This window comes from Notechis scutatus, chromosome Z, assembly GCF_049901735.1.
Source record: "Notechis scutatus isolate UNSWTSFEM ecotype Mainland chromosome Z, rNotScu1.2, whole genome shotgun sequence".
NCBI lineage: Eukaryota > Metazoa > Chordata > Lepidosauria > Squamata > Elapidae > Notechis > Notechis scutatus.
The window spans coordinates 33,206,245-33,350,423 of NC_142025.1; the positions used below are offsets into that span (position 1 = coordinate 33,206,245).

At 38.1% G+C, this 144,179-nt stretch overlaps 1 long non-coding RNA gene across 1 annotated transcript; it reads left to right on the top strand.

Annotated features, from left to right (window-relative positions):
- The first annotated feature begins 58,085 nt into the window (after positions 1 to 58,085).
- LOC148128813 (uncharacterized) lies at positions 58,086 to 117,192 on the top strand. The gene is made up of 3 exons (XR_015745902.1): positions 58,086 to 58,267; positions 116,098 to 116,204; positions 117,103 to 117,192. It is a non-coding gene; the product is annotated as an uncharacterized LOC148128813 (long non-coding RNA).
- The last annotated feature ends 26,987 nt before the right edge of the window (positions 117,193 to 144,179 follow it).

Genomic DNA, 144,179 nt, shown 5'->3' on the forward strand with positions numbered 1-144,179 from the left:
ATTTAGCTTCAATTGACCAAAGCTTTGAGAAAAGATAGGCCTCATGCCTACTTGGAAATCAAGCCATTCCATTTGGGATCTCTTTTAAATCAATTTATTGATATGTTGTGGATCATGCTCTGTGTGTGTGTGAGAGAGAGGGGGGAGATAATGGGGAGAACGGAAATAAAGTACGTTTGAATGTTGTAACACAACATTATGTAACAAAAAGACCAACATAATAGGATTTGAAGTCCGCATAGCTTAAAACTGCAGATGTTGAAAAACGCAGAAATAGACTTTTTTCAAGAGGCTCATGAGCTGAAGAAGAAGAAGCTTCTTGGATGAGAAGTGAAATGTTTTTAAAAAAGAAAGAAAGTCCAGTTGCCTCTTGAAAAAAGCACCTTTGGGGCAACCATGGCCTGGATGACTGAGAATCTCCATAGACACTGAAATAGTCTCTAAATGTAGGACTGGGTCACCATGTTTAAACGAAAGCCAAACTACTCCAGCTACTGTCCTTTATTGTGGAACTTGTCTGATTGTGTGGGAAATCATTGTCTTGTTCAGACTTCAGAACATGGAGAACACACTATACTTTCCACATTTCAGAGTGAAAGCTGACACTTACAAGGAAGGCTCATATTTTAAGCTTCTTATTGATTCTTATCAGCCACCTTGCAGGAAATCTATCTTTTTGATCTGTTCATTTTGCTTTCTGTGACAAAATGTACTTTTTTTGTCTGACAGTTTTTTCTCCAGGACTGCAATCTTCCTTCCCCAGTCATGAATAATTTATTTACAATGGTTGATAAGACTAACTATAATACAGTCTTTCCCTGTAAATATAGTTACCATTTCAGCTGCCCAGTGATTCCTACCCTTACCAACACAAATCCTCTAATTACAAGGATGTTGTTGTGGGCAAATTTTATAATAATGATTCCCATTCCACCACTCCTGCCTAGGTCCCCATCTCGCAGCCCAATGTATCTACTTTGGCCACGAGGAGGCAATATAAATCTAAACAGAGATATAAAGAAGTGGGGGAGATGGTATAGCTTTGTAATGATATTGGTGACAAAGACAGCTGCTAAACTTTTCCTATAACGTCTATTCATGTTTTCATGTTGTGTGACAGGTAAAAGGACAAAGGCTGTCTTCTTAAAAGAGACTCAGTTGATTATTGGGTCATACATAAAACTATTTGATTGGGTGAGTTGTTTAAGGAATGAAGACAAGGTTTGTGAAGAAAATTAAACATGCTCTTTTGCAAGTTTTGCATCTTGTATTCAATTTGTCTTTTAGGATCGATCCACAACTATATCTTTACTAATTGGTAGACATTATCCTTTATAAAAATGACTGTAGGTCAAAACTATAGTTTGGAAGCCTAGTCAAATCGTAACTGTGAACAATCTAAAAAAGGACCCAGCTACATTTCCTCCATGGTTGTTCTTTGTGATAATGAGCTTATTCTATTTTAAATAATCATTTCAGCCGTTCGAACGCAATATGACAAAAGTCTTAACTCAACTGAATACTCAGCCATCTTGTAACATTTGAGCAAACTATGGGAGGGATAAGGAAGAAAACCATGTGCTGTTATGACCACTATGGCTGAGATATTTGGAGTTATCTTTGACTGACACATTTCATTAGCTCCAAAAATGAGCTGCCCATAATCTCAGTATTTTCCACTTGATAGGTCAAAGAGACTCTTCCTAAGGAAGTTCCATTTCATTTAGCATCAGTATTTCAACAGCATTCAGAATGGAGTCAAATGTCCAAAAGAGATTCAGCATTCTTTGTTGGTTTGACTGTGGAGTCAGAAATCAAGGCCTCTCAAGTATCATTCAGAAAGCTCACAAACTTTCTCACATTAGATTTTGTCAGGATTCATTTATACATTTTTAGAAGCCTCAAAAGATTTTCTCCAATGTGAGTCATATATATGCACCAATTTTCATTGTTTAAGGGAATATTAGCAGATAGCTTTTGGACTGCCCTAGAATTAAGATGGAGGGGGGGGGGGGAAGGATGTTTATCTACCTCAGTCTTTATGGAGTATAACTTTCATTCTCTTTGACTACTGAGCCAGAAATGATGCAGAGATTCCCTATCGTTGCTGCAGAAACAGTCTTTGAAGGCCAAATATGAAAATATTGTGAACATCTTCAACTTTCAAAAGAAAGAAAAATGTGACATTGTTTCTGTTGGGACTCTACCATTTAAGAATGCAATCTTTTTTTTTAAAAAAATACCATCCTCTTCTGATGTAAAAAGAAAATGTTGTATATGATCCATTATAGAAAATGGATCATTGTACAGCATAAAAATGACATTTTTCAAGCCATGTATTATTTATTCTGCAAGGAAAAGCCTGCCTGAACAGAAAAATCTTCTTAGCTGAGTGAAAAGAGCAAGAATGTGTAGCTGAATATACAGGTGGATAATAGGGTGAAAAATGTTAGGTAGATAATAGGGTGAAAAATGTTATGCAGTCCAGTCTCTTACAGTGTCAAGCTGCCAACAATGAGATATAGAAAGACATTTTTGGTACTGTATTTTTCTGGGTTAGAAAATGAAAGCTAAGGAGAACAATCCCTAGTCTTGCTTTTGCAGCAACCATTAAGAACATCTAAATAAGATTCCATATCCAGAGACTAAGGATTCTTTCTCCTTCAACATTTATTCTTCAACGTGTGGGAGGACAAATTCTGCTGAACATGTACTGATTCTTTTCCTTTGACGAATTTGTAGACTTCAAGCTGTCATTGAAGTCAGTTTCCAGTGATCCCCAACCCAGACACCCATGACTGTATTTATTTTAACAATGCCACTTTTTGCTAATTTTGGAGAAGTTTCCGCATAGCTACTTAATAATAAACCCTTTTAAATTTAATGGGATTTATTCCAGGCAAGTTTTATCAAGTAGGAATGCAGACTCAAAAGGGAATTTTATAACTGTTTACTCTAAGTTGGTCAACATTTTGGAAGAACAGGAACTGAAAAAAATAACAAGAATTAATGTTTTCTATGGGTAGGACTGCAGAAAGTGGGACAGTGACCTAACAAAAGAACAGGAGTGAGTAAGCTTGTGATATTCCCGATTTTCTTTGATGTACTGGGAATTTTATTTATTTTATTTTATTTGATTTGATTTGCCAATTGTTTACAAGATAATAAGTATAAGTGTATACATAGTTGTGAATACATGAAATGGGTACATATAAGAAAAATAAAAGAATAAGAGAAACAATAGGACAGGGACGGTAGGCACGATGGTGCGCTTATGCACGCCCCCTACAGACCTCTTAGGAAAGGGGTGAGGTCAATAGTAGACAGTCTAAGGTTAAAGTTTTTGGGGTTTGGGGAAGAGACTATAGAGTCGGGTAGAGTATTCCAGACATTGACCACTCTATTGCTGAAGTCGTATTTCCTGCAATCAAGTTTGGTGCGGTTTACTTTGAGTTTGTATCTATTGTGTGCTCTTGTGTTGTTATGGTTGAAGTGGAATTGGAAGTTTTTCCATTTCTTACTATGCAAAGTTTTATGCACCAGGTTTTCTTTTCTTTATGTCCCATTATTGTGAGAATTTACATTACTGTTGAGAGGTTTTCACAGAAATATGATAGGAAATTATACTATGCTTGGCAAAATTCATCAGGAGATATTGAATTCTTTCTGCTTTACCTGCATGTAATAATTGAAATCAAGGAGACCTATTTCTCAGAGAAATAAGAATTAAATAGTGTTGATTGTTTATGTTTGTAAAAAATTCTGAGAGATTATATATATTTTTAAAAAGATATAATATTGTTATTTTTTCAACATGGAGGAACTAAGGCTACTTATTGTAATAGTTGCAGAAATATTCTGAACTTAATCACCTTTGTTTGCCTGAATGGAATTTTTAAACAATGCAGGGAAATTGATTTGGAGCAATCTCAGTTATAGCATGCCAGAGAGATTACGAACTCCTGGGAAAATATTTGGCAATCTGCTATTAATTCACAGAGAAATGATTAGTTGTTGTGCGCAGCCCAATCCTCTGCTTGTGGGCCTAAAAAATAGTTTCAATAATGTCCACGAGATTTATGCTATAAGAGTAAGAAACAAGTTTGATTGACTTAAGAAGATGTATTTCTGAGTAGACATGCGTAAAATTGTAGTACTCATAGATTTATTCCCAATAAAGCATGCATAAATTTAGATTTCCTATTCAAAATAATTTTGGTGGAAATAAAAAATAGCTATGAAGTTTATGATGTATATATAGGTGCCTTTTCTTTTCGTAATATGATTCTCAATAATATGTGCAATCAACTGAGGTTATTTCTAAGCAACTGCATAGATGGACCTTCTCAGTTTAATTCATAAAATATTTGCTAAAGTTGAAACATTGCAAATTTAAATTTGCAGATGTTATTGCTGTTGTTCCTTCCAAATCTTCTTCACATTAAACTCCAACAGTTTACCAATATAAAACAGATAAAAGCAACTGCACTGCATTTAGGTAATTTTAATTCACACATAATTTTTTTACTTCCAGTATGCAGAAAACATTATCTTTTAGGTTCATGAAAATGAAAATGTTGATCCACAAAGTCTGGGTAAATGACTAGAATGTTTCTTTCAGTGAGACATAAAAGCATGTCACTTTTGCTCCAAAGACTTCCAAACTAAAGTAGGCATCTGTTATAGCATACTTAGTCTGTAACTAAGAGCACCAAGGCCTTTGAAACCAAGATGCTTTCAATCGCTAGCAAAGACACATAGAAAGAGGATAAAAGGCCACTGAAAATGCTGAGATTTGAATAGAGACTTGTCATTTGATTTGAAGGCAGTTACCATTCTCATTTGAGATGGCTGCTGTCTTAAAAACACACATAAACACACACGCACACACGCACAGAGAAAACAAAGAAATGGCAAATGTAAAGCCAACTGAGACAGATGCTACTGCCTTTACTAGGCCCATAGAACTTCAACTAAGCACCTTTTGGGAGCAACTTGCCTGCTGTATCATCCTCAAGTTTTGGAGCAGATCTGTTGGGAAATGTTTTTAGTTGCTGCAAATGATGAGTTAATCACACTGCTTTACGGTGAGAATAAGCGGCCTGAAAAGTGGGGTCAATTTGAAAAAAAAAGGAAGTTTAAATAATGTTGTGTATGCTAAACACATTTACTTACTTACTTACTTACTTACCTACTTACTTACTTACTTACCTACTTACTTATTTTTGCTTTACATCTGCCTATTTTCCCTGTGCTTTAAAAGCAAAAATCTTCCTAGACATAATCACTACTTGCCCTGTCATTTTATCTCTGTCTGTCTGTCTGTCCATCCATCCGTCCATCCATCCATCCATCCATCCATCCATCCATCATCTATACCAGGGGTGTCAAACTCAATTATATTGAGGGCTGCATCAGGGTTGTGTTTGACTTCGGAGGATCGGGGGTGTGGCATGGCCAAGGGTGTGTGTGGCATTAGTGGATGCGGCCAACTCGACATCACTCATGTTGGGGACACCTGTCATGCTAAGGCAGGACTTCCTTCAGACTTTTCATCACTCTCATTATAATCTTCCTTCCTTCCTTCCGTCTGTCCATCCCACCTTCCTTTTCTTCTTTTTCCTTCTCTCTTCCTTCTCCTTTCTTCTTCCTTACCCTCTTTCCTTATTTTTCCTTCCTTGCTTTCTTCCCACCTTCCCTTCTTTTTTGAATTTCCTCTTTCCCTTTTTCCTTTCCTGTCCCTTCTTGCATGCTCAAATGCAAAAGGGGAAATATTTCTCATTTTATTTTGTTTTTAGTTTGTTTTGCTAGCCAGCACAAATGGACTATGGGGGTGGGGTCTGCGCATGGCCCACCATGCCCTGTTTTTGGCTGCAATGGCCTCCTGCAGTCCTCTGCCAGCGAAAACGGAGCTTGCCCCCCCTCCATTTTCACTTGGAAAGGGACCATGGGCCAGATCTTTGTTTCCAGGCTGTTTCCACGGGCCAGATCCAAGCACCTTGAGGGCTGGATCCGGCCTGTGGCCCCTGGTCTAAACTATCAATCATCTATTTATATCTAATTCTAGCCCTGGTTTCAAGAAATTGTTTTCAGGGACTCTAGTTTAAGAATATTGACTGAATTCAGTATACAGTATAACTGTAGCAAAAATACAACCCCTAGAAATATATGGGTATATGATCCATATACGCATATGTATACATATACATATATTGCATAGTTTCCAAATGGATAGCTGGATTAAATTATAGTAAAAGCAATAAAATCTTATGGCTCCTTACACATATGCCCTCATTTACCATATTACAAACTTTTATGCTTTTCATAAAATAAACTATTAACCCATGAAGTATATGTATAATAAATCATAAATTTGTTAGCCTCTAGATTCCACAAAATTCTTTGTTGTTCTTTGATACTCATATTAATACAGTGACCTGACTCAACAACCATAAATAGCATTTATAAGGTATTTACAGGAAAAACATTTATAATATTTATATATATAGGAAAAATAGCGAACTGAAGATGGCTCTGCAAAAAGCAGAGCTGATGATCATGTCAGAATAAAGACTGGGGATTGATAGGCTCTTCATAATTCCTCTCTGGACAAAGAGAGGACTGGAGGTTACCTACAAGTTCTCCAGACAACTGTTATCTTGCAAGGAGTCTGCAAGATAGCAATATTGCATCTGGTGGATTTAAAACTCTGGGTGACAAGGGATTAACCCATTTTTCTCAGTTTGTGATTGTTGCCTTTGAAAGGATATCACGTTCACATATTTCCTTTCAAATTACTTTTTGAAATTGTTTGTTAAATGTTTCTCAGCTATTAAGAATCTTTGCGTGGAAAGGTTTTACAGCACCAGGCAGGTTTCCTTCAATTGTTCGTGAAAGAAAATTTTAACTCTAAGTTTATGAACTTTCCCCACCTTTGGAATAAACCACAAAAGGTTGATTTTAAAAAGTCATGAATAGACTAAAGATCCAGATAAATTTGAAATAGGATTTTAAATTAATTATAAAAAATCCTTCTGATGGCAAAATGCTTTTGTTTTGTTTTAAAATAACAAGATGTTTTTAAAATTGGACACTAGAAGAAATTAAAGATAAAATTAAAGTTTAAGAACACATAAACTTGACTTACAGTTACAGAATGAAGCAAAACATTGCATATATTGAAGGATAACTTCAATAGAGTTATCTAACAGAGACATCTGCACTAATGGAAAGGCAGTTTCTAAATATGTTGTGAAAGAGTAATATGTTTTACCTGGTAAGTTCAAGATGGAATTGAAAGTAGATTTTAAAATGACAGGCTACAAGAATAACATAGAAAAAGTTAAGCTGGACATACAAAAGAAACTGGCTCATGTTTTAATAAACAAATGAATATATAAACATTAAACTAAAGCCATGAACTGGATAATTTTCTATAAGGAAATTACAAAGGAGGCTTTTAAAATCTGAAGAATTTTGTGAGATGCAGCAAAGAAGAAAATGAAAAGAAGTCAAGCTCTACTAAAGATTAAGATTGTTAAAAGCAAAAGGAAGGAATATAAAGTTAGTTTATTTGATAAGGATTAAAATAGGTATGTTTTTATTTCTGGTAACCCTTAATGGAATATTGCTAATATCAGGACTTAAATGTGAGATTTTATGGATTTATTTATAGATAAGAAATGGAATATGGGGGGAGATAATATTCCTTGTATTTCAAGAGAAGGGATAAGTTACTATAATGGTTTATATGTGTGACAAAGAAGGGAATTTCTTCTTTATATATATATTCTTTTCCTCTTTTCTTTTATTATTACTTTTCTTTCTTTTTGCTTTCTATTTTTCCTTTTTCTTTGTTTTCTGCACCTTCTACTCTTTATTTTTATTTTTCTATATTTTTTAGTTCATATTAGTTTTTACTCTCAGTTATAATTTTTAATAAAATTGCTATTAAAAAAGTATATTTGATCTCAGTACTTTTAGAAGATATTTTTTATGAGATCTATGTCAGCTCTTCTTTTAAAAGGCACAGAATCATCCTAATAAAATTTCAACTCTGGCAACTTTAAGATAGGTGGACCTCAACTCCCAGAATTCCCCAGCTAGCATGGGAGTTGAAGTTGACACATCTTAAAGATGCTAAGATTGTGAGACATTGCCTAAAGATATTGAAAGCTCATTAATGTCTCAGGTCTACTACAAATTTGAGTAGACTCCTGGTCATCCCGTGAGTTCCTTCTGATGGTAGTCTTTTGTTACATATTTGGAGTAATTCATGGGTTTATAGGCAGGTAAAGGTAAATTTATAGCAAGAGTTACTTTTCATCCCAGTTAGCTATTTTAATGCAGCATCATTTTAAGGCATTGTGGGAGATTTTAAGTGAAAAATAGCTATGGAGAATGGAATTAGGAAAAGAGATGAGTTGATCTACTACCAGATTGGATATCAGGGTTAGGGTTAGAGTTATGTTTGCGCTAGTTTTTTTACATGCTGAAACACAGCCCATTTTAATTTTTCTCTCGTATTCCCATATAATATGGAATATTGCCTAGGCCTACTGATTTTAAGGAATTGAGTCTTGCCAGCAAGGAAATAGAAACAAAAGTACTGAGCAGAAGTAACAGAATAATGGATGGAAACCGAATAAAGAGAGGTTCAACCTGGAAATAAGGAGAAGCTTTCTGATATTGAGAACAATCAACCAATGGAACAGCTTGTCCTCAGAAGTTGTGGTAGCGCCATCAGTTGAGACCTTCAAGAAAAGATTGGACTGCCATTTGTCAGAAATGGTGTAGGGTCTCCCGCTTGGGCGCGGGGTTGGACTAGATGACCTATAAGGTCCCTTCCAACTCTGATTATCTGTTATATCTGAATATGCATAGCAAGGACATAAAAAAGAACAGAAGCTATAGAAAAACAAATATGATTTTTTAAAATAAAATGTCAGCCTTGAAGTTTTTATGTTTTTGGGGAGATATTTCCTAATTATGAATGAAACTGAACAATGATGGGTAGATGCAAAAGTAAAATCATGTTTAATGATTCTGCCTGAAGTGGTTTGTTTTTTCCTCTTTGTCAAATGAAATATTTTTAGGATTTCAACATGGATATCCATATGACCAGGGCTTACATGTGTTATTGCTTATAGAAATATGTTAATTACTCCTAGGAGTTCCCCATCATGCTTACATCTTATGCAAAAGCAGGTGTTTTTTTCAACGGAGATCCTTTGAAGTAGATTTATTGAAAGGGAGGCTCTTTGATGTAGTCCTTTGATGTGAGCACAACCAAAAGGAAGAACTCTTTAGGACCAAAAGTTCTAATGACATATCTCTCCTGATCAAAGTTGTTTATGCACCAGTCATTCATTTTTTGTCCAAATGTATAGTATTGTATCTAAAGTCTGCTCCCTAAAATGCAGGGATGCATTATCAAAGAATAACTTTTACTAGTCCTACAATTTGGTTTTTTTAAGGTAGTACTTTTATCTGTTACAGGGTATCAGTGCAGGATTATCTTCTTTCCTGTTGACATTCTCTTTCCTGCCTGACAGGATTCTTACTGGAAAAGGGATTTTAATTATTTAAAAATTAATGTAATTTCAAAAATATCAAGAGAGATATTTTTCCTTATCACGAGAGCATACAGTAGAGTTTCATGAGCTTAGTGCCACTTCTTTTCATATCCAATATAAGGAGTATATACATACATATATCGGTAGACACAGAAAAGCTTCATGCAGGAAGAAAATCAACTATTTATTCTTTTATTTTCTCATTGAAACTGTGAAAGATTTGCAGTTTGGGTACCTCCCTTACATATTAAACAGAGGAGATGGAAAAAAGGTTGTTCGACTCCAACTTGACTTTCCTTCTTTGTGATTCTTGGCGTAGTGTCAACAGCTCAACCATTTCACTTATGCCCTCTGGTCTCAATCCAGCCCCATGGTCTTGCATTCTCCAAGGTGCTGACAGAAACTTTTTTGGCCGTACCAAAGATTTTATGTCAGATGTCAAGATACACAGCTTGATAAACATGTCTGCCTCTGGCGATTGGCAGCATTCTTCTGGAAAGGAAAACAAAAAATGTTCTGGGTAAATAAGAAAAGTGGTATGAATAGCATAAAATAACATGGCTTTGAGGTGTGCTTGGATTGCTGGGTTTTTAGTTTTGTTTAAAGGTTGCAGAGGTTGCTTACTTAAAAAATAAAAAACAACTATGTACCCTCTCACCAGAGTCTTTTTCACCAGAGTCACATTTTCTTGCCTTTCTTTCTTGCCTTCTTTGGGGAACTTCATGGAACCAGGATGATAGCATAGTCAGTAATTTTAGAGGTAACAAATGATTGCTTTTCAAAAAAGCACACATGTAAATTTCTTCAATAGCTGAAGTTAAACAGATTTTAATTTCAATTTGAAATTAAGAGTGGAACATCTATTCTAAGATAAGATCATTAGATAGATATGATCCATCTTCCTATGTGTCCAGATATTACATGGGAGGATTCGCACATGTTTCAAAGAAGGCATCTTGCCCCTTTTCCTTTCCTCGGGTTCACTCAGCTATGCAGTGTGGTCTGCCAGCTGCAATACTTGGAAAGGAAGAAGAGTTAAGGTGCTAAAGAGAAGTTCCCTGAAGTTGGGCTCCAGCATGAATCCGAAAGCTTGGAAGGTAAAACCTCTGGTCCTAGTGACCGACCCAGATGGGATCCTGCAGGAAGAAGAGTCTTTGTCCAACAGAGAGCATCCTCTATTTGCAGTGCTGTTTGGCTCAAGTCTATTTTAAAGTTTAAGTATCACAAGAAGGAGGGATCTTGAAAGAGATTGCCAGTAATTGTTTGTATCCGGGTAGGAAATTTTGCAAGGGTTTTCTACCTAGAAACTTTGCAGGGGAAATGTACTTAAATAAATGGTAATGGATCCTCATACTTTTTCATAACTCCACTGTGTGATTTTGCTTAAAGGTGTTTGAGTATTTCTGTTGGAGGCACATCTAAGAAATAAATACTGCATGTTCTTCCCTTAGCACCATGAGCCTGTTTATTTTTTGCTTGAAGCAGAGAGCCAAAGACATGCTGTCAAGAGCAAATGCTGGACTGGTTATAACCCATAATTCTTCTTCCATTTATGGGAGGAAACATAGTAGGTTTGTTTTTATTTGCTGAGCAAAATTTACAAGTTAATAATATGCAGTCCAGCCTTGGTAGGAAGGTTGGGTTCCAGTAGGAAAGGGTTTTGTTTTGTTGAATCTCAGTTGCCTTTGTTCTACTGATGCCAACCTAAATGTTGTAAGAACTCTTAAGATTATTCTGTAATATATTTAATTTACAGGCTTGAATGGAAACTATAAATCCCTATGACCATCTAATATTAAAAAAGGGTCCAATTTACTTTTGGAATTTCACATAATTTGTTCAGGGAAGAAAAAATTGTCCAACTGTTTCCCAAGATGAGATTATCCTTAGTAATGATAATATCTTTACTGTAAATAAAATATCCCTCCCTCCCTCCCCCCAAAAAACAACTAACCAAACAGTGAGAACAAATCTCCCATGATATCTTTCTTTGGGATTTAATTGAAGCATGGGAAATCAGGGACAAATGATTGGTTGATGAGATCGTTCTGAGATTTAATTGAAACACGAGAAGCATGAAGAAAATGATGATTCAGTGAAGAAAAAGATATTTATCCTTGGCCATATCATAGGAACTAAATAAGAACAAGAACAAGAATCCACTTTGCCTATGCCCACAAATCCACTTTCCCTTTGAAAGAATTTATGATGCCAATTCAATTGTCTCAAATGGAATGGAAACTGATAGAAGCAAATACAAGACACCCCTTTCATCCAGCACCATTCTCAATACTGCACTATCCTTTGAATGGAGGCCCCTTCATGTGTGGGGCCTGCAGCAATTGAGCTATTGCTTCCTTTCTGAAAAGGTCTTTCACCTTTGATCAGGCCCAGTAGGCTTTTCATACATTTTTATGTCTCTTTATGTTTGTATGTCTGCCTATAAATGTAATCCATCATTTCCAGATGCTAAGGAATAAGGAAAATATTCACTCTACTGCCATTTCTGTCAGTTCCTTATTGTACACGATTTTTTAAAATTTGATCATTGGAGACCTGAGAGCAAGAACAGGTCTTTGGTCAAAATGGTGAAGAAGGAGGGTATGGGAATCTTTACTTGCAGGTAGGCAGTGTAGTGTGAAGAATGTTATTGTGGTATGAAGAATGTTCCTTCCTGTCTATTTCTGTAAAAGGAGCTGGGTCACTGTGTCATAGAAGTGTTCCTTTCCAAGTTGAAACACAGGGCAGACTGCAGAAGACAAGTTCCATTTCTAAGTGCTGACGGGAGTCGTCCCTTAGGTGCCATCACCTATGTCTAAAAAAAACCCAGCGTTTAACCAAACAGTGTGGTTCTCTTGGCAAATGGTGGGAAGGATGCCTTTCCTGGCTCTCTAAATGGACCCTCTATGCAGCCTTGCTGCTTCCTTTTCCTCACAGCTGATTTCAGATCACAACAACTATTGCCATTTGGACAGGAATAATGAATGGGCTAAGTGTAGGTTGTTGGCTTTTGAGCTGCCAAGGGCAGGAAGGCCTGTCTGTTTCACTTTCTGCCTAACCCACTGAGGCATTTCACTTCCCGAGTCAATAGTGATCCTGTAATGCTAACAAAAGGCTCCTATTGATCACTGCCCTTTGGTAATTACAGCCAGTGTGAGGTTGTCCCTCACAGCCAGTTGAGATCTTCTGACAATTTAAATGTGGGCATTTAAAAAAATGCAAACTCTCAAAGAAACAGACAGACAGAACTCTTAGTAATAAAAATGTCTTGTGAATGTCAAGACAAATCCAATCTTTTTAGTGAGGTACCTAAGGACTTCCAAATCATAATCTATTTTAAAACCATAAAGTTTGAGTCCTGATCAACTCTAAAGCTATTTCCCCAGAGGCTGAAACCAGTTCCCAAAAGCCACTGTCTGTGTCCCTCAAATCTTCAACAGCAATTTGGCAGCAACAAGCAAATGTCTTTCCTCCTGTCCTCTTTTATTTCAATAGACTGGTGGTGGTACGGCATGAAAAATGCCATGTTCCCATCCTCATTCTGCCCTTCCCACATTTGCTTTTCTCAAGAAAAAGGAAATGGTAGAAAAGAAAAGGAAAATATAACTATCATCATGCAGAAGAGAGTCAAAGCCTCCATTCAGAACAACTAGGGCAGAGATAACTCTTGCAGTTCCTAAATCCCAAGAGTCGGGAGATGGGATGGAGTGTGAATTCTTGTTGAAGAGAATAAATTTATCCACTAATTATTTTTGCAAGGTTTGAACAGGAACCAAACTATAATTAATCAGCTCACTCTCCTAAGGCCCACACTGACTGTGGACTGACTGTGGACAACCTGACTGGAGACAACAGGAGTAGGTGAGTGGGCAGTGGTTAGTGGTTTAGAAAAGAACCCTGAGTTTAATCTTGATTGCTTGCAAAAATAAATTAGCCTAAAATGAGAGATGGGGTTGGGAGAGAAGAAAACACAAAAACTCATGTTCATGTTCCTGTGTTTAAAGAAATGTATTTGTTTTGGATAGCTGTCCTGAAACCAGCAATCTTTCATCATTCACACGATCCAAATCAAGCAACTTGCAGTCACCTCAAGCTCAGCTTTAGAAACTTCAGACTCAATAACAGATCCAAAACCAGCTTCCAATGCTTCAGGTAAGTGTTGGGGCCACGATAGGCAACAGAATTCAGTATTGTTGACACCGGGGCCATCCATCACTTCTGCATAGTTCTACTTATCAGCCAGCAGTGGGAGCTGCCATTTAAAATCTCCCATTTTCAGTGTTTTTGGCATTTGGGAAAATTTGGGGATGGGTAAAAACAGCAGTTCCTTTAAATCCCTGCATGTATTATGCAGTCCATTGTGCTTTTCTTTGGGGGGCTGTGTAAAGGAGAAAGAAAATAATTGTGATACTGAATTTCAGTAGTATGATTCAAGAGCTTTTAAATAGGTTCAGAGGCTGGATGTAACAGCAGGTCATTTCTGGCTTATGTCACCTACATATAGGAACCCTGAGAACAATAATATTTGGACTAATATTAGATGGCTTGCTTTGCCATTGAAATGTACCATATGGTTCTAACTTTGAATGGCAGCTTGCTACCACAATGGTTGGCAATGCTTGTAATTCTTCTCCTTTTTTATGAGGAACAGAGCATATTGTATATTTGTAACGTCCTTTCGGGCTCTTAAGCCCCGGCAGTTTCTTGTATGTTGTAGAGAGCCAGTATTTCCCTATATCAGCAACTTTAAAATGTGTGGGTTTTCGAGTCCCAAAATTCCCCAACCAGCACTGGCTGGGGAATTCTGGGATCTGAAAGTCCATACATCTTAAAGTTGCTGACATTGAGAAATAATGATATAGACACTATGATTTAAAATATTGCTTCATATCCTTTATGAATTGCTCAGAACTGTTACTGAGGTAGCTGTTATTGTATACAGTATTTTAGTCTATATTAATAGTTTGCCAAATATGCCTTTCAATTTCCCTGTTTCCTCTCTCTGTCAAGGGGACTTGTTTTGTTTTTTAATTATCCATGCTTTAGAATTTTTTGTGGCAACAATTTCAGCTTGTTTTATTGTTGCAAGGTAGATGAGAATGATTCCCCCCCCTTTTGATTTATTATTCAATGGTATTGCTGGCTGTTTACAAGTATTAATTTGCAAGTGAGTAGTTTTGAACAAAGAAAACTAAGATATTTTTGCTCAATTGTAGACTAGTGTTTTCGAAAATTTCCAGATGTGAGGACATCAATTCCCAGAATTCCCCAATTAGTATGTCATTGCTGAGAATTCCAGGAAGTGAAGCTCACAGACATGGGAGGTAGCCAAAATTGTGAATCACTGTTGTAGCTTATTAGGTAATGATTATGATTATTCAATAAAATATAGGATATCGAAGTATATTCCACATCTGTCAAAAGTGCTACATCTTTGGATTCTATCAATGATAAACACTTCAAAGTAAAATAAAAGATACAACACAATTTCTTTTCCATTTTGGTACAGTATTTGTGGTTACTTTATTGGCAAAGGTATGGCAATATTCTTTACATGCCAGAGATTTCAATATGCTTTAACCTAGTATTTTTTCAATCTTGGCAACTTTAAGATGTGTGGACTTCAATTCCCAGAATTCTAGATTCAGCCATAGGGTCCAGTCAATATCCATGCTAGTGCTGTTCCACATATGTGTTCATATGTGGTATGGTTTCTATTTCATTAATTGTCAGTTTTCAAATAAAATAAAAGACAAGTTGAAGCTTCTTTGCAAATGCATTGTGGTCAAGTCTTTTGGTAATAAATTTGATTACAGCTTTTGGCAACAGGCCTTTGAAATGCTGAATGTCAAATGAACCCACATCTGGTCTACAGAACATTTCTCTGGAATTATCTTTCTTTTCAACCTACAGCTTCAACTTTTCAAACATACTGATTTATTTACTACTTAAAAGTAATACTCTTTGATATGTGTACTCTCTCCCTTCCTCACCCCCTCTCTTTCTCTCCCTCTCTCCCTCAGTATGTGTGTGTGTGTGTGTGTGTGTGACAAGTGAACCAAACTAGCTTTAGAATACTAGCTTTAAATGGTAGATTATTTTCAGCGATGATCATAAGAATTAAAAGCATGGATGGGTCTATTTTTCTCCCTGGGATGTTGTGTAAATAAAACATTAAGATGCATCCTGTCTGACAATAGAAAGCTTTTCTTTGTGAAATGTATTCCTTCAATAGTTCCAAAAGACTCATTAATGTTGCAATCCTATATATTTAATTTGGAAGAAATCCCAATAATTTCATTTGATTATGAGTTAACAAATACACACAGGATTGTAGTGCTGCTATGATTTTGGTAATACACATTTTATGTGGTTGCTTCTTTTAAAGTTTTTTTTAATCCTACCTTTATTATTTTTGCAAATAACTCAAGATAACAAACTCACAATGCTTCCTTCCCCTATTTTCTTCACAACAACAACAAAGTGAGTTGGGCTGTGGGAGAATGATTGGCCTGAAGTCACTCAGCTGGCTTTCACGCCTAAGACAGAACTAGATCTCACAGTCTTCTGGTTTCTAGCCTGGATCTTTAACCACTAGACTAACATGATTCTCTAACTAGCTGCTTTGCTAATCATACCATTAAACTTGTGGCTTTCTGTTAGAGCCAAGGAATCTGAACATTCAGTATTATAAATAACTTTAAAATGAAATGACATTTTAGCAGTAGCAATAGCACTTAGACTTACATACCACTTCACAGTGCTTTACAGCCCTATCTAAGTGGTTTACAGAGTCAGCCTATGGCCCCCAACAATCTGAATTCTCATTTTACTGATCTCGGAAGGATGGAAGGCTGAGTCAACCTTGAGCTGGGCAGGATTAAACCCTTGGCAGGCAGCAGAATTAGCCTGCAATACTGCATTCTAACCACTGTGCCACAACAGCTTTAGAAATATAATATTAACTATTCTGATCCAGTATTGAACATATAACTTTAAATTCTGTTCATCACATTCATCCTGTACCTTTGTATTCTTTATTTATTAGTCTGCCTGAAGAAAGTTCTGCATGGTAATTAATATTTGGCAAAATCTTCACTAGAATTGATGCTTACTTTATTTTACTTTATATTTTCATTTCATTTCATTTTGATCTGATTTTCGGTTTTTAAAATACCCAGGATGGCTTGCAGATTAAAAGAAAAGAAAGTCAAAAGAGAGATTCAACTGTTAAATATCAAAGACAGGCTAAAATTGAATGTAAACTCTAGTAAATAGAAACAATTTTTTTTTGCAACAATTTTTAAAAGGCAAAACCATTTTTCTTTACACAGATTCAGTCAATTTGAAACAAGACAGATGGCCCTAGAGAGAAAATTCTGTAACGGTACAATCATCACAGAACCCCTCACTATCACCAATTCACCATCTGTCTAATCTCAAGAAAATACTGACTACAATAGATAACACACACACACACACACACACACACACACACACACACACACACACACACACAGAGAGAGAGAGAGAGAGAGAGAGAGGGAGGGAGGGAGGGAGGGAGATACACCCTGAGGTTGTAAAAATACGTTTAAAAGTGTTTGAATAGTATTTTGTGTGTATAATGCAGATGTTGCTTTGTGTCAATAGTATAAGGCGAAAGTGTTTCCCCTCATTTACTGGGAAGATTGAGAGCACAAAGGTATTTATTGTCTCTGACTGTAGAGGAGAGAGATATCTTTGACACTGGCAGCAGGTGGTTTATATCATGATGAGACACATTTTTGGTGCAATGCTGGCTGAAGATTATATATAAACATTTTATACCATTGCTGAATTGCTACTTTAAAAACCTGCATATTAATGTCTGTTGGTGGAATATCTTGTCAAGGCACTTGTGGGAACAAGGAGTCAGGCAAGCAGTGCGAAGAAAAGTTAAGCACGGTCCTTGATCACAGATGATTGCTTTCTAGTTCATATTTCAAAATTATGGTACAGATGTTAGACTAGAAATTTAGGTTTCAAATCTCCATCTGGCCCTTTGATCAGTTTCTCTTTTCTCTCTTAGTCTTCTTTACAGAATTCCTAAGGGTAAAAAGGGCCCAAGACACAAGCAGGACATGAAGAGAAATCTAGCCTCCATTCAATTGGTTTTTTTGCTATCCCAAAACAGTAGCTTAGAGGCCAGATTTAATTAGTTTGAAACATAGGACATTATCTCGGCACACAGATATTTCAGAGCAATCTTGTACACCTCTACTCAGAGACAAAAATGTATGACGGAGAGATAAAAGAAATCCAGATAGTGCCTGAAGTTGGGAAATTGCAGTAGCCATCTTGCCTTTGATACCCTTCTCTTCTGCAGACACTTGCTCAGAAACGTATTTGAGAACTGAACCAGGAGAGACTTCCGGTTTGCAAGGCTTCGGCAGCGGCAGGGATTCGCGATACTGCGCAATCCCTGCTGCGTTCGCTGCCAAGGTTCCCCCGATCCGCTCGGATTTGGGGGATATAGCTGCCCCGTAGAGGCAACTGAAGACAGGGGGGATCCGGACAAGGCTTGGGGGTGTCGCAGACCCCCTTCCCAGCCGGCAAAACCCCCTTTTCCCAAGGCGGAGGAGCGGCGGTCAGTAATGGCCGCCACGAAGAAGCCTGCAGCCGGACAAGATTGTGCAGGAGGAAGAAAGTCGGAAGAGCTTGAAAGTTGTTTCTGACCGGGATAAAGTAAAAGAAAGTAAGAGAAAGTATCCTGGAATTTGAAAGCTGCTAAAGATAAATTGTTTCCAGAGAAAGTTACAAGCGGCGAATGGAACTTTAAAAGGGAAAGTTTTTTTTCTTCACTCTCCTTCCTAACGTGACAGCGGATGGAATTATAAGAGAAATCGGAAAACTTGCATTGGAGGTAATTAAATGCTGAAGGTATAAGGATTTCTGAACATTTAAAAAAAAATCTTTTTGGCTGTGAGTGGGAAGGGAGAGGAAAAAAAATTGGAATAGAATTTGAAAATAAGGACAAGACTGCCTAGATTTCTAAAGAGTTATTAAACATTAATAAGACTTCTAAAAGATATATTTTAAATGGAACTTGGTGACTAAACTTTAACCCCAGAAAGAGAAAGTGAAGAAGGAGAAAGTATTTAAAAGAAACAGCTTGTTTGGATTGTTTGGTGATTTTGGAACTTCTGAGAATTATCTCTGATTAAAAGCACTTGGGTGGTTGTTTGGAAAAACTTTTTCTCTCTACAATGGCATCACTTGTGGATGGATTGAAACTTGTATACCAAAAATATGAAAAAGAAAAGCAAGAAGGGAAGGATTTTCTTGGCACTCTCTTTCAATTTTTAGCAATGGCGGTTTGTACTTATGTAAAGCTGAATGCGCAACAGGATGATTGGGACAAAGAAGAAGCCATTTTTGATGAACAAGTGACTTTGGTTGGGGAAGGAAAGGAGGAAGAGAAAAAGGAAAAGAAGACTTTAAGACCTGGGAAAACAACCCAAAAAGAGAAGAATAAGGTGAAAAGGAGATACTATGCTAGAAAACAACAGAAAGGAGGAAAGCAGAATAAAAGGGAGGTGGAGAGACAAGGAGTTAAAGAGGACAAGGAGAAGAGGACAAGGAGAAGGAAGGGACGAGAAGCCTCAATGGTGGGGAGCAAGATGCAAAGAAACAAAAGTCTTTTAGAGATAATGGGTAAACTTTATTGAAAAAGGGATTCTGGAAAGGTACACAAGATTGTATTTTTACATTTGTACTTAGAAATAATCTTAGAAAATTGGAAACAATATGTAATTTAAAATGTGATAAAATATTTAGTATAATTTAGTGAAATTTTTGTCAAGAAAAGGGGAATACTTTAATGAAACAATGATTTAAGATATGTGATGTGGGGGGGGGGATAATTATGGAAAGCAAAAGTGTTCTCATAAAGGCACGATATTTAACTGAAATGGGTAAAAGGTTTAAGAAATAAATGATTGTTAATATTAATGACTAGACTATGTGATCCTAGTGAAATTTTTTGTGAAATGAGAGATTTGGAGTAGGAGAAGGGGGAACATTCTAATGAAATGATTTTAAAATATGTGATGTGGGGGGGGGGGGATAACTATGGAAAGTAGGTGCTCCCATAAAAGTATGTGATTTAACTGAAAAGTAATGTGCTAATATTAATATTAATGAATAGATTTGTATTGGTATTGATAATATTGTATAATTTTAGAATGTACCAAACAGAATCCCAATGTAAGCTATGTATTTTATATTAAGTATTATAAATGTAGGGGAAAGAGATAAAGGCGTCATACTCCAATTAGTGTACAGAAGTTTTCTTCAAAGAAGAAAGATAAATGGATAGCGAGAAATAGAACAGACAAAGAATAATAATTATTATGATTCGAATTGAGATGAGATAAATAAAATAACATTAAGAAAATTTAAAAGAGAGGAGAAGCTATATAAAAAATTGAAAATGCTAATAAGATATGGAATGGTATATAAAATGAACATGAATTTGAATTTGTGTCTGTACGAAGAGTTTTAACCCGGGACTAAGCAACTCAGAAAAGAGGTTTTTTTTTTATGTTTCTATGTTTTGTTTTGTTTCTGTGTGTTTATGTTTGATTGAGCTAATAAAACCTTGGAGGAATGTTAGAAAAGGACAATGGAGAATAAAAGATAGAAGAGAATAAAGCAAGCTAGAAAGGGAAAATAAGTATAGTGAATAAAATCATATAAAACAGATAAATATAGAAAAGAAATATAATTGAATAAAAATATAGGGAGAAATAATGAGAAATTTGAAAGGATACCTATGTGTTTAAAAGGAGATGTGTTAATGATGTATAAAATGCTTTATTTGTTTAAAATTTACAAACAACTTTCAGAAAAGAGGTTTTATGTTCTTATGTTTTATGTTTTGTATGTCTTTAAAATTAATAAAATTTGTTCAAAAAAAAAAAAAAAGAACTGAACCAGCAGGTTTTTTAGAAGAGGATAATGTCATCAGCATCCCTTTTTGAATTGGGAAGGACATTCCACAGTATCAGAAATCATACATGGGCTTTGATCTCCCTCACCCCCGGTTCTGGGGCCATCTCTGATGCGCTATAGAGTTTTAAGATTCTGTTTTTGAGAAAAGTCTAAAATATATTTAATAGAATTTTAAAAGCAGAAAAAACATAATATATTTGTAGAAATCATACTTATGACCACTTGGTCCATGCAGCCCAGATTATATTTTACCGTTATCAAATGACCTAAGTGCCAGAGCTCACTGTAACATCATTGCCAAAAAGGCATTAAGAGTTGTAAATCTAATCTTAAAAGGCTTCTCCTCTGGCAATACTGAATTGCTAATTAGGGCATACAAAACCTTTGATAGACCAATACTCGAATACAGTTCATCTGTCTGGAATCCGCACTGTATATCGGACATTAATACAATTGAGCGAGACCAGAGGTATTTCACAAGAAGAATACTACACTCCTCTGCTCGCAACAAAATACCCTACACCACCAGGTTTGAAATTTTGGGCTTGGACCACCTAGAACTACACTGCCTACGGTTGGACCTAACCGTAGTATACAAAATTATTTTGCTACAATGTCCTACTAGTCAATGACTACTTCAGCTTCAACCGCAACAATACAAGAGCACACAACAGATACAAACTCAATGTAAACTGCTCCAAACTTGATTGCAGAAAGTACGACTTCAGCAATAGTGTGGTCAATGCCTGGAATGCACTACCTGACTCTGCTGTTACATCCTCTAACTCCCACTCCTTTAACCTTAAACTTTCTACTATTGACCTCATCCCATTCCTAAGAAGTCTGTAAGGTGCATAAGTGCGCAATCGTGCCTACTGTCCCTGTCCTATTGTCCTCATTTATACATATCTATTTCCTGTATTCATACTCATGTTTATTCTTATACCTATTATCTTGTAAGCGATTGACAAATCAAATAAATAAATAGTGGCTCATTTCCTACCCACTGGCCTCCCCATTGCCCTATAGATAATGGTGGGCTTGCTGTTCCATCTTATATGTCAATCAAAATGTTTGTAAGAAGACAGAGCTAGGGTTTTTTTTTTTTTTTTTGTTAAATACTTGCTATCAGGGTTGATACAGTGATGTTAAATAATGCTATTTGAATTAATAGAGCTTAAGATTGTTCCAGAGCCGAAATCTGAGTTCTTGAACAGCTTTACTTGTGATTAAAATGAAACACTAAGCACTGCCTCAAACTGAGTTCTGCTCCTCATGAGTACATGGGCGTGTCTGTGTAGTTTTCTGGAACAATACAGATATTGTTACTATCTTGTAGGATTTATTTTTTAATGTTTTAGTCTAGTCTGTTTCTCGGTGGTCCTCTATGCGAGTATTTTCTATGTGACCCACTTAGCTTTTTTCATCCAAGTTCAGCTGTTATACATCCGCTTCTTTGAGGACTAAAGCATTTTTTTAAGAATATTTTTTTAATATATTGAATATATTACAATTCAATACACTGTATTCAATATAATATATTGAATACAGTGTAATTGGCCAAGGCCATAAAACAGAAGTAGAAACAAATTTTTGTACAAAATTTTTGTAACCATTATATAATATATCAACTCCTCTATCATTCTAATACTTACATTCGTCTATCAATAATACAAATAGTGTCTCTTTCCAAGTCCCCCTCACCTGATTCTTTCACCTTCCAACTTCTACCTTGTATTTCTAACCATTGATAAAACTTATTCCATGTTGAATAGTATTCTGTATCTCCTTTACCTTTTTTTTTTAAAACAAATTTTATTAATTTTAAAGACAAACAAAGCATCATTAGACATTAAAGACATTAAACCTCTTTCCATGATAAATTTTTACAAGGCCGATAAAACATTATTTTATACAATATAATTCTAATATATCCCATTTCCACTTAAATATTTTTTAGCAAATTTCTCATTATTACTCTTTGCTCTTATTCAATTACATTTCTTCTATATTTATCCATTTTATACTCATCATATTCATATTTCCCTCTGCCTTGTTTACAAATATTCTTCTCGCTTTCTCCCAAGGTTTTATTAAATCTCAATCAAACATACACACACAAAACACAAAAACATAAAACTTCTTTTTAAAAAGTAGCTTGGCCCCAGATTACCTCTCTTTGTATGGACTTCAATTAAATTCATGTTCAACTTATATGCCATTACCTATCTTATTACCCTTCTATATCTTCATTATAACTTCTCCCCGCTTTCCACTCTTCTTAATTCTATTTTATTTATTTCATCTTAATTTAAATCATTATATTTGTATCTTTTGTCCATTCTTTTCCAATTATCCATTTATCTCATTCATATTAGAAAAAAAAATTATCCTGAAATCACTAATCGAACTATGATGCCTTTCCATCGCTCCCCTAAATTAACATTTAAGGTAACACCTAGTTCCCTATCTAATTCTGCTTAGTACATTCTACTTACTAAAATAGTAAATCCATAAAATAATTAAATATATAATTAAACATTAAATCTCATAGCATTCCAATTATCTATCTCAAAAACAAATACCATAATAATAAGTTCATACACACATCCACACAATAGTAAACTCTATACTTAAACTAAGTATTTTAAACATTCCTTTTAATATTTTATTAAATCTTAAAATCTATCATTATTAAACCTTTAATGTTTTAATCTTTACTTAAATCTTATAAAATTCTAATTTTCTATTTCTAATACAAATACTACAATACTATCATGTACCTTGCAGAAACATTTTGGAACAAAATTATGCATTACCCATTATCCCTAAAAAAAGATTTCTTTTCCACATCTTGTTTCATACCTTTGTGGCTTTTTCCCCCTTCTTCCTTCCTATCTTATCCCATCTGGTCTTTTTACCCCCCTTAGCTTCCCCTCTCTGTTGTATTTCTCTTTTCTTCTGCTTTCTAACATTGTATTGATTTTGCATCTTATTTTTCTCTTTCTTGGATATTTTTTTAAATCTTTTGTCCTTTTTAATCAACTTTGTAAACTTGTTAAAGATGGCTTCTTCTTCTTCTTCTTCTTCTTCTTCTTCTTCTTCTTCTTCTTCTTCTTCTTCTTCTTCTTCTTCTTCTTCTTCCTCCTCCTCCTCCTCCTCCTCCTCCTCCTCCTCCTCCTCCTCCTCCTCCTCCTCCTCCTCCTCCTCTTCTTCTTCTCCTTCTGCTTCCTCCATTAATTGCTGTGTTTGTTGATAGGTGGCAAGCGCCATTTCTAAAAAGCGAAAAATTTCTCTCACACCGTCTTTACCTTCTTTTTTTATTTTACCATATTCCTCTCTCAGTTCATCAACAGATAAAGCCATTATAAACCTTTTCTTCTTCTTTTTCTTTTTCTTCTACTTCTTAAAATAACCAAGATAATTCAAAGCTTGAAACAATTCCCCAAAATCCCAAAGTCATCAAACAATCCAAACAGAGCACAAAGTTCTTCACACTTTTTCTTCCTGGGGTAATATCAATTGGCAAGGGAAAAAAAAAACCAATCTGTATTTTAAAGTCTTATTGCAATTAACTTCCAATCTCAAAATCTTCCAGGCATCTCCTCCAACAAAATCTTAATAAAAATTTTCCTTTTGTCCTCTCCCTTCCCACTTATAACAGAAAGCTTTAAATTTTTACCTTCTGTAAAATAGCAGGATTTTCAATATCCATTTGTTAAATCCATGTGGAAGGAGAGTAAACTTTCTCTTTAAGCACTTTCACTCGCCGCTTGTAAATCTCTTCTGGAAACAAAGTATCTTTCAAAAAATCAGGATTTTCAGGATAATACTTGTATCTTATAGTCCCAGTTCAGCCAAAAAACTTTCGCTTCAAAACTTTCTCCTTCTTCCTCCAGCACAATCTTGTCCAGCTGTCAGCTTCTTTGTGACGGCCATTGCTGACCGCCGCTCCACCGCCTTGAGAAAAGAGGGTTAAGCTGGGTGGGGAAGGGGTCAGCGAAAACCCCAACCCCCTATCCGGATCCCTCCTATCTTCGGCTGCCTCTACGGGGCAACCTTAGCCTCCAAACCCGTCCGGATCGGAGGCACCAAGACGGCTAGCGCAACAGGGATCGCGCAGGATCGCAAATCCCTGCCGCTGCCGAAGCCGACAAACCGGAAGTCCTTTACCTTTTATTTTAGTATTAGTCTGTCCATTTCCACAGAGTTTAGTATCTTTCTTATCGTCTCATACTCTAACGAGATATTTTTTTATCTTTCACTGCTGCATGTATACAAGATAAGCAAATTAAAGGACTGGGAATTAAAAGAGAAAAATATACACTTTTGCAGCATTTGCAGATGATCTAGGTTTCATTTTAGAGGAGCCATTAGAATCAGGCCCAAGACTCATAGAGAAATTAGAGGAGTATGGAGATGTTGTGGGATTAAAAATAAATTAGGAAAAAACCAAAATGATAGTTAAAAACTTCAGAAAAAAAGAGGTAGATGAATTAATAATGGGTATCCAGATAGTGAAAAAAGTGAAATACTTATGAATCTACCTATCAGCAATATGTACAACAATCAAAACTATACAAAATTAATGCATCAAATTAAGTTGGATTTGGAGAGATGGAAAAACCTGCAACTTTCTATGATGGGTAGAATAGCCACAATAAAGATGAACATATCATTAAAGGTGCTTTTCTTATTCCAAATAATACCAATAAAATTAGAGAAAAAAATATTTTGATGAATTTGTTATCAGTGTGGGATAAAATTAAGCAACAAAACTACATGAAAATACCAGTCTGGCTCTGTACTCTAGAAGCACTGATACATCCAAATGCTATAAATATGGAAAAAAAATTGTTTCTTATAAAGATATATTAAATGAGAATGGTGAACTGAAAACTAGATTAGAATTAGAAAACCAAGGGGTGGAATTAGAGTGGTGGTCATATCTGCAGATACAATCGTGTTATGTGAAAGATGTGAAAACATGGGGTTATTATATAAAACCAATAACATTGGATAAGATATTAGTGGGGACAAATGACAAATTGATAAAGAGGTTATACAATTACTTATTAAATTATAAAATGGAAGAAGAATGAGGCAAAGAGACAATGATAGTACAGGCCAAAATTTTTGGACGTAGTATAGATTTGGATAAATAGCAAAAGCTCTGGGAGAGAAATCAGAAACTGACAAGGGCCACATCCTATAAGGAAAATCTTTATAAAATGTTCTTTAGGTGGCATCTGCCCCTGGCTAAAATGTATAAAAATATATCCCCAACCTATTGGAAATGTAAACAATTACCACAGTTGGTGGACCTGTATAAAGGCAGGGAAATTTTGGACTCAAACAGATACCTAAATAGAAAAAAAAGACCAAACAGCATACAGATTTCAAATCAGAACTGTTTTTACTAGATATCACATGAAAAGTTATGACCAAGGGACAATAAATTTAATATTACATGTTTTGACCACAGGAGTAAAGCATTTATTTCCACTTTCCATTGGCTGCTCTGATTAGATGGCACAGCCCAAGCTTTTTAGGATTATAGTAAATATATCAGTACGATGGCTATTATTTCAAGATTCTGAGTGCTCTCCATATTTCTCTCTTGCTCCTGTAACTTGATGGCAGGAGCAGACCCCCTAGAGGGACATATATCCAAGCAAGAATAGGGTCTCCACTTCACCAATCCAGACTCAGAGGTGCCAGTCCAATTCTATGACAGTGGAAAACTGATACAGTTTCTGATTTATGTCTTTGGTATTTCTTAAAACTTGATTTATTTTATCTCGGTTTCATTTCCTGCATTAATGAGTGTGGAAAGCTTTAATTTTTAAACCAACAGAGTTTCCATGCTGATTTGCTCTGTGCTTTTGCAGCTTTTCATTGATTGCTACACTATAAATCTTTGAATTAACTAGAGAGTTTATTGTTATGGTTATTATTGCTTGAGTGCGTAACATTTGAAATAGCTGTACACTGATTTGGCCATGATGGTGTAGGCAAATTAGATTGGGGATGCACCATGCTTTCTAGCACTTCTTGTTGACTGTGCAATAGGAAAAAATGAAAGACTGCTGTAAGTGATAAAAGAATAAACTATCATAGTGTGAAGAGCAAGATTTTAATATCATTTCATGGTGCAAATATATCTTTCAAGCACATAAGAGCAGGTGGCAAGAGATCTTGAAGACGTAAGAACAAGTGGCAGCCATGGCTGGATGGGCCTTCACAGAACTCCATATTTTATGCCAATTACACTGTTTGTGGTCATTTGTACATTTGTGTCAAACCTTTGAAGTAAACCAGGACAGAAAATACAGTGCATATCACAAGAATATTAGAATTTTATTGATATAAACTATAATAATGGAACCTTGAAAATCTGACAGCATTTCTCTTTCCCTTCCTCTTATAGAAAAGAGACTCAAGGGAGGACTGCCAAGTTTCTTCCCCCTTTCTGGGCTAAAATATCTTTCTAGAGGCTGCTATGTATTTTATTCAAGGCTATCTCTACATTCCTCCTTGCTTAGTCATTTCTTGTTTGGATCATTGCAATGCATTCTATTTGATTCCATTGAAGACCACAAAGAAACTAGAATTGGTCCACAACATAAACGTTGTGAGTTAATGTAAGCATACCATGGTATGCTTAATGGTATGATATGCTTAATGAAATATCACTATTACATGAGTTGCACTGGTTTTCTATAAGCCTCTGAGTATGACTTAGATTGATAGTTCCACCTATAAATGATTTATGTCACAGGATTGAAGTATTTGCAGGATTGCTTCTCTCCAAACTATTTCTTCCTGTCCTGCAGAACCTGGCATGTTTGGGACCATCTAGAGCAGGGGTGTCAAATACAAGGTCCGTGGGCCAGATCCGGCCCATGATATGTGTTAAGTCCTGAGCATGGGCGCAAGGAACGGAGGCGAGGCATTGAACTGTGACTTCAACTCTTTATTAGTGACTTCAGAACAGAGCAAATAAATGGGCAGCAGCAGCTCTTTTTATAGAGCTGGCTGCAGCCACAACAACCAATGATTTAAGTTACCCGCGCTAAAAGCATCCAATCAGGGGTGACCCGCTGTCAGCCAATCAGATCAGCCAGAGATGGCCAATCACAGCTCGCTATTCGCGGGCCAATCAGAAGTGCAGGTTTACAAGCCTGCTGTAGGATAAAACTATTAGGGTTTTTAAGCTAACGTGTTTGCTTTAGTTCATAACACCCCTCCCCCCTAGGTTCTGTCTGAGGGGTGGGGTGATGTAATCTCATAAATAGGCAGGTCGTTTTACCTGTCTATTTGATTTGCATTGCTCTACTGGTTCCTGCCCCGACCCTGGTTCCGGTGGGCTGTTTGCCGCCCTCAGCGGCGAAGACGGTCCCACCGCTTCGCTTTGTGACTCGGGGTTGTCATCTCTGCCCTCGCCAATGCTGTCATCTGGGTTCCCTGGTTCCGTTTCTGACGCAGGGCTGCTCCGTGGCGAGGCAATCCCCTGGCTCGGTTCTTCCTCGGACGGTGAGTATCCCCTGGCTGGTTGTGCTGCTTGCTGGTTTTCAAACGTGGGGTCATACTCTATCTCTTTTCCGGCCCCCTCGGTTTCCCTCCCCGGTGTGAAATTCAGGGGTAGGTGCCAGTCTGGAACGAAGTTGGTCAATGTGGCGTTTCCACATTTTTCCATCAGCAGTTTGTAGATGGTAGGATCGGGGCCCCGTAAGTTGCGTTATGGTAGCGGGGACCTACAATGGGTCACCCGAGAAGTTTTTTGCAAAAACGGAGTCGCCTACCTGGAATGTACGACACTTGCTGCTGGACCCCAGGGGTTGTTCTGGTGTGTAGGCAGGGTGAAGGCGATCAAAATGTGAGCAAAGTTTTCAGCCCATCAGAAGTTTGGCCGGGGTTCTGTTTGTGGTGCTGCTTGGAGTGATATGTTGGAGGAGAAGCATCCTGGTTATCTTGTCGTCAATGTCTCCATGTTCCATCTTGTGTAAAGTTTTCTTTACAAATTGGACCATTCGCTCAGCCCTGCTGTTGGCCACAGGGTGAGCTGGCGATGATAAGGCATGGCAGATGCCCCGGTCTGCTAGGTACTGTTCGAATGCCAGGGCAGTGAATTGGGGGCCATTATCAGAGACCAGGACATCCGGCAATCCGTGGGTAGCGAATAGCTTATTCAGTTTTTTAATGACCGCGTCCATGGTGGTGCTTTTCATTTTGTGGACCTCGAGCCAGTTGGAATAGGCATCCACTGTTAGAAGGAAAGTGTGTCGTCTTGTGGGTCCCGCAAAATCGATGTGGATACGGGACCAGGGACCACGAGGTGTTTCCCACTGAGTTGGGGGTGTTTTGGGAGGAGCGGCGTGAGTCTCCTGGCACTTGCTGCACGTGGCCACCCAGGCTTCTATCTGCTTATCTATTCCTGGCCACCACGCGTAACTCCTTGCCAATGCCTTCATCCGCATGATGCCTGGGTGTCCATCATGCAACATTTTTAAAACTTTATGTTGTAGTCTCTCTGGGATTATGACTCTGTCTCCCCACAAGATGCAGCCCTTTTGAGAGAACAGTTCTGTCTGTCGGTTTCTGAACGGCTTGAAGGTGTCGTTGGGTTTGTTGTCAGGCCAACCTCGTTCCACCCAGCTGAGGACTCGTGCCAAAGAAGGATCCTTCTTTCCAAGGCGATGTCTCGTGCGGTCAGCGGTGGTGACTGAAGAGTCTCGATTTGCAATACGGCTAGAGTTGGAGCTGGGTCATCTATGACTTCTGGTAGCTGAGAACGGCTCAAGGCGTCAGCGTGGGGGATGGCTTTTCCCGGACGGTGTTGCAGTTGGTAGTCGTATGTGGCTAAAAACTCTGACCAACATGTCATTCTTGGTGATAAGATGTGGGGAGTTGGTTTGTCTCCCACTAAAATGCCAAGTAACGGCTTGTGGTCTGTAATTATGGCAAAGGGTCTTCCATAAACATACTCATGGAAACGTTTGATTACAGACACAATGGCGAGAGCCTCTTTATCAAGTTGGATATCAGTCTTAGATAAAGTTCTCGAAAAGAACACAATAGGTGCCTCAGTACCATTTGGCAGGACGTGGCTTAATATGGCTCCTACTCCCAATGGTGAGGCGTCACAGGTAACCGTTAAGGGTAGAGTCTCGTTGTATTATATTAATACAGCATCGGAAGTTAAGAGGTCTTTTACTTGTTGAAATGCTCGTTCTTCACGCTGTCCCCAGACCCAGGAAGCCTTTTTGTCGAGAAGTCTATGTAGGGGCTACAGTTGCCTTCTGGGGCGAGAAGATGTTATAAAAGTTAATGAGTCCCAGGAAGGCTTGGAGGTCTGTCTTATTTCTAGGTCTTGGGGCGTTTTTGATTGCAGTTAGTTTTTTTTTCGGTAGGGTGGATTCCCTGTCTGTCAAGAAGGTATCCAAGGAACTCAACCCTCTCCGTACAAAGTTGACACTTGTCTTTTTTTACCTTCAGGCCAGCGTCTTTAAATTTTGGAGAACCATTCTGAGTCGTTTTTCTAATAATTCTCTAGTAGGGGCAGCTATTAAGACGTCATCAAAATAAGGCACGACCCCTTTTATGCCTTGTAATAGTCTCTCCATCAGACTTTGGAAAATGCCCGGTAACACGCTTACTCCGAATTGGAGTCTATTGCATAAAGGCACCTCTGTGTGTGACTATAGTCTGGGCTTCTGCAGTCTTCGCATCTACGGGTAGCTGTTGGTACGCCTGAGCTAAGTCCAATTTCGCAAATATTTTTCCGCCACCCAGGGAGTGAAGAAGGTGTTGAACCACAGGTACCGGGTAAGCGCTCTGCTGAAACGCGTGATTTAGGATGGCCTGGTAATCCCCACAAATTCTTAATGATCCATCTGGCTTTATGGGTGTTACTATTGGGGTCTCCCATCGGGCGTGGTCAATCGGTTCCAACACACCCTGGGCTATTAATTTGTCCAGTTGCTCGTCAATCTTTGGTTTGAGTGCAAAAGGCACCCGACAAGGCTTAAGGCGAATGGGAGCTACATCGGGGCTGAGATTAAGCGATATAGGGGTTCCCTTGTACTTGCCTAGCTTCTCTGTGAAAACGTCCTGGAATTCCTGGATGAGGGCCTCTTCCCAGTCATCGCTTCCGGTTTGGTGGATGCCAGCTAGTTCAATTCCGAGTGGGGCGAACCACTGTAAACCTAACAAACTGGGTCGGTCACGATCGGCGACGGTCAAAGGAAGCGTTGCGGTGCGGTCTTTGAAGGATACTTGGACGTGGAACCGACAACCGAATTCTGTTTCCTTGGTAGTCTTTTAATATGATTTTTGAGTGCTGAGACCCTGGCGACGGATGGCAGGGATCAGCTGTTTGAGGAGTTTTCCAGGAGACCATCGATAGGGGCGACCCGAGTCGACTTCCATCACGCAAGGTCGATTCTCAATAGCGACCTTTACTCGGATCTTCCTTGCATCCAGGGACGAAGCGTGGCGATAGTGATGGTTTGGTGTGCCTCTTCTCGTCTAGTTGAAGTGGCAGGTGCTCGATTTCTGTAGTAGTGGTTGTTCCATTGGTGGTTCAGGCGGTCCCGATTTACAGGTGGGTTGCCTGTAGCCTGGCGGAGATTATTCTCCCTCCGGATTGGACTGGACCCTCGCTTGCTTCTGCAGACCTTTGCGATGTGGCCTCTCTTTTCACAGGAGCGGCAGAGTGCGTCGAGGAATTTGCAGTCTGACCGTGGGTGGTTTGCCCACGCAACCAGCGCATTGGCGCAGGAGTCTCTGGTTCTGTTGGTCTCGTTGGTCGCGTTCTGACCGGAGCCGGTTGACCTCCTCTTCCTCGCTGTCTGATGAGGATTCGAGGTCTTCATGATGGGCGGTAGTAGTGTGCCTCTCAGAGGAAGGCGTACTGTCACTAGCGAGTTGGCGGTGCGGTGCGTTCGCTCGGCGCATTCGAGCGGCTGGCTTCCTGGTTGCTTCTGCTGCAGTAGCGTCGGCGATGACATCTGCGAGGCTGATGTCTCCCTTCACCATAATCTTGCTCTGTGTCGTGTGGTCATCTAATCCCAGAACTATTCGATCTCTCATGGCTTCCTCGAGGTTTGCGAAACCAGAGTCCACCCAGGTTCCAGAGGTCAGCGACGAAGTCTCCAACACTCTCGTTTTTCCGTTGGTCCCTCTGGTAAAACTCGTGTCTTCGGATGAGTGTTGGCACCGCGGGTGCATAATGGGCCCGGAGGATCGGCGTGAGGTTATCCCAATCCATTGTCTTCACCTCCGCCGGTTTTGCAAGCCCCTTTGCCATTTTAAAAACGGCGGGCCCGCAATGGGTCAGGAATACTGCTCGTTTCTTGCCAGGCGTAGCATCTTTCAGATTGTTGGTCTCCAGGAACATCTGGAACCGGTCCATATACGAGTCCCAGTCTTCGTTTGCCGGGTCAAATGGAGCGGGTGGTATGGCGCCGCTGGTCATCCTGCCGTTTGTTGCTTGCACTCTCAGCCACGTGCTCTGTAATGCTCGATGAGTGCTCAGTCAGCTCTATCGTCTCCGCATCCCATCCTCGTCGCCAGTGTTAAGTCCTGAGCATGGGCGCAAGGAACGGAGACGAGGCATTGAACTGTGACTTCAACTCTTTATTAGTGACTTCAGAACAGAGCAAATAAATGGGCAGCAGCAGCTCTTTTTATAGAGCTGGCTGCAGCCACAACAACCAATGATTTAAGTTACCCGCGCTAAAAGCGTCCAATCAGGGGTGACCCGCTGTCAGCCAATCAGATCAGCCAGAGATGGCCAATCACAGCTCGCTATTCGCGGGCCAATCAGAAGTGCAGGTTTACAAGCCTGCTGTAGGATAAAACTATTAGGGTTTTTAAGCTAACGTGTTTGCTTTAGTTCATAACACCCCTCCCCCCTAGGTTCTGTCTGAGGGGTGGGGTGACGTAATCTCATAAATAGGCAGGTCGTTTTACCTGTCTATTTGATTTGCATTGCTCTACTGGTTCCTGCCCCGACCCTGGTTCTGGTGGGCTGTTTGCCGCCCTCAGCGGCGAAGACGGTCCCACCGCTTCGCTGTGACTCGGGGTTATCATCTCTGCCCTCGCCAATGCTGTCATCTGGGTTCCCTGGTTCCGTTTCTGACGCAGGGCTGCTCCGTGGTGAGGCAATCCCCTGGCTCGGTTCTTCCTCGGACGGTGAGTATCCCCTGGCTGGTTGTGCTGCTTGCTGGTTTTCAAACGTGGGGTCATACTCTATCTCTTTTCCGGCCCCCTCGGTTTCCCTTCCCCCCCCCGGTGTGAAATTCAGGGGTAGGTGCCAGTCTGGAGCGAAGTTGGTCAATGTGGCGTTTCCACATTTTTCCATCAGCAGTTTGTAGATGGTAGGATCGGGGCCCCGTAAGTTGCGTTATGGTAGCGGGGACCTACAATGGGTCACCCGAGAAGTTTTTTGCAAAAACGGAGTCGCCTACCTGGAATGTACGACACTTGCTGCTGGACCCCAGGGGTTGTTCTGGTGTGTAGGCAGGGTGAAGGCGATCAAAATGTGAGCAAAGTTTTCAGCCCATCAGAAGTTTGGCCAGGGTTCTGTTTGTGGTGCTGCTTGGAGTGATATGTTGGAGGAGAAGCATCCTGGTTATCTTGTCGTCAATGTCTCCATGTTCCATCTTGTGTAAAGTTTTCTTTACAAATTGGACCATTCGCTCAGCCCTGCCGTTGGCCACAGGGTGAGCTGGCGATGATAAGGCATGGCAGATGCCCCGGTCTGCTAGGTACTGTTCGAATGCCAGGGCAGTGAATTGGGGGCCATTATCAGAGACCAGGACATCCGGCAATCCGTGGGTAGCGAATAGCTTATTCAGTTTTTTAATGACCGCGTCCATGGTGGTGCTTTTCATTTTGTGGACCTCGAGCCAGTTGGAATAGGCATCCACTGTTAGAAGGAAAGTGTGTCGTCTTGTGGGTCCCGCAAAATCGATGTGGATACGGGACCAGGGACCACGAGGTGTTTCCCACTGAGTTGGGGGTGTTTTGGGAGGAGCGGCGCGAGTCTCCTGGCACTTGCTGCACGTGGCCACCCAGGCTTCTATCTGCTTATCTATTCCTGGCCACCACGCGTAACTCCTTGCCAATGCCTTCATCCGCATGATGCCTGGGTGTCCATCATGCAACATTTTTAAAACTTTATGTTGTAGTCTCTCTGGGATTATGACTCTGTCTCCCCACAAGATGCAGCCCTTTTGAGAGAACAGTTCTGTCTGTCGGTTTCTGAACGGCTTGAAGGTGTCGTTGGGTTTGTTGTCAGGCCAACCTCGTTCCACCCAGCTGAGGACTCGTGCCAAAGAAGGATCCTTCTTTCCAAGGCGATGTCTCGTGCGGTCAGCGGTGGTGACTGAAGAGTCTCGATTTGCAATACGGCTAGAGTTGGAGCTGGGTCATCTATGACTTCTGGTAGCGGAGAAACGGCTCAAGGCGTCAGCGTGGGGGATGGCTTTTCCCGGACGGTGTTGCAGTTGGTAGTCGTATGTGGCTAAAAACTCTGACCAACATGTCATTCTTGGTGATAAGATGTGGGGAGTTGGTTTGTCTCCCACTAAAATGCCAAGTAACGGCTTGTGGTCTGTAATTATGGCAAAGGGTCTTCCATAAACATACTCATGGAAACGTTTGATTACAGACACAATGGCGAGAGCCTCTTTATCAAGTTGGATATCAGTCTTAGATAAAGTTCTCGAAAAGAACACAATAGGTGCCTCAGTACCATTTGGCAGGACGTGGCTTAATATGGCTCCTACTCCCAATGGTGAGGCGTCACAGGTAACCGTTAAGGGTAGAGTCTCGTTGTATTATATTAATACAGCATCGGAAGTTAAGAGGTCTTTTACTTGTTGAAATGCTCGTTCTTCACGCTGTCCCCAGACCCAGGAAGCCTTTTTGTCGAGAAGTCTATGTAGGGGCTACAGTTGCCTTCTGGGGCGAGAAGATGTTATAAAAGTTAATGAGTCCCAGGAAGGCTTGGAGGTCTGTCTTATTTCTAGGTCTTGGGGCGTTTTTGATTGCAGTTAGTTTTTTTTCGGTAGGGTGGATTCCCTGTCTGTCAAGAAGGTATCCAAGGAACTCAACCCTCTCCGTACAAAGTTGACACTTGTCTTTTTTTACCTTCAGGCCAGCGTCTTTAAATTTTTGGAGAACCATTCTGAGTCGTTTTTCTAATAATTCTCTAGTAGGGGCAGCTATTAAGACGTCATCAAAATAAGGCACGACCCCTTTTATGCCTTGTAATAGTCTCTCCATCAGACTTTGGAAAATGCCCGGTAACACGCTTACTCCGAATTGGAGTCTATTGCACTTAAAGGCACCTCTGTGTGTGACTATAGTCTGGGCTTCTGCAGTCTTCGCATCTACGGGTAGCTGTTGGTACGCCTGAGCTAAGTCCAATTTCGCAAATATTTTTCCGCCACCCAGGGAGTGAAGAAGGTGTTGAACCACAGGTACCGGGTAAGCGCTCTGCTGAAACGCGTGATTTAGGATGGCCTGGTAATCCCCACAAATTCTTAATGATCCATCTGGCTTTATGGGTGTTACTATTGGGGTCTCCCATCGGGCGTGGTCAATCGGTTCCAACACACCCTGGGCTATTAATTTGTCCAGTTGCTCGTCAATCTTTGGTTTGAGTGCAAAAGGCACCCGACAAGGCTTAAGGCGAATGGGAGCTACATCGGGGCTGAGATTAAACGATATAGGGGTTCCCTTGTACTTGCCTAGCTTCTCTGTGAAAACGTCCTGGAATTCCTGGATGAGGGCCTCTTCCCAGTCATCGCTTCCGGTTTGGTGGATGCCAGCTAGTTCAATTCCGAGTGGGGCGAACCACTGTAAACCTAACAAACTGGGTCGGTCACGATCGACGACGGTCAAAGGAAGCGTTGCGGTGCGGTCTTTGAAGGATACTTGGACGTGGAACCGACAACCGGAATTCTGTTTCCTTGGTAGTCTTTTAATATGATTTTTTGAGTGCTGAGACCCTGGCGACGGATGGCAGGGATCAGCTGTTTGAGGGTTTTCCAGGAGACCATCGATAGGGACGACCCCGAGTCGACTTCCATCACGCAAGGTCGATTCTCAATAGCGACCTTTACTCGGATCTTCCTTGCATCCAGGGACGAAGCGTGGCCGATAGTGATGGTTTGGTGTGCCTCTTCTCGTCTAGTTGAAGTGGCAGGTGCTCGATTTCTGTAGTAGTGGTTGTTCCATTGGTGGTTCAGGCGGTCCCGATTTACAGGTGGGTTGCCTGTAGCCTGGCGGAGATTATTCTCCCTCCGGATTGGACTGGACCCTCGCTTGCTTCTGCAGACCTTTGCGATGTGGCCTCTCTTTTCACAGGAGCGGCAGAGTGCGTCGAGGAATTTGCAGTCTGACCGTGGGTGGTTTGCCCCGCAACCAGCGCATTGGCGCAGGAGTCTCTGGTTCTGTTGGTCTCGTTGGTCGCGTTCTGACCGGAGCCGGTTGACCTCCTCTTCCTCGCTGTCTGATGAGGATTCGAGGTCTTCATGATGGGCGGTAGTAGTGTGCCTCTCAGAGGAAGGCGTACTGTCACTAGCGAGTTGGCGGTGCGGTGCGTTCGCTCGGCGCATTCGAGCGGCTTTGAGCGGCTGATTTAAGTTACCCGCGCTAAAAGCGTCCAATCAGGGGTGACCCGCTGTCAGCCAATCAGATCAGCCAGAGATGGCCAATCACAGCTCGCTATTCGCGGGCCAATCAGAAGTGCAGGTTTACAAGCCTGCTGTAGGATAAAACTATTAGGGTTTTTAAGCTAATGTGTTTGCTTTAGTTCATAACAATATGGTCAGATCCAGCCCGCAGGGCTGTCCTGGAAAATGTAAGGGGCCGGCCCATGTTGCTTTAGTCCAGTCTACCGAATGCGAAGAGGAAACATTGGGCCAGCACAGCTTCAGCCTGCATACCCAATGTAAAGAGGAAATATTCCAGTAATTTGGGAAGTGGCGACAAGCTGGTCATGCTCACCCAGTCAACCATGCCCAGTGAGTGGCACTGCCCAAGCTGGCTATGCCCATCCAATCACATCCCTGATGCGGCCCTCAATGAAATTGATTTTGACATCCCTGATCTAGAGGGACCTTGGAAATGTGCCTTCTCTGGCACAACTCTTACCCTTTCAGACACAATACAATCATCAACCATCCTCCTCCTCCTCCTCCTCCTCCTCCTCCTCCTCCTCCTCCTCCTCCTCCTCCTCCTCCTCCTCCTCCTCATCGCTTATTGGAGCCTAATGACCCAGTTGAGCTTCTATAAAGCAGTACTAATATGGCTTTTTTTCACGTCAGGCCCTTGGTGGGAAATAGGTATAGGTTCTCTTCCGCAATGTATGCCACATTTACTCTGTGATTTTATTATTTTTTCTTTTAGCTAAAGATATTCTGTGCAAATAGAAATAGCAAATAGATAAATAATATTGTGCCAAGGAAGTAGATACGTACAGGCTTCAAAGACTTGTCATACAAGCAACTGTTAGGTAGCTTGTGCTACAGTCTTAGGAAAAGGAGAATTTCTGATATGATTGCACTCCCTGGAAGCTAACTTGTTAGCTTTCTGGTATGCTTCCAGATTCTGCAGATTCCATGGTGTCACTTGAGGGATGCTCTGAGAATGGAGGCTTTATACTAATCTGAAAATGCTGCTCTTCATTTATTTATTAAATGGCACAAGGCTACCATACTTAGGCTGCAAACATCTGGATGATACCAGAATTATATGGAAGCCATTAACCTCTGTTGCCATCCATTTGGACCTTTGCATCTGAGACATTAGCTTATTTATCAGATTTATATAGGTCTCCATCTCAAGATCGATACTGGATGGTATTCAGTAAGACAATTAAACAATTAAAATAAAGACTCAAGTAGCCATTAAAATAATTAAAACATAAATATAAATATATATCTTGTGGGCACCCTGTTACCATGGGTGCTCCAGTCCTGCTAGCAAAAATCACATTTAAGAGATTTCCAGAAGGTGAATAAGGCGTGTCTAATCTTGGAACAGATGATGTCCCAAGGATGGATGCCAAGGAAGAAAAGTTACGGTAACCCTGCATGCATTATGCTTTTTAGTAGCTTTATTTTATTTAAAGTTCTGGCTTCTTTGCAGTGAATAAAGTCAGAATCTATTGCCTGCTAAGCTGAATTTATTAAGTATGGATGCTCTCATCAATTGGGACAGTGGGAGCCAAAAGGCACGCCAGCTCATTTGCCACTAAGCAACTTAAAGGCTTAGCATGATAGGCACATTGGCCCAGAGTCAAACAATCTTTTCTGGAATCTAGTCAGATGTCAAATGAGGCTTTCTTTCTAGCCTTAGCATGCTTTCATTGGAGGTATACTTTTTTCTGTAAGCACGGCAGTTCCCTTCTTAGCAATGTCACTACTAGTGAATGCTCAACAGAGATGCTTTGTGAATTTACTGAACCACTTTTGCAACTTCCTGAGACGGGGAATTCCAGGAGTTAATTAGGTGCGGTGTGAAGAAGAGTTTCTTTTTGTTTCTCCTGAGCCAAGTGCCAATCATTTTCCTCTCCCAATCCAGACTCTGTCTGTCTGTGGGAATTGTAACGTTCTGAGTTGTGGCTCTTAAACTGATGTTGATAGAAGCCAGTATTTCCTGAGGCTTAACCAACAGCTTTGGTCTGCTTGAGCCAGACAGGTTACATTTGTTTAATTTAGAACAAATTTTTTATGGGTTTGTTTCCACAAGGGAGTCACCATGCATTCCATTGCTTCCTGCAAGTATGTCTAGATTCTTTGTTAAGAAAAAATCATAATTTATAGCTCAAATGTACAGTCAGGAGTTATATTGCTCTGGTAGAAGCTATAAATACTGGGAGCATCATATTTAAACAAAACATGCATTCCTGCAAGCCGACTTTGCAAATATTTGGCCTGCTGAGAGAAGGCATCCTCTTCCTTTTAGGGATATTGGCTTTTGGTCTTAGACATTTATTTATTCTTTTCAGGCATTTCTAAGCCTTAAAGTAAGTTTTTCTTTCAACAAGAATAAAAACAAGTTCAAACAATGTACCATAAAGTAGACCAACAACAAAAAAACTGCTATATTAAATCACTCAGGTGACTTTCCCATCAGAAAAGGTAGGCTGAAAAAGGCTTCTTATGCTATGTGAATGGCCACCTATAAGCAATATGAAGACTATGAACTGTCACGGTGGATAAGAACATTAAAACACAGTATCCCCAGGAAAGTTCATAAATAGGGCAGGGACAGGAGAAGTACGTTATTCAAATCATACCTAGTATAGAAAAGACAGATAGCTTTCCTCTTGCTGTTTCACAACATTAGAACTCTGGGTCATCCATTGAAGTTAAATGCAAGAAGATTCATGATGGATAAAAGGCAATGCTTTTTGATACTGTAGTTAACTGTGGAATTTTCCTCCCATCCAAGGCAGTGGAGGTATCAATTTAGATGCTTTTTAAAGGAACTATCAGATTCACAAAAAAGATCAACTGCTATTAGTCTTGATATGCTACTTTCCATGAGGTTTTTTTAACTATTAAGTGATCTGAACTAGGAGATGCTGGAGAACAAGAATGGAAAAGGGCTATCACTATCCAGTCCATGTTAGGGATGGCCTTGAAAGCTGGCTATGTGACAGAGAATGCTGACTTGGATAATAGTCTGATCTAGCTATTCCCTTCTTTCATTTGTATAATCCTCTCATTGTGACTACTGTCACAGAATAAAACAATTTAACATATATGTGGTGAATGTTAATTCTTCTGTTGCTAAAAACACCTGGAACTGAACACATGGCAGTAGAAGAAATGTGACTTACTTATTTATCTCAGTTCCTTGCAGCTAAATGCTGATAAATGCTCTTCTTTGCAAGGGCAAAGAAAATAGCATGTTGGCATGATGATGTGCTCAGTCATGTTGTGTGGATGTTGTGGTACAATTGAAGTTAATGTAGACTTTAAAAATCTTCGTGTTAAATGTGCTACATTGAGAAAATGGAATAGATACAATCCCAGATTGTTCCCCAAAACACCTGTAAGTGCTCAACACAAGAAGCATTTTGTAGATAAGAAATAACGGCAAAGGTAAATGGTTAACATATTGTGAAATACTAAAATGTTTATCAAAGGCATATAAAATAAAATTAAGAAAACAACTGGTGACATTTGTCATCTTTTTTAGTTACGGTTATCAGAAGGATGTAAAGTAGACAAGAGAATACATTATATTGAGCTTGTAAGAGAGAATTTGAAATGATTATGTGCAAATGAACATATCATTGCTAAAATGTATAAGCTTTTATTGAAATTTGAAACAGAAGAAGAAAAGATCAAAGAATGCATGACAGACCAGTCTAAAATCTTAGGTTATAATACAAATGGAACAATGGGACATCTTTCAATGCTTGAAAGAATTCATATTTACTCTATGTTATAATTGTAAGGATTTATTTTAAATAATGTACCATTGGTTTATGACATCACAAAAATTACCTGGAATATATAAAAATACTTCAAATTTGACCAACAAGAAGGGTAATTTTTATCAGGCTTGGTGGATTCATAAAAAAAAATTGGGTTCATCAAATACATACAGTGATTTAGAGGATTGTCTACATTCAGTTGAAACCAGACCTCTCCCTCTTAAGACTGATAGAAAAACAGTTGGAAAAGAGCCGAGAACATGTTTTTATATGTGATAACGGCAGCAAGGTTATTGTATACACAAAGAAAGAAAGATATGGAAGGACTTACAATAGAAGAATGGTTGATGAAGATGGCAGAACTTGCTGAAATAGCTCAATTGTATGATTAGAGAAAAGACAATATTTACATATACTGGTGACTAAAAACCCTTTGTGGACTTTATATATATAAAATAAAAATGAACTTATAATTTATGTTTTGGTTATTAGGCAGGATATATTAGAAGATTCTGATATAACTTTAGAGAACATTAACATATAATTGTATTTATAATTAATGCGAAGAAGATTGGAACTGGACCTTTATATCTTCCTTTATATCTTTTTTTTCTTTTACTCTTTTCTTTCTGCACTTTCAGCTTTTTTCTTTTTTTCCCTTTTCTTTTTCCTCTCATTCTTTTTTTAGTTTACATTAGTTCTTTTTATTGTTGCTAAGAATTCCTATGTGTGTGTGGGTGTGTGTGGGTGTGCCAGTGGTGGGATTCAATTTTTTTTACTACCGGTTCTGTGGCCGTGGCTTGGTGGGCATGGCAGGGGAAGGATATGTAAAATCTCCAATCAGAGGTGTTATTTGCCGGTTCTCCAAACTACTCAAAATTTCTGCTACCGGTTCTCCAGAACTGGTCAGAACCAGCTAAATATCATCTCTGCTGGGTGCCCAAGGAGATCATCTCTTGCATTCTTGCTGCATTTTGTTGAATGGCATCTCAGGAAAGACTGCAAAATCATACCTTAGTTCTTTGGATGCCAGAGAAGGAATTCGTCCTCAGTGTGATGATGGGATTTAACTTGCCTGAGTTGTAAGCAGGTCTTTGTGATCTGTGTGTGCATGTGCATCTCTGGCAGATTTGTTTTTGGTTGTGCAGTAAAAGTTTCTTAGACACTGACATTTTGTTTCCCTGTTTCTTTTACATCAGAGGGTGTCTTCTGCAACTGCTCATTTTACAAGCAATAAAAACTGACCACACTTCGTAGTTCTTCTGGGTCTATTGGGTAATAAAATCTGCACTTCACCCACAGGCGCTGTCAGTCCAGGTCTCCTCTCTTGCAGTTATATATAATGACACCACATTCTTTGGCCGGGCTTTGCACTGAGGGAATTATATTACCAATCTCTCGTAAAAGGACCGTTAGGTTATAGGAGTAATAAAAGAAATCATGTATGATGTTCAATCTTTATTTAAGTGTAACTCCAAGCTTGTATGTCAGGGAATGAGGAAATAGTGGCTGGTTGGCTTTTTTGTTTTTTGTTTTTGTATGTATGTATGTATGTATGTATGTATGTATGTATGTATGTATGTATGTTCATATTTATATTCAGGTAACCGAGTAGCAGTTCCAGCAACTTTGGGTTGTTAATTACATGCAAATAAGAACTTATGTTTTTGTGGGAATGGAGAGCATCACAGTGGAGGTGGTGAATAGATTAACAATAGATCCCACCTGCCCCGCTCCCTCCATCCTGCTCCCACCCTCCCCATCTTCTAATTGGGCCACAGTGTTTGTTTTTTCGTATTTACATTTATGTTTTTTTTTAATCTTACACAGTATTTATCTTTTATTATTGTAAGCTGCCCAGAGTTACCTTGAGGTAAGATGTCTGGCCAATAATTTTTTACAAACAAACAAACAAATGGAATGCTAACACATTTACTTCCAATAGGCTGTCAAACTAAACTTTGTTAAAATGACTTATCCTGCCCACGTTCTAAGCCTCTGTTATTTTAATTAAGATCCTACCAATTAATAAACAAACTCATCTACATATTTTTCCAGCTAAGGAGTCCTATCCTCATTTGTATCTAACACTGACTTAAGTAAGCCCCACCCCCCAAAGTCCTTTCTTTTTTCTGCTCTGTTCACCTCAGGTTGTCTTCATCTTATTCCCAATCCATGAGTGATATTGTCTTAAATCATCATATGTATCAGAGTTAAAATAGTGTTGTTTTGCTCTTAATCTATTATCCAGGACTAACCTTAAGGTATAAAAACTGTTGATATTATTCATTGCTTGGGAAGATCAGACGACTGCTGTGATAAGTAAGAAAGATAATAGTGACCAGATAGGAATTAGTTATTGGAACAGGATATTTAATGCAATCATTTTTTTTTCTTTTTTGCAAACTCAAGGATAGTCAAACTAATAGTGGGAAAGATCCGGATTATGCAATACATATATTCCTCATCCTATGACCTCAATTGAGGTCAAAATTTCTCAGTCGTTAAGTGAGTTTTACCTCATTTTATGACCTTCTTTTTACCACAGTTGTTAACTGACTCACTGCAATTGTTAAGTTAGTAACATGGTTGCAAAGGGAATCTGGTTTACCAATCTGACTTTGCTTGTGATTGCAAAAAGTGATCACATGACCCTGAGACACTGTAATCATCATAAATGCATGTCAGTTGCCAAGTGTCTGAAGTTTGATCATGTGACCATAGGGATGCTGTAATAGTCATAAGTGTGAAAAAGTGCCAGAATTACTTTTTTCAGTACTGTTGTCACTTTGAATGCTCACAAAACAAATGGTTGTAAATTGACCATTTCCTGTATTTAGTATGTAGGGAAGAGAGGGAAGAGATGATGGATCTCTGTATTCAACATTCATCCAGACAAATCCATGATGTACTTTGTTCAAGGCCAAATTTTCCATCATTGCAAACAGCTGAATTGATAGGGTTATCTAGTATTGGATTTCCCTTGAGGATACCATATAATTTCCAATTATGAAGGAATAATTGGCCAATCTTAAGTCCCTCAGTGAAGAGAATTATTTAATTTAAGTTTTCACTTTTGACTGGTATGAGAATCCTACCATTCAGATTTATTGGATGGCCCCAACCTCAACAATTATGAAAGAACAACACTATACATATCAAACATATTATGTGCCCTTGACCTTTTCTTTTGACTATTTTTTCCTAAATGAGAAAGGCCCAAATATATAAATTTTTTCTTCTGTGAATTCCTGATAACATTGATGATGTTTATTTCTGCAAGTTCTCCAATGCTACAATATACATTGGGTGAAATAGTATTCAAAAGTACATACCCATATTTATCCTGAAGTATGGAGAATTAGTTTGCTATTCAGAAGTGTGATAGAAAGATGCTATCTGATTTGGTGGGACATTAATGCATAACATAAATACACGTTGGTTAACATAAATAGAGTTAATTAATTTAAGTTCTAATATGCAACGCGTACAATATTCTAATTTTTTAATATTTGAAAAAAAGTTAAAAGTATGATAATTTCTTAATCACACGTTGCAATAAATAATTCTATTCTATTCTATTCTATTCTATTCTATTCTATTCTATTCTATTCTATTCCATTCCATTCCATTCCATTCCATTCCATTCTATTCTATTCTATTCTATTCTATTCTATTCTATTCTATTCTATTCTATTCCCATTCCCATTCCCATTCCCATTCCATTCCATTAGTAGTTGACAGTTGGGTGGAGTACTCACAGCCTGTATAACTTATATTTCTATAACTAAAAGAGTGAAAGGCTTATATTGTTATTGGAACATGGGCATTTGAGAAACATTGTTGGAGCTGTTTGAGGTGGGCATCATATGGAGGACTGCTATTCTTTTCCCCCAAGCACAATTTTTAGCTATTGGTTTAATTCTTTAAAAAAATCAGCATGGGTTGCTTTCCATCACAGGGTGTGACAGTTCCACAGAAAAAGCAGAAGAGAGCTTTCTGTAGATTTCAACTAACAAGGAATTATTTTCATATGCCTGAATGACTGAAAGTAGATGAAAACAATGATCTCTGTGTAAATTAGAGGTATATATTTTTTCCTGAGCCTAGAGATTCTGTTTCTTTCTTCTTTCCTTTTTTGTTAAGCTCTCAAGGATGCAATCATATTTTAAGGTAGATTGAATTTCCTATGAGTGGTAAACATGCTGATGTTGATATTTTCAGCCAAATAGCCAGCTGTGCCCTCTTACAGGATATGCCATCTGATCCATCCTCTCATCAAGTCACAGAGATTCAGTTTTGCCTTATTTATATCTAACCTTGACAAAACATGTCTAGGCAACCTCCCCATTCTGCACGTTCCTTCATTTAGCTCCAAGTCCATTATTTGAAGCATTCTTAAGTGGTCCTTAATCCTTCAAAAGTTAAAATAATGGTATTTTTTGTCTTGATCACAACACTGGTTTTGCTGTGGATGTAATCTAATACATTTTCACCAACTATTCTGTCAATATCATAGGGCAGGCAGATGACCCCTGAGGAATGGGTATCAACCTGATACTTATTGGCCACTTTAAGCTGGTCCAGTCATGCCCATTCTTCTTCAATCCTTAGTAGAGCTTTTCAGAGCCATTCTGTTCTAAGTGGCAGGACAGGGCAATTTTTTCAAATCAGCTCACTCCCTTCTAGATCTCTGAATTGATCTTCAGCTTAGAGATCTGAATATGAACAAACAAGAGATGATTGGTCATGGTGTTGGAAATATTACATGGTGAAACAGAATAGAAAGTGAGAGATCTCTTTCTATAGGTTCGAACCACCTAAGCCTGTCAGGTGTTATTAATATCCTGTGTTCCAAAGGAGTCTGACTGTCAATTGATATCAGTTGTTAGTTGGCCTCCCTTTGAATGTGCCTTTGCAAAATGTTGTGTAGCACCAGGATGAATTTTGACACATGCTAAACCCAGTGGTTGAGACATTTGTCAAAACTTGCCTCCCCTCCAGTCTGAGTTTATGTTAAGTCAAGAAGCTGATAAATGTTTTTCACTGTCTGAGCATATAGTACTATATATTTTGACTAAAGTCAACAATACATTCAAATGGCAAAACAGAGACAACCGCAGGGATTGCAGATTTTATGCTGATATAAATTTCTGCTTGATTAAGGATGGAGAGCACTTTAATTTTGCTGTGAGAAAAAGTCATCAGACTCCTGTGGCCATTGCCTACATGCAGCTCTCATTAGCTGTTTTGCTCATCTGTCATTTGATTAGGTAGAGAGACACTCTTGAGGAAAGCAATAGACGCAATCTACATAGACTTCTGTAAAGCCTTTGATTCAGTGGTACACGACAAACTACTCCTAAAAATAAAATCCTATGGTATCTCTGGACAACTGAATAACTGGATAGAAGCATTCCTGTCAAACAGACAACAAATGGTCAAAATCGGGAGCGTCCTATCAAATCCAGTACCTGTCAATAGTGGTGTCCCCCAAGGCAGTGTTCTAGGACCAACTCTCTTCATACTCTACATAAATGACCTCTGTGATCATATTAAGAGCAATTGCGTTCTCTTCGCTGATGATGTAAAGCTGTTCAATACCACAGACAATACTGCTACCCTACAAAAAGATCTTGACTATGTATCTGAATGGTCAAACAAATGGCAACTTCAAATCTCAACAAATAAATGCTCTGTCTTACATATTGCCAAAAAAAATCAGAAAATAAAATACAAGCTGAATAGTCAAGATCTTGTTGATGACCCAAGCTCTGTAAAGGACCTTGGAATACTCACCTCTAATGATCTAAGTGCTAGAGCCCACTGCAACTACATAGCCAAAAAGGCATTAAGAGTTGTTAACCTAATCCTACGTAGCTTTTTCTCTGGTAATATCACACTACTAACCAGAGCATACAAAACATTTGCTAGACCAATACTCGAATACAGTTCATCAGTCTGGAACCCTCATTACGTATCTGATATTAGCACAATTGAGAAAGTCCAGAAATATTTCACAAGAAGAGTTCTCCACTCTTCTACTCGTTGTAGAATACCTTATGCCACCAGACTTGAAATTCTAGAACTAGAAAACCTTGAATTACGCCATCTTCGGTCTGACTTAAGCATGGTATATAAAATCATACATTGCAATGTCCTACCTGTCAATGAATACTTCAGCTTCAACCATAACAACACAAGAGCACACAATAGATACAAACTCAAAGTAAACCGCACCAAACTTGATTGCAGGAAATACGACTTCAGCAATAGAGTGGTCAATGTCTGGAATACTCTACCCGACTCTGTAGTTTCTTCCCCAAACCCCAAAAACTTTAACCTTAGACTGTCTACTATTGACCTCACCCCTTTCCTAAGAGGTCTGTAGGGGGCGTGCATAAGCGCACCAACGTGCCTACCGTCCCTGTCCTATTGTTTCTCTTATTCTTCTTTTATTTTTCTTATATGTACCCATTTCATGTATTCACAACTATGTATACACTTATACTTATTATCTTGTAAACAATTGGCAAATCAAATAAATAAATAAATAAATAAATAAATAAATAAATAAATAGGTTGGATTATTATATATAAAAGCTTTTCAAATCATCTGTAATTAGAGAAATAAACTGTAGAAGATTCAGGATTGAAGAACAGGGTATAAGAAGCAGCATGAGAAAACAGGTATCAGTGGAAGCATGATAATCAATAAAGGTTTTATTTATCTGTGAAACTTGTATGCCGCCCATCTTTTTGAAAGTGACTCTAAATGACTTACACACATACAATTAAAATATACCATAAACATTCAATTAATAAATAGGAGTTTTAAATTAAAACTCATTTAGAATGAAATTGATGCAGAAGAGGAGAGAACAGAGCACACATGTGGAAGACATGGGCTTAGCCACCTTCAAAATGCCATATCCCCATTGGGGTCTCAGGCTAGTTAGCACAAGGCCTTTCAAAAGGTCAAAAGGGCACATGATGTTCCAGAAGTTGGGAGCCATGTCAGAAAAGATCTGGACTAATCCTATTGGGGTCAGCCAGTTCTTCAGGTAGCCTGGATCCATGCCATGAAGGGCTTTAACGGTGAGAACCTTGAACTGGACCCAGAAGTAAACTGACAGCCAGTGCAGCTTGTGGAAAAGCGGTATAACATGAGTCACCCTAGGGCTCCCAAGAATTGGCCAACCAACTGAGCTCTGCACCAGCTGAAGCTTCCAGATACTCTTCAAGGGCAGCTCCATGTAAATGGATTCCAGGTAAATAAGTAAGAATCACAAATAGGTTCCAGAATATTTGCAAGACTTTTGTGTAGATAAGAGCAAGGAGTTTTTGTTGAATGGAAAAAGGAGAAAGAATGTTACCAGAAAATGGAAAGGATCAGAAACCTTTTCTTTTCCCTACATGAATGTGATATGCAGCATGTTTAACTATATGCGAATGTGAAACTCAGCTGTTATCTTCTGGCCCATCACTACTAAATTAAATTAAGTGGATTTCCCCTCCTCCCTGTAATTTAATTCAAAAGCCTGCTCAGTTCAAAATGTTCCTAGCTATTAGAGAGTAATGGATCCCACTGGTTGGCTATGACTTCATTAACATTCTCAGAGTACTTCCTCCGAGGAGAAAGTGCCAGTAGGTAAGCCAAACACCAGCACTTTTATATGGGAGGAAGCATTGGTAGATTTAGAGTTCTCAAATTTATCTAAGAACAAACTTAGAAAAACAAGAATAGGCTCTGAACATTTGGATAGGCTTGGTACTATGGTGGGAATTGTCTGTGGCAGGAGAAATCTAGGCTATATATTTGTGCAGAATCCAAGGAGTAAGTTGTAATACATATGTTGACCTAGCAGGGCAAAAACCATCTGTAAAGATGGAAAAGGAACAGCGTTACAATGTAATAAATATTGACAATCCAGTAAAAACATGCACATTTTATAGGCTGGTGTTAGGAAATACATTGGTTTTATTGGATTAAGTTCTTATTTCAGTAAAGCCACCACAACTGGCTTGTCTGTAGCCTATAATAATAATTAGTTAGATGTCATTTTGCTGACACCATTGGGATGGGTTACCTCTCTAATCTCAAATTAAGTCAAGCTGATGGAGCTGCAGTAGATTTAGTGCAGCTATTAGAAACAGTCGAGTCAACATACAAATGCCTCCTAGAAGTGACCCTTGCTCTGAGAAACCTCAGTTTTTAATAAATCCATCTAGAACTGCTCTGTGTGCAGAAAAACCTTTCACCAATAGTGTTTCCTTGTGATAAAGTTTTAATGTGTAAAAAGAGACTATGTGAGTGTTCCCTGCATTTGAATCATATCCTGAGACAGACCTTAGCTCTTATTTTGTCTTATTTTCTTAGAAAATATATAAGCATGTTGTAATTATATACATTATTATATATACAAAATGGCTCCAGAATGAGAGAGATGAGGTTCGTTGATCATCACTACTGAAGTTATAATACCTTATTGTATAGGAACAAATGACAGTTTTGCAACCACACTGGAAATTTGTTGATTCACAATGAGTCTATTGGGATGGGAAAGTTCCTTTTCATTTCTGGGGGTGGGGAGGCATATTCTGAATTGGCAGGGAATAGGTCTGAATCCAAAGTTTTTCTTTATTTAGAAGTTTATCTGGTTTAAATTCAGTTTAAAGATTAGCCGAATTATAAAATGGGGATTGAAAAGTTCCATCAGCAGTAGTTGGTCAATAGATTAATAAGCAATCTAAAGGTTATCTGTTCAGTATTCTTTAAGTCACCATCATGTTATAGTAACTTTCTAAGTGGATTTATAGCATTATAAATTAGCAAATGCATTTTTATGCAAGATTATATTTTACTTTTGCCCAATGCTCAGTTATGAATAAGTGGCTGACTTATTGCCAAGCGAAATAAATTAACTTATATGAGTTGAGGTAGTCTAGCTTGAATGACTTATCAGTTGTAGCACATATATGTGAAAATTTTCCACTGACTGGAATATAATCACACTATCTTTTTGATCAGGGTTAATCAGGTAGTATGTATCTTCTCTTTCTGAGGAAAAGTTCCATCAAAACATTCATTTCTACAGCTGTGACCATGTCGAAGGACCCCTTGGAAAGCTGGGCATATCTTTGTCACAATATTTCCATATATTGACTTTGGGAATTATAGCCCCAATATCCAAACTGTGTGTCTCGTGTGTGTATGCATATGTGTGATCAGAATTAATGCTTGCCCCCCTCTTTCTGAACAACAACTTTCCTAATCTAATTTATTACTTGGATTGGAGGGGAGTATTTTTACAGGGGATTCTAACAATTGCTGTCCCAGCATACTGGGAATTTGTCAGATTAGGAAAGCTATTTTATGGCATTTCATTCTTAAAATGAAAACATTCTAGGCCTATGTGGATCAGAATCAATCTGCATTGAGTCAATATAGTGGAATACCATTGCAAAGGCTCTTTAGCATGCACTTTAGCATTAGATCATTAATAATACGCAAAAACAAACAAACCATGGATTAACCTTAATGTGACTTTTAAAAAGTAATAATCTCTGCAAACAAGGAAATGCAGCAAACACCTGCAGTTTCTTATGCAGAATTAGCAGAATTATAAGATGGGGATTGAATGAATGAATGAAATTACAACCTGCCCAATTAGGAACATTCATCTATTTCCTGGAATGAACATTTATTTGACTCAACACAGAGAATGACAAAAATGTGGGTCAAGCTGGCAGAGCTTTCTTTTGGCTTTCCTCAGCAATTTTGATTTGATGCAAGGTAAAATCCTTAAATCTTGTCTATCCATAACTCATTGGCTGATGTAATGAAATCTTTCTTGGGGAGGCAAGAACAATCTTACCTATCAATAACAACTGCCAAATGACATCTATATGTAACCCAAGACTTGGAGACATTCTGTGAAATCCCTAACAAAATTAGGATATATGGAATTATCACCCATGAATTTTCTTCTTTACAGGCTGGAGAAAGAATGGCTGCCTAAAAACTGCTTTCACTTTTCCAGCAATGGAAAACTCCAGGGTGGAAATAAGGGAGGAATAAGAGGAAGTGTTGACAAGTTGCCTTTTAATTACAGTGAACAGTTTTCCAAGGACTCTCCAATTATGCTTTGAAAAAGAGATATTAACACTTACAGAATCGTTCAGTCAATAAATATTCTGATGTGTACTCTTCCTTATTTCTTTCTCATTTGGAAAAAAAAAACATTTGAAAAGATATAATAGAATCAGAAATCTTGCTTATGGTTTGCGGATATTTCCATCCTTCTTACACTGCCTCCACTGATTGTCATTTTTGCAAATTGCATTCTTCAAAATATACAAATGAATGAATGCCATGTATAAAAACCAATAACAAAACCTACTAGGTTTTGTACTGTATCATGATACCACTGTATCATAAAACAATGATGGTACTCCGATTTTGTTTATTTGTTTAGCCACCCATCTTGCTACAGGCAACTCTGGGCAACTTACAACATTAAAAGTCATAAAACCATTGTGTTGAGTTGTTACAGATTGAGTCTGCTTGCAGAAATTTAGAAAATTGCATAGTAAATCTTTGTAGAAATATTTCATTTTGTCCCCAGTTTCTAGATTTATTTCCATTCTCCAACTCAATCTCTTTTTTATCCAGAGTTTCATGGCAGTTATTCCCATCAGGAGGCAACAATGAATGGACAGGAAAATAAAGGATGCAAGGGAAGCTTAATCAGAGAAAAGTATTGAAAAGCTGGAAAAGCTTCAAGACATTTCTGAATAAACACATTTATTTGGAGTTGATGGCCCCTCCTGTCCCTTCTGAATCCTTAAGGAATGAAATAGTGGCTTAGGGAAGACCCAAGAAAGATTTATAGAGAGTGAATAACAAACTGAAGTTTTCCAAAGCTCCTATACAGTTGAAATTCTTCAGAATTTTATTGAGAAAGATTTCAATAATACCTATTTCACAAAGGATCTTTTAGACAATTAATATATCTGCCACTAAACTTTGGATGCTTACAGAATATTTTGAAATGAAGATGTAGATATAGATTCCCATATTCCCACAGTGGTGATATTTTGGATCATGTTTTAAATCAGAGCTTAATTTTTGGATTAAATGAGCAGTACTTTTATCTATGCCTTCCAGTACACAGTAATCCAGGCAATAAAGTACATAACTTAAAATTTGGCAGTCTTCTATTTCAAGGACTGTTTATTGCTCTGTATTAGTTTATCTCAACTATAGTCCTTCTAGGAATAAGTTCAGACCAAGGTTATGGAAAGCATCTATTTTTCATTTTTTACTAGAGCAGTTTGCAGAATGAACATGCATCTTTTTCTGCTGCATGGGCCTTATATTTTATGGCCACAGAGACATAAATATTATGGTGCCTTCACATGTATATCTCTTGGAACCAGTGCTATGAGGAAACAACTAGGCAGAATCATGTTTGGGAGACTAGAATGGCCCCAATCCTGTTAGCTTTTCATCAGACCCTAAAAACCTGACAATGTTCATGGGCCTGGGAAGAATTGTCAAAGGATCTGTTTCTTAGCTTTATTGCCAATTGGCTAGGAATCTAGGCTGCTTTATAAATATTTATTTTGGATGTATTTATTGTTTTAAAACATTTTAGTGTTTTAATTGAAATACATTTTTAAATTGTAAATTACCTGGAGTCATTGACTGAAATTAGTAGCTGTAGAAATTGAGTAAGTAAGTAAGTAAATAAAATGGACAAAAGAAAAGGAAAGAACTGATATCTCTGTTGATAACATGGCATGGGACCATGTTATCTGAGGATCTGTCATCCCGATTGCATTGGCCTACCCTACTTGATCCAGGAAAAGGGGCATGCTGTAGATCCTGTCAGACAGGCATATTTGGAAAAGATCATGTTCTGTCTTTGAAACATCTTGCCATCATAGTTAAGGTTCATCTCTACCCTTTTAGACTTTTTGGAAGGGCGTTATTATTTTGGAATGGCTCTGCTGGTTGGCTTCAAGTCATGTTTGGGATGCTTTATGCTGGAAGTAGATGGTGGATTAATGGTGGAATTGTTCTTGCATTTAGTCTTCTAGTTTTTTTTAAATCTAATTTTATTAATTTTAATGTTTTTATATTTATGATTTTATTGTAAACTGGGAAGTGTTGCTTTAGATAGCTAGACGGGTGGCATATATATTTAATAAATAAACACTATTTACATTGTGCATTGAAACCACTATTGTTTAGCATTTAATTTAGCATTTAAACCATTATAATTTCCCATGGTCTTCTGCACCATCTATTCTGTAAAGTTGGATAAGTTTGATTGGACCAAAGATATCCCATGATTATTTAGGCCCCTAGATGTACTTGAGTTGGTCTTCTCTAATTCTAGTCCAGCACCTTAACTACTACAGTACACTGGTTGATCTGCCTCAGGCCCTAAGTCTCAAGCTACTGGAGCCTGGGTCCTCTTTAGGCTGTCTGAAGTCTGCTGATACTATTCTGCCAAATTTCAGATTCCTGGTATTTGCCTTTGTTCACAAATTGTAGCTTTCTGATTACAGCATGAGAATAGGGTTGGGCTAAGTCATATAAATATAAAAAGCATCCTGAATATAATTTAGAAATCTAATGGAACACAGACATAATGGAAAAATCTTGCAACATTTCACAACAGAGGAAGCAGCACACGTTGTCCTTGCGTAGCAATGGCAACTGGGATCAGGAGCTCTTCTCTAAGCAATGTGTTAATAAGACATCACATTATATAATTATACTGACTTATGGCAGAGTTCCAGTAGTTCTTGTTGCTGTTGTTAGGCAAATCCTGTGTGGTTGCAGTACCCTGAGGTCACACAACAGTCATTTGCACCCATCCATTGGTCTTTCCCATTAACTTTGCTCATCAAAAACTGGGAGTGAAAGTCACAAATGGCGATCACTTGACCATGGAGATAGCCATAGATGTGAGGACATCATGTCATAAGTCCCTCTTGTTCAGTTCTATCATAAGCTCAAATGCTTGCTGAACAAAATCCTTAAGCAAAGACAATTTGTATTACTGATTAAAACTGGATTTGAAGATAAGAGCAGAACCATGACAAATCCCTTTCCTGAATTCTCAGCTCCCTAAGGATGTTATCATGCGTAGTGATATCAAAAATTGGTTTAAAGATCTTAGGGACAAATTACTTCCTCACTGTCCCTAATATCATCCAGCAGGATGATCAACATATCTTCAAGCCATGAACTGATTTTAATCAGATTAAAATAGATCTAGAAAACCAAATTCCTCTATGAGCACTCAGACATTTTCTAATTTGGTTCATTTTTTTTGACAAAATAACTTGAAAGGTTATAAAAGAAAATGTACATATTTGGTGAAAAATACAATTTATGCCATGTGAGTGGGATGTACCCATAAGAGGAACAAAGTTGCTGTCCTTGAAAATGGAGTTGTCAGTCACTGTGTCTCAATCAGGTTGTCAAGAAATGACAGATTTGATTCCAGGCAAAAAAACAAACAAACTCATTCTAAACAATAACAAAAACCAAAGTAAATTTTAATAAATGAATGCCATGCATGCAAATCTAAGTATAGATTTAAATCTAAGTATAGATCTAAGTATAGTATATAAAATTATACATTGCAATGTCCTACCTGTCAATGAATACTTCAGCTTCAACCATAACAATACAAGAGCAAACAATAGATACAAACTCAAGGTTAAACGCACCAAACTTGATTTCAGGAAATACGATTTCAGCAATGTCTGGACCAATGTCTGGAATACTCTACCTGACTGTGGTTTCTTCCCCAAACCCCAAAAACTTTAACCTTAGACTGTCTACTACTGACCTCACCCCTTTCCTAAGAGGTCTGTAGGGAGCGTGCATAAGCGCACCAACGTGCTTACCGTCCCTGTCCTATTGTTTCTTTTTTATTTTTCTTTCTTTTATTTTTCTTATATGTATCCATTTCACGTAACCATAACTATGTTTATACTTATACCTGTTATCTTATAATTGCTTGACAAAATAAATAAATAAATAAATAAATAATAAAATAAAATAAAACAAATCCTAAGATATTCCTGCTTCTGAAAGTTACCCAATCAGCAGAAAATCAGTCAAATTCCAAATACTATGTCTGAAAATGGAAAGGGTTTTTTGAGGATGTTGGTGGTGGAAGGCGTTGATAGGCAGACATCTCAGAGATCCGTCAGACTTTTCTGAAAGGAAAATAGTTGCTTTTTAGAATTTACCAAATGTGCCTGTTTTTCATTCCAGCCAAACAAGGTGCTACTTGTACATTTATGATAAGCAATTTGCTATGTGGGAGAAAGAAAGGAAAAATCTGTCTGATTCTGTAATCTACAGATATTTAATGTAAAAGAATCAACTGTTGAACAGATATTTAGAGTCTTCAACAAGAGACAAGATGATTAGCATGAATTCCCATAGATTACAGATTTTTTCCGGCATTATTAGAAGAAACAGCTTCCCATAAAACTGATTTAGAATCAGGAATGTTTAAAGAGGCAGGAGCACAGCCACTTGATGAATGCTTAAATTGCTTTCTAAAACAAACCCTTTCGCCTCATATATCTACAGAACACAAAAAAGGCAGCTTCTTGATTTAAAAGTCTGTTCAAGCTAAAATATGCAAATATTTATGGCTAGGGGTCATAATTTAGTCTTGTGGCCATTTTCAGTTGCATCAGATGTAAACCTGTGAGTCAAGTTCTGCAAAAGAATATTTTTAAAATTTGGTTTACTTTTTTCAAACTGATTTGAAAAGGCTATGGAGAAATTGGATATTTTTGTTGAAAAAAATGCAGTTTATGCCATCATAATGCATAAGAAGAACAGATAAAAAGTTATATTGTTAGGAATTAATTGTTCTTATTTCATGTTTGGTGTCATAATGAAACACGGAGCAGTGTAAAGCCTGGAAAAACAACTACCAAATGGAATGATACATCATAAACATATGGGCATTTGTTTTTAAATACATTTACAAATTAATATTGTAAATTGTAAAATATAAATAAATAATCATTTATTAATGATATTATTGTGAGCACTGATATCAGGTCAATGAACAACCCAAATGTACATACCAAACAAACCAAACATGCCAGTGCTAAGCTAGTAGGTCTGGACTGCAAAAATTCAGCTGTACACTAGGCAGCAGCCAAGAGTGAAAATTTTATGTATCTCTTTGATGCTATCTAGTGGTCATTTCTGTTTTTGTAATCTGGATCTACATGGGAAAATTTGTTATTCAAATAAGCCCCACCAATCCAGGATGCCCTGTGATCAACTTGAGTAGGTTGAAATGAGAGTAGGTGGATGAGAATATATTCCATTTTAGGAAAACGTTAGTTTTCTTCAACCTGTTATTCTCCAGTGTATGGTATGAGAAAACTATTACAGAGCCAGTGGAAGTAATCTAACCTCCAAATAGAAGTGCCTTTGATCTGAGGGATAAGCTGAAAATTGTATTCTGAAAAGTAGGAAGGTGAAAACAAGAAAGAAACAGAACCATATCCAGAACTATAACCAATTCAATGTAACTTTTAAATTGAACAAATATTCATTGTCATGAAATACAATTAACATTGTTGATTTCTGTATTTAAGAATTTCACCCCATTGTCTCTTTAAAAATTACAGTTTTGTTGCCTCTTTTGGAGGTGATTTGGAAGCCAAACTTCTTTGGTGACCTCATGCTGTCCTAAGAATCATTCTAACTTTATTATATAGGGGAGCTGCAACCAAAAAGTTCTCACTTCTAGCTCTTGGAAATACCTGATTCTCACATTCATCCAAGTTTGGTGATATTTTCTTTTCAGGAGTCGTCTTCTTTACAAAAGGTCAAAGCAAGAACCAGGGCTATTCTCAGATTCAAATAAAGCTTGTCTCCAGCACAAATTGTGGGAAATTGAGGTAGTTTTTAATTCAACTGCTGAAAATTTTATACTTTGATCTACCCCCAGTTCAAAATACTATACAGACTTCTTGTTTTGGTAATTAGTGTTGGGGATTTCAGTCCTAATGATCAAATAAAGATATGATGAACTGAAAATGACATATTTAGATATGATATTAAGAATCAGGTATTAGGGAGAGATAGACCCAGGGGAGTCTGCAGGATTGGTTAAAATAAAGATAGTGGCCACTGTTTCTCACTCTTTGAGGATAGAAATGTTGTCCAGCCAGCATGGCCGTTTTCATTAGTGTGGACTCTCAGCTTCCTGAGAATGAAGATTAAACAGAATCTGATTGCCAGTCTGATTGGATTTTATCGATGGAATGAATACTATTTTGTCCTTTATGAGACAACAAAATCAATTGGTTGATCTTGATAACATTGATCTGAAATAGTGGACGAATGCCCTCTACTTCTTTTTGAAGTAGTTAATTGAGATTTTAAAAGGCCTGGGTGCTGTTCAGTTTCCAGGTGAAGATTTTCAATATTATTGTGAAGTTTCTATTCACCTCCATACTTCTGAACTTGTCATAGATTTGTGTGAGTGTAAGGGGTGGGGGATGGATTTGGCCACACACAGATATCTTTTTAGTTCTTTTTAGTTCTGGAAAAAGGCATCAATTCACAGTCATAAATTACATTCATAAATATTTAGTGAACTCCTGTGAGCGTGTTTGTTTTTAATGAAGTGGAAAAAAAACCTGGGCCTGATGCAATGCAGCACTGCTAAAGGAGAATAATTTATATTTTGGAGAAGAAGAAAATCACTTGTACAAAATCTTCTTCAGACACTAAAGCATATTGGGTTCTTTGTAAACAAATCTATCTTATATAGGAATATAGAAAGAAATCTTCTCTGATACAGCATTTTGTTCTCACAACAGCTAAACAAAGTTATATGGGAAATCCAGAGAGCGTATTTTCACTCTAATACATTTCATGTGTTCTCCAGCAGTAACGATTGAGAGACATACTGGCCACTATGGAACTGATCTAATAAATCTTTTTCATGATTTGTAGTTATCCATTTTTATCAATTTTTTAAAAGCTGCCATGTTGTTCGCCACCACAGCATTTTGCAATGAACATTACCTCTTCATCACTTCCTCTCTTTAATGCAAAAACGTACAAAGGAATGTTTAATTAAAGACTTTGGTCCTATGTTCTAATAAGCTATGAATGGAATAGAGAAGCATTTGTAGCTATGTGCACAAGTTTATTGCATAACTCAACTTCCTAAATTGACTTTGTATAATCATATGCACAACTGTACTATATAATCATCAGTAGAAATCTTGAATAAAATAATTATTGCTTAATTGAAAATATTTATTTATTTTACAGTCATATAATATATTCACAATCTTAAAATTAATCCATTTTGTAAATTATTTACATAATATTAAGAGTACTTAAGCCAATTATATTTAAGATACTGTAATAAAAATTTCTTGCCTAGTACAGTAATCTACAGTTGTAATAGTCATAGGCAAAGCTCCTTGAGAAGAACATTCCATAATTGGACAGACACAAATACTTTCCTATACAATGGCTGTTATATGAATCCTGAGAAAGCAGTATCTTCTCATATAAAGAAACAATATCCACAAAAAATAGAACAGGGTAATTTGTCCCAAATTTGTAGATAGAGAGAAGTCTTAGAATTAGTCTAAGACATAAAGAAAAAAAATGAATATGAAAGATGGGTATAATTATAAAGGAAGATGGAGGTGGAATCTTCTGAATGCCATTTACAAAAGAGTCTGGAAAACAGGTGTGATCAATTTTCATGGGGTGCCGATAAACTGCCCACATTGCTTCAGGAAAGAATTAAAACTCACAGCCCAGTGATAACAATCATGTCTTTTTCTTGAGGCAGATAGCTATTTTGCTCAGGGTCCTGTATTATTTTCAGATGTCCATGCCTCAGATGCTGGGAGCAATGGAATTGATGCACAACATCAGATTATATTACAAATGCAAGACTTTCAAGAAGCCCGGAAACTCACCCCCCTCCTACTTTTTTTTCATTCCCATGAAGTCCATGACAAATGACATGCTTTCTCCCCAAAAGACCTGTCACTTAAATTACTGCTTTGTAAATAGGAATGCAGCATGTTTGGCAACCACAAAAGCATGAAGCTGACCGTGGAGAACCATGGAGAATAAAATTAACTGAAGATCATTTTCTTTCATGCAAGTGTTGCTGGAGGCAATGGCAAGGTAAGTACAACCCCCTCTTCAGACTGCAGGTACAAAAGCCAGCTAGTAGGAAATGAAATTTAGTTTAACTTTATCAGCAGGGTAGGTGGTCATGTGGTACCTACAGCCATCTTCTAATGTTTCATTGCTGGTTGGCCTGAGATTGTCTCACTTCCCATTCAAATGAATGTAAGAGTAGAAGCATCACAAAAGTTTTAGCTCTTTAAAACAATGATGTCTTTTCCTGGACTCGGGGAGCTGATTTCTTTCAAGGGGATGAGACACAAAACCTTTCATCTTGAAGTTGTCCTTAGGTGGTATCTGAATAAAAAGGATAATTTAATGTTAATTTTATTTTACATTTCTTTTTTATTCATCATGAACTGGAGTTGAGATAAAGGCAGCATCATAGGGACATAGCAGAATAAAAGAGAATGCCAAGGTATGCTTGTGCTCTGATTAGGTCCTAGTAGGGAAAAGCCCTGTGACTCTTTTACTGTAGCTCAAGGATGGTTGCAGTTAAGTCAAAAGGAAATTAGACAAAATGAACTCTTTGAAGTCTACATTTGATTAGAAGAATATAATAAAGAACTGGGTTTATGGTTCAATACAAGTCTAAATAATAAATAATATTATTCAGGTTATTTGAAGAACCATCCCACTCCAATGAGATTGGTCCATTCTATCTGTGCTGGCAGAGAGGGCATGCTGTGGAGCCCATCAGTCCAAGAATTTTGGTTGACAGGATCCAGGACAAGAGCCTTTTCTGCTTTGATTCCTGCCCTTTGAAACTTTGCACCCACCCTTTTGATGTTCCATAAGTGCTTAAGGATCTGGCTCTGCTAGCTGGCCTGGGAACCGAACAGATGTGCACCATTCTGGGGGTGGCTATTGGATTAGGAAAGATCCTACCTCTCCATGCATTTTGTGTCCCCTCCTCCCCAAAATAGAACATCTCAACTCTGTTAACTTTTGACCTTCATCCACTCATTGCAACGTAATATTTTTTACATATTTATTATTTATTTTACATATTTATTGCTTAATTATTTCAATGTATAGTAAGGCAAAATGGATGGAACATAAACAAACAAACATTGTCAGAATTGATTTAAATAATAGGACATAATGATAACCAATTGGATTTTCTCTACTTAGTGTCATAAAATAGTAATTGATATTATGCTTCATTGCATTGTCAAACAGTTTAGACTAGATTTTGGATTTTTGTCCACCAATGAAGTCCTTCCCTAGGACCAGGGAAAGGCAGGTGTTGTTGTGTTAAAGGTATGGTCACCCAAGATATAATTTGTTCCAAGCCTTTTGCAATAGACTGATGGTGGTTTTGCCAGTGTTTCTGGTGAACAAGTTGTTTTGAGATTACCTATTGAAGTATCTATTGCTATTGGTCCTGCCTTTGCTTTTTCCATGGTTATTCAACTTCTATATGCAAGTCTTTTAATTTCATTATCTTTTCCAGTTCTTTCTCTGCTGTTTCCAGATATTGTTCACTATTTTTTTGTATTTCTTATTGACAGTTTTTAAGTCTGGATAAGTATATTATATGAAAGTATTATTATTTCTCCATAGAAACAATAGATTATCTTTTGCAATTAGAAATGTTCAGTGGGGAAAATGATTCCCCTTAAACAGAAACAAGGCATCTTTCTATGTTTTTGCAAGAAACCACCAAAAACCTCATTTTCAATTTCTTTAGGATTAATTTGCAGGTTTACATTTTGCTGCTATTAATATGCTTCTGCAGCAGCACAGAAAGACACGGATAGCCACAGGGATATCACTAAATTTGTTGTAGTTGGTCATTGGATTGCAATGATGGGATGAAGGTCTAAAGTTAACAGAGCTGGGATTTTCTATGTTAATACATTTTGGGGAGGCGTATTTTGTTTCACACTCTCTCATGTTTTATAAAAAAAAACATTAAACCTATTTTTGAGTTTATCTTATTAATTAAAATATCAGGCATGATCAAAGGAAGATTCACTAAGGCATATTGCTCGATTTCTCCATGTTGGGAACTGTCACTATATGCCTATCCTACTTCACAGAGTTGTGGTGACTATAAAAGGCAGTAAGAGCATGCATGGTGCTTTTAGCCAAATTTATATCAGTGTGGAATATACATGTGCTGATGTAGCCTACTGTATCTCATTGCAGGTCCAGGTGCAATATAAATATAAATAAAGTTTTCTGTTATTGATACTACTTCATATAGTTACCACTTTTTCATATAACTGGACTAGAATCTAAACAGTAGAGGTTTTGATTTTGGTTTTTTTAGCCACAAACCAAAAAGCCCTGTGAATTGATCTACGAAATTCTCATGGTAAATGCTGCCTCTAGTGTGTGAGAAACAGAAGAACAATTAAGATGGAATCTATTGATGGAAACATTCAGAAACTTGTTGCATTAGACTTTGTTCAAAATAGTTTTTTAAAAAAATTAAACTTCCTGACAAAAGTCCTTTTCCTGGGGAATGCCTAGATAAGGATTGTTCAGGCATTTATTGGCTAGTATGGGCAGAAATGCAAAAAATGCAAAACCTGCCTGAAAACAAAGCATAATTTTTAGTTATACAAGTTTTTCATTCAGCATCAAATATGCAGACAAACACATGAGAGCAAAATGGATGTAACATTCTGGTAACTTGGGAACTGAATTGATTAATTTCCACAGACATTCTGACTATTCAAGCGAAGGCAGGAAGAGCCCTCTTAACATCAAACACTGTTAAAATCATACTTTCAACTTCAAATGTTTGCTCACTCAAGCCTGCGATTAAATTTCTTTTCTACACTAATACTATTTGCAAATACCAAGACAATTTTGAGGGTGCATGTTTGCTTTGTCATCTCCTTGACAGCATATGCAAATTGAATTGTCAGAACAATCTGTAAACATCAAGTGAATATAAAATGAACATTTATGATTTTCAAGTTTGATTAAATATATTCCAATAAACCTTTAGTAGATTTAAATTTAGTTGACATTTACTCATATCACTCCTTGTGGAAAAAGCAAACTTACTTATATCCCAAATGAATTGATTTTTCAAATAAAAAATAAGGACTTGGAGAATCTACGTCTCCTGTAATGTCTCTCCACAGTGTATTTACTATGTTGACAAGAAATATTTTTCTCCCTAACTGATCTGAGTGAAGTTGACATGAACCAAATGGAATGTCTGGAATAAACTCCTAATGCCTAAACTCATTTAAATTTAGGGATTTTTGTATAGTACAGAAATGGACCAATCAGCAATTTATCTTTAAAGAAGTGTGTGAGATTATTATAACATGAACACATTTTACTCATGATAGTGTGTGTTAATATGTTAAATTTCCTCATAATTCATTGGAATTCATTGTTTCAATGTGAACTGATGCTGTCCCAATTCAATAACACAGATTTCACCATTTCAGTTCAAAATATATTTTAAGCAAAACAAGATTGCTGTTGAAGTCTTTCCCTAATTATAATTTAAAATTAGGAATGTAATGTATGTATGTGGTTGTTGTACACTGAAAAAGTCAAGGTTTCTACATGTTTTGAAAGTGAATAATAAAATATTCTGTTACTCTTAAGAAAGTTGTGACTGAGTGGCTCAGAACTTTAATAAAGGGAAGTATCTATATATCACTAAACTTACTATATCTGATGTAATAGTATATAGTTATTTTCATTTATTAAAGTTCTAACTTACTCAACCAAAACTTTCTTAACTATATTTGTAATCTTCAACTTGGAAAAATGATATATCATAGACTAACAATTTTTGAATCAGGATGCTTCAAATGGTTTAATTTACACAATGCATCCAAAATGCAGGATCCATTATTCCAATGGAATTGAAAGTTGGCAAAGTTGTAATCACTCCACTCACTGCTGCAGTCAATGTGGTTTCATGATTGTCATGTCCCATGATCCTTGCCAGCTTCCTACAATGAAAGACAATGGAGAAGCTGGCAGGAAGTCAGAAGTCACTCCTGCTCCCACTGCTTTTTTGCTCACCCATGGTCATTCTGTTTCTCTGAAATGATGCAGTGGGTTGCGGGTTGTCTGATAACATAAAAACCATACATGGATGACTTCAGCTATGAACAAGTATTGAGGAAAAATTTCCAGATTAAAAAAATCAGTATATTTCCATCTCTTTCATGTATTGAATAATTTCTTTTAAAAAGATCTCCTCCAACAAGAGCTTTAAAATTAACAAAATCCAATCAAAACCTCTGATTTTGAAAAGAATTTCTTCCACAATATGTTTCTGTATATTTGTTTTATGGCTGCTTTTACTTTTATTTATGCATAAGTGGATGAAATGGATTGAACTTTGATGCTTGAATTATTTTTTGCCCCATTTGTCTATACAGTGTAGTATTTTCTTCAATTCCATTTCTCAAACAGTCTTCGGAATAACATTTGGAAAGAAGCACAAACACAAATAATTAACAACAATTAACAACAATTTAATCCTCAGAAAAAAATCTCACAAACTCTAATTCCAAACATTTTATATTAATGGCTATGATTGTTAGAATCCAATTATTGACATCCAGCAAAGGAGGAAATAATGAAATATGTATCACAACATTGCGATGCAAACTTTATCATTTAATTAATTAATTATTTAATATGGGTACCCATATCAAGGAAAGTGACTGCAAGACGAATATAAAAATCCATAAAATAATGCATATAAAACAAACACTAATGAAAATGTTATATAATAATTATTAAAAACATTAAAAACTACAAAAAGCAGAACTAAACAAGGCAATAAGTTAATAGGAGAATTGTTAGTTATAATGAGCCACCCCACAATTTTATGAATCCTCTGATTTACTTGCATGTAACATTATGACATAAGTGACTAAGTGTGGTGCCATCAAACTTTACATTCCTTCATCATTTTTTAACTATTCTGGGTTAGAACAGGCACCTATAATTCTAATTTATCTTCTTAATTTCTTTTTATTCTGTGCAACCAGGAGTGGGATTCAAATTTTTTAACAACCAGTTCTGTGGGCGTGGCTTGGTGGTCATGTGACTGGGTGGACATGGCTTGGTGGTCATGTTATTGGCTGGGTGTGACCAACTCAATATCACTCACATTGAGGCATGCATCTCCTTGCCTGGCCTCTCATAACTGTGGGGACGCTGCAACAGTCATAAGCGTGAAAAATGGTCATAAGTCACTTTTTTCAGTACCATTGTAACTCTGAATGGTCACTCCACACAAGCAAAGTACCAGCAAAGGAGGGAAAAAAACCTCCAGAGAAGTTCCTGAGACAGGAAGTCTAGTCCTGCCAAGAATGTAATAAGAGTCAACGGAGAGGCAGTTTCTGTAAGCAACACCAGAATGTTTCCTTCCTGCCTTCCTTACAGGATTAGGCCAGGAATTTCTTCTAACAACTGGTTCTCCGAACTGCTTAGAATGTTAACAACTGGTTCTAGCGAATAAGTGCAAACTAGTAGAATCCCACCCCTGTGTGCAACTTAAAATTCAAAGCATATTTAGATTGGTTAACTAGTAAATGTTTATTAAAAAACCTACATTCAAATGTAATTTCCAAAATTTTCCTTTGACAACTGCCTAATTCACAATGCAAATGTATTCTTAATTGTTGTCAGGCATTGTGATCACAAAAATCCCCAGCTCTCAGATATGATCTGGAGATTGTCTATCCTGATAAGTTTTGAAGTGTCTCAGGAGGATATGCTGAAAGTTGGCATTGAGAATAAGAAAAGGAGATCAGATATTCACCAAGTGTTCTTATTTATGACTATGAGTGCTTTAGATCAGCTTTTTTCCTAGATATGTTTTTGACTTATAAGAAGACATATTAGGCCAGTACTTCTCAAACTTAATAATTTAAAGATGCATGTGGACTTTAACTCTGGTATTCCTGGGGGTTTAAGTTCATGCATCTTAAAGTTGCTAAAGTTGATAAGCACAGTTTTGGACCATTCACTTCACACTTGGGGACTAATGATTACCCAAGTTGTCTTTAGGTAGTTTTCAGTTTGGGATATTAAACCACTTGAGTCCTGTGAAATAGGCAATAGACATATTTTTGAATGAAGAAACTTATGTACAAATGTACTAATGGTGGGATTCAATTTTTTTTTTTTTACTACTGGTTCTATGGGCATGGCTTGGTGGGCGTGGCAGGGGAAGGATCCTGTAAAATCTCCAGTCAGAGGTGGTATTTGCTAGTTCTCTGAACTACACAAAATTTCTGCTACCGGTTCTCCAAAACTGGTCAGAACCTGCTGAATACCACCTCTGAAATGTACATAAATAACCTCAGTCCCTTAAGTACATTTATGATGCTAAGATTGCTTCAAATATCTAGCATACTGGCATGATGAAATATAATCATTTCTTGATCCTTCAGAAGACATGGAGAACTGATTCCTCTAATAAAAATATTGCCAGTTGCATCTGGCTCTTGGGGGCAATACTAATTTCTGATTTACCACTGAAGAGTTACTATTGTCCAAAAATACTTCTATGGTTCTGTGACTGGCATGACTATATGCTGAAGGTGCATCTATTTACTACATCTACTTGCATTTGCATGATTTTAAACTGCGAGGTTGGCAACAGTTGGGGACAATTATAATAGAAGTTCATTGTCTCATGTGATACTTGGGTCTTGAACTGCCGACTTTCCAGTTGACAACCTAGTGTCTTAGCATTATGCTTGACTGCTATACCTTCTAGGTCATTTATTACTAATAATTATTTTCCCCATTCCTTTCTTTTCCTTTCACAAAACACTAATTTTTAAAGCTGAATTATAAGGAAGAGTACAGGCATTCCTCATTTAGCTATCACAATTGGGGTTGGCAATTGTTAAATAAAGCGGTTGCTAAATGAAACTGTGACTGTGCTTTGGAATTTTTCAATTTTCCTTTGCTTTCCAGACCAGTGAAGATTGCAAATATAAATATGGTTGTGAAATTACATTTTTGTCGCTGTTCTAAAGCTAAATGATTGAGTAGCTAAATGAATACCATCTGTTAATAAATGTTAATCAGGAAATTTTTGTATTATGCCTTAAGTTTTGCTGCCATTGGAAGAAAGATAAAAAGAATACTGAATCAATTTCTGAACATTCTGCCTTATAACAATGGACCAATGGTGGGATTCAAATTTTTTACTACTGGTTCTATGGGTGTGGCTTGGTGGACGTGGCATGGCTTGGTAGGCATGGCTTGGTGGGTGTGGCAGGGAAAGGATACTGCAAAAATCCCCATTCCCTCCCTACCCCACAAATCTGTTTTTCAGCTATGTTCTCCTGTGCAGGGCAACAAAAAAAGACCCAGCCAATCAGCTGGGACTTCGATCAGCTGGGACTTGGGAGGCAGTGAATAGATGGGGGCGGGGCCAGTCAGAGGAGGTATTTGCCAGCTCTCCGAACTACTCAAAATTTCCACTACCAGTTCTCCAGAACTGGTCAGAACCTGCTGAATACCACATCTGCAATGGACTATGTTGTTGATCATAAGTATATGAGAAACAGATCTTAATTTCTATGTTCAAATGTTTATTCTAAAATAAACCCATCAGAGAACATATAGCCTTTTAAATGTTGTTGAATTGTAATTTTCAGCATTTTTCTGGATTGTCTTTTCTGCCTTGAATTATCATGAATTGTAGCTCTATTTTATTACTATTGAAAAATGTCTAATATTTTATAAATAGAGTAGGAATCTGAAGGACAACCAAATCTGAACTAGATAATTGTTCAGAACCAAAAGGAACAATTGCCCTTTTGCTACTCTCAAGTACCACAAAATAGTTGCCATATTGGAATTCCCAGGAGATCTTTCCACAAAATATTGCCCATTAGATTGGGACTAAGATTATCAGATCTAGTGGCAATTAATTAAAACAGCCTGAGAAAAACACCCCCTTTCCCTGAAATATTGTGTTTCCAGGAATATGTGGAAAAAGAGAGAGAGAGAGTCACACAAAAGAAAAATATTAATCCTGACTGTGAAGGGAAGTTCTGACTCACTTTATATATTTCTTTTTCATAAGAGTTGTGGAGAAACATTGCGGATGATGTCATAGCAGCTGCTGATTGCCTGACAGACAGCTTCCGCAGCGCAACATGAGGCCCTGTGGTGTTCATGTCAAGAAGATTGGCAGTTGAATGACACCAATGAGAGCTGGTCTGTATTCCCTCTGGGAATGCTGCCCTAATTGATAGACGGAATGCAAGGAGAAAGGCTGTCTTTGAACCTGAAAAGGATCAGCGTTCTCCCCCTCCCTTTCTTTTCAGCTTATGCCCCCATTTTCCACAGTTCTTTTTCTATTTCTTCCTTCCTTCTTTCTTCTTTATTTAAAAAACGAGAGGGGGGAGAGGAGAGAGCACAAGAGCAAGGCATTTTGTTCTGCAGCAGTTACTGAACTTAATGGAACTGAATGTCTTTTCCCCCCTCGCAATCTGTCAGTCAAAAGCCTGAACTGCAGGGCTGCTAAATGAAGTCCTTTCAGAGTCAGATGGGGGAGAGACATGTCAGTCATCCAACAGACTGTTGTGTTTTAATCTGTCAGAGGGGTGATAGGGGAGAGCAGTCGGGCAAAGCCAGGGCACATTCCCAGCAGCAGCAAAGGGGCCCAGATAAAACCAGGTGCCAAAACCAAAACAAAAAAACCGTACACATTTGCGATGGGGAACTCTCCAGCCACTCAGCTTTGCAATCAAATCAGAGGCAGTTGAGCAAAGTTTCAGCCAAAGCTTTCTTTGGAACAACTCAGAATATAAAATTGGATTGTAGGTTTGGGATTTAAATTATGGATTTCAGATTAAAATGTTGTTTAATGTTTAAAATACCCTTTCCATACATACCCTAACAATTTAAAAATAGGAATCCATGGGATGAAATGCATTGCAAGCTACGAAAGTTGGTCTGTCATTTTGAGTTTCTCATAGGAGTTATCATGTCAATAGCAGTGTTTTTTTGTTTGAATTCTTTTTCCTAGTCTCTAATTCAGGAGTAGACAACTTTTAACTGATCAAGAGCCATATTTGATAATTTTATTTCCCTGAAACATGAGAATGAGAACCTCCAACCACTATAATATATTAACACAAGCGTTCCAACAAAGCTTTTAACCTCTAATCTTATAGGCAAACCACACTATCAATTTTCAGTGAAAAAAATGTGGTACAACCAGAGTCTTTTGGATATAGGGACTAAAATGCTAAATGTGACCAATAGTTTATTAGAGCTATTGTTGCTTTATAGAAATTGACAGAATTTAATATTTAAAAGCCACAATTAACTTTAAGTATTGCTTGTTGAACTAGCCATAATAGCCTTTGTTCATACATAAAACTAGGAATAAATCATATTTTATAAATTGCTCAGTTTAAACATTGCCTATTTATGTTTATTAGTCATCATGATTGGCTATAATAGTTATCAAACATTTATTGATATATCACTCTAAGCCTCAACCAAACACATTACGAGATATGAACTCAGTATGTGAAATCAGTCACTCTTTGTCATGAGAATTATTCGCTGACTAATACATTAGGAATATTGTAACAATTTATCAATTCATTTAAAATATATTTACATATGCACACCAACACAAAGGTAGTTGTTATTCATTTTCATGTATTTCTTCCCAACACTAAGCCAAGCCCAAAAGCTTTATTTTGGGCTTATGATATTATTCTCTAAGATATTGTGCTATTGTGATGAATAGCAAATGCTTGTTGTTGATTAGGATATTCTTGCAACTGTCTGGGTAATCCCTAAAAGATGTTCGGTTTTGAAATAATTTGTTCTGAAAGCCACTTTTTTTAGTTTTACTTCTCATGTGACAAGCGTAGTGCATCTGGACAAAGTAGAAATCATGGGGAAGAAATGATAAACCCTGATTGAAAAGAAAGTCTAGGATCAGGTCCATCATTTTACGAATTGTTACATTTTGAGCTAATACATTTGGCATAAACATTTTTCCACTCAGTAGGTTTATCCATTTCTTACAATTCTCTCTCTCTCTCTTTCCCTCTCCCTCTCCCTCTCCCTCCCTCCCTCCCTCTCTCGCTCTCTCTTCCTAAAGAGTCAGCTTGATCTAATGTCCGTGAAAATCAATGGAAAGCATCTCTTTGTTTTCAGGGACTGCTTTGATTGAGCTTTGGTGTAAGTAAAACGTCTGTTCTGTCCATATGTTTCACTATGGAAAATCAAAGGACTCCCTCCACTTGTCACTTACTGAGTGCAATTATAATATTCACAATAATTTGCATCCCGAGGAGAATACAGGAAAGCTTTGGTTGCTTTCTAGATCTCCAGTGTATAATTTGCGTTCAGCCACACCTGACTCTAGTGAGACAACACTGGGATGAAGCTTGAACTCTATTTATACTTATTCTGATCCATTGTTCCTGAAATGAAGGCCATTACAAAGAATATATGCTAGCATCTTTATCACATTTGGAACAGATTTTGACAGAGTAGTACAATATTACACAAGATAATATAGCTTTTTGTAAATCTGGTTCCGCAGTAAAACAATTAAGAAACCATTTTATTAAATTTCAGCCCACCAACAGGACTAACCTTGGACAAGTACAATTTTTGATTAATTGATTGACTGATTTTATGGCATCATATCAGTGTTGCCATTAGTAACACATAGATTGTCTACAAGATTTTCTGTTCCCAATCTAGTCTTTAGATCTTACAATAGTGCACTTATTGGTGCTGTAATTGAATCCATCTACCTTTTTATTGGTTGTTCTCTTTTTCTCTTTGTTTTCATCTTTTCATTTCAGTCTGGTCACTTGCTCCTTGATTAAATTCTCTGTTAAGTATCCTTTGGTAATCAATTTTTCTTGCCCATCCATGGTTTCACAGGAGTGTTCTCCACGACCAAAGCATAAAAGTATCAGCATTAGTTTTTCAAAGTCTATTAAATGACAAGAACAAACGAAACAAATATAGCATGTAGAGAAATTATTTTGCATTAATTATTTAAAGTATTGCTGGAAGAAGAATTGGCATCTTGGATTAGAGAGAGCATACAGTAATTTTGGGAAGGGATATGGAAAAGACAATGATTTAAATTTGGTAGGGCCATATCACACAGATGGGTAGAGATATAATTTTCTGCTCCTCATCTTGTCCCTCCCTTGCCCTCCTCTCCCTTCCCATCCTTTCCTTTCTCTTTCTCTTGATGTTCTCTTATTTTGGACTTCCAATTCTGTTTCCATAGAATTCTCCACATCAAATTTATGGGAAAATGAAATTCAATGAGGCAATAAGGAACATTAAAAAGGATCTGAAGGCCACAGATTGCCCACTTCTTATAAGATGATTCCTCTAATTTACCTTTCTTCTCATCTTCAGAAAAAGAGTCTTCTTACAACATTCTGTTCATGACACTTGGTAGTTATTTTATTCCCTGTGAAAACAGACCATAAGCATTAACTTCAGATCTAGCTAAAGGGAACAATCGAATTGGAAACTTTCAGTTTGTAAGCTTTCTGACAGTTTTAAAATGTATACCATGAACTCTGCACATAAAATCCATTGTCCTATGACCTATAACTAGAACACTTTTAATTTAAAGTACTTTAAAGGAAAAATTATGCCTCGTGTCAATAGTTTTCATCTCATTCTCCTAACAAATTTACAATCACTGGGTTCCCCCCCACACAAATGGATAGGCACCCACCCCAAGATATAGAAGCTCCATCTTTGTAAATTATTACTACTGCTATCTACCCTTTTCCCACAAACTCCTAGAATGCTTGTTAAATATTGAAGCAGGAAATTTTTCTAAAAAAAAAATAGCAGTGCTTTCTGCCACCTGTTAATAAAACTAAAATGAAAACACTTCCTTGAACATCAACGTGTTACAGAAAAAAATGGATAGGTATGATTAAAAATGTTGTGCTTTGTTTGGAAATATACGTATCAAATTTGTATAAAGTCTAGTGCTTCCAGGTTGTTTGATTACAACTTCCAAAGCCATCCAAAGCCAAGATGTGCAACATCTTCCACAAGTTTATCATTTACTGTAATTCTTCTTATTGGCTTTAAATCTTCTATTAGTCAGGTTCTCAAGGAAGCCTTTAATTCTAATGTTAAGGGTTATGGCTGTCCACGGTGTGTCCACAGGTGGCTTGTAAGGTCTATAAGCAAGGGTGGGATCCTACCAACATAACAATCGGTTCGGTGAGTGTGCACTTTGCATGCTGCGCTTTGCAGTGTGTGTTTTGTAGTGTGCGCTTGCGCGCTGTGCATGCGCACGCAGTACTTGCAAAACAACTTCTCCTGCAAGCAATCACCATCTCCTTGCAAGCAATCACCATCTACTTGCAAAACAACTTCTCCTGCAAGCAATCACCATCTCCTGCTGACATGCGGCACTCAGCTGTGTCAAGCAAAGCAACTAAGGTGAGAATAAAGGACAGCCGAGAGCCCGGGCAGGCGGGTGGGCCCAACTGAAGAAAAGATCTTCAGAGAGAACCGAAGCTGCCCTTTGGAGCTACTGGTTCTATAGAACCAGGCCGAACCGATAGAATCTCACCCATGCCTATAAGAGCACGGAATGTTCTGCCACATGTCATGCAAACATGTGTGGGCACCATTGTTGTAGCATTTGCAACTCTGGCTTTGCAGAGTGCTTGCTTCTTTTGTGCTGCAGTAGTTCTTTTGTCTTCAAATGTCTGGTAGCCTTGGTGGATCATCTTGCACCATGTCGATCAATCTTGTACCAGGGGTTTCCAGGGGGTGGTGTCAATGTACAGGCACTTGAAGAAGGCTTTCCATGTGTTTTTGTATCACTTCCTTTGTCCCCCTTATGATCGCTTTCCTTAAGACAGGTCACCATAGAAGAGCTGTTTAGGGGTTGATGGTCTGGCGTTCTTCCAACATGGCTTGCCCAGTGTGTCTGAGCTTTCATCAGCAGGGTGTGGACTGATGGCAGGCCTGCTCTGGGGAGGACTTCTGTGTCTGGCACTTGTCCTGCCACTGTATCCTCAGAAGTCTGCGGAGGCAGGTTGTGTGGAAGTGGTTCAGTTGCCTCCTGTATAGAGTCCAAGTCTACTGGCATACATCAGGGCAGGGGTGGGATTCAATTTTTTTAACAACCTGTTCTGTGGGATGGCTTAATTGGTGGGTGTGGCTTGGTGGTCATGTGACTGGGTGGGTGTGGCCAACTCAACATCACTAATGTCAAGGGGCGCTTCTCCTCGCCTGGCCTCTCATGACAGTGGGGATGCTGCAATGGTCATAAGTGTGAAAAATGGTCATAAGTCACTTTTTTCGGTACCATTGTAACTTTGAATGGTCACTAAATGAACTGTTGCAAGTCAAGGATTACCTATACAAAAATACAAAAAGCTTCTTTGCTTGCAAAAAGCTGCCCTAAATACCAATAATTAGATTAAAAATATCTGCAAACCGGAGTTACAAATCAGGCAGGGTTCCAGAGCACCTTGAAGAATTAAAATAGTTAAAATGCAGTGATAACTATCAAGCAGCCATCTCTTGCTCATAATGTGAAACCCTTTAGCAGAGAGGTCATTTAAGCTCTCCAGAAAGAGCACACCCAGGAGAAGCAATCCTTAGATCCATTTGCACCACTTAAAGATACCAGCTGGTGTCACTCACCTCACAAGATATCCTAAGGAAATCATCCATTTAAGGAAAGGTCACATGCTCCTCAAAAAGGCAGTAAAAAAAAATCAGTGCCAAGTTTGCATCCTGCCTCTTGGAAGTACACCCCAAAAGTACAGTGCCAGATACCACAAAAGCACTGAAGGAAGACCCCCTCCCCAGATAGAAAAAGAAACCATGAGGCAGGAAAAAATTCAAACACAATACAAATAATTAAATCACAACAGTAGCTGTTGCTTGTTGAAGCTGAATAGGGAAAATTATCCCATCAACCAAAAACCAGTTTTAGACCAAAACTCAGAAAGGGTATGTAAACTCATGTTTGAATGTCAATCTTTCTATCTAGCCAAGAAGCCTTGCTGAATGTCACTCATCTTGGTCCCCTGTCATTAAAAGCTTCTTTCTGACAGCTCTGCTTCATTATTGAATTATTTCTTCAAAGTGGTGATTGTCCAAGGAAGTATTTCCTCCCAACAGCAGTGTAAAAATCTTAAAACAACCCTTCCCCTTTAAGAAAGTCAAGACCGAGACAGGAAGTCTAGCGTACTAGCAATAAGGGTGGAAAAAAACAAAAGGAGATTGCTTCTAACTACCGGTTCTCTGAACTGCTTAGAAAGTTAACAGGGGATTCTATAGAAACAGTCAGAACCAGTAGAATCCCACCCCTGCATCAGGGTAGTTAGCATTACTGCTCGATAGACTTTGAACTTTGTACCAAGGCTTATTCCATGGTGGTCCCACGCATTGGTTAGCCATATGTAGAGCTTGCCTTCATGATTCTGCAGTTGACTTCAATGTCAATTGTCATTGCGCAGGAGACGATGCTGCCAAGGTATGTAAATTGGTCCACTGCTTGCAGCTTTTGTCCCTTCACTGTGATGGTGGGCTCTTGGTATTGGGCTTTCAGAGCTGGCTGGTGCGTCACTTTGGTATTCTTTGTGTTAATGAGGAGGCTGAAGTTGTCGCATACTGCTGAAAATTTATCCACACTGGCTTGCATTTCCTGCTCTGATTCAGCATTCAGGGCATAGTCATCAGCAAAAAGGAAGTCTCATAGCACAGTCTCCTTTATCTTGGTGACAGCCTGGAGTCTTCACAAGTTGAGCAGTTTTCCATCAGTCCTGTATCTCAGGCTAACTCCCAAGGAACTGTTCTGGAAGGCATTTGATAGCATGGCTGAAAACATTATGCTGAACAGAGTCAGTGCCAATACGCACCCTTGCTTGATGCTGTTTGTAATGGGAAAGGTCTCTGAAGCTTCTCTGTTGTCCAGAACATGAGCCGTCAGGCTATCGTGGAATTGATGTATCATCAGGATGAATCTGTCAGGGCACACAAACTTTGACATGATGCGCCACAGACCTTCGTGACTGATAGTGTCAAAAGCCTTGGTGAGATCCACAAGGATGGTGTACAATTCACGATTCTGCTCTTGACACTTCCCTTGGAGCTGTCAGGTTGCAAAGATCATATCCACAGTGCCATGCTCTTTGTGAAAACCACACTGTGTTTCAAGTAGTAGACCCTGTTCCAGTGGTCAGTCAGGTTGTTCAGCAACACTTGTGCAAGTATCTTGCCTGCGATGGAAAGCAGTGATATTCCTCTATGATTATTGCAGACTTGTCAATTCCCTTTCCTCTTGTAGGGATATGAGGGATACATCTTTCAGTTCCTGAGGAATGGATCCTTGATTCCAGAAGGATCGGAATAGCTGAGTGAGTTTGTTGACAAGCACTGCAGCACCATCCTTATAGACTATCACTGGGATCGCATCAGATCCTGGAGCCTTGCCACTGGACAGCTGGCTGATGGCCTGTAGGGTTTCAGTCTTTGATGGTGGGTAGTCCAGGCTGTGGTTGATACCCACCTGGGGCATTCTGTCGATTTCCTTGTTGTTGATGAAAGATGGGCAGTTCAGTATGGATTGGAAGTGGTCAGCCCAACACTGTAGGATCAAAGTTTTCTTAGTAATGAGAGTTGCACCATCTGAGTCCAGTAGAGGGAGCTCCATTAGGGCTGAGGTCCTTACAAGGATCTGAGGGCTTTGTAGAACCTTTTAGCATAGTTTCTATCAACAAACTTCTAAATTTATTTTTTTAAAATAAACTTTATTAGTCTTTTGTATGCTTTAAAAACAAAACAAAAAGCTAATTATAACATTAACCGTTCTGTGACATCAATCTCATACATTTCTATCTTTTGTGTGTATTTACAAATATATACAATATATGAATATATACATTTATCAATAAATTGCTTATCTTAAATTCCTTCATTTTCTATCTATCTTAATTCTATTCAACTATACCATTTCCCCCAAATTTTGTAGTATTCAGACTCATCTTTGTCTTGTAACATTAAGGTCAGTTTGTCTATTTCAGCACATGTGATAATTTTTTATATGATCATTTCATTGAGGGGTATACATTTATGTTTCCAGTATTGTGCGTAAACTATTCTGGCAGCCGTTAAAATATGTAGTACAATGTATTTTATTTTTCTTTTATATTTCTTTTTGAATATTCCTTACATAAATAATTCTGGTTCCAGCTCTATTTGTTCCTTAAGAATTTCTTGCAGCCATTGTTTTATTTTAAGCCAATATTTTTGGGCTTCCAGACAGGGCCACCAAATGTGGTAGAGAGTACCCTGTTTTTTTCTACATTTCCAGCATGTTGGGATATATTTTTGCCAATCTGGCTGGGGATAGGTACCATCGATAGAACATCTTATATATATATTCTCTTTGTATGATGACAATTTTGTTAATTTATAGTTTTGATTCCAAATGCTTTCCCATTCTCTTAGATTTATATTATGTCCTATGTTTTGAGCCGAAGCTACCATATATGCCTTAACAATTTCTTCTTCTAATTCTACTTCTAGCAAATATTTATAGATTTTTGTAATATTTTTTTTTCATCTGGGCCTGTTAAAATTTTATCCAATTGTTGTAATTCCATGTATATTCCAAATTCTTCAATGTCTTTTTTATATCTATTTTGTAATTGGAGATATGGCTACCAGTCAATACATATCCCTTGTTTTTGAAGATTCTGATTCGATTTTAAATTCCCCTGTTCATCTAAGACGTTTTTATATTTTGTCATTTTACATAGCTTACATCCAGATTGTTGGGATATATCATAGCTTCCATTGTAAAAAGCCAAATCGGAATTTTCATATAATGTCTTCTTCTAATTTTAATTCAATTCTGTATTAATGAATCTCTGATCAGATGTCTATGGAAATATGCTTGTTTTTGGTCCCTGTGTCCCACAAAAAGGAATGCCATCCTTTTTGCAGGTGATGGCCCTCTAAACTTAATATTTGCTTGTTGAGCAAACTTCTGAATTTCATCTGCTTTGGCACTCAACCAGGAGTCCTGCATCTTGTGAAGCTTGCTCTGTACAGTCCTGCAAGCGTTGTTGAAGGTATTTTTTTTAGCTGTTGGTGATGGGTCGTTCTGATAAGCATGGTGAAGGCGCAGCTTTTCAGCAAGTAGGGCCTTGATCTCTTCATTGTTTTCATCAAACCAGTCCTGCTGTTTCCTGTGTAAGGGTCCAAGAACCTTTAGTGCAGAAGAATGCACAATATCCCTGAAGCGTTCCCAGTCCTTCTCAGCATTTCCCTCTAATTGCAGCTCTGAAAGTTGGTTGTCAAGATCTTCTGCTAGTGAAACTGCTATATGGGGGTTCCTCAGTTTACTGACATTGATCCATTTTATCAGTTTTTTTGCCCTGTGGATGTCTCTTTGGCTTGATGTGAAAGCTTAATTTGGAAATGATGAGTCTATGGTCAGTACTACAGTCAGCCCTTGGCATGGCTTTGGTCACCTTTACATCCTGTCTGTTTTTCCTCTGCACAATGACATAATCAATAAGATGCCAGTGCTTGGAGTGTGGGTGCATCCGGGATGTCTTTTTGCGAGTGGATAGGTGGAAGATGGTATTGGTGATGATCAGATTATGTGCCGCACATGTCTTCAGTAGCAATAGGCCATTGCTGTTACATTTGCTGATTCCATTTTTTTCCAATGACAGAATGATCAGATTCTACTCTTGCATTGAAATCTCCAAGTAGAATCAGCCTGTTGGTGTGTTTCATGAGTTCGTAGGGCATTAAGGTCTTCATAAAACTTTTCCTTTACTTCATCCGGATTCATCATTGTGGGTGCGTAGGCCAGTGGTGCCTTTCAAAATAGTTTACCACTGATTTGGTGGGCGTGGCTTGGTGGGCGCACTTTGCACACACACACTTTGCACATGCAGATGCATCAAATGCACACTTTGTACAGGAGCAGAGGCTTTCCAACTCAACTCTTGGAATCCTGCACTCTCCCTGTCACTTCAGCAGCTGACGCACGGCAATCTGCTGTGCTGTGCAAAGCAGCTGCACTTCAAAATCAGGGAATAAAGGTCAGTATGAGAGCCCAGGTGGGTGGATGGGCCCAACAGCAGCTCTGCAGTTCGATCTCCATCGATCTTTGGTGCTACCGGTATGCCAGAACTGGGCCAAACCAGTAGAATAAATACCACAAATGGTGTAGGCCAGTGATGGCTAACCTTTTTGGGCTCCTGTGCCAAAAATTGCAAGTGCACCAGCGTGCCCACACTCACATGCCAGCATCCAGAATGCAATGCATGCCCCCCTCCCCACGCCCCCTGTGCATGTGCTTGCAATCCCCCACCCCCCACCCCCTTACCTGCACTGTGCCTCACAGTTGATTTTTCGGCTGGTTTGAGGCCTTTTTCGGCCTCCCAGAGGCTTGGAAAAAGCTTCTGCAAGACTTCTCAGAGTGAATTATATCATATATAATTATTATATATAATAATTATCTTATATATAATAATTATCTTATATATAATAATTATATTATATATAATTATTCTGGTATTACAGGAAGTGATAAAATGGGCCTATAATTTAGTCTCAGAAGCCTTGCAGAGGCTTTTTCCAAGCCTCTGGGAGGCCGAGAAAGGCCTCAAACCAACCGGAAAAAAAAAAATCAGCTGTGAGGCGTGAGCATGCGCAGTAAGGTAAGTTTGCCTGCAGCATGTGTGCCAGCACAAATGACTCTGAGTGCCACTTGTGGCACGTGTGCCATAGGTTCGCCATCACGGGTGTAGGCGCAAATCAGTGTGGCCTGTTTTCCTCTCAGTAGTTGGAGATGCAGTGTCATGAGACAGTTGCTCATGCCCTTGGGAAAATTGGCAGGTTTGCAGACAAGGTGATTCTTAACCGCAAACCTACTCCAGGTTCATGGCGTTCGTCACTGCTGCGTCCACCAGAAGAATGTACGACCACCTCCTGTTTCTGTTAGCTGAACTTCATTGGCTAGATGAGTTTCACACAGGGCCATAATATCGACGTTAAATCTTGTGAGTGCTCTGGCAACCTTCAAGCATGTGTACATTCCACGTGCCAATAGTGAGTGGTGTCACTTTATATTTTCTTTGTATTTTGGTTATTTGACCGGATGAAATGGGATCCCCTCCAGCCAGGTAAGCTGGCCAGGATTCTGTGAAGCAACAATGTTTAGGGCATCTTTTCTAGCCGCCCCCTCTTACTACGGAGGTGAGCAGTGTGGTTCTAAAGAGGACTGCTCAGTCATTCAGATAGATGCTGAATTCAGCTGTTGCTTCAGTCAGCAAGAAGACAACCATTAGAGTTGAGCCACCTGTGTGCAAGTCCATGGCTATAGCTCCTAATGTATCCATACCTGCTGCTTCATCACTCGCCCACTGCCACAGGACTTTAAAGGTTTTCAGAGTTGAGGGACTTGCGCATGAATTGCGCATGACTTGCGCATGAATTGGATTAAAGTGATGGAGAGGTGCGCATAGTCAGCCTCACTCTCTCTTCCCAGATTCCATCTTGCTCCAATGGCAGGACAAGAGTCGAGACAATTGGAGATGGGCTGGGCATAGTGATTTACCAGGGCATCTTTCACATCTTGCCATGCTCTTAGCATACCATATCACTTGTGGAGACCACCTTCATGACCCTCAACCTGGTTTGGCCAGCCTGTAGAAGCTGTTGCCCGGGGTGTGGCTGCTGTGCATGCTGCAGCTACTAAGAACTACAGATGGGAGCTGAGTGACAGGTGAGGAGCAAAGGTGGATGAGCTTCCCTAAAAGGACACAACATGCCCCTATACCAGAGGTGCTACTCCTCCTTGAACACCCCATACACCCCAAAACACACACACACACACACACCAGAAGAGCAGGGCTGTCATCTCATGGTTGTGGCTGTCTTGTGTTTTATCTGTTTTACCCTCACCAGCAGAAGCCTGATTCTAATACAGGTGACAATTTCTGCATCTTCTCCATCTCAAGATATCCTTCCTGTAATGTAATAAGCAGAACTAACACTCTACTCTGTATGTTAATTTATCAGATTTGTGTAAGAATATCATAATACCAGCTGATGTATTTTCCCTTTTTCAATGAACCCTAGCTAAGAATTCGCTCTTTTTGGAGCTGCTGCACATGGAATAAGATGATTTCATTGAACTACAGTGACTCCAGGATTATTTTAATTGTCCCCTTATAGTTAGACCACCACTATTTCATAACTGAAGAATGAAATCATAGCAATACAGTTGCTAATTTTGAAATTTACTTGCCACTTATTAGCTCAGATATTTTCAGAGCTCTTTATAGTCCATTTATTTCCACCAAATAAGAGTTTTCTGCTATTTGGAATTTTGCCACCTAATGGGTTATGTCTGAGTGTCAGATTTTTACAAATAAATTTAATAGCACTGGGCTTGTGTGTCCTCACTTTCCCCCCTCTCCCTTAGTAGAGTTCTCCTCTTGTTCTTCAACTCATTACAGAGTCCCTTTAAAAGATAACAGATAACAGACAATCAGAGTTGGAAGGAACCTTGTAGGTCATCTAGTCCAACCCCCTTCACAAGCAGAAGACCCTACACCATTTCTGACAGATGGGAGTCCAATCTCTTCTTGAGTCTCAAGTGATGGCACTCCCACAAGTTCCAACGGCAAGCTGTTCCATGGGTTGATTGTTCTCACTGTCAGAAAGTTTCTCCTTATTTCCAGGTTAAATCTCTCCTTATTCAATTTCCATCCATTATTCCTTGTCTGGCTTTCGGGTGCTTTAGAAAATAGCCTGACCCTTTCCTCCCTGTGGCAGCCCCTCAAATATTGGAACACTGCTATCATGTGTTCCCTGGTCCTTCTCTTCACTAGACTAGCCATGCCCAGTTCCTGTAACTGTTCTTCGTATGTTTTAGTCTCCAGTCCCCTAATCATCCTGGTTGCTCTTCTCTGTACTTTTCTAGAGTCTCAACATTTTTTTATAGTGTGGTGACCAAAACTGGATGCAGTACTCTAGGTGTGATCTACTAAGGCTTTATAGAGTGATATTAGTACCTTACTTGATCTTGATTGTATCCCTCTGTTAATGTAATTTAGGATAGCATTAGCTTTTTTGGTGGCTGCTGCACACTGCTGCACACTGCACACACATATTTAGCTGGTTGTCCACTAAGACTCCAAGATCCCTCTCTCGGTTACTGCTATTAAGCCTGGTTTCACACAGTCTGTTTGTGTACTTCTGGTTTTTCTTGGATAAGTGTAGGACTTTACTTTTCTCTATATTGAATTTCATTTTGTTAAATATGGCCCAGTGTTCTAGTCTGTCAAGATCCATCTGGATCTTGAGCCCATCTTCTTGGGGGTTAGCTATTCCTGCCAGCTTAGTATCATCTGCAAATTTGGTAAGTTCCCCTTCTATTCCCTCATCTATGACATTAATGAAGATATTGGAGAGTACTGGTCCTAAGATGGAACCTTGTGGCACCCCATTGCTTACTTCCCTCCATATAGACTTAGACCCATTAAGGACTACTCATTGAGTACGGTTTGTCAGCCAGTTGCGAGTCCATCTAGTGGTGGTGCTATCTATTCCACTTTTTTCTAGCTTACCAAGAAGTAGGTTGTGGTCTACTTTGTCGAATGCCTTGCTGAAATCTAAATATATTATGTCCACAGTATTTCGCTGGTCTACTAATTTAGTCACTATGTTGAAGAATGAAATAAGATTGGTTTAGCATGATCTGTTTTTAACAAACCCATGCTGACTGCTAGTTATTACTTTACTTGTTTCTAGATGTTGGCGGATCTGTTTTTTTAAAATTATCTTTTCCAATATCTTCCCAGGTATTGATGTTAGGCTGATTGGTCTGTAGTTTCGTGGGTCTGTTTTTTTCCTTTTTGAAGATGGGAACCACATCAGCTCTTTTCCAGTTCTCTGGTAGTTCCTGGTGCTCCAGGATGTTTGAAAGATAAAAAAGTACTTAGCTTGCTCAGTTTTGATTACAAATAGCTGTTCAAGAGACCCATTTCTTAGCTTATCCTTCTGCACATTTTATTAAGCTGCTTTTTCAATCTCATCCTTCATTTTCATTCTTGGGAAGCATAGAGTAGCTGTTCACTTAATTGCCCTTTTGTATGTTTTCAACCCAATCTCAGTTTCTGGAAAGCTCAGATCTCTCTATTGCTTCTTTTGAAATTATCAATTTGTGCTTTGACTGTATAAGCTAAAATCATATGGTTGGTGAAAATAAATGAAGACAGAACAATCAAATCAATTATAAGAGCAAATATAAATTAATCAACAAAATATTGCTCACTACACCCTGATTTTGATCTTCATTAAGTTGTTTCCATTAAACCAGACAGTTGAAGTAGATGCAGAAATGATTTTAAGTTTTAGATTCCTTTATGCACTCACATGTATAGCAACCGCTATTAACGATAAAATGAGGTTGCACATCTCTATATATAATTCATCATTTCACTTACATGGAATCTTCCTCTTCGTAGGCTAGCTGGATGGGACTTGAATATGGGCATTAGTTTAGTTTGGAGTGATGTTATTTTAAAAGTTATCTGCATACTTTTAACCAATTTTAACTCTTGATTCAATCATTTCAGTCATTCAGTTGGTCATTTGACAAGTAATTTGCTGTGATTCATGAAGATATTGATATTTTGTATGTGTGGAAATGGAAAAGTAAAGAAAAAAATATTTTTAGAGAGGTGTTATATGCTGTAAACCATATACTGTATGCTGCATATTGTCTACTACCAAGAGTTGCTTTTTTTGTGAGATGAGCAGCAATATAAGGACATAAATAAATCTTTTTGGTATATCAAACCAGCATGCAGGTTTTGTGCTTAAAGTTATATAGGAAAACAGCTATAGAGTTATTAGAGTCATTTGATAAGGACATGAGAAGCATATAAATTTAACAAACAAATAATAAATAAATTATAAAAATTTTATAATGTGTCACTGCATATACATTTCTATTGTTTAAATTTTATAGGATATGTTCATGCAGTTTTGACTGTCTCTGTATGTCTCTTTTTCTGTCTCTTTTTCTCCTTTTGTGGATCTACCATGTTGATATCATAGGCCTCCCAAGTAAGTAAATGTATGGAGCATGTTGCCACTCATATGCTTCAACAATCCTGTTGAAATACCTCCAGCGCATGTAATCAAATGTTATCAAGGAAAAGAGGACAAAGGAAAAATTGAGACTGAGGTTATTTCCCCACTAGCAAGTTATACCATCTTTGAAAACCATCCTATCACTATTGTGCAAAAATAACATAAATTAAATGAAGCTTTAAATCATTTCAACAATGGCTGGGTGATGCTATGAGATGCTATAAGTTACTAGTCAAGAAATGGCCTAAAGGACAGAAAAGATCAAAGAACAAAGAGAAAAATTTATAGGAGAACAAAAAGGTATCTTGCCATTATATCACTAAATCAATCTTTAATAAATAGCAAATTTTGATTATGATCAGTATCAGCTTTTTTAAAAAAAAGAGTTATGTACAGGTAATCGTTGACTTACAATCACAATTGAGCCCCAAATTTCTGTTGTTAAGTGAGACATTTGTTAACTGAATTTTGTTCCATTTTGCTCCATTTGCCACAGATTTTAAGTATATCATTGCAGTTGATAAATTAATAATTTTGTTGTTAAGTGAATCTGGTTGTCTAATTGATATCAGAAAGTTGCAAAAAATGATCACATAACTCTGGAATGCTGCAAGGGTCATATTATGAATCAGGGGGATGCTGCAAAGTTGTAACTCTGAAAAATGGTCATAAGTTACTTTTTTCAGTGCTGTTATAACTTTGAATGATCATTAAATGACCTGTTGTAAATTGAGAACTACCTGTATGAGACAAAACTTATCATATGGTAATATGTGCAATAATTTCTTTGAAATGCATCTTTTTAGGACAAAATATAATCTTTATAACTCTTTTATATAAAATATTGCTCAATATTTATTTGACACATATGGTACTCTTAAGTTCTAATTTACGTGGAAATTTATTTAAATACTATACAAAATGTTAATGTTTTTTCAAGCAATCTATAGCTTTGGATTTATGGATGCTTAACTAATTCTTTGCATCAGTCTTCATGCAAAAGAAATTATAGTCCAACCAAATAAGCATTCAGCAAAAATAATGAGGGTATCATCACACACAAATTAGGTGATTGATTATGTGCCATCAAGTAGTTTTTGATTTCTAGATATAACCATTCCTCATATGTTCTAGTTTCTTTTCTTTGCACTTTTTCTAAAGTTTCAACATCTTTATTATAATGTGGTGACCAAAACAAGATGCAGTAGTCCAGGTGTGTTCTCACTAAGATTTTATAAAGTGGCACCAACACTTTATGTGATTTTGATTGTATGCCTTTGTTTATACAACAAAGGATTGTATTAAATTTTATGGCTGATGCTACATATTGCTAACTTATGTTTAAGTAATCATCCACTAGGATTCCAAGGTCCCTCTCACTGTTACTGTTTTTGAGCCAGGTTTTGCCTAATCTATACTTGTACCTTTGGTTTTTCCTTCACAGGTGTAAAACCTTGCTTTTTTCAACATTAAATTTTGTTGGATAGGGCCCATTGTTTAAATCTGTCAGGATCTTTTTTTGATTCTGAGCTTGTCTTCCGGGCTGTTTGCTACTCCTGCCAGCTGAGTATGATTTCATGAGCTCCCTTCTATTTCCTCAACAAGTCACTTATGAAGATATTGAAGAGAACTGGGCTGAAGACAGAATATTGTGGTATGCTACTTCCCTCCATGTAGATGTAGTACCATTAAGCACTACTCGTTGAGTATGGTTTTTCTGCCAGTTACACCATGATAGATGCTGTCTATCCCACATTTTTCTAATTTATCAAGAAATAGATTGTGCTCTACTTTGTCAAATGCCTTGCTGAAATCTAAATATGTTATGTCTACAGCATTGCACTGGTCTACTAATTTAATCATTTTGTCAAAGAATGAAAGAAGCTTGGTTTGGCATGATCTGTTTTTAACAAACCCATTCTGGATACTAATCGTAACTGTATTTGTTTCTAGATGTCCACAGATCTGTTTTTTTCATTATCCCCCCACCATCCTCCTAGGTATTGATGTTAGGCTGATTGGTCTATAGTTTCCTGGGTCTGTTTCCCCCCCTTTTTGAACATGGGAACCACATCAGCTCTTTTCCAGTCCTCTGGTAGTTCCCTAGTGCTCTAGGATTTTTTTTAAAAAATGGTACAATGGTTCTGAGATATTCCATCAAGTCCTGGTGATTTATATTCATCAAGATCAGACAGGTGTTCTCTTTATCATTTTCTTATTTTAATTTTTATTAATAGTCTGTCTTTTACAGTTATATCTTTGATAGGTTGGACTATAGTTTCTTTTGCATGAAGACTGATGCAAAGAATTAGTTAAACAGTTCTGCTTCTCTCTACTACATGCTACTTCCTTGCCATCTTTCTCTTTAGTGGACCAACTATTTCCTTAATTTTTTTCTTGTTATTTATATTTTGAAAGAAACTTTTAAATATTTTTCTTTGACTTTTGTTGCAAGTCTTTGTTTATTCTCAGACTTTGCTTTCCTGACTTCATATTTGCAGATCCAGGCTATCTGCTGATATTCTGCCTTAGTTATGTGTCCCTCTTTTCATTTTTTGCATTTTCCATTTTTTGTCTTTCTGTTTATCAGAGAGATATTTGTGCAACCATGCTGGTTTCTTCTTGGATTTCTTGTTTTTTTTTCTCAGTGTGTTGGACTAGGCTTTTATGATCATATTATTCAGTTTGCCATGCAGATTTGTGACATTGCTTTGCCAATGTGAATCTAATATATTTCACCCTTATTTTTGTAATGAAATGGAAGCCTATAGACCAGGGGTCCCCAACCGCCGGTCCGCGGACCGGTACCGGGCATGAACAAGCCTTACCGGGCCGCTGGTTGCTGGGCGCCGCCATCTTTTTGGTAAAAAAGCAATTTTTAAATCAAAAAGATGGCGGCGCTTAGCGCTTCGGTGAGCTTTTCTGGGTAGAAAGCCATTTCTACCCGAAAAGCTCACCAGAGCGCTGCGCCGATTTGACGAAAATCACTTCCGTGATGTCACCGAAGTGATTTTTCGTCAAAAAGATGGCGGCGCCCAGCTGACGCCGAACCGGGCCGGCGGCGCCCAGCTGACACCGGAACCGGGCCGCGGCGTCGAAAAGGTTGGGGATCCCTGCTATAGACCCTTGCATCTTTGTAGGCATCTATGTGACTTTTAGAATGATTGGTCTTAGTTTATTTCCTAAATGGGAGAAAATTACCTCTAATTTGAATTCAATACATGGAAACCCAAGCATAAAGAGTGTGTATAGGAAGAGTTAATGCTGTCTTTAAGCAGTTCAGTATACTTGAAATGTTATCATTCTTAGTATCTGATAAAGAAGCCTTAGCATTTGCCCTTTGCCTACATATTTCACCTTTCATTGAAGTCAATGACAGGTCCCTCCTACCAGCTGAATGCTGAACTTATCTGGTACAGACATCTAGGATCACTGTCTAGGGAGACCACCCACTGGCAACAAAAAAATAAAATAAAAATCACAATGCAGGCAGTGAACAGGAAGAGTTAAAGGTCATGAACTCTGACCACTTGACTAGAAATATCTGCATAAAAGCTGAATGGAAAAAAGTTTATTTTAAGAAAGCATACAATTAATTGGTGTAGCAATGTGAAAGATTGGGAGCAAACACTGTAATTACCTCAAATTATTTCACAATAAAGCATGGCCTTCCTATAAAATGGCCACTTATGCACTGCCTAAAAAGTTATCAGTAAGTGTACTACTTAGGCATACTAATTATGTACATAATGTAAGTGTACACTTAGAAATTATAGGTTTAACTATACCATATATAGTATAAAATATAGGATTAAAGTGAATTAAGACATTTCAAATCTGTTCTCGGGCATGGAAATACGTAACTTTCACATTTTCCCATTTCAATCTACTCTAGTTGTTATGGGGTTAGATGAAGAGAGATTCACAAATAAACCCTGGAGGAAACATGGGAAATGCTTTTAACAAATAAAATAAAGGCACAATGATTTTACCTTTAGTTTAAATATGTACATAAAGCCTATTACTCTGATTTTCATGCCTATTTAATTTTTTTTGGAAGCTGGCTGAGACTCTGGTCTGAATGAAAAGTGGGTGACAACCTTTATCAAGAAGAAAATAAAACAAATTATGTATGTTAGCAACTTCACAGTTCCTCATCTTATTTATTTATCTGACATAAGATTGAGCCCCTTCCAATAGAAGGGCTTGCAAAGAAAGAAGCATCCTTGGACAGTTTTCCAAAAACAAACAAACAAACAAATTAACAAAAAGGCCAGCTGTTTAGTTTATTCTTCCAGAAACCATGTCCCTCCATAAAAGAACAATAGGAGGGAGAAAAAGAAGAAAATGGGTTCGGAGACAAAAGGTCTCAAATGATAGTTCTGAAGAAACTTTTAGTCTTTTGTAGAGAGGGTGATACATTCTCAGTCCCATTTCATGTATCAGTGCTGTTAAAATATGAAATGGGTTTGATGTATTTGTTAGCTTATTAGTTAATAAGTGCTCCTTATATTACTTATCACACTTAAATAAAGTATTCTACACAAATCATTCTTCTATTCTAAGGTACTCTATTTTGTTCTATATCAGTACCTAGTAAAACTATGTAAAATATGCAAGGTTTAATACAATATGGAATTGTATTTGGAAGTGAACAACTTTGATGGATGAGAGAAAACCAAAAATAGGATAATGATGCAAGCTGGAGATGGCATATTGGGGTTTGCAGATGGGATTTTCTATGTTTCCTTTCAAGAGGAGATAACTCCCTACTTTAATTTAAAACCACAGTAAGCATCTTTGAAGCCTATTCAATACTGATTCATATTTCAAAATAGTAGGAAACCAGTTTTATAGCAGCTACAATTGGAAAGAACTCCTAAGCTATAACAAAAGTTTGGAAACCAAATAAGCTCTATACAAATCTTCATTTTTTTCTTTCTATATCTGTAATAAAATAGATTTATTCATTTATTTTTAAAACTTTCTTTAATATGTTATTTCTTCCATAACTCATTTAGCATAAATTTTAATTATCAGCTGTGGCATTATTTTCCTAGATTTCTTCATCTATGTTTCATTCACCACAAATCTTCTATTTGTCTAATGTCTATATTCTTTTTTTTAATGGCATGGGAGACCTACTACCCTTTCTGAGAATATCTGTCATTTGATATAATTGGCTGTATTTTTCCTTGGATGCTGACTAATCAATTCTTGCCAGCTTCCAATGATTAATTCTGGCGACAGATTTATATCTTTTTGTAGTCTTCTGATGCTAGCATTGATCATTCAGCTCTGGCAAAGTGACTAAATTCTGTGCTAGATTGGCACAACCAAGATTCTTCTAATATATCCAGATTCAGAATGCATCTATTATAAATTCTGATCAGTACTATCTAGTCTAAAAAGGCAATAAGCAGACCATCTACTGAAAGAAATATGAGAACTTAAGTCATACGTGCTAACTGCAATTTGGAGACAAAACTGGAGCATGGAGGTACATTTTCTATACAAAAGCTTCTGGTTACAATTACTGAATGTTGAGTTCAGATGCTTGATCTCAAATGCTTTTGGAATATCAAAGGCATCCACACATTGTGATAATGGATGAAGAGAGTGATATCAACATATATTGACTGAAACTTGTCCTTTTCATCAGTGGGTACAAAGGAACTTTAAGTAAAGCCAGATTTTAAAAAAGAAAAGAAAACAAGCAAGGTTGTGTGTGTGTGTGTGTGTGTGTTTGTGTGTGTGTGTGTGTCTGTCTGTCTGTCTATCTAACTAACTATCTAACTATCTATCTACATTTGCTTTGCTTGTTATATCCTTATACATCAGTTTTCGAACACATAACAAGCTGTATATTTTCTGAAGAGGCAATAAGCCTTGAAACAACACAATGGATTTTAATAATTTCTATTGAATAGGACAATTAAGAAATCTTATGATATTGTGATATTAAAAAAATAGTCAATTAAAGCAAACTCCTGAAAGTGTGAACATCAGCTATGAGCTGCTGTTTCAATTTACTCTTTCCTGGTAAGATGCACTCTATTGACCCTTAACCTAACCTAACCAGGAAAAACTCTGTTGTCTAATTTCTATTTTAAAAAGTCAGGTAGCAAATGTTAATAAAGTTGGATGTAGAGAAAGTAGTCACTTGCAGGTTGCAAAGAGATAAGATACACAGTCTCAAAAATAAATAAATTACATTCCATTTTTGAACAAGGAAATTCTGTAACCTTGTTTAGATCAATGAGATCTTCTTATATTTAAGAGTCTAAACGTTTGCTGGAATTTCTGTTAAGGTGTGCATTGGCCTGACTAGATCAACGTGGAGCTCTTCTAAATAATATGCATAAGTGGGTACAACATTATTTTTATAGTGTTATTTTCTTACTATGGTAGTAGAGGAACTACATTAACTGCCAGCTATTGCCCTACTATATTTTTCTGGACAACCTCTACAAACAATTTCTATCCATGTTCCAGTTATCTCCACAAAATAGTTTAAGATGGTTGCAGAATTTTATTTTACTTCTTTAGACTCCAGTCTTTGGTACATCTGGGTTCCTTCAGTAGCCATCTAGTAACTGTACTACAGTTACTAGACAATCCCTTTAGTCTGTTTCCAATGAAACTTTGGTTTCCCAAAGGACATTCATGGTCAAATTATAAATGCTTCTTGATGGATATTCTATATTGTGGATAGTATATATTGATGGTAAGCTTTTAGTTAAGTGTGCATTAATGTGTGGAGAAAATGGATTGTCAATCCCTCTTCCCCTCTTCTCTCTTTTTCTCACATACAGATCTTTCTGCTGCTGTTGAATGTGAAACACAAAAACAGTTCTCTATTATTTTACCATTTAACAAAATAAGAAAATCCCACCTTTCCCATAAATCATGTTGGTTATATTTTGTTGTAACCAAATAGTTTATAAATAAAATAATACTCTCCCATTGTATCATAATCTCTGTAATAAGAAGCATCTTACTCTTGTTGCACACATTTGGTCATTATGAACCAATCTCATTATTGATTACAAATGTATCATTAGTGGACATTGGAGGGGAATGTCATAATTCAATAGAAGAATTTGCATGCAATTGTATCATTGCTTGTTATTGCTAACAAAGCTCATGCCTAAGATTTTAAAGCACTTCTGTTGACAACATAGGTAATATTGAATTGGATAGACCAATGATTTGACTGAACACTCTATTTAAACTTCTATTTAAAGTTGCTTCTTTTACATTGCCTCCCTATCAGCATTAAATTTAGCATATCATTGATAAGACCACTTTTCTCAACATGGTACCATCTACAAGTGCTGGACATCTGCTAGCCAATATGATTGGGGTTGGACAGTATAAATTATATCTTATAAGCAACATGTATTGCTTATTCTGCTTACTCAATAGCAGAAAACATAAAGTAGAAAAGAGTCAACAAAGAATAAATAGATGGAGAGGAAATCAAGAAAGGAAAAATGCTGAAGATAATTTAATCCATCCAAGATTTTGGTGTCAGAAATCACATTTAATGCACAGAGGCTAATATACTTGGGTCTGGCTACATTATTTATTTATTTGATTTGATTTGATTTGTCAATCACTTACAAGATAACAGGTATAAGTATATACATAACTATGAACACATGAAATGGGTACATATAAGAAAAATAAAAGAAACAATAGGACAGGGACAGTAGGCACATTGGTGCGCTTATGCATGTCCCCTACAGACCTCTTAGGAAAGGGGTGAGGTCAATAGTAGACAGTCTAAGGTTAAAAGGTTTGGGGGTTTGGGGAAGAAACCACAGAGTCAGGTAGAGTATTCCAGACATTGACCATTCTGTTGCTGAAGTCGTATTTCCTGTAATCAAGTTTGGTGCGGTTAGCCTTGAGTTTGTATCTATTGATTGCTCTTGTGTTGTTATGGTTGAAGCTGAAGTATTCATTGACAGGTAAGTCATTGCAATGTATGATTTTATATACCATACTTAGATCAGACCAAAGACGGTCTGGTGGCATAAGGTATTCTACAACAAGTAGAGGAGTGGAGAACTCTTCTTGTGAAATATTTCTGGACTTTCTCAACTGTGCTAATATCAGATATGTAATGTGGGTTCCAGAGTGATGAGCTGTATTCAAGTATTGGTCTAGCAAATGTTTTGTATGCTCTAGTTAGTAACGTGATATTACCAGAGAAAAAGCTACGTAGGATTAGGTTAACAACTCTTAATGCCTTTTTGGCTATGTAGTTACAGTGGGCTCTAGCACTTAGATCATTAGAGATGAGTATTCCAAGGTCCTTTACAGAGCTTGGATCATCAACAAGATCTTGATTATTCAGCTTGTATTTTATTTTCTGAATTTTTTTGCCGATATGTAAGACAGAGCATTTATTTGTTGAGATTTGAAGTTGCCATTTGTTTGACCATTCTGATAGTCAAGATCTTTTTGAAGGGTAGCAGTATTGTCTGTGGTATTGAACAGCTTTACATCATCAGTGAAAAGAATGCAGTTGCTCTTAATATGATCACAGAGGTCATTTATGTAGAGTATGAAGAGAGTTGGTCCTAGAACACTGCCTTGGGGGACACCACTATTGACAGGTACAGAATTTGATAGGACACTCCCAATTTTGACCATTTGTTGTCTGTTTGACAGGAATGCTTCTATCCAGTTATGCAGTTGTCCAGAGATACCATAAGATTTTAGTTTTAGGAGTAGTTTGTTGTGTACCACTGTATCAAAGGCTTTAGAGAAGTCTATGTAGATTGCATCTATTGTTTTGCCCTGATCGAGTTGTGTAGTCCATATGTTTTTGCAGTGTAAGAGTTGCAGATTACAGGATAGTTTTTTCCTGAAACCAAATTGTTTATTGGAGAGTAGGTTGTTTGTCTCTAAGTGAAGGATAATGGATTGGTTAACAATTGATTCCATGACTTTACAGGTGACGCAGCATAAGGAGATTGGTCTGTAATTTTCAACTAGGCTGGGGTCTCCCTTTTTGAAGATGTTGATGACCATGGCTAGTGACCATAGGTTAGGCAAGGAGCTGGTCCTGAAAGATTTTTCAAAGATTATGCTTAGAGGTTTGGCTATGGCAGTGGATAGCTTTTTTAAGAAGTAGGCACATATTCTATCCGGTCCAATAGATAGAGATGGTTTTAGATTGCGTAGTGCTTTTTCAACATTGTCTTCAGTAAAATCGATATGTATTAGATCATTGTAGTTGTCTGTGGTTTGACTAGGAAATACTGGGCATGATCCATTGCTGTTTACAAATACTGAGCCGAAGAATGTGTTAAAGATGTTGGCTTTAATGGTGTCATCGTTGCAGTCTTTACCATTAGGTCCTATCAGGGGTGGGATGGACCTTGAGTCTTTTAGTTTGTTGTTTACAAAATTGTAAAAAGTGCGGGTGGAATTGGTGCGTAGAAGATTTTCCTCTTGTTTAATGTGATAATTGGTGCATTCAGTTTTTATCTAGTGGCATAAATTTTTGTATTGTTTTTTGAAATTGGCAACGTGACCAGATTTGTTTTTCCGCCAGAGTGATCTCTTTATGGATTGAAGTTTCCTTATTGTTATGAGTAATCTGTTTTTTGTTTTTGTTTTGGGAGTTGTTGTTGGTACATATAGTTTGATGACTCTTTTGACTTCAAGTAAAAATATGTTGTAATGGTCTTCTACAGTATTGCATCCAGTGAATAGAAATTGCCAGTCAAGGGATGAGAGATCGTTGTTTATAAGATCATAGTTGCCTTTTTTGAAGTTATAATTGGGGATTATGTCATTGTGATGATTTTTGTGTGGGCGTATGTTGAGACAAAAGTCAATCATATTGTGGTCACTGCTGGAAAAGGGTTCTTTAGTTTGTATTCCATAAATTAAATTCAAACTATTGCAGAAGATGAGATCGAGGCAGTTGTTTAGTCTAGTGTTGTTGCTTACTAGTTGTTCCAGTCCCAGATTTGTAATAGCATTGTAGAAGGTTGCGTGTATGGATTCAGTTGTACATTCATTTAGGGTCCAGTCAATATGAGGTAGATTGAAGTCACCAAGAAAGATAAAAGCGTGTGGGCAGGATGCTGCCTATATGAGTAGTGTATTTAGCTTGTTTACATGTTCGATGTCATAATCAGGTGCTCTGTAACATAGTAAGAATCGAAACGTGATATTTAAGGATAGTTCACAGATGATGGTCTCAGGAAGAGTAACTTGGGTAACTTGGATGTTTTTTTAGATGTAAGGACTTTTTATAGAAGATAGCAACACCACCTCCTCTACGGATTTCACGATCGGATCAGTAAACATGATAGTCTCTTACTGTGGTAATGGAGTCAGGGAGAGATACATTGAGCCATGTTTCACAGACAAATATGATGTCGAATTTAGCCATATTTAGTAAGAGGAGAAATTCAGGTATTTTATTCACAAGGCTTCTTGCATTGAGTAGCTTGCATTTAAGGCCAGCAGTAGTTGGAATTGAGGTAGTTAGGAGCGTACGTGCCTAGTCTTGGGTGATGGTGGATTGGTTGAGGTAGGGTTGTGGTTGAAGGTTAAAGCTGAGTTGTGGGTTGTGTGACTTACTTTTGATACAGTCAGCATGGTAGTCAATGTACAGGTCCTTCTCTCCATTGCCTAGACATTTTTTGAGTTCAGTGCGGAGTACACAGGAGCGGGCACGTTGCTGTATGGTTAGGTCAGGGCAAGAACGGAGGTTCTTATGGTTGGTGTTGGTTTTGGCAAGTGAATTTATAGTATAAATATAGTATAAATTATAGTATAAATCATGCATTTGCGTACAGAGAAGTCATTTTCAAAGGGAGTTTTCTCACATTTGGGTGGGGTGAATTTTATTTATTAACTGTATTAAATGTACTTAAGGCTTAACAGTGGAATAGTTTTTCCCAAGCTGCTCTTTAACTGTGAGAACTTCAACTTCCAGAAAACTCAACAAAAAGCTCTATTGTATGGAGAATTCCATACGTCTGACAGCTATCTAAGACTGGGATAAGCTGCATTTCCAGGGTGGAAATAAGATTTTTCATTTTTGACAATTGTGCTTCCAAATTTCAGACTGGTTTCCCTAAATATATACTGTCTCCTAGAAAGCAAAAAAAGAAAAAAGAATACTGTATGAGGAAATTGTGACAGGATTTAATGATGATAGCCTTCCTCTATAAGAGAGAGGCATATCAACCAGTACTATAAAGAAAGCACTCTGATCATCTTGGTTGTTTATGCAAATGAAAGTCTTAGCTTGGCTGCAAATGACTTTTTAGTTTGGAACCTTGTGCTGTGGGTATTTCTTGCACTAATTCATTTGCTTAGTTTTGATTTCTATAGCAACAAATTCTTTGATTCCTGTGTGCAAGGTAATTCACCTAAGCATAAATCAATCTAGGAATAGGCTTAGTTATTTAGCTACTCAGAAGATCCCAATAAGTCATCATGTCATGAGCAGCAGTTTATGACTTTTTAATGACCTCCTCCTCCTCCTCCTTTTTCTTCTTTCTTTTAAAGAAAATAATTAATTTTGGTAAGCCTATCAAATGCAAAGTGTGGCATTAGGCTTTTGATTATTCATAGAGGGAATTCAAGAATAGAAAGAGGATGAAAAGATGGAAGAGAAAAAAGGGGACATGGTGATACATGATAAATGCTTAAGTGAAATAGATCAAGAAACAAGCATGTGCTTTCCATGAAGCATCCATCAGCACCCGAACATCTGTACTTGATTCATGATGGGTTATTGTTCACATCATGAACAAATCATGGCTACTTTGCATGGACAGAGGTTTATAATCTTTGCTAGAATACCAAGTGCATTGGAATTGATTTGAGAGGGCAAGGACAAAGGTCTAGCATGAGGATAATTTATATCTAACTTTTTAAATGGAAAAGTTGATGCTGTTATGAAATGCTTTGGAGCCATCTAAGGTTCATGCATAAAAGAGCCTATGAAGTTAATAGAAAAACAGGGAGAAGGATCAAAACAAGTTGAAATTTAAAGAATCTAGACTTCAGCATTCCTTGTTTCTTATGTCTTACATAACAATACTAAATATAATATATAATACTGTAGATAATATAATATTTGAGATGGTATTACAATAATAACATGGGGAAAAATGTCAAGAAAAGCTACAGACACAGAAATATGACTAGGCCTAGTAGTTTGGTTCTTTTGATTGTATTGGGCAGAAATGCTGGAAGTTGTAGTCCAACACATATTAAGGGCAATAGGTTGGGAAGGCAGGTTTTGACTCTTGTTCAGGGGTGGGATCCAACAGGGTAAACTACCAGTTCAGTGATTTACGAGGTTCATTGATTTACAATGTGCTTTCCTGCACGCTGCGCGGGTGCCTGCAAATCGTCATCAGCCTGCTGCCTGGACAGCTGAGCAGCGCTGCGTGGCTAGAAGCAGCCTGTGAAAAAGTACTTTTTTCCTGCTTTTTAAACTGCAGCTGTGCCTTGCACGGCAGCTGAAGTTGAAAACGTAGGAAATAACGGTCAGATAAGAGCCCAGGCGGGCAGGTGGGCAAAAACATCAGCAGGCATAGAACCGGTTCTGTGTCTGCTGCTCTTCAGAGCTACCGGTTCTACAGTTGGTGCCAGCCTAGCAAAGATGGCGGCCGGCCTAGAGAAGATGGCGGCTGCTGGGTGAGCGAGGCAGCGTTGGCGAGGGTGGTGGGTGGCCTGGGAATTGGCACCTCGACTGGGGTTGGTGGCGGCAGCGGCAGGAGGAAATAGGGGACCAGTGGGGCTTGCTGCTTTTGCCTCCTCACTCACCAATCGGTGGTGGGAAGGCAAGGGAGCAACAATGGAGGGCCACGGGAGAGGGAAGATGGTGGCAGGCGAGGCAGGGAGCATCGGCGAGGGTAGTGGGTGGCCCGGGAGTTGGCACTCGACTGAGGTTGGCGGCAGCAGGTAGGCAACTGGGTTGGAGGAGGTTGTACTTACCAATCCATGTCTTTGGAGGCCGGGGGAGGCGGTCCGGGCAAAGCAGGTGGTCTGGGCAAGGCAGGTAGGCAGGCCGGGCAAGGCAGGCCGGGCAAGGCAGGCCTGAGAGGCAGGATGGACAAGGCAAGTCTGGGAGGCATGCCAGGCGGGTGAGGGCAGCTAGCAGCAGAGACGGTCGGGGTTTGCATCTTCTTTAATGAATAACTGGGCTGTGAAGGGAGGGGCAAGTGGGGGAGAATGAGGCAAGGATTGTCATGCATGCATAAAAAATGTTGCATATGTGTAGTAAAAAACCCCGTTTTTTGGAGCAGAGGAGTGACGGAGAGGGGCAGGGCCAGCCAGGGGTCTGTTTTACCGGTTCTTAGAACTACTGGTAATGTTAACAACCAGTTCCATAGAACTGGTGCAAACCAATAGAATCCCACCCCTAGTTGTCTTGTTGAGTAACTGAGATCAGGTAAATGCTAACTATAATAGTAAAATGGAACTTCAAAGAATAGAGATTCACGTATGAGGATGCCCAACTGCTGGAAGGCAGGAAGAGAACTCTAGTGTTTTTACAAATCCGTAGCCTTTCCAGAATGATTAAACATGGAAGAAACAAAGTGTTAAGCAGATATGGGATCACTTTTAGGACAGCTAATCAACTGAGATTCTTATATTCACAAGAGAGACAAATCAATAAAACACTAATGCCAAACTACGTAGCTTATCCTGACTGATTTCAAGAAACAAAGCAAGATTCAGACCTGGATGGTACTTGAACTACGAAGATACAAATGGGTTATTGGCATAACTGAGAAGTAACAAAGAAAAATAATAACAGAAATAAAAATGGCAAACTGTAACCATATTATTGCCAAGCAAAGTGTATGGCTGTATCCATGAAATCACCAATCTGACCTAACTTAGACAAATGAAGAATTAGAATTTCCATTCTAATTTCCTTGCCCACATTGAATCCTGGATGTAGTATTTCTCAGGGTTCTTTTGAGCCCAGACTGGACATTGCAATTGGTATTTTTGCTCTAATAAAAGGTGATTTGGCAAAGAGAGCACTGAAATAGCCTTCTTCTCTGCCATTATCTTTGAGGGATGTAATAAAAGAGCCCCCTCCTTGTCAAACAGCATTTTGACAAGTTTTAGCTACCTCACCCAGCTTGCTGAATGTTTGTAAACAATTGTTAGTGTAATATCATCTTGTTTTTATCTGTTTGCAGAGACTTTACTTTAAATAAGCCCACTCAAATCTGGAAGCCAGTGTGAGGGACATGAAGTTGCAGGAAGGCATGGTCTCTCACCTTGTGCTGTCCTTGAGGGAATGGATACTCAGTCATTCCTCTCTTCTGTTCTAGCTTTATCCTCCTTTACTGAAAAGAAATGAGATATTCTTTATCAATATAAACTGGTCAGCATCACTTTGTGAAAGTTTTGTTGAAGGGCAGATTCTTTATGAGGCTATGAATGGCTCTGCAAATTGCCTTCAGAAGTAACACAGAGTGTTTCAGTCATCTGTAAAAGAATTGTTTACGGTTTCATATGGCAGTTATTATTTGGAATAATAAACCCTTGGAGAATCTGAACATTCATGGGCCAACAGATGGGTCAACTGCTTAGCAATTTAAAAAAGTAATTTATTTCAATCATCAGGACAGGGAGCAGGAAGATTGCTAATTTGTTTGCAAATATCCAACAAAACATCCTCTCTGACTGTGTCAGCCATTATGGAAATGCACACCTGTTCAGCTGGGTTCAGGACAGTTTGGATTTGGATCAGTTATCCCTGTTCTTCAGAGGGCGAATTGCTTCTGTTTGTTTTTCACCAAATCTTAACTGTTAATTCTTTTTAAGACAAGTTAGGCTAATGACAGCCAAAAATATATTGCTAGACAAGATTACCTTCTTATGCCTGATGATTCAGAAAATTGCTACAACAAACAAGAATGATTCCCTAACAGTGAAAAGTCTTTGAATATGCTATTGGGCAATCATTCTCATATTGATTCACATTGTTATTAGCCCAGGAAAAAAAGCTCAAAATAACAACAACAACAACAACTCAACACAATTGAACTGTGTTGAACTCAACACAGTTCAATGGTTCAACGGTGACATCAGAATGAAGTTTGGACTTGAAAAATGTGTTAGACTATCCATGCAGCAAGGACAAATGGAAAAAATAGAAGGAATAGAACTGGGAAATGGAAGCATTGTGAAAACATTAGCAAATTACAAATACCTAGGCATATTGAAAACAGATAATATCTTTAATGGAAAAGTCAAGTCAACGCAAAAGGAATACATCAGGAGGGTCTGCAAAATATTAAAATCAAAGCTGAATGCTGGAAACATAATTAAAGCCATTAATACATGGGCAGTTCCAGAGATATACTACCCAGCTGGAATCATCAACTGAACTGCGGTTGAACTGGAAAACCTGGATCTGAAAGCACATAAGCTTTTGAATACGTACCACGCTTTACATACATGAAGTAACATTAACAGGTTATCCCTGCCAAGAAGAATAGGGGGCAGAGGACTATTACAAATCCATCAAACTGTAGAAGAAGAAAAATGAAGTTTGAATGATTATGTTAACCAAAGTACAGAAAAATTGCTGCAGGCTGTGAAAATTGAGAACATTATAAAAACAACAGAAACAAAGACAGAATATACAGAAAAACAGCTTGATGACAGATTAAATGGATGGAAAACCAAAGCTTTGCATGGACAGCACTTGAAAAACATTCAAGGAAAATATAACAACTTGACATGGGCACGGCTTAAGAGAGGAACGATCAAGAAAGAAACGGACAGTTAAATACTTGCTGCTCAAGAACAAGCACTACAAACTAATGCCATGAAAATGAAGATACAAAAATCCACTGACAATCCAAACTGCTGACTTTGCAATGACAAAGTTGAAATTGTTTCACACTTAATATGTGAGTGCAGCAAAATCCTGCAAAGTGACTACAAAGCTAGACATGGTTAAGTTGCTAAATTAATCCACTGGTCATTGTGTAAAAAAATATGCCCTACCTGTAGTCATGGGAACATAAAGTGGAAAAAGTTGTCGAAAATGAGGCGGTGAATACAGACAGATTGCCATTTGGAACACAACATGTCAGTTGTCGAGGGCCAAAGCTTATGATTTATTGATATAGCTCTACCAGGAAACGCCAGAATCGAAGAAAAAGAACTGGAAAAAAAATCATGAAATATAAAGATCTGGCCATCAAAACTACATGGTCATGGATGAAACATTTAACAGTGATACCCATTGTCACTTGGTACCATGTCCAAGAATTTTACAAAACACCTCAAGAAATGGCAGCTTCCTGAAATAACACCAGTGGAACTGCAAAAAAATGCGCTATTTGGAACATCATATATTTTAAAAAGCTACCTGGTTGACACCTATGATGCTGGAAGCAACCCATATCAATCATTAGCACCAGTTACTGGTATTTGTGATACATTTTTAAATGTTCCGTTGACTAAGTTTCGTGTTTAATGAATAAAAGAGATAATAATAATAAACCAGCTAAGTTTTAGCATTGTTTTATTTAAAAGCTCCGTATTTCACATTTATTACATTCTCAAAACAGCATAGGGAAAATGTCAGAGAATGGCAGTCTTAAATTATGGGTCTGTAGTTTCTCAAATGGATTCAGAAAGACATCAGGCCAACTGCTGCATTATAGCAGTAGCTGAAATAATTCTAATTGTGTTACAAATTTAGATTATCAGAACTGTACTTCAAAAATCCAGATAGCCGTTAGATTGTAGCAAAAAAATGAAAACTTTTTTTACTCCTGTATAGTGTTACCCAGAGTTTTGAATCCCATACATTATTGCCCTATAATGGGATCCATTGAGTCCAGCTAATGAGAGTCATTGACTTCACCAGAAATTGATATAAGCAGATATAAACTCCATGTCCAGTCTTGGAACACCTTTCACTTGTCTTCATCTCTGTCACACATTTACAAAGTTGGAGATGATCAACTACATTATAAAAGCTATTTTGATTTTTTAAAAATTCCTTCCTGTTTGAGGTCATACTTGCTATCCCAACCCTTACCTCTATTTATTCAACAAACACTGGGAGCAGAGATGAAAAGTGCAGAATATGTGTAAAATACTGTATAATGTTGGAGGCAATATTCAGGCAGGTCTTGCTCAAAATATCAGATAAACAATTAATACTTGAGTACAGTGCCAGCAGCTTTAGACTTAACAACATACTTTAGCTGATTTATAACTGTATAATTGTATCTTAACTAGGCTGCAACATTGAATTTATAAGCATGTATATGGATTTTTAAATGTAAGGATTCATTAAGATTTGTAAGACATAAATACCATAGCAATTCCTTTTGAATTCAGTATGGTTTACTTCCAAGTAAATCTGCATTATATGAAAACTATTTGTATTTATCTAGAAATAACTTTCATATTTAATAGGATTCTTAGTACTGTAGATAGCTGTATGATTTTCTAAAATGGAATGAGACATAGCAGTCATTTCCAGGTTGGTATTTCCTGTATATACATCTTTAACTGGTCTCAAAGTGCTTTTTATTCCAAAGAAAAAAGTTTAAGACATATTCTTTTGCACTGAGCCACAAGTAACTGGATTATTTTGCAGGTGAAAACTCAGCAGAAAAGAAAAGGCAACAATGTTATTATTTCCCTGCATTATTTCTCTAACTCACAAACAACTTTGCAATCTGCAGAATGAAAAAGAATGATATGGGGAAGAAAAATATTGAGAAAAGAGTGCCATTCAAAATTTAGAATTGTATATATAGGCTTCATTGGTTGTTAATTTCTTTTTTATGAGTGCCTAGAATTGAAGATGAATGTTAAGTAAAGTTCAAAGATTTATTCTGATATAGATTTTTAATGCAGATGAAATTAGACTACAAGAACTGATTGTAAATACCTGGATATTCACTAGATGTTCTGTACTAGAGATAGAGAAAATTCTAACTTCTATTGTATAAGATGTAACAATAAGATACCTTGAAAGTCTAGGGATATTTTTTAACTCTGGAATTTTGGAAGGTATGGTTTCACATCTCATAAGATATAATTCTGCAAAAGCATTTCTATTTTTAAAAGAATTCCTTGGTTATTTTCATGCTGCAAGTTAAGTAATAACTGTTAAAATTCTCAAAACCAGTATTAACAATTATAAAATGAAAGGAAGTAAATGGGAGAAAGAAGACCAGTTTGGTTGGTAGGACTAATATCCTACAAGATTTCCCATCAAAGATATGGACTCAGTCATGCAGCTGAAATCAAAATCCTGTTGAAATATAACAACTTTAACTTTATGAAACTGCTGCAAAGTAGGCTGCATGTAGTTCTTGGAGGAATGTTTTAAAAGAAGAAAATTTTTGTTCTCAGAGTTGAACTGTGGAGTTCTTGGTGCTCTGAGATTCATTGTTTGCTTGCAGATACTTCATTCCCAATCAGGTAACATCATCACAGAGCACCAAAAACTCCACAGAGTAGTCTACAAGATGGAGCCACTACAAAGAAGGCCTGCCATACCACCCCTGCTGTCCAGATGTGACAAGAATAGGGAACTCTCAGAGATTCTATTTTTTTAAATGACCAGGATGAATGGCAGATCAAGTTCTGGCAAAGTGTTGCCTCAGATATGCTGCATCATTTGAAGCTTTAAAATTAATGATCAGGGCTTTGAATCTCATCCAGAAATTTTAACAAAAAATTATTTGTCAGGAGCAAACATTTGAAACATTTATCTCTAGAAAGAAATCCAAAGCATGTTGGACTTTTAAAGGAAAATCTGTTTTTCAGATATTAGTTAACGATGGAAATTGACCTACTGAGCCATCACAGATGTGTTATATCTTTTGTTTCTCAGTGTCACTCCCCCCCCCCCAAATAGCAATGATGCTCCCATAGCAAACAAAATCAAGATATTTTATTTTCAACAACTGCATGGAGGTCAATCAATGGCGGCCCCGAAACTGAATATTGCTTTAGGCTTCTTTGTCTCTCAACAACACTCTTCAGAAGAAGACCAGAAACAGGGCATGTGGATGAATAGATAGAATTGGAGACTTTAGGAAGGGGAATAGAGAAGATTTTGTGCTGGCAACAGGAAAATTCAGGTCCATATATCTATTCCACTATCTAGTCCACTATCTTTTACAATTAGTTATCAAAATTGTTTGGGTTTTGGCTGAATTCACCCAAGTTGGCCGTTTGGTGTTGACAGACAGAAATGACAGTAAAAATATTCCTGTTTTAAAATGTTTCTGAATAGAAATGTCTGAAGCATATTCAGCTTAATACGTGAACAATATTCACCAAAAGGTCTCATACTGTTAAGATTCATTTGACAATTTCAGTTCTGACCACAATAAAAAATAAGATACTTGCCAAATATTTGACAGCTTAAAAATGGTTTGAGTTCCTCCTCCTCTTCCTCTTCCTCCTCCTCCTGTTACTACTACTAGTACTACTACTACTACTATTGATCCCTTCAGGTTGGTTCTAATGATGCAAGTTGATACATATGCATGATTAAAAGTGTTTTACTGCATAAATCTCCATTGGCTGGATCTGTACAAATTTGTACAAAACGTGCTCCGTTTTTGACCTAGGAAGCCTCCCTGCAGCCTCCAGGGAGCCAAAATGGGGCATGGGGGTGTGTGCTGCTCTCTCCCACTCCGTTTTGGGCCTAGGAAGCCTCCCTGCACTTATATGAGAGCCAGAACCGGGTGTGTGGGGACTCTTGGGAGGGGCGGGATGGGGCGGGGCCAGCTGGTCTTCAGAACATTGGTTCGCTGAACTGGATGTAAAATTAGCATCCAGTTCGCCTGAACCAGTCTGAATCGGCTGAATCCCACCCCTGATTATAGGGCAGTATTTATGTCTAAGTGCTATTGCTCATTGCTAATGATCAAATCATTGCTAGGGATTGGTGTATATTTGTTCATCTTCAAGTCTGTGTTGACTTCTGCCACCTGCCTGAATAAGTCCATGCAGTTTCTTGGCAATATTTTTTTGAACTTATGGTCTCCTGGTTTCTAACCTATCATCATACACTTTCTTCACTGTGGCATTTACTAAAATGCTGGAATTGCACAGAGAATTGAAAGCATAAGAAGAAACCTATTTCCAATATAAGGAAGTCCACTAACATTTTACAAACTATACATAGTTGCAGTAAAAGCTGATAGAGTATTCAGCACATGTACAGTAAAGAAACAAAATTCTGATCCTGTTGTGATTACTCTGGTCCACAGGTATTTGAGCTAAAGCAGTAGGTTGGCATCTGAATTGAAAATATGCATATAGTAATGGGATTTAACTCCTATTAAGTCAATAAATAAAATAAAATTCAGACAGCGTAAACTGCAATTTATCTGCCTCTCTTTTAAACATGCTGATTCAGAATTAAATCATAAATCATGCAGAAGTTCTACATCATGGGACCTTTAGTAATTTTGTTTAGGATGGCAAGAACATTTATAATTTTGTTTAGAACATTACTTTAAATGAGTTTGAAGAGTTAGCTATCCCATTACCTTCAATGTCCTTTATTTTAAAAATAACTCCGTTTGTACTCTTGTGTATTTTATAAATGGAAATTTCTCCTAGAGGTTGTTGGAAAGAATGATAACATTTAATATTTTTCAGTGTTGATTTGTTAATCTTCACTGCATTTTTCACAGTTTTTCCTTTCTGACCCAGTTTTCATTTTTTTTTAAATGAGATGAAGTGCCACCATGAATATAATCTTCAGAGGTCTGAGGACACAACTGGAAATGTACAATCTATGCAATTTTGACCTGAACAGCACGCAGGAAAAGATACCTTTAAAAATATAAATCCTATAGCCGTGATAGCAAACCTATGCCATGCATGCTGGAAGTAGCACATAGAGCCATCTTTCCGGGCACGCCAGCTGTCACCCATTGCTCTTCCAGATTCTGGCGCATGCATGCACACCAGCCAGTTGGTCTTCATGCATGTGGGAGCACCGGAAAGTGGAAGAGTAGCTCCCACATGCATGAGGAGGTAGTCAAAGAGACGATGGTGGTATGGGCGAAAAATGTTGACCATAATATAGACCTGGAAAATTGGAAGAGAATGTGGGGATCAAATTACAAACTAATTACATCCACAGCATACAAGGAAAATCAATACAAAATGTTCTACAGATGGCACCTTCTTCCCGCTAGATTGGCAAAAATGTTTAATTCAGACCCAAATTGTTGGAAATGTGGAAAAGAAAAAGGCACTTATTTTCATACCTGGTAGACATGCCAGGAAATGAAAAAATATTGGAATACAATTAGACAATAAGTAGAAGAAATCACGAATCAGAAAATTGAATTTAATCTGGAAACTTTTTTATTAGGTATAATAACACAAAAATGCAATAAAACAGATAGATATATTATGTTACATATATTAACAGCTGCAAGGATTTCGTACGCAAAACTCTGGAAGGAAAAAAGGGTTCCACTGGAAGGCATGGTTATTAAAAAAATAATAGATTGTATAGAGATGGACAGGCTCACAATGAAAATAAAAGAGAAGATTCAATTTATTATAGGGCCTGGAATGCCTGGTATGAGTGGTTTAGAAATAAAAAGAAAATAAAATGGCAATTAGGAAAAGAATGAGGGAATATGTAAATATACCATGGAGATGATTGAGATATAAGGATAAAAGATATTGATTTATAGTAAGAGTAAGATGCAATGGTAAAGGAATAAGTAAATACATACACTGAAAAATGTGAGGAAATGCAAAAGATGTCTTGATGTTGATAACAATGTATAAAGTTTTGTTTTATGTTTTTAAAATTTGGAAATTTAAAAAAAATTTTTTTTTTAAAAAAAGGAAGAGCAGCTCCCCTGGTGCACATGCGTGCATCGGCCAGCTGTTTTTTGCACATGCGGGAGCATCAGAAACCAGAAAAGCAGATCCCCCGGAATGCATACACACGCCGGCCAGCTGGCCTTTGTGCACGCATGTGCATTAGAAACTGGAAGACCAGGTGGCTGGCATGCATGCGTGCTCCGGGAAGCTAAGCTTCCGGTTTCCAGTGCTCTGCATGCGGCATCAAGGAGCTGCTCTTTTGGTTTTCGGCGCATGCTGAAAAGTGAGCCACCACTGTCCTATAGTGACAAACATAGCAGAGTAAAGGTTTTGCATTGATAAATAAGGTTTATTATTAAAATCCCTGCCTTTTGGTATCTGCTTCCTTTATATTTAACAATGATTTGGGATTTTCTAAAACTAAATTGCCTGAGATTTCCACTTGTAAAATCACAATCCATGTCATTCCTTCTCTCTGAGCTTCTGCCTTGTTCTCCAGAGTTTTATTTGGTAAACTGGCATGAGAACACATGGAGCTATCATAATTTATGGCTTGAGTCTTTTACTAGATACGTGTAACTGACCCTGTGGCAAAATTGCTCAAGGCATATTTGTTTCTTTTCCAAGTATTTCTGTCTGAACTTTGATGTGAGTAGAGTTAGACTACTTGACCCCCTAGATTTGTTTCAATGAAATCTGACAGACCACTAATTGGTTCCATGGTTTGATGGTTCTGCAGCGGATATTCACTTTTCTTCCACAGCTGATTTCTTATTCTTTTTAAAAGAATACTTCAGCTTCAACCATAACAACACAAGAGCACACAATAGATACAAACTCAAAGTAAACCGCACCAAATTTGATTGCAGGAAATACGACTTCAGCAATAGAGTGGTCAATGTCTGGATTACTCTACCCGACTCTGTAGTTTCTTCCCCAAACCCCAAAAACTTTAACCTTAGACTGTCTACTATTGACCTCACCCCTTTCCTAAGAGGCCTGTAGGGGGCGTGCATAAGCGCACCAACGTGTCTACCGTCCCTGTCCTATTGTTTCTCTTATTCTTCTTTTATTTTTCTTATATGTACCCATTTCATGTATTCACAACTATGTATACATTTATACTTATTATCTTGTAAACAATTGGCAAATCAAATCAAATAAATAAATAAATAAAATAAATAAATATATTTCTATTGTTAGTGGACCAGTGCTTGGGCAGGACAGGAAAAGAAAGGAAAAGATCAGAGGAACTTCCTTGCCAAAATAGGTGAAAGCTACCCAGGAGTTGCTGTAAGAGAAGGCTGAGCTCTGAAGAGGTTACAACAAACTCTTAGCAGAAGCATCTCCAAAATCTGATTTAAATTTTTCAGTTAAGGCTGTGCTTTTTTTAATCATTAGGTCCATAATGATTATGATTTGGATTTGAAGATATTCATAAAGAAACAACTGTGTTTTTGTTCATAAAATTAAGTTAAAATACAATATCTATCTATCTATCTATCTATCTATCTATCTATCTATCTATCTATCTATCTATCTATCTATCTATCTATCTATTTTATTATTTATGTTACTTACCATATCATCTATCTTATCTATCATCTATCTATTATCAATCTTATCTATCATCTATCTTATCATGTATCTATCATCTATATTTATTTTATTATCTATGTTATATATCATATCACCTGTCTTACCTATCTATTTATCTATCTATTTATCTATTATCTATCTGTATCTATCATCTATCTCAGTTGTTGATGGAGATTAACATTATTTTTTATTTAGAAAGATTTTCTTTGACTTATACAAGCACACAATGCACATGTACAAACACACACATGTACACATACACACCAAAGTTTCTTATCATTCTTCCTTTAGCTTAATTCCAAAACTTAAAACAAGATTAATTTGTACACACTGTGTCATATTCTTAAAAAGTAAGTTAAACTAACTGTTTGGCTGTGGTTTTTGTAATGTGGTGACCTGGATTCCTTCATTTTACAGATGTGTGCTGTAAAATTAACTACCTCTATAAACCTGGAATAGCAGACATTAGCCATTTCTGTAACCGATGAACTCTTTCCAGGTTATTGTAGAGCTGTCTCATTTTCTGATTTCCTATGTTGTCAAAGTGTGATTGCAGAGAGGAGATGTGTGCAGCACAGCAAAATATAGCCAGGAGTTGCAAAGATCAAAATAAGGCATTAAATATCCTTTTCCTGTTTAGATAATTTTGACAAGCAAAATTTAACAGATAATGCAATCAGTGGTCATAACATTAAAATTATACACAAGGTTCAAAAGGGTAACCAGGTTTTCAAAATCTAACTTTGAAACCCAATAACTTTTGTAGAGCTTTAAGGAATAATACATTTGCAGATTTAAGTAGTTCTTTGTTGTTGTTTATTTTAAGTTTCCTTATTGTAAAGAAACAAAGTCACATGGGGAAAATCTATCAAGTGTAACAATAGAAATAAAAACATGAGCATTAGTATTATTTCAACTGTTCTAAAACTATATAAACATTATTTTCGTAATTATTAAATAAGAACCATTATTATCCCCTGAATGGAAGGACTGTAACTAAAATTATCTAATGAGTTAGTTGTAAAGGAAAGACTCAAATACCACAGAATCAGAATAGAGCTGGAAGGGGTCTTGGAGGTCTTCTAGTCCAGTCCCCTGCTCAAGCAGGAAGGCCTATACTATTTCAGACAAGTGACTGTCCAGTCTCTTCTTAAAAATTTCCAGTGATAAAGCATCCACAACTTCTGAAGGAAAGCTGTTCCACTGGTTAATTGTCCTTACTCTTAGGAAGTTTCTCCGTAATTCCAGGTTGCTTTTGTCCTTGTGTCAGATCCGTGTATCTGTCATTTCTTCAGTGGAAGAAGAAAAGGGTGGGGGAAGCAGGGGTGGGATTCAAATTTTTTAACAACCGGTTCTGTGGGTGTGGCTTAGGTGGTGGGCGTAGCTTGGTGGTCATGTGACTGGGTGGACATGGCTTGGTGGTCATGTTATTAGCTGGGCATGGCCAACTCAACATCATTCACATCGAGGCACGCATCTCCTCGCCTGGCCTCTCATGACTGTGGGGATGTTGCAACAGTCGTGTGAAAAATGGTCATAAGTCACTTTTTTCAGTGCCATTGTAACTTTGAATGGTCAGTCCACACAAGCAAAGTACCAACAAAGGAGGGGAGAAAAAACTCCAGAGACGTTCCTGAGACAGGAAGTCTAGTCCTGCCAAGAATGTAATAAGGGTTAATGGAGAGGCAGTTTCTGTAACAATACAAGAATGTTTCCTTCCTGCCTTCCTTACAGGATTAGGCCAGTAATTTCTTCTAACAACTGGTTCTCCGAACTGCTTAGAATGTTAACAACCGGTTCTAGCAAACAGGTGCGAACTAGTAGAATGCCACCCCTGGTAGGGAGACTGATAAAGAAATCCTGTCTTGATGTAACCTGAATATATTTAATCTTATATCGAATTTGTATAAACCACACATGATACAATGGAGGGAGAAAACCCAGATGACCAGAACCTATCACCTCTGAGAGGCACAGCCAGGAGATGAGAAGATCATAAAAATTCCACAGTGAGATGTGTCCTGGGAATCTCTGGAAAAGTTCGTTCTAAAAAGGGGGTGGGGGAAAATTAGGTATGCCCTGGTAAAGTGTGAAAAAGGTAGTTTCTAGAGAAGGGGTGGGGTGGAATTAACATGCTGGCTTTTGCTTCACTAAATACACATCAAGATAAGGCGAGGGGTTCTAAACTCCCTTATCTATCCCTGTATGCCTGACTGTGTGGACTGACCATTCAAAGTTACAATGGCACTGAAAAAAGTGACATGACCATTTTTCACACTTACGACTGTTGCAACATCCCCACAGTCATGAACTGCTTTGAATTCCTACATGAATTGTCTCATCTCAATAAAGGATTTCTTTTGATACGTTTGGTTTTCAGAAGTTCATTCTTGTTAATTGAATGGGAAAAAGTTCTGTAGCTTGACACCTTGATTAGTTTCCATCCATCTTGTCCTGCCTCTAGTGCTTAGGAAAATAAATTGACTACTTCCTTTTGTGGAAGCCTTTCAAATACTGGAATAATACTATCGTGCCCTCCCTGGTCCTTCTTTTCTCTAGACCAGCCAATCCCAAATCTTGCAATCATTCGTCAATCAATCATGTTTTTGTATCCAGGCCTTTAATTATCTTAGTTGCTCTTCTTTGTACTTTTTCCAAAGTCTCAAATCTTTTTTCTTATATAGTGACCAAAACTGGATGCAGTATTCCACGTGTGGTCTTACTAAGGCTTTATAAAGCAATACTAATACTTCATGTGATTTTAATTCTGTTTATAAAATCAGAGATTATATTAGGTTTTTTTGGTTGCTGCCATGCATTGCTGACTTATGTTTAAGTGATCGTCCACTAGGATTCCAAGGTTCCTCTCACTGTTACTGTTTTTGAGCCAGGTTTCACCTATAGTTGTACCTTCGTAGTTGTACCTTTGGATTTTCCTGCCCAGGTGTAAAACCTTGCTTTTCTCCACATTAAATTTTATTTTGTTGGATAAGGCCCATTGTTCAAGTCTATCAAGATATTTTTTTTATCCTGAGCTTATCTTCTGGGGTGTTTGCTACTCCTGCCAGCTTAGTGTCATCTGCAAATTTGATGAGTTCCCCTTCTATTTCCTCATCTAAATAATTTATAAAAATATTGAAGAGTATTGGTCCTAAGATGGAATCTTGTGGTATCCCACTGTTTACTTTCCTCCATGTAGATGTAGTACCATTAAGGATACTTGTTTAGTACGGTTTGTCAGCTAGTTACAAATCCATCTGGTGGTGATGCTGTCTATCCCACATTTTGCGAGTTTATGAAGAAGTAGATTATGTTCTACTTTATAAAATGCCTTGTGGAAGATTAAGTATATGTCCGCAGCATTTCACTGGTCTACTAATTTAGTTACTTTGCCAAAGAATGAAATAAGCTTGGTTTGGCATAATCTGTTTTTAACAAACCTGTGCTGGCTACTAGTTATAACTTATTTGTTTCTAGATGTTCATAGATCTGTTTTTAGATTATATTTTTCTAACATGTTCCAGGTATTAATGTTAGGCTGATTGGTCTGTAGTTTCCTGGGTCTGTCCTCCCCACCAAAGATGGGAACCACATCAGCTCTTTTCCAATCCTCTGGAAATTCCCCAGTGCTCCAGGATTTTTTAAAGTTATGGTACAATGGTTCTGAGATAACATCTGCCAGCTCCTTCAAAACTCTGGGATGTAATCCATCAGGTGATTTATATTCATCAAGGTCTTCTCCTCTCATACAATGAATATATTTTTATTCTACTTCTATTGAGTTAGCAATAGCGCATCACCATTGTTTAATTTCTATTAATTTGTGACTGAACTTAGACTAAATTGTAACAGAAACATTAAAAGAAATTATCCGAAGCAAGAAATTATTTGTTTAAGCCCATAAAAAAAATAAAGAGTGATTCTGGGCCAGCAAGATAGGTAAAACTCCAGGGAGATACTCCTGTACAGCTAAGCACTACTGTTCTTTTGAAATGTTAGTTAAACTAACACAAGGAATGCAAAATTGTTCATTATAGAAGTGTAATACTTATGGGATGTGGCTTTGCAATTTTTCGGATTGGGCTCTTTACATTGCAAAGGTATTTGTCTTAGAAGGCTCAGAGATTACTCTAATTGCATTGCTGTAACATTTTGCTGTGACCTGGCTTTGCTCTTCATTAACTCGACAGGGTGATGCCATATTGGTTCTTGAATCAATTTTAAAAGTAGATTTCATTTGAAGCATTGCTGAATTTCCATCTATTAAATGGAGGCTTAGGGACATGACCATCATGAGGATATATATACACACACAAACAAACACATACAACATATAACAAAGAGAGAGACATATACACACACGTGTGTGTGTGTGTGTGTGTGTGTGTGTGTGTGTATGTATGTATATATTTATGTATGTATGTATGTGTTAAGTTTGGAGAGTAATGGAGACCAGACATCTGACCAGTGACTTCAACTCTTTATTAACAGTAAATAGAACAGAACAGAGCAAGGCTATGGGCAGCAGTAACCCTTTTATAGGGTTGGCTGCTATCCTATTAACCAATAATAAGTGCATAAGGTCCAAACCAATAACCAATAGGAAGTGTCCTAAGTTTGGCCAATCAGGGGCTTTATGAACCAATCCTTGTTCGCTGTTCAAGGACCAATCAAATGTGCAGGCTTCCAAAACCTACTTTGCATTTGGGCTTATTTACTTTATTCATTCACAACACCCCTCCCCTTGGGTTCCGTTTGAGGAGCTGTAACAAAATCTTCAAGGTAGACAGGCCGTTTGGTCTGTCTGGATGATTCCGTGGCTCCACCGGGCTTGTTCTCAAGTCCGGTTCGGTGGAGCATTTGGATGATCTTTATTAAGTTCCGTTTGCTGCGGTGATTCCGTGCTGCTTCCGTTGTTGTTGTCTCCGTAATCAGAGTGTTTCTTGGGTTTACGCAGTTCGGTTTCCCCGTGTTCAAGTCCCATGGAAAAGTCAACTCCCTCCCGCTTCAATCCCGGTACCGCTGGGCCGTGGGTTTCCGTTGGCCTGCTATCCGTCAATGTCGAAGTCAATTTCACTCGATATTTCCTCCCCCTCAGTTGGTGAACCCGGGGAGCCATGGGCGCTGGGTAGTAATCTCGAACGGAGTTGGTCTATGTGGCGTTCCACACCCTCCCATCGTCTGTTAGCAGGCGGTAAGATTTAGGCCCAGTGAGGTGGGTAACGGTTGCGGGTATCCATAAAGGGTCGCCGGAGAAATTTTTGGCAAAGATTAAATCGCCTACCTTAAATTCCCGGCATTTGCTGCTGGAGCCGAAGGCTTTTTGGGTGCGTATGCAGGGTGGAGCCGGTCGAGGTGCGATCGTAGTTTCCGCCCCATAAGAAGTTTGGCGGGCGTTTTGTTGGTAACGCTGTGGGCGTGATGTGCTGCAACAATAAAATCTGATTGATTTTCTCATCGATGTTTCGAATTCCATTTTGTGGAGGGTCTTTTTTACAAACTGTACCATGTGCTCTGCAGCCCATTCGCCGCAGGGTGCGCAGGTGAGGTCAGCGCATGGCGGATGCCCGGTCAGCAAGATATTGTTCAAATGGTAATGCTGTGAACTGTGGGAGCGTTATCCGAGACGAGGACGTCCGGAAAACCATGTGTGGCAAATAACCTGTTTAATTTGTTGATAACTGAGTCCGTTGTAGTTGTGCTCATTCGATGGATCTCGAGCCAATTCGAATAGGCATCGACTGTAATAAGGAAAGTGTGCCCTTTTGTAGGCCCCGCAAAGTCAATATGGATACGCGGACCATGGTCCTCTCGGAGTTTCCCATTCGGTTGGGCTTGCTTTAGGTGGGGCGTTGCTGACGTCTTGGCAACGTTGACAAGTAGCGACCCAGGCCTCGATTTGCTTGTCGATTCCCAGCCACCAAGCGTAGCTCCGTGCGAGTGCTTTCATCCGCATGATGCCCGGATGTCCGTCGTGCAATACCGCTAAAACAGTTCGTTGCAGTTTGCTCGGGATTACAACTCTATTGCCCCACAAGATGCAGCCCTTTTGAGAAAACAGTTCAGTTTGGCGTGCTTTAAACGGCGCCCAATCAAGTGATAGCTGTTCTGTTGGCCAACCACGCTCAACCCAGCGTAGGATGTGTTGCAGGACTGGATCTCGTTTTGTTTCGAGGGCAATGTCCCTCGCCGTCAGTGGCGGCGCGTGTAGAGCCTCAATTTGCAACGTTGTGATGGTTGGGGCTGGATCTTCAACCGATTCTGGAAGCGGTGTTCTGCTCAATGCATCAGCGTGGAGAATTGATTTCCCCGGGCGGTGTTGCAAGGTGTAATTGTACACCGCCAAGAATTCAGACCAGCGGGTCATTCTGGGGGACAATATATACGGGGTTGGTTTATTACCCGCAATAATCCCCAGTAGTGGTTTATGATCAGTAATTATTGTAAACGCACGCCCGTACACATATTCATGAAACCTTTTAACTGCCGCCACAATAGCTAAAGCTTCTTTATCCAGCTGACTATAATTTCTTTCAGCTTTAGCTAAAGTTCGTGAAAAAAATGCGACGGGAGCTTCTGCTCCGTTCGGTAATACGTGGGCTAGGATTGCTCCAACCCCAAAAAGGTGAGGCGTCACAAAAGTAATAGTTAACGGCAGAGTCTCGTTGTACTGCATAAGTACAGAATCAGAAGTTAGCAATTTCTTTACTTGTTGGAAAGCGTTTTGTTCATGTTGTCCCCAAACCCACGTTGCTTTTTTGTCTAAGAGTCTATGTAATGGTTCAGCTACGGTTGCTTTATTGGGTAAAAAGACGTTATAGAAATTGATAAGTCCAAGGAACGCCTGTAGATCTGCCTTATTCCTTGGAGTGGGGGCCTTCTTAATTGCCTTTAATTTGTCCTCAGTGGGATGGATTCCTTGACTGTCCAGGAGGTATCCCAAAAACTCCACCCTTTTGGCACATAACTGGCATTTATTTTTTTTAACTTTGAGGCCTGCATTTTGGAACCTTTGTAAAACTATGCGGAGTCGTTTTTCTAGAATGTCTCTGTTCGGGGCGGCGATGAGTACATCGTCGAAATACGGTCACGACCCCTCTTATTCCTTGTAACAGTCTTTCCATTAAGCTCTGAAAAATTCCTGGAGCGACGCTCACCCGAACTGGAGCCGTTGCATTTAAATGCGCCTATGCGTGACGATAGTTTGCGCCTCCGCGGTGGCCGGATCTACAGGCAATTGTTGATATGCCTGGGCTAGGTCTAGTTTAGCTAAAACTTTCCCGCCACCCAGGGAGTGGAGCAGGTGTTGCACTACCGGCACTGGATACGCACTTTCCTGAAGTGCGTGGTTTAAGGTGGCCCGGTAGTCTCCGCAAATTCTCAGTGACCCATCAGGCTTGATAGGCGTCACTATTGGGGTTTCCCATCGGGCGTGGTCGGTGGGTTCCAGCACGCCCTGTTCTATTAGCTTATCGAGTTGTTCATCGATTTTAGGTTTCAGGGCGAACGGCACCCGACGCGGCTTAAGGCGGATGGGTGCTACCTCGGGGTTCAAGTTAAATGAGATCGGGGTCCCCTTGTACTTGCCTAGTCCATTCGCGAAACGTCTTGGAATTCTTGCACAAGGGCTTCCTCCCAATCGTTGCTCTTGGCACGGTGGACTCCGGCTACTGTGATTCCAAGCGGTCTGAACCATTGAAGGCCTAAAAGACTAGGCCAGTCACGGTCCATGACAGTCAGTGGCAGTGCGACGGTGCGGTCCTTGAAAGAGACCTGGAATCGGCGGGACCCGACAATGGGAATTCGGTTACCCTGGTAATCTTTGAGGATAACCCTTTGAGGGTTTAGGTCTTGGGCGAATCGTCGGAATGAGCTGTTGAAGCGTCTTCCAGGACACCATCGAGAGAGATGATCCTGAGTCCACCTCCATTACACAAGGTTTGTTTTCGATAGCGACCTCTACTCGGATTTTCCTGGCATCAAGGGATGTAGCGTGGCCTATGGTAATTGTTTGGTGGGTCTCTTCTCGCCTGGTTTCTTCACGCCTGGTGGAAGTGGTGGACGGTTTGTTTCTGTAGGAGTGGCTTCCCATTGGTGATTCAGTTTGTCTCGGGGTGTGCCGAAGAATCCTGAAGACTGGTATTCGGCCTGTCGGGGTTTGGAGTTTTGTTTGCATCTGCAAACCTTTGCGATGTGACCTCTTTTCCCGCAAACGCGGCAGAGTGCGTCGAGGAATTTGCAGCTGGATCGGGGTGATTCGCCCACATCCTGCACAAGGTCGAGATGAGGGTTGTGTGAACTGGTCTCGTTCTGTTCGGAGTCGGTTGACCTCTTCCTCATCGCTTTCTGATGGGGATTCTAGGTCCTCGTGGTGAGTCGATACCGGTGTCTCTCTGAGCAAGGCGAGGTATCTTTAGCGGTTGACGTAGCGGTGAGTTGGTGCAGCGCATTCGGGCTGCCGACTTTTTGGTCGCCTCCGCTGCAGTGGCTTCTTTGAGGGCATCGGTGAGGCTGATGTCCCCCTTAGCCATAATTTTGCTCTGGATCGTGCCATCTTCTAGGCCCAGAACCAGGCGGTCTCAGAGGGCTTCTTCTAAATCAGAGAATCTGCAGAGGCCTCCAAGGTTGCGGAGATCTGCGATGTAGTTGGCAAGGCTTTCACCTTTCCGTTGGTCCCTCTGGTAATATTCGTGTCTTCTGACTAAGGTTGGCACGGTGGGCGTAGTGAGCCCGTGCAGTAAAGGCTCGAGGACGTCCCAGTCCATCTCTTTTACTTGGCTGGCTTGGCAAGTGATTTTGCCATTTTAAACACGGTGGGCCCGCAGTGAGTTAGAAATATAGCTCTTTTTTTGTCGGTTGTTGCATCTTTCAAATTGTTGGTCTCCAGAAACATTTGGAACCTATCCATGTACGACTCCCAGTCTTCGGTTTCTGGGTTGAATGGAGCGGGTGGTACGGCACCGCTGGCCATGTTGTCGTTGATGGTGCGTGTTCGACCACGTGCTCTGTGTGTTGCTCTGTAGATCAGTCAGCTCTTCGGTCTCCGTATCCCACCTTCGTCGCCAGTGTTAAGTTTGGAGAGTAATGGAGACCAGACATCTGACCAGTGACTTCAACTCTTTATTAACAGTAAATAGAACAGAACAGAGCAAGGCTATGGGCAGCAGTAACCCTTTTATAGGGTTGGCTGCTACCCTATTAACCAATAATAAGTGCATAAGGTCCAAACCAATAACCAATAGGAAGTGTCCTAAGTTTGGCCAATCAGGGGCTTTTATGAACCAATCCTTGTTCGCTGTTCAAGGACCAATCAAATGTGCAGGCTTCCAAAACCTACTTTGCATTTGGGCTTATTTACTTTATTCATTCACAACAGTATGTATGTATGTATGTATGTATGTATGTATGTATGTATGTATGTATGTATAGATACATACATACATACATTTACAATATTTAATATACAGACTCATTATCTGACTGTTGTTTTTTAAAAAGCTTTAGAAAGGTTCTTCTTGATCAGTCTGAGCTATTTTTCATGCCAATGCAGATTCCCAATCATCCAGGTCATGGTTTTCTCAAAGATATTTTTTCCAAAAAGCACCTGAACTTTCTTGTTTTTTTTCTTTGAAAATTTCTCATTCTAGAAGTTTCTTCAATTCTAACTGTTAGTTAATCAGTCAGTTAATTGGTTAGAATTGTTAGTAAGTTCTAACAGAAGCTTCTTGGATGAGGAGCAAAATGTTCTCAAAGGAGAAAAACAAGAAAATCTAGTTGCCTTTTGGAAGAAGCACATTTGGGATAAGCCCTTTCCCTAGTCAGAGCCCAACACTGGATGCAATAAGATGTTGCTCCTAAACCTTATTATATGATAATCAGAGGCTTCTAAAACTTTGGTTTCAAGATCTTATCAGGAAATCTTTTTCTCAAAACCCATGAATAGCAACAAAGGCAAAAATCATCCAAGCATATTCATTTATGCTGAATTCAGTTGGGCATTATGTCTTCTGACATACTTCAATTTTAATAGCAAACATTTAACCTGTGGCCAAAGAGCATTGCTTTTTCCTCAGAAATGTCACATTCCCCTCCTCCCCAGCTTGGGGTACATATTAGTGAATTACAGCTCACTGGAACATTAGTCTCAACTTTAGTGCATTTGCCATCTGTTCCCCAGAGGAGATGACAGTTTTACACTCAGCATTACAGGCAATTGAAAACAGTAGTAGAATCCAATATATATCTAAGCTACAGTAGCAGAATCCAATATATATCTAAGCTATTGATAAATAACTTTTTTTTAAAAAAAATGTCCTTTGAGTTTTGAAGTTATTACGCCATTATTCTCAGGAGCACAAATCTACATGCAGGAATCATGATGCATATAGATTCCATTCTGTACTGTGAAGTACTTTTATCTTGTAAAATAAAGGATTTCTAATAATGAATTGCCAATGTCTATCCTTTTTGTCTCTTTGTTCTCAAAAGCGTTCCACCCAGAACAAGGAAAGGTAAACCAGAGTCTCACTGATGGAACTCAAAATACAAATTTACACAGTGGCCTGTTGAAAGATGAGTTATTGTCTTAAGGTGAGTGTTTATAACAATAATACCCATCTCTAGGGATGCAGGAGAATTCTTCCTTTTAACTGCTGCAGTGGCATTTGCTTTCATTTTCTTTTAGTTCAATAACTGTACAAATGCAATTTAGAAAACCTCCATTTTGGCACAAGAGGAAAATGGCATATATTGTGTGATTCTACATATTAAATCCATTCACTTTACAAAATTACAATTCAGATTATACAGTACCCAAAACTTTTGTTTGAAATAAAGATTATACCAAAGACTAGTGTTTTTATGTGCTGCTTACTAGCTTCCTACTTCCTTTATTGTTTTACTGTAATTAATTTTTTTTTTAGTCAGATGAGCCATGGGTCCAGGTGAACATCTGCCTTGGCCTAAAATGACTGTAAGAAAAAAAAAAAGCATTGAAAACATTCTGAGTTCCCACAACTACATGGGAAGCAGAGATGTTTCCCGAAATGGAAACAATGTTTTTAAGGAAATAATTCTCAGAGACTTTTCCCATACAAAAAGCCAGTAAGAGTTAGCAACCAAAACCAGATGCATAATTAAGAAAAATAATACTTTTTGGAATCAAGGGGGGTATTTTTTCCTCCTTTTCATTGTGACATTAATCACATTTTTTACCTTTCCAGCCCTGTTCTTGGGAAGCAGGTTACACCAAGAGACAACTGAATGAAACTTCACTGCTAAGACTGGACTTGAACTGGATTCTCCCTGGTCTTAATCCTACATTACAATGGTAATAAGATAATAATAGGGTAGATTTTATATTTTTAATATTTTCATGTCATAACTGAATGTTAAATTTGAGCTTTGATATTACAATATGTTGATTCTTAATATGGTAATTAAGTTATAAATTATAAATCTACATATACTGTACTTATCCCCCAGAGTCTCCATATAAAACAAAGTCTCTGAAACTACAAATATATTCAAGCCTATTTATGATAACAACATGAGATTTTCTTGTACAAAGGGGGAAAAGCATTCTATTTTATGGGTGCCTGGGCTAGGTTTTATGTGTAAGGGAAGCAAGAAGGAGGTAGAGAAACTGTCCACCCTCTGAACAAAATAGCTGTTGGGTGTTGGGCCTCCTGACCATCTCCTATTGTGACCCTGTACAACTGTGTAATAAACAATTTGGACTACAAAAAGGGTTTACAACAATTAGCTGCCAACTAAGAAATAAAAAAATGCTGTTTGCTGATATCTAGCGGGTATCTGGATTTTGACAATCCAGATCCAGGATCTTTTTTTTTTTAATTTGTTTGTTTGTTTGTTTGAAATGACAGGTAAAGGAATAAGGAGATTGGAAGACATATCCTTATATCTGTAGGCCCCAAAGCAGCTGCTTCTCCTCTTTCGCTACGTGTCACTTCAATATAGTAATAGCAAACTAGCCTTTGGTTTCCAACACTTCCTTGTAAGTAACAATAAGTGTCTTTGAATTCTGTGCATTCCTGCTCTGGGAAAATTTACTTTAAAAAAAATCTCTGTTTAAAGAAGAGCAATGGGGGTTCCATATATTGAGAGGGCTGATTTATAGTTCAATATTTGAAATTATCAGATGACACAATATTTTTAATTCAAGATAGCAAATACTATCAAATATTTTAGCATTTTTTTTATTGCAGATTCCCACTTAACAAGTTATTGACCTCAAGAGTTCCAGAGGAAGAGGAAGAATATTGCACTGACATAGCATTCAGTTGGAAGGAAATTTGAGCAATGGAGCATTGTCTCCCAACAAAGCCATATGTATGTCAACAGAAAAGCACTTGACCATTTCTGAATAAAGAGGCAAATGCTTTCATCACTTTATTGTCTAAGAGTTTCATGTTTGACTTTTATATACATTATTCAACCATATATGCCTGATCATCTAAACTTAGACCAAGCTGCATCTACACAATGTCTAAAGTTAGAATCCAACCATTACAGCAACACTTTCCAAACCTGGGCAAATAATCCAACTTTGGGCAAAAGTGATTTTTGTTTGGGTAATGACATGTGATCCATCACAACAGAGATATTGACTTAAAGATTGCCACATGTACTAAACCACATTGTAAAATGTACATTGCATATGTCCAGCATCTCTAAAGTGAAATCCTTTTTGAGCCTTCTGCATGAGCTAAACAGTACTGCTTTTTAAAGTTCTCCACAAATTAAAATGATTGTAACCAAGCAATGGCTCCTTTTTTTAAGCTCTTGAGAAAGCCTTTAAAAAAGTTAGTCTACTTTAATCACAGCCCAGCACTCAGACAAAGTTCAAAGCTCTATTTAAAAAAAATGGCATGCAGACCCCTAGTACACACACACACACACACACACAATGCATAAGTGCTTCCAATCCCAAAATCTGAATATATCGAGATTCTTGTTTAAAAACCTTAGAATATTGATATTTTAGTACTATTTTATAATATATGTAAGCTTTCCTAGGAAATAAATGATTTAAGCCAAACTTGACAGTTATTGAGATTTACAGTGTTTAAAATGGTAAAGGGTGTAGAAAAATAAACGAATTGCTAGTGATATTAGCTAAACATGCCAAAGGTTATGGCCATGATAGGGATGACACTGCAAAGTGAAATAATAAAATTTCTCTCTGTCTACAGAATTAAACTTCAGTAACTCATAGTCAAATGATATTCAAGGAAGATCTGCAGGACATAATAACTTACAAATCTCATACTTAGCCTCTAAGATAAACGTGTTCCTTCATCTCCAATGCTAAATACTCCATAGGGAGCTAACATTTCAGCCAGGAGGTAGATGAGAAAAACCTGAAGGTTTGGATAAAGGATCGTAAGGAAATTATTAATTTTTTTCTAATTTTGGATCATGCTATTTCTGCAGTCCTCAGGCTTCAGACAGGCTTCCGCAGGTTGAAAATGTCCCTACTTTAGCCCCCCCACCCACGAGCAAATGATCAAATGAATCAGAAATTCTTGGCAATTGTACTGTTTAGTAATTCTTTTCACTCCCCTCCCTTTGGGTTTTGAGGCTCTGTTAAGTTCTGTATATATGTATATGCATGCTTAAACTGCAGGTTTTTTTTAACACTATGAAGATTAATGAATTTTTCATTGTATATGCTTTTGTAAATCACAGCCTGTTTTTGGTATGCATCTAGAATAAATAGATATTCGTTTACTTAATATGCACACATTTGCACCCAGACACATTTAGAATAATAGCATAACTTATGACTACATATGTAGACTCACAATCTATTTGATATAGTTTTGACCACTTTGAGGCTCAAAGTAAACTTTCAGCATTTGATGAAAGATCTTGGCTTTTCTGTTGCTTCCAGTCCCCTTCTGGTAGCTGTTTGCAAAGGTCTGCTTTAAAGAACAGTCAAATGAGGAAGGTGGTGTTATTTCAACAAAGCCAGAAACATTCTTTTTTGTTTGTAAATATTAGTACATCTTGCAGGCAGGGCTAAGAGCTGCCAGGCCTTCTGTCATTTTAATAGGACTGATTGATGCCAAGTTTCTGTCAAAGATCCCATGGGCAGTGCGTTAGCTCAGGAGCATAGGGCTGCCACACTCCCCCCTTTTCACATTTTTCCTTTAGGAAAAAATACTTTTCCTTTAGGAAAAAAGTTAACAAATTCCTGGGGAGCTGGTTTCCATCACTGTTTAAAATAATGAGCCATAAAAGAAACATTTCATTTAATGTTTTAAGAAGTCCGGATTTGGTAACAGGGTAAGAAACCCAGATCTCTTTCTTACTTCATGTTAAACAGGAAGATGACAGGCCATGAAGAATTGGGTGGCCAAAGAAGACCTGGAAAATAAACCCATTTGACTTTCTGAATTTAAGATAACAAGTCCTTGAAGACATAGCAGTTGATTTTGGACATTAGGTTTACTTTATTGATTGGTTCAGTTTATTACTGTTTATTCCACACACCCTCCCTGAATTCATGGGATATTGTGATTATATTTTCCTCAAATTTTCAAGTAGCAGGTATTACTCTGTACTGATCGCCTTCTTGTTTTCCTCGCTATGAATGAAATTTCAGGAAAAATCAAACCCTTGAAAGAAATTCTTGGAAGAATTTTTTTTTTTTAAATTAAGCTAAGATGTAAAAATATGCAATTTTCTACACTAAAAACTGATTTAGAAAACTATCTAACCAAATTGTTTGGACTGGATAAGAGGGGAAGAGGAAACCTATAACTTAACTGATGAAGGTCATATATTTTATTTATAAAAATAAATGGCTTGCCCATTTTTATGTGTGATCTTTTTTCATTGTTATTATTAGGGATCTCAAAAAGTGGAAACAACCTGTTCTATCATGCTTTATCAGGTGATCAGTCTTGGCTTTATATACCTAAAGTAGACACTTTAAATCAATAAGACTAAAATAATCATGGCTACTGAAAGAAGACCATTGATTTTAATGGATCTGTTCAGACAATCTCTTTCAATATTTTCACTCAAATGATGAAACTGCTCATCTATTGATTTTGCCAGAGATCAGAACTGACAAAATCTCAGTAATAGGGGACCATTTTAAGGGCAGCATGCTTCTGCCAGTTCTTTTCACATCCTGGTGAATGCCCTGGATAATATCTTCCGTCTTAATTTATCTCACAGCATTTCATTAACTATTATGTTGTGCTGGGAGGATGTGAACTTGCCACACAGATATAATCTTCAAGAAAACACATAAATAAATTTATCACAGCTTAAGATTGAGTTGGTTTGAAGAACAACTTTCTCAAAAATTAATTGAAAGACATCTGTTTTCCAATAGGAATCCCTTTCATAGTCTCTAATAAGTTCATAACTGAATACTACAATACAGTGCAATAGATCCACACCTTCTCTATTCTGAACTTTACTAGCATTGATTGGTAAAGTCCTAGGGTGATTTGGGATGAGGTGTTGGGTAAAAAAATCAAAGTGGCAACTGTAACCATGTATATGAAGTCCCCCCCCCCGTCTTTAAAATGTGTATCACTATCATAGTCATATCTCTTTTGATTTTTCATTAGATGTGGGGGTCTTTAGTACTCTCTGAGGTTGGTTGTTTTCTAGCAGATATGTCATCACTAAACTAGGTAACATCATCAGTGCTAGTTGGAAGTAGGGTTTGTTCTCAGTTTATATTCTGGTCCCCCTGTCAGTGTTGGCGGGAGTGGTCTTGGTGGTTTCTTGACTGGGTTATTGTTTACTGTCAGCTTCTTTGGCAGTTCTTTGATGGGATATTTTTTGTGTTTTGTTGTTGATCTAGTGTTAATCTTGGTGTTAATTTCTGATCATTTGGGTGTTGATTAGTGGTGAGGTTTTTGTTTCTTTGATTTGGTCTAGCATGTTGACAGGTTCTAAGTTAAAACTATGGTTATATCTGTCTATGAGTTATGAAACTAAAGAGTTTTCATCATATCTTCTGATTCCTAGTTGATGTGCATTGATGCACTCTACCAATCTTGTGCCTGTTTGTCCTACATGGTAGAAGTTGCAGTCCTTAAACTGTATGTTGTATATGAATGCTTTTTTCTTTTCTTTAAGTGTTGCTGGGTCTTTTGGTTCATTTATGTTATTTTGTAGGATTTTAGTTGGTTGTGTGCTACAGTGATGCTATGATGTAATAATTGCTTTGAGCATTCTAGACCAAGTCAAGTCCAAAAACCTGGGCCCCCAAGGGGGCATTCAGCACTGGAGCTGGCTGACAGGGTAAGAAAATCTCTTCCTTGTGCCATCCATCTCTTAATATTGGTTTTTGTATAGTTTTAAAATTTTAATGTGCATATTTTTACAGTTTAATATATTTTAATTATTTTTCTTGTTTTATAACTTGTAAATGTCCCAGGATCACCTTATAAGAAAGATGTGTGACATAAAAATGAATAAATAACTACATATGTGGGAAATTATGATCAGTATTATGGTATCACTCCACTGTAAAATGTTTTCTAGAGCACTCATATTAGAAATACATTTACTGAGCAAAGATGGCAACATTGACTGTTCCAATTAAAAAGAAGAATTTATCTAGTTTTATTTCCATTTTGAAATCACTTCTGGATTTTGTACTTAAAACTCAACTTTTGTATTATGTAGAAATATGCTCCCTGAATATGTGCCCTTTCATAAAAGTAATTTAAAAAGTAACTAAAAAGAAGATTCATAACATGGAAAGCAAGAGCTACAGAATTAAACCAGTTGTGCTGTACACTTCTGATTTTAGGTTAAAAGGGAATGATGGATCCACATATCACATTTCCAGGATATTTGTTATACATATGAGCAGAGAACCCGAATGGGCTGAAATCTTTCCACACATGCTAATCAGTGCTAATCAAAATAATGCTTTTTTATCATTTCATCATTTTACAAATTATTAATTAAACATTTGTTAAATGTTATTTAACATTAAAAATTAACACAGGTTTGAAAAAAAGTCTTGTATTTGTTTCCCAACTTTTCCTAAGTTATGGAGGTCATGTTACATTGTTTCCCATTATATATATATATCTTTAGTTATTGGTTTCTTCACGTAAGATTGGAAGTATCTAGGAACGCTGATGAAGTCTCATTCATCATCTTCAGGCTTCTGTCTTCAGCTCTGAGAAGCACAGAGCTGAAGACAGAAGCCTGAAGATGATGAATGAGACTTCATCGAAACGCGTTTCAGATACTTCCAATCTTACGCTGAGAGAAACCCAAAACCAAAGATCCACATACAAATACCCGCAAGAACCTCAGAAAACACACACACACACACACACACACACACATATATATATATATATATATGTATGTATGTATGTATGTATGTATGTATGTATGTATATGTATATGTATATGTATATGTATATGTATATGTATATGTATATGTATATATGATTTTTTTTTACAAGCAGTTTCCCCAGATAGCTTTCTAAAACATAGAGTTGTCAAATATAAACTTTTTTTCAAAAAAAGTTTGCACACAACTTTTATCCTTTTTTAAGGATGAAGTTTAAATGGGATATTTTGACTAGATAACTAATACTTAATGAACAGTATTCATACTGTACCCATAGTTCATATCTACTTTGGCAGAGTCTGAAAATATATCCCAAGAAGAATCTTGGGCAGATTTATTTTAAATCCTTAGGTCCTTCCATCCATCTTTTTGAGTTGAGAGCCTTAACCTCCCATCTTCTACCTACAAAGAAGAAAAGGGAAAGTAAAAAAGAAAGAAAAGAAGAGATTGTAGAAAAACGAGAACCTTGTATAAAAATTATTGTGGAACTTGATCTTTTCATCTCAATAAAGAAAATGAAACCTCATATATTTATCTCATTTCTATGCCATGCACCTAATACTTTAGCTACACTTTTATCTATCCATATGTGATTTCTTTTATAATTAATTATGATACTTTAACCAGCTGTTAAATACAGTTCAATATATTCTGCATGCTATCAAAAACTATAAATGTGATATTTTACTTGAGTTACTAAAAGATTTATGGGAAGGACAAATCCCAGCTGTCACCTGTATCTGCCATCACTCTTCCTCATTAGCAGATTTTACAGATAGCTCAAATAGGATTGACTGTCTCCTATATTTTACCTCTGCTTCTTCCATTTCTTTTCCCACACTATGAAAAAACAAAGTTAAGAAGGGGGAAAAGAAACAGTTGCACAAAACTCTACTTCTGGAGTCAGTCCTAGAAGGAAAGAAGAAGCACAATTATGTGAATGAGGCAGGATGGCTGCATAATAAAAGTCTTGTCTGGAAGCACTGTTGGTCATATTCCCATCTGATTTCATGACATACATCTATTTACTAGTGACAAGCACATTGGTTTCCACGCATATGCATTTTGTGCTTGTTTGACCACTGACCATATGGCAGCTGTGTCCTGTGGGTTGCTTTATTATCCCAGCTGGAGATGCAGTAATTCTGTGTAGCTGTGATATTACATTAATTGAGCAAGACATCTTTGAAGTGAGGTGTAGAAAACAGCAGTTGGAACCATCCACTTCATTTCAAGCTTATACTTTGAAAATAAAATCTTTTACAGGGCAAGATATCTTTTAGGAAGATCCGTCTTTGATTAAGATGTTGTTAAAAACAATTAAGACTCCTCTCTTGGAGGGAATCTGGAGATACTATGAATCTGGAAGTTCAGACACCTTCTGACAGATTTTCCATTTGATCTTGCCCTGAGCAGCTGGACAAAGTATGTGATCAGTGTGCATAAAGTTAACCTATCACTTAAAATTATCCCTACATTTTGGAGTAGTAGACAAATGCCACCTGCTGTTAGTGATTAATATAAAGCACCTGGCTACTGTTCAGAATTATTTGGAGAGTAAGCCACAAAATATGAATGGCCAGCCTATTTGTATTGTCAGTCATTGTCTTTTACACAATGACTGCCCTAAAAGAGAGATGTTCTTCAGAAGCATGCCAGATGATCCCAATGAGATGTGATTTTAATGTTGTGTGTCACATAAATCTCAACTGCAGGGAAGGGAAAATGGGGCCAACTGCATAAACTGGATGCCTTGTTTTGTTTTTCAGATTAAGAAATAAACATAAACATGTTCAAAAGCCTAAGCAAAAGGTAAAAGTAAACTGAAGAGCATGGAGAAAATTAGAATGATGGATACACTGAAAAATATGTCCTATCCCAAGAAGATTGAAGAGAGTTCATAATTTTAAGACTGAAAATTGTATCATAAATCTTTTTTTTAATGCAGTTCCTTTGAGTTATGATAAGCACTAATAAAAAAAGTCACAATAGTACTTACCACTTTTTATGTCATGTAAGTAATGCATACTACAAAGTAGTGAGTTTATTGTCATGGCTGCCATCTTGATCTTTTTGATCTTATCCCACTAGTATTCAGGCTAAACACTTTTAAAATGTTCTATGAATCTTTGGAAAAGGTACTGTGTTACATGCTTGGTGTACTGCCTCATTTTAGCTATGTGTGGAATTATGCTTAATTATTTAACTTTTGCCAAAAAGATTTTGGTAAGGAATTAAAATAGACATTTCCTTTTTTGGATTCTAAAACCACTGAAGACTAATGGTCAAAAAATGAGATTTCTTCTCCTTACTTATCTCTTTTGTTGTTCAATAAAATAGAAATTTCATTTTTCAACCAAAAGAAAAAATGATATTTATGTGTCTGTTTAAGATAAATCCACTAATACTGATGTACTGAGGCTGATTTACTTCATTTGAAGAATCTTAGAATTTATTTTACTGATATTTTGAGGTACTTTGTTAGCGTAAGATCACGGAGCAGAGATTTTGTTTTAAAAAAAGTCCCATATGGCATATGGAAATGTCCTCAGGGGAATAAAGAAAGTTAGGACAATGGCCCTGCCCATGTGGTTGAAACTCTACCCCGATGCACATAAAGAAATGGACATGGTTTTGATTTCAAATTTGCAAGGTTTTTTTTTAAATGCTTCCTGTGAATGACTCTGGTGACATGTTATTATGAAGCTTCCCTGCAATTTAACTTAAATATGGGATGACCAGGAATGTCCAGTGAAAGATAATATGCTCTAACTCATTATTAAGAGAAGTACAATTACAAGATAATTTCTCTATAATCATCCTAAGAAGAATGCTCTGACATTGCAGTTATTATTGTTATTACATATTATGAAATGGCTGTCTTTTTTATAAGTTTAGAATGCACTCTTCTCCATCTTTCTTGTTATTATAGTTTTTTAACTGGTTTTTAATGATTTTATTTGAATTATGTTGAGACTTACATACAGGAGATGGATGGCTATATAAATTCAATAAATTAATATTATACTATTGTTTATATATACATTTTATTGAAAATGTTTACATACATAAAAATAAATATAAAGAAAGAATATTAAAAAATGACAAAAAGGTTAAAAAGTTATGTGAAAAAAAAAACAGACAAAAAGAAAAACAACTAGAGAAACAAGAATCAGCAAACAAGAATCTAACTTTTTTCGATAGCTATAAACATTACACTTTCTGCCACTTTAACTCAAACATTCCTTTGTTGTGCTTTGTTAAGTCCCCTTTGAATCATCAAATACATAAATTATCCCTTAGTTTTTATTTCAAGTTTTCAGCAAAAAGTTTATAAAAGTTTTCCAATGTTTTATAAAAGTACTTGTTATTTTACCTCTGATTAACTATTATTACTATTGCAAGGCAGGAGTGATTTATATTAGTAATGCACTTGATAATATATATACAGGTGAATAACCCTCTTCATTGAGGTTTTTGTATGTATCAAACTCCCCCACTCTTCTTTTAGCCAGAAATTGGCGGTGGTGTATAGATAGTCCTTGACTTATGTTTAAAGTTACAATGGACCTCCCTGAAGGCTACTTATGACCCAGATTCGAAGTTCTGATAGTCATCACTCCCTACCAGTGTTGGTATTTGACTGGTTCTTCCTGGTTCTGGAGAGCTGGTAGGAGCGATGCTGTTGGGCCCACCAGCCCGCCTGGGCTCCCCTACTTTTATCAGTTGAATTTGAAGCACAGCTGCTTTGCGTGGCACAGAATAGTGCCACGCAGCAGCTGCTGAAGTGACCAGGAGATTGTGCAGGCTTGCAGGAAGTGGGGTAGAATGCCTCCGCGCCTGTGCAGACGCCTCTGCGCCTGCGCAAAGTGCGCGTTTGGCACGTGTGTGCACGCAAAGTGTGTGCAAGCGCGCAAAGCACGCCCACCAAAGCACGCCCACCGAACCGGTGGCAACAATATCTGAATCTCACCACTGCTCTCCCCACCTCCTAGAATCAAGTGACAAAATTTCAGGCTCAGCAACTAGGCTGCATTTAGACCATTTGCAATGTTTTGCAGTCATGTGACTGCATTTTACATCAACAAAACCATGCTCAGAGTGAACCATTAAACAACATCATATAAAATGAGATTGAGCATATAATTGACTTTCACAACTTTTGACTATGATGAGCATGCTCGATTACAGTCATAAATCGAGGACTACCTGTATGGCATTAGCAGAAGCCTACTTCCTCCAATGAAGCAGTATGCCTCTCTTGAATCCACTGAAGACAATAAAACAATCCTCGTAGGTGCCATGGTTTCTCTTCTCTATTACAGATTGAGATATAACTCCAGGTAGTTTATACAAATTTGTTTCAGCTGGATTATGCAAACATATCATATTTGATCTCCAGGATATACTGTAGATCTCATATATTAGATTTAGAGGTCTTCTTAGATTTTTAATTCCTGTGAGTCATTAGAATCATTTGTGAGAAAAAGTCACAAAAAGGTAGAGTAAATCACTAGAGAGGATAACAACTCCTCTGAAAGGAATATCACCTTATTTAAAGAGAACAATAATTAATTTTAATCAAGAAATACCAGTTTTTTATATTTATATTTTCTTTTACATACATTTTTATTACCATCTAACTCAGGGATCTTTAAACTTGACAGCTTTAAGACTTGTGGACTTCAACTCCCAGAATTCCTCATCCAGTCATGTTAGCTCAGGAATTCTGGGAATTGAAGTCCACAAGTCTTGAACTTGCCAAATGTGAAGACCCTTGATCTAATTAGAGGCTAAGACAGGGAAATTAATGGTTAAATGATCCACATGAGCCAAGGCTGAAATCAATTCATCATTTTAAAAATGTTATCTTACTTCTACCTGTATTCCTTCAGTCTGGTGCTGTATTTGACAACAGTTTGAGTAGATGTGTTGTCTTATTTATTTATTTGTTTATTTGATTTGCCAATTGTTTACAAGATAATAAGTATAAGTGTATACATAGTTGTGAATACATGAAATGGGTACATATAAGAAAAATAAAAGAATAAGAGAAACAATAGGACAGGGACGGTAGGCACGATGGTGCGCTTATGCACGTCCCCTACAGGCCTCTTAGGAAAGGGGTGAGGTCAATAGTAGACAGTCTAAGGTTAAAGTTTTTGGGGTTTGGGTAGAGTATTCCAGACATTGACCACTCTATTGCTGAAGTCGTATTTCCTGCAATCAAGTTTGGTGCGGTTTACTTTGAGTTTGTATCTATTGTGTGCTCTTGTGTTGTTATGGTTGAAGCTGAAGTATTCATTGACAGGTAGGACATTGCAATGTATGATTTTATATACCATGCTTAAATCAGACCGAAGACGGCGTAGTTCAAGGTTTTCTAGTTCTAGAATTTCAAGTCTGGTGGCATAAGGTATTCTACAACGAGTAGAAGAGTGGAGAACTCTTCTTGTGAAATATTTCTGGACTTTCTCAATTGTGCTAATATCAGATACGTAATGTGGGTTCCAGACTGATGAACTGTATTCGAGTAAACATACCTTCTATGTTTCTGATGGGTTAGAACCAAATGAGCCAAGAGATTCATTAAAAAGGGGCTGGCTCTGATCTTAACTTTGTGGCCCTGTTATAGTTCTCAAAAATAGAGATCTTGTAATTCCCATCTTTGCTCTCTAAAATACTTCTTGCTCTAACAGGAAAGCCAGCGCTGACATAGTTCATTGTATAGCGCAGAGGTGTCAAAGTCAGTTTGATTGAGGGATGCATCAGGGTTGAGTTTGACCTTGGGGGGCCAATGGGTCGGACAAGCCCGTCTGCCTGCAAAAATGGAGCTCAGAAGAGGTGCATGCGGCCCTCCAGGCCCTGTTTTTGGCCAGGATGGCCTCCTGCAGCCCTCTGCCAGTAAAAATGGGGCTTGGTGGGGCTGCGCATGGCTGTCCCAAACTCTATTTTTGTTGGCCGAGGCACTGTGGGCCGGTCCTTCACTGTTTCCAGGGTGGGATCCCAGGCCAGATCTAAACACCCCATGGGTTGGATCTGGCCTGAGGGCCTTGAGCTTAGTATAGTACATGGTCTGCCCATCCCTAAAATTGATATAACATTTTTATACCCCTCCTCATTGTGCCACCATTGTTTAGAGACATTATTCCCTCCTGAGAGCTTGCCAAAGATGCAAATAGATGTACTGTATTTAGCTTCCATAAGGATTCCTAACTGATTTTTACATGTCAGTCTCACCCATTTCCAGACATGTTTTAAAAAAAATGACATATATGAGGCAATCAGTGTTGTTAGTATAGATTGTGACTTTTTTCAACAGTTTCCTGTTTCTCTAAAGTGTACTTGATGGCACTGTTATCATCAAAATTTTTGTCTCAAAAGACATGATTTCTGTTGTCTTTTTTTTTTTTTTAGCACTATAAACTGTTTGCTAAGCAAATGGAGAAGATCTCCAGTGATATTTCTTTATGGGAAAATGCACTATAAAAATTCAATAAACAGGAATAAAACTTTTAAAGCTTAACTATGAAATATAAATGCCATGCTATTAAGTGCTTTAGGGCAATTTAATTAGGCATCACCTGAGTATGTAAATCTGTAACACTGCAAAATTATTTATAAGATGCCCTATTGGTTTAACATTTATTGCATTCAGTAAGAACCACTCTTATGGTTCTTGTTGCAGACTTTTATGGAGTTAAATTATACCCAGTTTCATTGTTCATCAACTGCAGAATGCAAGACACCTATTTTGCACTGGTTGGGCAGTAAATTTAGTAGTTTCGTGACATGGTTTAGCTAGCTCATATTATTTTTTTTATTTCTTGTGCTTTGACATAGGATTTCCATGACTCCCTAGATGACACAAATATCTTTTAAAAATTTATATATTTTATATTGTCAAGATATGATGATGCATGGCCTTTAAACAGAACAGTATGTTCTTATTTTACAGACAAGCAAAGGTAAATAAAAATTTTAAGACAGCTAGCCAAATGTTTTCCAGTTAAATTTTTTTAATACAAAAACAGGTATTTTCAATTTCTCAGAGAATTCAAAGACTTGTCTGCCAATTTTTATAAGAACTTGTTTACAAATTTTTATAAAAACTATAGGGAGTTTCCCAAATTTAACCAGTGTTTAACCAATGAAAATTCCTTTTTTTTCATTATTGTGGCAACATTAAGCAACTTAATGCAAGGTTCCAGTACTACCTGCAGCCTAACCTGTGCTTAGCAACAGTGTCTTCCAGACCTAGCAAGCAACACTAACAGGCAAACCTGCATTTTGCTCTCACATCTTCAGACTCAGCAACAACACCTCCTATTGTGCCCATTTATGTAGCAAGCAACACTAACAGGCAAACCTGTGTTTTGCTCTCACGTCTTCAGACTCAGCAATAATGCCTACTATGGCGCCCATTTGTGTAGCAAGCATGCAACGCACCCTAAAAGCAGCCATATTGTGCAGAGCCACCTATGTGCTCAAGTAATAAACTTAGCAGAAACTCCTACTTTCTGAACCATGGCAACTTCTTCAGCCATGACAGATGTCCCTGAAGTACCAGAAGACTCGTACCCTCCACCCACCCTAGATGTAAACGTGGAGCCCGGTTCCCAAAAACCAGTTTTAGATGTCCAAACCTCTGGAGAAGCAGTGATACCTCACAAAGCCTATGACCTCAGATGGCATTGGAAGCTTACCCAACCAATAGTGACACGCTTCAGTGAGGATTGGAACAGGCAGTATCGCCGTCATGCAGACACATGGATGAGGTGATCAAGATCTGTGACACCCCCAAAAGCAAGTTGCCCCTCAAGAGCCTCTTCCTAATGCATAAGGAGTTAGAGGAGCATCTTGCACGGTGGAGGGACAGTGAAAATAAGCTTAAATACATACAGTCGAGCCTGGAAGACCCAGAGCTCCAAGACCACATTCATTGCTTTGAGGAGGCGAACAATGAATGTGAAGACAGCATTCAGGAAGACAGAAACTCCCTCCAGGCCGCGATCTTCGATGCGCTACAGAGGGAAGAAGTATCAAGAGAGAGGGCCACATCTGACATAGGTCTTCAATCACAGCTTCTTCCCACCATTCAAAGAAATCCTTCTCTCTCCATCCCAAACTAGCTAGATCACAAGCAGTTTCCAGTGTCTTGCACCAATTCTCTGCTGCCAGCTCTCACCATCCTTCCAGAGCATCCTCCCGTCATAGCAGCGCATTTAAGGCCTCCAAAGCTGCAAGTTATGCTGACTGGGCTGCAGAAGCTGAAGTAGAAGCTGCTGTAGCAGATGCAGATCTACGCACCACAGAGGAGATAGCATGGCAGAAGGCGGCAGTAGCGGCTCAACAGGCAGAAATAGCAGCTAAAGCAGCAGAAATGGCCAAGGCCCAGGCCAACTAACAGGCAGAATTGGCCAAAGTTCAGGCCCAATTGGAGTTGGCCGAACAGCAAAGAAACTCTGCAACAAAGATGGCATGGGCCGCAGCATTGCAGAAGGTGGCCGACAATGCCTCCTTCAACTTTGACCTCGAAGAGTTGGGAGAAGAGACCCCAGATACATGGGTCAAGGCCTACGTGGATGAGCAGCACTCGCTACGAAATGAGCAGGTGGAACCGCCTCAGTTACTTAGAAGTCTCCCACAACCAGGGGAGTACAGGGAAGAATCTCAGCCACAGAACCTAAACGTCAGTTATGCAACGGACGTTGTACGATCTAAAATACGATATTCACTTCCTACCAACAGCAAGCCTTCCCCAAATGATCTTGTACATACTATGGTCCGAGATTCTCTTCCCAGAATCAGCAACCCTACTCCAACGTTTCATGGCCTGTAGGGCAAGCAAATTAGCCCACCAGTGATCACAATGACTTCTCGATAAGTAGACATGCAACCAACGACACCTGCCACATTCAATCCACAGGCAGTACCATTCCAGCCACAACCTAAACACTACCCGAGCTCACAGGCACAACAAGATAACCACGGCCAGCCTACACAGCAGCATGAAGCTCCATCATCATCTCTGGAATGGCAGATGACATTCTCCATAAGCATTAGGAGGAACACTATGACCTATCATTGACATACAAGCCATCAGGAGAGGAAAGCTAGGGGTTTCCGGTTTGTCGGCTTTGCGAGCGGTAGGGATTCGCGAAGCTGCACGATCCCTGCCGCGCTAGCCGTTTTTGGGGCTCCGATCCGAAAGGGTGCGGAGCAAGGCTGCCCTGCAGGGGCAGCTGAAGGTAGGGGGATCCGGGAAAGGGTTTGGGGGTGCTGCAGACCCCCTCCCTAGCCAGCAGAACCTCCTTTTACCAAGACGGTGCAGCGGCGGTCCGTAATGCCGCCACAAAGAAGCCGGCAGCTGGGCAAGTATGTGCTGGAGGAAGAGGAGAAAGTTTTTAAAGTGAAAGTCTTCTTGGTCGACCCAGGACTCTAAGATATATTTAATTTAATTCCTGAAAATGATGGCTTTTTGGATGATTCTTTCCACAAGAGAAAATAAGCGGCAATTCTGAGGTGCTGAAAGGAAAGTTTACTCTCCCCGACGGAATTAATAAATGGATATTGAGAAACCTTTTTTTTTTTCAGGTAAAACTAGCTTTTGGGATAAGTCGGAAGGGAGAGGACAAAAATATATTTATCTGGTTGGATTTTGTTGGAGGAGATGCCTTAAGGATTTGAAAACAGAAATAAAATCTTAATAAGGCTTCAAAACACAGATTTGAATTTTCTTTTTCCTTTGTTTGATACTACCCTGGAAGAGAAAGGGGAATTTTGGCTTGGCTTGGACTGATTGAGGATTGTGGACTTTGGGATTGTCTTATTTTTCTTTTGGAATATTTTGGTTGGTGTGAGAAGAAAGAGGGAAAAGAAAAGAAAAGATCTATAATGGCTTTTTCTTTTGAGGAACTGAGGGATGAATATGAGCAAACAAAAGCAGCCTGTAAAGATGGTATGGAAAAAGCTTTTCTTTTTTTAGAAATGGCGTTGGTTAACTATGAACAGACAATACAGATGGAAGCTGAAGAACAACAAGAAGAAGATGAAGACGCCATCTTCAATGAATCCCAAAATTCATCTAAGAAAGAAGGAAGGAAGAAAGCGAGGAAAATGAAGGATTTAAGATCTAAAAAAACATTTAAGAAAGAGAAAAATATGATGCAAAATAAATACAATGATAGCAAACAAGAGAAAAATGGAATACAACAGAGAAGGGATGCCGGCAAGATAGAGGTTAGAAGAAGGAGGGGTAGGAAGATTTGGTGGGGGAAGAAAGAAAGGGAAAAGGCGGAGAAAAGCCACAAAGTTTTAAAATTAGATGGGAAAAGAGAATCCTTTTTAGGGATAATGGGTAAAGCATAATTTTTTAAAAAAAGATTCTGCAAGGTACACAAGATGGTATTGTAACATTTGTATTAGAAATAGAAAATTAGAATGGCTTAAGAGTTAATAAGAAATTAAAATGTTGAAATGTTTAATAATGATTGATTTTTAAAATGTAATAAAATATTGAAGGGAAAGGCAATGAGAATGCTATAAGATTTATTATTTAGATTTATTATTTAACTACGTATTTAGGAGGATATTATGTATTTAAACATTTTTGATTTTTTACTCTGTTTTTATTGTTACTAAAAGTAAAAATTAGTAGATAGAATGTACCAAGCAGAATCAAATTGGGTATTAGGTGTTATTTTAAATGTTAGTCTAATTAATTTAGGGAGAGGATAGAAAGGCATCATACTCTGATTAGTGATTTCAGGAGAAATTCTTTTTTTTTTTCTCATTATAAGGAATGAGATAGAGGGATAATAAAGGATGGGCAAAAGATACAAATATAATGATTTAAACTAAGATGGATTGAATAAGATAGAATTATGAAGAGTGAAATGTGTGGAGAAGTTTATATAGAAGATACAGAATGGTAAATAAAATAAGTAATGATCTGTAAGATGAGCATGAATATAATTAAAGCCCATATAAAGAGAGGTACCTGGGGCCAAGTTACTTTACTAAAAGATTTTTTATATGTATGTTTGTGTTCGTTTATGTCTTTGAGAGTATTGGTGAAACCTTGTAGAAACATAGAAAGAGAGTGACGATAATCAAGTCAGAAAGAAATAGATGAAATAATATAGAAATGTATTGTATAAGATAAGGTTTTATCTGACTTGTTAAATCTATAATGGAAAAAGGTTCAAATATGTAATGGTTGATGATGATTTGTTTGTTTTTTGAAATTAATAAAACTTGCTTAAAAAAAAAAAAAAAAGGAGAGGAAAGCTAGATTTGGCCGCCAACAGGGTATACAAATTCTCTTACGAGCCAGGCAGCGAATATCTCCTCTGGAAGAAAATTTTCCTGCGTATCATTCAGGATGCACGCCTGAAACCTGATGAAGTACTCGTACACTTGATAGCGTAGCTAGGGCCACGGTCTGCCAAAGCAACGAAGGCACTTTATGCTTCCCACTTAGATGACCCAGACACTGCCCTATGGTTGCCATGGAAAAGACTTGACGAACTGTATGGTGCTCCCACAGTAGTAGAATCAAAGCTCTTGAACAGCCTCAACAGATTTCCTAAAATTCCTATCAACAGGCCTCACCTGGTCGCGGAACTCTCTAATATACTTATACATCTGAAAGCAGCACAACGGGATCCCTGGTTACCGGGACTTGCTTGTCTTGACTATGTCGTCATGCAAACCAAAATCGTTTGAAAAAGAAGATGCTAATTTAACAGTGCCTCCAGTTGTCTGATGCCTTCATGGCCAAGGGTCACCACAACTATACACCCTTTACCCTTCTCGAAGAACTTGTGGCCCATCAGGCAACAGCGTGTAACACCCCCAGGGCCCGCACACTCAGAGCTGTTAGTTCTCCCAATGAAAAAAGATACAACAGCAACTATATACCATCCACAGGCCCCATGCCCACTGCAAGGGGCAAACCCTTCATGGTTGTCCATAAAACTGAGTTCGACTCCTCCTCCACAAAGACTTCGGGACAGGACTTATCACAAGCAACCCAATTTAAGCCTCCAACCCCAAAGAGAAGCCAGTTTTGTCCTTTGCACTACACTCAACACTCACTGAACAGGTGCCAGGGGTTTGCAGTGAAATCACTGACCCAATGGCAAGAATTGATAAAGGCATTCCAATTCTGCCACAAGTGTTGCGAATCCAAACATCCGTCCAAGTACAGCCAAGGTGCAATGTTACTTATGAAAAAGTGACAAGCACCTGACCACGCTACATCCAGACGCTGAGCCACCACTTATAGCCCTCCTTCAAACAAGGAGCCTCAACGTACCACAGAAGCACACAAGGCTCCTTGGCAGGCTGCCAGACTGCAACCAAAATCGCCAATGAGTATCAACTGCACAGCAGTGTGTGCCGACTCACCAAGTCCTTGTTTGTGTAATCCCATCTGTTTAGCCAAAGTGTACCCTAAAGGATGCCCTGAAGATGCCGTGAAGAAGCACCTGCACCCTGGCCAGATCCGCCTTTTTTGAACTCTTTGAGGTGCAACAGGATGAACTTCACTTCACTATCTCAACGTGCCATGGACCAAGAAGCACGGTGGGGAGGAGAGCTACTGACCTCTGTATAGAGTCATTGAATGGAAATTCCGGGTTCACACTGCTGGCCATGTTTGAATGCGATGGGATACCGAACGACTGCAGTCAGATCGCAACACCTGAGGTCGTAAGTAGCATACCTCACCTGCAGCATCTGGCTCCTCACTTTCCTGCTCTAGATCCAGAGGCTGAGATCCTACTCTTGCTGGGAACTAATGCCCCATGTGCCTTTGCCTTCTCCAAGGTAGTCGCCAGTCCTATAGATGACCCAGTGCCCCTCAAATCACCACTAGGATGGGGGAATCATAGGAGTAGTCTGTGTCGATCGGCTACAGGCCCCAACCCAGACAACTACCTTAGCTACCTCCGTTCTCAAGAATGGAAGAACATCTCACCTGAAACTGTGCCAAGAACACTTCACGCTTTCGACGGTCAAAACTGTCTTAGGAGAGGCACTATTTCAGACTACCAGAGAAGACAATGACTTAGCCTTGTCCATTGAGGACAAAAGATTCCTTCAGCTCATGGATAAGGAATTTCAACAGGATGCAACTGGTAGTTGGGTTATACCACTACCCTTTTGCACTCCCAGACCACACTTGCCTAACAACCAACAATATGCGCTCTCCCGCCTCTTCAGTCTGAGATGAAACATGACCCGGAAGCCAGAGATGAAAGCTCATCTAGTGGAGTTCTTGGACAAAATGTTACAGAATGGACATGCTGAGCCGGCCCCACCCCTGGAAACTAACGAAGAATGTTGCTACCTGCCATTCTTTGGAGTATACCATCCACAGAAACCAGGCCAAATATGTGTAGTCTTCGACACCAGTGCAGAATTGAACGGATCAGGAGATCTTCTGAACCCGTGCAGTGGCAGTATGTTCCAATGGACCAGAACAAGGTCTGGTCCTGCATCCCAGTTAGCAACTTCTACCTGGCTCAAAGGCCCCGAGTTCTTGTGGCGTACAGGTGCCTTGGAGCCAGAGAAACCCGGTTTGTATGAACTCCTAGATCCAGATAATGATGGTGACATTCGACATTCGGCTAGTCAAGAAGGTAGAACCAATCGTCTCTCCAGTCATCTGCCTGGCAACGATGGTCAAACGCGAGAAGGAAAACCCCTTAAAACCTGCTCGCTTTGAACGCTTCTCCCAATGGAAACCTCTCGTACTGGGAATGACTGTGATCATCTGCACAATTGTCTGTCTCCTTGATCAACAGAAAGGCTTCAAGTCATACTTCCCAGACCACTATATTTATGCGAGAGACTAATATTGAGAAGTGTACAACCAGATGCATATCTGTCAGAATACAGATGCCTGAGTGCAGGGAAGCCCATACCACAATCAAGTCCATTCTGAGACTGACAACCAGGAGATACTTCGAGTAGGAGGTTGCCTACACAAAGCAGAAATGGACTCATACAGCAATCACCCCATCATCCTTTCTGCTAACCAACATGTAATGAGGCTATTGGTACAATACTACCATGAAGCAATCCATCATCAAGGCCGCTACTTCACAGAAGGTGCCATCAGAATGAATAGACTCTGGATCGTAGGCACCAAAAGATGTATTACAACTGTTCTGCAGTCTTGCTCTCATTGTTACAAACAACGGGGCCAGACTCTACACCAGATGATGACTGACCTACCAACCGAGCGCCTGAGTTCCAAACCACCATTGGCTAATGTAGGCCTCGATGTATTCGGCCCTTGGTCTGTGTCTACCCGGCAGACCAGGGCGGTTAAGCTAACAGCAAACAATGAGCAGTACTTTTCACATGCCTCAGCATTCGAGCAGTCCATATTGAAGTCATCAAATCTATGGACACTTCATCAATGCCCTGAGAAAGTTTCAAGCTTACAGAGGCCCAGTCAAGGTGTTCAGATCTGACTGTTGAACAAACTTTGTAGGCGCTTGTAAAGAACTACAGATAGAAGACGGCATTCACCCTGACTCGCCAATCGATGGCTACCTTAAAGCCAACAAGGGCAGGTGGATATTTAATCCCCCCACACATCTCACATGGGAGGAACGTGGGAATGCATGATTGGAATAGCTCGTAGAATCCTAGATTCCATGTTGGCGAAGGCACCTAAGCTGACACATGAGACCCTATCCACCCTGATGGCAGAAGTAGCAGCCACCATCAACGGTCGACCTTTGGTACCGTTCTCTTCCAATCCTGAGAATCTGACTATTCTCACTCTAGCTGCCTTGCTAACTCAGAAGACGGGTGATTGGCCCGCACCATTAGGGAACTTTGATTCTAAGGACTTGTACAAACAACAATGGAGGCAAGTTCAACAGCTTGCCAACATCTTTTGGAACCATTGGAAGCAAGAGTACCTGTCTACCCTACAAGACTGCCGTAAATGGAAGACCAAAGAACCGAACCTCGAAGAGGGAGACCTTGTCTTGCTGAAAGACAAGGATGTGCATTGGAACGCGTGGCCTATGGGACTTGTGTATGAAACCCTGCCCAACTCTGATGGACTAATCCGCAAAGTCAAGATCCTGATAGTGAGGTCGCTAGATTCCTTCTGCAACCAGCAGAGTTTCACCAAGAAGCTCTACACTAGACCTGTCACTGACCTTGTGCTGCTGCGGGGAAAGGCTGAACTTGAAGATTGAACCTCAAGCTTTGCATGCTTTGCTTTGTTTGATGCTTTACTATTTACTGTTTCTCTTAGTTATATAGCTAATTGTTTATTTAGTTATATCGTTATCTGCTATTCAGTTAGTATTACTCTTTACTGTTTATCTTAGTTATACAGTTACTTTAGTTAGTGGAATTTACAATTCCAAGTGGGGAGTGTGCTGTCCAGACAGTTTAGAGTTAATGGGATTTGGGACAGTTAGTTAGGATTTGAGAGCTGTCCCCTTAAAGGGAATGCATTATGGTAAATGTAGTTAAGGTATCCTGGGAAATGTAGTTCATGTCATGTGGCCACATCTGTAATCCTGATTGGTCACTAAATTGACCCTTGTTGGTTTGGGGGAGGCTCCCTCACTCTTGCCTGAACACAGCCTCATGGTAGCAGCTCTACCCCCTGATTCGGGGACTGGAGGCTAAAACATACAACGAACTATTGCAGGAACTGGGCTTGGCTAGTCTAGTAAAGAGAAGGACCAGGGGAGACATGATAGAGGTCTTCCAATAGTTGAGGAGCTGCCACAGGGAGGAAGGGGTCAAGCTATTTTCTAAAGCACCTGTAGGCCAGACAAGGAATAATGGATGGAAACCGAACAAGGAGAGATTTAACCTGGAAACAAGGAGAAACTTTCTGACAGTGAGAACAATCAACCAATGGAACAGCTTGCCCTCGGAAGTTGTGGGAGCGCCATCACTTGAGACTTTCAAGAAGAGATTGGACTGCCATTTGTCAGAAATGGTGTAGGATCTCCCGCTTGGGCGGGGGGTTGGACTAGATGACCTACAAGGTCCCTTCCAACTCTTGATTATCTGTATCTGTATTATCCATAGTTCTCTTCATTGGAGAAGGACACACTTATTTGATTTCATAGACACACAGAATCCTTCAGAATCATCCTGCCCATCTGTCAAATCCTGCCGACAGTACTCCTAGAAACCAAATCACTTCTTTATCTTTATTCAGAAATTAGATTGGGGAAAAATCCTTTACTATAAAAAATAACTTATACTTATATGGATTATAAACTCATAGCTCTGTTGTACAGAAGGAAGGAGTAAACTAAAATGATCATACCACTTCAAATTGTAAGTTTGTCTTCATTTTTCAATCCTTGGGTCTCCCTGTTCCATCTACTCAAGAGCAAGTACAAGGTTATGTGAGTTGATTTATTTCAAAGAATTAGAAAGCAGCACATATAACAATATCTGAGACTTTGCTCTTTCTACTTAAAACCTGGGTGTCTTCTTTTCAAGTTAATGGCTGCTTGTTTCCTGGGTTTTAAAGTTTCTGCCTTCTAACCCTTGTTTTCTTTGTATTATTTACAAAGAAATTTTCTCTAGCATGATGATCTTCCTGTCTTCAGCCCTTTCACATCCATTCCATTCTCTTACTCCTTAATGAGAGAATGAGAACTTAAAAGGGGCTGCATATCTGGCAAAATGAGAACACCTAATCTTGGGGAAAAACCTATGCATATTTAAAACAAGTAAAAAAATGAGTATTTTCTTGAGAAAGCACTACTATGGAGAGTTAGTAATTGTGTTTATTGCATGTATATAATAAACAATAATGGTTCAGAATAATATATGATCTTAGGTTAAGAATTTAAATTCTGACTTAAATTTTGGATGCTAGGCTTAAAATGTGTTATCTGGTTATTTATTTCACACCTTCTCTCAATGGGTTGATACTACATATCAACAAGTAGGAGGCACGTGGCTTTGTTCATCCAATTAATGATTCACACCCTTTTGTTTTTGGGAAAAAAGAATGTATTTATCTTAATACAAGGAAAACTGTGGGTAAAATACAAGCATGTGAATGTACATTCTTCCTCTCAATAAAAACAAACAAAACTTCTTTTTGCAGAATGAGTTAGAAATTTTTTTACTCTTTGCTTATGGATTAGTACTGAATTACCATAAGGGGCATTAAAGCACCCTGATCAGATGCACACATTTCTTTGTATATCATAGCTGTCATTGCTACATATATAAATATTTATTCTATATTATGGTTGAATAGCCTATATCTAGCTCCTGAAGATCTCTCTGCACTTTTGAAATCATACCCAGATTGAACAAGTGAAAAATAAGGGTACAAATTTCCTAACCATTTTGGGAGCAGAGGAAAACAATATAGATGTGTGAATTCTTGGGAAACCTTAACACATCTTTATATGCACTCCTATATATTTACCCACACACATACACAAAACTAAAACACTTGAAAACTCTCATCTACATTCCTTTTCATATAGCAAAGAGTTGTATTTCAAGTTCAGCTGCCGGTATATATGTCTTGAGTATGTCCATACAATCTTTGAGATCACAGTATGGAGCAGGGATAAACCCTTTCCTCCAGCTGCATAAGCAATGAAGCTTATTGCTTTTTTCCTCTGGGTAAAGAAAAGAACACTTTATAGAGACATTTTGAGCCACATGATTTATTTAACATAATAACTAAAGGAAACAAATGAGGATCCTCTCAATCAAAGTGCTTGTGACTACCAATCTCTATGTTGGTCTGTAGTTCATTGCTTTCAATTGAATATACAGCTTGGGATTTGAAGTTGTGTTATTGAGTGCTGATGGATGTCTGTGTTGGAGCTCTTGATGTCTCTTTTCACTTTCTGAAAAAGAAACCACTTGAAATTGAAAAGTTTGATTGCAGCCATAGTATGATGGCAAAGATTAGACTCACCTCTGTGCATTCATGGTCCTAGTTCAAATGAGGGGCCCCATGGTAAGTTTTAGATTAACATGTGGTTTGATTTTATGTTTCCCTAGAAAAATAATAGTGTAGTGCTAATATATGGATCCATATCTAATCCATGTTGACAAAGGAAGGGAATTTATTTTTAGCTTTGTGCTCACCTGAGTGCACGCCTGAGCATCGGTATGCAGGAAATATAAAGGTAATCCCAGCATACAAAATCTATGTATTTTCTAATTTAGAACTTCACACATTCAATACAAAAGACTATTGTAGTTTCTGCATATAGTTTGTTAATATGCTCAAAAAGAAGAAGTGTTCAGAGCTTTATAGACCAAAAGATTAGCTAGGTTCAGTTTCAGATCTTATTGTTAACAAAAGTAAGCATATCTTAGACACTTTTATCTCTAACTTGAACAGGGTTTAAATAAAGCTTATATATGCTGTTCATACGCCATTTTGTTCAAATCTCAAAAAAACTTTTCAAACCTATACTTTGTCACTGAACCTATACTTTGTGTGAATGGCTATAGTCTAATATGTAATTTACTTTTCAAGAAACTATTTAACTGCAATGCTTGAGAACAGGATTCACAACTGAAAAATGTGCAGTGAATCAAGCAATGTGGCATTTGCTCAGACAATCGAGCCCCTATATTCTGTCAAAGGAATTGCTTTTGAAAGGTGCCCTAAGCCTAGAATGTACAGTATGAAAACTAGCCAGGAATCATTTCCTGTCAGCTACAATGAGAGGCAGATTTACCTATAGATCAGTAAGACCTGAGTCAGGCTGATAAATGCTAAATCAAGTTTTGATCTAGTGTAAATTGAGTTTCACACTTCCTGTAGAGCCCACCTCAGATTACTGTTATAAATTTTTATGTCATTAAAAAAATAACAATCCAGCCCGATACTTTAATTATTCTTGATCCCGTCAACATAACCCCTGTTACCAAATGTTTATTTAAATTGCTACTATGAAGTCTTTATATGTTCTGAATATTTCAGCCTTTTGCATGCAGAAATTTCTCAGTCTGACAGAATAAGAAATGCATTTACATGGCCTAAACTCTTAAGTTGTCCCTTCCAATTAATGCCCCCTCATAGAACAATCTGGAAACTATTAGTCAGTAACTCTTCATTGTAATTGTTTGCAGCTGAATATCCAGGCCTTGGTAATAGAAGAATAAAGAAAACTCAATAACAAGTGCAATTGATTCCATTCAGAATTCCCTTGGTGCTTTGCCATGTTTTGGCCTGTTAAGAGGAAACTGGAGAGGTTCTCCCCCTACTTCAATTTTCAGGGCCAGGAAATGAATTGGCAGACATAAGATGGTTTGTGTGCAGCTTGCATTCATTTCTCAGCTGGTCCTTGTTAAAAATGAGACGGTGGGGCTCCAGAATTTTTTTCCTTCACTTTAAAAAAGAGACTTTATTCTAGTACCTGATAAAAAAACTACAGTGTCTCAATTTGCTATAGACTAACAACAACCAGAAGCTGTCACCTTCTAAGAGGTGTCCGCAGCCAGCCTTGATAGTTAATTTGGCTAACAAGGGATTTCATTTGTAAGGTCTTGTTGTAAAAGTTTCTAAACTATTCTGAAAGCAATGAAAATGATGCATTTTCATGAGCATCAAAGCAGACCCCTCCTCTAACTCAGCTGGATTGTAAGAATGTTGGAAAGTTGTAAATTACTAGGACACATTTTATAAAGTCCCATTTATGACAGATTATAAAGAATTGGATTGTTTTGTTGGGTGCTGATGGATCAACAAAATATATAACCCACCCATGATGGTTGTTTTAAAGCTTATATTTTCAAACTTACCCAAAGCAAACTGTATTCCAAACTCATATTTCTTATTTCTGTCTTAGACTCAAGATTTGAAAATATTCCCCTTCCACTTCATGTCATTTTTTTTTTAAAGGGCCCTAAGATTTTCACAAAATTATTATAGGGATATACTTTTCAGTATTATTTTGTCATTCTCATTGATTTTCTTATTCAATTAATAATTTCTAGATATTTTGTCCTAATGACTATCATTTTGTTTTCCCAAATAATTAATTCCCCAATAGAATTCTTCTGAAGAACCAATGAGGGCTAACAATTATATTGGATTTAGATCTGAGATCATTCTCTCAGCACAACTCATTTTACATGATTATGTGGTAGAAATAAAATAAAAGGATCTACTAGCCTGAATTTATTACTATTTTAATAATAATTTTAATTAAAACTTTCAATTGCAACAATAAAACTAATGCAATCTCAAAAAGAAAACAAAGAAACATAGAAGATAAATAAAAATAGAAAAGATAGAAAAAATAAGAATATAGTAAAGAAAACATATAAAGAAATGACTTTCCCTTTATCACAACAAATATAAACAATTTAGTAACTTATCTCCTTTTGAAACATCACAAATATCTCTTCTTATCATATCCTACTTTTTAAAACCTCATATTTCAGTTCTAATATCAGTAAAATCTATTAAGGGTTAACAACATATCTTCTTTAACCCTGATCAAATAAACCAACTTTAAAATCTTTCTTTTTACTTTTAATAATCTTGATTTTTGATCCATTCAAATAACGTCCTAGAATTTGATTTCTTTTCATTTCTTTCAGGCCAGTTTCTTTTGAATGTTCAGTGTAACATCTTCTTCTGTATCATTTTTGTGGCCTTCATTTTTAAATCCCCTTTCAGATCAGTCAGGTAAAAAAAAAACCAATGTTGTCAGGTAAAACTCATTTCTCTCTCATTACGTGTTTTAAAGTCTATCTTTAGAAGCAGACATTCTTAAAATTAACTTTTGGATCCATTGTTGAAAAATAGTCTTTATAGGTGAAATACTAAAATATTTTGCTTTACTATAATTTGAAAGTCAAATTTAAGTGTTCTTCTCCTTTAATGATAATCTTTAGTTTCTCCTAACTTCCTCTAGGGTCTAATCTTCAAAATCCCACCATCAATTTTTTTTAAAATATAGAATTTAAACAAAACCATTTTCCCACAGGAATGGTTCTTATAATTAATTCAAAAATTTTATTTTAAATGTACTTGGGTCCCTAGTCAGTTTGTAACTTTCTAAAACCAAAGGTTTAATCATTCTTTGTGTGTGTTTTGTGTGTGTGTGTGTGTGTGTGTGTGTGTGTGTGTGGTATTCAGGTATTCAGCTTTGTTGGGGTATTTTCCCACGTCATTATAGTTGTGCTTTTAAAGTTGTAGCAACGTTTTGGCAGAATCTCATCTGCCATCATCAGGCTTCTGTATAGTGTTCGTTTGTGAGTCAGACTTTCCCAGCCTTTTCTGTTTTAAATTTGGTGCTAGCCTACTGCTGTGCCAGAATGGTTTTTTCTTCATCCTGATTGGTTGGGAGTCTTGATCTGTGTTTATTGGTCTTGGAGTTTGCTGTGTTCTGCTTGATTGGTGTTTCTAATATCTTCTGTCTGTTTTGTGGCTTTTTTTGTCTTGGTTGGCTGGCAACATTGTGTTCCTGTATTGGAGGCTTTTAGTGCAGCTTGGCTCTGAGTAAATGGATGGCTATCATTTGTTAGGAAGCTAGGTTTCATCTGGGTGCCTGGTTGGGGTGTGTTTGAGCTGGAGGTATCGGGGGGGTCTGTTTGTGCCCAGGTGTTTGCCTGGCTTGTGGTGTGGATATTTTTTTGTTTGTGAGTGCAGGCTTCCAAATGATTGACAGTCTGGTGGAATCATCTCTTCTATTCATGCTTTCAGGTCTTTTTTCAATCTCTATGGCTTCTCTGATAATTCTGTGGTTGGGGTTTACTATAGTGGCTAGGGTTTTGGTGCCATTGAAGTTGATGCTATGACCTGTGGCTTTCATGTGTTGGACTAGTGAGGAAGTGTGTTCCAGCTTTTTTACTGCATTTTTGTGTTCATCCAGGCGGGTACTTATTCTTCTATTGGTCTGTCCAATGTATGTGGCCGGGCATGATGCACAG